Source organism: Anolis carolinensis, chromosome 4, assembly GCF_035594765.1.
Source record: "Anolis carolinensis isolate JA03-04 chromosome 4, rAnoCar3.1.pri, whole genome shotgun sequence".
NCBI lineage: Eukaryota > Metazoa > Chordata > Lepidosauria > Squamata > Dactyloidae > Anolis > Anolis carolinensis.
In genome coordinates this window covers 241742754-241864649 of record NC_085844.1, presented here as the reverse complement: position 1 = coordinate 241864649, position 121896 = coordinate 241742754, and the positions used below count along the sequence as shown (strand labels likewise).

The following is a 121896-nucleotide window of genomic DNA, read 5'->3' as shown; positions in this document are numbered from 1 at the left end:
TTGGACTGATATTCACTCCCTCATTCTCAACACATTATCAGCGTCTCACTTAGAACCCACCTCCCTTTGCTCCAAAACCCGTTTGGTGTGAGGCTTGTGAAATGGTAAGTTGTAAAAAGTTAAAATTGTGACCAGAAGTGATGTCATGTCACTTTTGGTGACTGTTTTGCACACACTCTGGCAGATACAGTTGCTGGAGGTGGAGAATTGGTCCCTGCCCTTGTATAGTTGCCCACACCTGCTTTAGGTAGATCACAGAGACAATGGGGGTAATAAAGACAACTTAAGAGGACATATGAGGATTCTTCAAAAATTTTCTGCACTTTTATATTTTCATTGGAAAATGATGAGAGTGGGAAGAGTCATGCCTGAAATTGTGATGTGGCTAGTCTGTCTAGCAAGCCAGCTGACCATGCAGCTTAGCATAAGGGTTGCCACACTGTGCTGACGATGAAACTTATAAATTGTACTGAAGAGGAATCGGTGTTCTGTCATAATATTTTTTGTGGGTAGAAGTTGTGTAGGAAACACAAAGTCATCTATGCATTGCACTCAGTATGGGGATAAACTTCTGTCTTGTAGAGTCAGCTGTGAGTGAATTAAAATACAGTATTCGGAAATTGCTAAATTAGTGTGACAGATGCAGAGTGCTCCGGGCATCCAGCTACAGTAGGCATGGGCAAACTTTGGCCCTCCAGGTGTTTTGGATTTCAACTCCCACAATTCTTAAGAGCCAGTAAGCTGGCTGGGATTTCTGGGAGTTGAAATTCAAAACATCGGGAACGTCGAAGTTTATTCATGCCTGAGCTACAGCCATGACTATGAGGAATGAAGAGAGAACCCTGGAACTGATTTGCAAAAACAGAATAACAGTCGAAGAGGTGTTTATATGTAAGACACTTGTTTGACCTACAATGTGCTTACCTGTCATTTAGAACACCAGTCTCTCGTCACATTTCATTTCCGGTGATGCAGATACTTTGGCTGTAACCATCATCAATCCAGCACAGTATACGTATCCACATGAAAATATATGCTATGCCAGAACTATGCAACTCCCCACACAGAACATCCACATTGCATCGTAACAATTGGGTGCTGTTGTACGGTATACAAGGAGCAAGGCACTCACAATGAGCAATTGCAATGCACAATATGCAACCATAGTGCATGATGTACAGCCGCAATGCTCACTGGATGTGGTCTCCATTCCTGCCCCTGTCAGCAGATACTGCCTGTTTCTGGATTGTGGATAATTTGTGGGTAGTGTGATGTACATATATATCACTAATAGGATGTCAGCCAGAATGAGTTGGATTTTTTGAGATTTGGTTCCCTTCCTCCCAGAGTAACGGAATCAAATTGAATCAAACATTACAATCTTTCTGGTTTTTGCATATATCTAAAAACAGTTTCTTTACAAGGAGAGCAAGCAAAACATTGCATAGATCCAGATTCTTTTACATGTTTCCCATATCAAAAAATTAGCATAGATGACAGCATGACATTTCACAATCAAAAAGTCCATTTTTACAGTACATCAGAGGGGGGAAAACAGGACAAATGCACACCGTAGCTGCAGGTTTGGTTTGGTTTACATTCTGGGAAAGGGAACTGGAAACCTGAAACGGCAAACTAAAAATAGTTTGGTGGCAAATGTGGCCAAGGGGAAGACGTTCAAGCTTCACATTGTGTTGGAGTCTCCCACGAACGTGACACTTTTTCTCACATTTCTTCCACTGCAGAGTAATATGAACCTATCCCAGTTTTGTGTTGCATAAACAAAACACCTAACCCAAATAGAGGAAAGACAAAGATTGTTGTATGTGCCCAACAATGGAAAGAAAACTTAGGAGGTGCTTTCCTGTATCACTTTTGCATATTGTATGATGGAAACACTGGGTATCTATCTGCTTTGCCATTCAGATTGTTAACCTGACTAGAGGAGGCTGATTATGCTTCAAATTATCTGGAGAAAACTCTCTATATTTAAAGAACAGAAGATTAATAGGTCATTGGGACTTCTACACCACTGGGATTTTCTTTTGAGAACCCACAGACACATAAATCATGGGATGCAGCTCTTCAGTCTGTTCTGTTTTGCAGCAGGTTTTTAGGAGACCAGGCAAAGTTTATCTCATGTCCTGCTATCTAGATTTTCTAACTGGGGACCATTTGCATGCAAAACACATCCCCTACCACAGTTCCCTTCCCATATTCCAGCAAAAATCTTATTTTCACCATCTCCAAAAACCCATCAAATAGCATTTTAAGGGAACAGCCTGATCTACCCATTGTTGTGCCATCCGGGTTTTCAGTGAGAAGCAGGAATATTCAATTATAGCTATAACCATTGCAAACTGAAGAAATATAATCCAATAAAAAAATCCCTACCTGATTCTGCTGATTGGGTCAATTTAGTCAGAGCAAGCAAACAATCCCATTTAAAGTATAAGGAGGGGGGGGGGGGTTACGAAAGAAAACCCTTTCCACACATGTATTCACATACAGTGTTATCTTTTTGGCAATTTTGTGGTATAGGTGTTGGATGAAGTCAGAATCTCTGGTTTCCTCTCCAGCTATTGAGTATATCTTGAATTTGGTTTGTTCTATTTTCAATATTATTATTATTATTTTTTTAAAAGTCATTGTGGTTGTGGTCTTATAATAAACAGTTCCCATCATGTTCCTCTTTAAAGCTTTTCCCACACAGGGCAAGCCATTTTTGTGAGGTTGTGTCTTTTCTCAGGCTTCCTTTGAAAGGTATTACACAAGTATACTTGCATTTCTGTTCTGCTTTTTCACCTGAAATTCCATAGCTGGCTTTTGCTACTGATAATTTGGTGTTATGAACATAGCTACATCCAGGGCTTGTCGTCGTCCCTCCCAAATAAATTGATTATCCTTGTGGAATTACATGATGACAACAGCAATGCTCTCCCATCTACACTGGGCACTAGAGTCTTGGAACTGGACATTTAATTTTTTTCCATGCCTCACACCAATATTAGCTTAGTGCTTTTTCAGAAAATTAAAAGGACAGCTCCCAGACCAGCTGCCTCATCCCAGGGACTTAATTTATTTTTGTAAAAAAAAATTCATAAATAAAGCAGAAGTGAACTTTGTGCACTTCTTGTTTTTAAAATAAGGTCCGCCCTGGGCCTAAAAACATATCATAAATGCCCATAAAGGTCCCTAGAGCAGTGGTGTCCAATTTGGATATTCCAAGTGTTTGGGACACTAACTCCCATAAGCCCTAGCCAGCTTGTCCAATGTTCAGGAATTCTGGGAGCTGAAGTCAAGAACACCTGCAGGACCAAAGGTTGGACCTAACTGCCCTTGAGTGTCTGGAAGTGGGAGGATTTGAAGGAAAAAAATATATAGGGTATTTTGAGGTCTATTGAGTAGTGCAATCTTCAAAAGGTCTTCTGGGGGTAATGCACCCTTCTCCCCTGCTTGTAGCCTAAAAGTATACAAAGATATACCAATACAATGGAAGACATTTTCCAGGAAGCGATGTCTTCTTCTTGCCCCAACAACAGCCATACAATCTGAACCTGGAAAAAGTTCAGATTCTGAAGTCCACTACACACATACTATGGCACCAGCTTTTATCACTTATAACAAAAGGTACAATTTTAACTCATGTATAAGTTTAAAAAATTAGTCAAAATTTGACCCCAAAAACATGGATCAATCTATCCACAGGCCAATATATATATTAAAAAACCCTTCTCTGAGTAGAGTGCCAAAAGGCATTTTTCAATGTATGGGTGCGAAAATGGTAGCTGGTCCCCTAAGACAGCATTGGTGCTTTTTCCTCTGTGTGGAATGACCCTCAATTTATCAACAGGTCACATCAAAATCCACACTGTTGGCCCTAAACTTGCCCTTGACTTATACATTGACTTATATATGGGTATATATGCACCACAGTAAAATGATTCCCATTGAAATAGGATACCATATCTAATTACCCAAGCAGTCGCCAAAAGAGCCTATCAGCATTAGGCAACCATTAGAAGACCAGGAGATGTTCAGAAGAATTTGATTTTCATGGAATGCTTTTTTCTTCTTCTAAGTAAGTGTTATAGTGTGTGGGAAGCTGCTGTCTGAATGAACACTAAGGGAAGAAAACTCAATACAGGAGACAAAAAAGATGAGAATTGTGCTATCAAGAGGCCTGCTGCAGGTCAAAAGTAGTTGATTCACACATGCACGGTCATCACTTTAGTTATAGTTCAGTGAGTTGTAGCTGAATTATGAATGGCTTCCTTTGGAAATTATGGTGCTTGAAGTGCTGTAGAAAACTGATTTGTGGTACTTTACCTGTAATGACTGGTTAACATATGTGAGTCCATCAAGAACCTTACAGCCAAGGAAAGATGAACAGGAAGGGAAAGAAGCAAGACCCGAGAAAGGCCTTGGAAATTTCTGGCTAGGAACAGCAATGGGCCAGACAAATCTCACATACATTATAAGAAGTTGGCATCAGCTTGAATACATGGCCCACAACAGGTGTTTTCATCTTAAGTGCTTTGTACAGGAATGGTCTGAAGCTATGTTTAGCCCTTCTTTAAATAAATTAACACTGTGATGCTACAAACTTTTGTGATATTCTGCGGTCACACAGAAACGCAGTGTCTAAAATATATCCCTCATTGGGCCAAGCAGGAGCAACACAGTCCCCTGCCCTATAGACACCACTGTTTTGGTGGTAGTTCATTCTAAAAAGCCATCAAGATGGTGGCAAAAGTCTTTCTCTGAGATCCTCCCAAGCCCATGTCTCTCCATGGGGAAAGGCCTCAGAGCTCTTGGCAACAACTACATTTCAAGGTGGAAAGGCCAGTGCACTTGTTTTGTGGTGTGCTTTTTCTCCACAGAAAAATACTAAATTATACCAGAACTGCATTGAATTGTTCACCCTGAAAAGTCTATGTGTATGAACAAAAAATAAAATAATATCAATCATTAACAGGAAAAGACTAATACATATTCTTTTGACATAGTATCTTGATTGAAAGTCACTTGTCATATCCAAAGTGCTATACATTGTCTTGAGATTGATGAGGACATTTGTTCTTCTGGAGGTCACAGTTGCCGTTTTCAGATGTGTTGGAACTGCCTGGGATGGATTCCGGTGGAGGAGGTTTGTAGAGCAGGCAGGCGAGCAGAAAGAACAACGATCCCATCACCTGTAATCATAGGAGTTATGACTATAGCAACCACTTTCTGACTGAATTTTGCCAGCACCCTCTCCATCCCATTTTCTTTGTGTGCTGGACTGTAAGCCTTAGGCTAAGGTTTGCCGTGCTGCCTATCTTTGCAATCCTCCCTGGAAGTCCATTTTGGTGAATGGATTAATAGATCAAAACTGAGAGGGACACGTAATCACAGGACTCCCTGCCCCACAAAATACATTGACCCGATATCCTCCACCACTGTTTTCTCTTGGGTACCTGTCCTGTTTTGTCTTACAAGAACAGACTTAAAACACTGTGGTAAGTAAATGAAACTGCTGTACTTCAGCAAAATGTAAAGTACAATACACTCAGTGGAATAATGCAAGAGGTAGCAAGGAAGACTTAGGACAAACCCAGTTCTTAGCCTCTGATAAACTCCCAAATCAAATAGCAGTCTTATCTCAGACAAAGAAACAGCAATAAATCCAGATGCAGACTCGGAGCAGGCACACAGGGAGTGAAGGCATTAGAGTCAGTTTGTTACCAGCAAGAGCTGGCTGCACCTGCTTCTGCTTTATAGCTCTGAGTCCCCTCACAGCTGCTACAGCATTTCTGGCAGCTATTACTCAGCTGTATTTCTGGCAGCTATTCTAGCTGAGCAACATCTCTGCTCTGTTTCATTTTGCCTCTCCTGAAAAGTGGGTACTTGCAAAGTCTCCTCCTCAGATTCCAACTTGCCCTCAGATTCATGAACACTTTCCTGCTCCCCTTCCTCTTCTGAAGAAAAGGAATCCCTAACAGAACCAAATGTTTCCTTGTGTGTGTGTGTGTGTGGGGGGAGGCTTTCAAGTTTCCTGTGAATATATGGTGATTTCTTGAATTTCATAGGGGTATTCTTAAGCAAGATATATTCAGAGGTGGTTTTACCAGTTCCTTTTTTAAAAATGTAGCCTTTAACACCTGATGATCATTGACAGTTCTATCCAAGTACTAACCTTGACCCTGCTTAGTTTTCAAGATCAGCTGGGAATTGTACCTTTGGGCAAAGGAAAAATCAAGGGATGTGTGTGCTGCTTGGTTAGTTTTAACCTCTTCTTTATTCATTTTTTAAAAAATTCTGATATTATTGTGTGTAATCTGGAGGAGCATTTAGTCATGTAAGTCCCAAATACATTCTGATTAATACCCATGCACAGGTTTACCACTTTCGTGAGAAAAAAAATGTTTTGACATCTAAGCACTATTGAGCTTTCCAAGTGACTATCTCTTGAGGCCTTGATCTCTATGGAATAGGACAGAAAAGAACCAGAAAAGCCCTTTATACTAAATAAGATAGAGCAGAAAGATAATTCTGGATTACCTTGTATATAAGGCCAGCAGTAAGGGTGTATCGACTCATGGCAAAATTCTGGTACACAAAGCAAGACCCTTGTTCACCGCATTGGTTCTGCCAGAGAAGACATGATTTGTCAATCATTGACCCAAAGGCAATTGGTCCTGGAATGCCACCTAGACAGAGACAGTAATGAGAATGATTTGCTGACAAATATATAATTACATAATTTTGTTCAACAGTTGCACGGTGCTTAGAAATTCCTACTTTGTAGAACTCAGTAAGATGTTTCCCACTGTAATCATTGGCCTTAGATTTGTTCTGAAAGTTTCCATCACTCGCAGTTAAAGCAGGTTCAGTGATTCAATAGAAATAATGACTTGGGAAGTCTTAGATCAAATTTGCCAGGATCATTTTTTTGATATTTTTCAAAGCACAAGTCCCAGTATCAATGTTTTATATGCAAACACGTAACTCCCTTGAATAACAGAATAATTTATATTCTTTGGGTGAATGCAAGTCTCCAGTCTGTTCATCAACACAGTCATCTCTGTACAGTATTTTAAGATAGCTAGGTCTTCAGATTGCAAAGATGTTGAGTAAAAATACAATTAATGTTTTGTCCTGATCTCTAAGTTCAACCATTTACAGTTATCTCTAAAGTTCAAACTTTTCTGAATGACTGAAGGTACATAGCTCTGACAATCAAACCATTCCAACCTCTGCCTAAAAAGCTCCAGAGAAGCAGCATATTCCACTGCTGAACAGCTCTTTCCCTTAGGAAGTTCTTCCTAATATTTAGGTGCCATTTCTTTCCCTTCAATTTGAATCTATTGTTCCATGTCTTAGTCTCTAAAGCAGAACAAAACAAGCTTCTTCCCTTCTCAGTATGACATCCTTACAAATATTTGAACATGGCTATCATGTCCTCTCTCAGCCTTTTTTTCTCCAGGCTAAACATACCCAGCTGGCTATGCCGTTTCCCATAGGGCTGGTTTCTAAACCTTTTATCATTTTGTTCATCTTCCCTGGATACATTCTAGCATTTCAATATCCTCCTTGAATTGTGGCACCCAGAACTGGATACAGTATTTCATGTGAGGTCTGGTCGAAGAAGTGAGCCATGGCAATTCAAGGGGTGTCAAGTTGTATTAAATCCACAGTGTAGATGCACCCCAACTATCTGATGAACCCTGATGATCCATATGAAAGCCTCTAATGCCATAAGAGCCTCTGGTCTTTGTGCATATTCACAAACCACACACACTTATGCTGAGGAATAACTATGACAGAAACTCTTTTGATTAAACAGTAGATAACCCAATTTTGACTGTTTACTTTACCTAGAGTCCTCACTACAATCCATTGGATTCCCAGAGCAAACGACCGCTGCCTGTCAGGAACACACCTAGGATAAATAAAATAAACATTTAGAAATCACGACTAGCAGGAACCACTTGTGAGAATATCATAATGCAATGATCCTCTATCCTAGGTAAAGGTAAAGGTTTTCCCCTGACGTTAAGTCCAGTCGTGACCGATTTTGGGGATTGGTGCTCATCTCCATTTCTAAGCCGAAGAGCCAGCATTGTCCGTAGACACCTCCAAGGTCATATGGCTGGCATGACTGCATGGAGTGCCGTTACCTCCCTGCTGGAGCGGTACCTATTGATCTACTCACATTTGCATGTTTTCGAACTGCTAGGTTGGCAGGAACCTAGCAGTTCCCTATCCTATAATAGTCTTAAACTGCAGATATCTGATTGGTCGGCTTCCAGGCCATTGAGGTAGTTTTACATGGATTTAAATAAGCTATCTAAAAGGATGCAACACTTGGTATAGGTCCTTTAAGGTTTAAATTAAACTCAGGGTGGTGGCTTTTTTTGATTGAATTTATCCATTTGTAATGCAGCCTTCCTCTTTTTGTACTGTCTTCTATCTTACTGAGCATTATTGGATTTTCCAGTGAAGTATATTATCTTCTCATGATATAGCCAAACTATAATGATCTCAGTTTAGTCATTGTGCCTTTTAAGGAGAGTTCACCCTTTATTTGCACAAGGATCCACTTATTTGTCTTTTTTGGCAGTATTTGTGGTGCCAGAATATTGCAAATGAGTTGATTCTTTTCTTGTCAAATTTCCACATTGTCCAAATTTCAAAATCATACATAGAAATCAGACATTGTAATGAATCTGACTTTGGTACTCAATAATGTGGACTTACAGCCAAAGGTAAATTGGTATGATAAGTGCAGAGTTTTTTTCATGTCAGGACTGACTTGAGAAACTGTAAGTTGCTTCTGGTGTGAGATAATTGGCTGTTTGCAAGGACGTTGCCCAGGGGACGCTCGGATGTTTGATGTTTTACTATTCTGTGGGAGGCTTTTCTCATGTCCCCGCATGGGGAGCTGGAGCTGACAGAGGGAGTTCATCTGCACTCTCCCCAGATTCACATTGGCAACTTTCAGGTCAGCAACCCAACCTTCATGTCAGCAGTCCTGCCGGCACAAGGGTTTAACCCATTGCACCATTGGGGGCTCCAGTGCAGAGTAATATGCTGTAAGCAACAGTGAATATAGTGGTTTGGGAAACAAGCAAAATTGTCTTCTCTGAAATGTTTTGAAGAATGAGTTTGATTCCTCTGACCTACCTTAGTGTAGCTGTAAGAGCAGGAATACTGCTTAGGAATGTGAAGAGAATGACAACAAAGATGAAAATGAGAAGAATGGTCCTCTTTTCACATGAAGATGAACACTTTCCTGCTGTAGCCAAGCCAGGTGAAAGGGGAGCAGGACCCGGAATGCAGCTGCACTCATGGTAAACCTTGGTAAGAATAAAGCCAACAGAACCAGATTAAAAGAAGCATGAATCTAAATAACAATGCGCATCAGAAAAGGTGTCTAGCAAAGACTTCACTTATGGAAGGAAATAATAACTAACACTGTTCCTAAGGAAGTCAAAAATCAGGTTTACACATCCAGCAAAGCAAAATGAAACAAAAGACTGAGATATCAGCCTTTCGCTTAGTATTTTTTCTGACTGTAAGTGAGACACACCATTGCTCTTACAGCTGATAGGCAATTGTTTGGATAAGCTCAGATAACAAATTTAGGAATTGAAAGAATAGTCTTTATTATTCATTTCCCAGTCAAGGTATATATAAAAAAGAATAGAACAATGAGACTTTTGTGCCATTTTCTTTGACTATTTGAAGGTCTCAAAATATTGCAGAGGGCATTTTTATTTGCTGGAAACTCTTTGATTTTTTTCTGTGTAGAAAATGTTTCTTGTGCATAGAAACATATTTGGGGGGTTTTTTTGCACAGAAAATATGCATTTTTGTGCAATAGATACGTTCTTGTGAAGAAAACCTACATGTTTTGCAACATAGAAAAATCTTCTGTAACATTTCAATGTGCAGAAAATGCTGAGCAAAAGCATTATTTTTCTCCCTCAGCAGAAAAGGTCAGTAGTGTTTTGTTCTTACATATGATGAAAAACTCAAGAATTCACATCATAACCTATTTACTCCTTCTTTTCCCCTTGGTTGGAGATTCTCCTTTGTTTGGAAATTTTGATAACCACTGTCCATTTGATGGAAATGACCCCACTCCCCCTAGAACAGGGGTGTCAAATTCATTCTCATCAAAGCCACATCAGTCTTATCAAAGAGCCATTGAATCTATGGACAAGCAATCCATGGATACAGAAGGTCAACTAGACTTTTTATACATAGTGGACAGTGTTCTTTAGCTTTTACCCATTTTGGGTCCCCAGATGTTACTGAATGACACTCCCATCACTTTTGATGATCCACCATGAGGACTGGGGATAATGGGAGTTGCAACCCAACAGAGTTTGGGGAAAGGTTAAAGAGCATTTTAAATTCAGACATTATAATGACAAGCCTTGTATCTAAATTCAAAGCCCACTATCCTGACTAAACAAAACAAACTGCAGCTTCCAGATGTCGCTGTATCACAAATCCCATTGGCCCAAGTCATGATGTCTAATGATGAGGGATACAGGACTTGTAGTCCAGGATTCATAGGATCACAAAATGACATGGCAAGCCAGATTTGGATCACAGGCCTTGCATTTGACACATGTGTCCTAAAATATGTTTTGGGGCAGAAAATGATTTTTGGAGGGTGTAAAGGATAAGGGAGATGGAAACTCTCATCAGAACACACCTTTTTCCCATTCTCATGACTGGTTGAGACTTGCTTGCAGCCAGCATGGCAGGGTGAGTAGTACATAATGTCGTCATTACCACATACAGGGCTGTACATCTCTCGAAGGCAGTCACACTCCGCATTGCAAGGGGAAGACAGGTTGAGGTGCCCCTGTAGTAAGTCACTGAATAAAACACAGAGATGGCAAACAAACATTGGTTGGAATGCAGCAAAGGTATCACCTCCCCATAACTCCACATTACTGCAGCTTCAGAAAAGACAGATGATGCCTACCTTCCGTCATACATTTGGGTTACTCCAGCCATGGGCATGTTAGGACAATCAATAAAAAAGATGAAAATTGCCAGCAGACTTGACAGGGTGCAAAATAAACAAAACTTGATGATTCCTGAACAACGCAGCTTGAATTTGTTCACAATGAACCCTCCAAGGAAGGTGCCTCCTCCTCCTGCTGGAACCACAAGGTAGCCTTCCAAAGAAGAAGAAACAGGAAAGTTCACTTCAGAGGATGGATTCAAGTTCTTTCCATGCCATATACAGAGAATGTGTACATATTAATATTTTTAATGTTTTCTTTAAAAAATGAACTGAAACAAACATCTAATCAACCATTGCAATGATTCCCTCCCACTTCCAGATGTCACAAATATATCAACTTCCCATTTAGAGTCTAGCTCCATATGAAACTTTCATACTCATCTAGTGGTTTTCAGTTCCTCAGTCAAAATACAGACCTAGGTAGGTATGGTAAGGCATGACTAATATTTTAGCAGCTCAAATTCAGACACCGTAGAGATTTCCATCAGTGGGGGCATCTACACTGTACAAATAATACAGTTTAACATCACTTCAACTGTCATGTCTCAATATTATGGAATCATGGGATCCATAGCTTTGAGAGACACCAGCGTTGGCTAAAGATCTTTTAAACCTACAACTCTCAGCATTCCACAGCATTGAGTCAATGAAGTTAAAGTGATGTCAAACTGTTATTTTTACAGATGGTGATTGCATCAATGCTGTTGCTTTGAAAGTCTGGAAACATGCCTTCTTTTTCATTACAACCCCCGGAATCCCTCAGCCATGCTTATGGATAGATTAAGGGAGTTGTCATCTCAAAAGGTAATGCTTCCATATTCTGGAAGTGACGAATGAAGCAACTTAAGACTTGAGTTGGTACTCTACTTTGAAGATCTAAAGTCCCACTGATTGGACTTCCATCTGAGATATTAGTTGGCCTAATATCTTTAGCCCACCACACTGCAAAGATTTCATCTTATGGGATGTTTTCACTTAGACATTTGATAGATCAGGCTTTTTGAATATATGTCTCACTATAAAACACTGAGAATGAATACCACAAGGAAGAACTGATACATTATTTCCCCAGTATTTTCCTTTGAAGAGCTAATGTGGTGTGGTGGTCTGAGCATTGGACTATAATTTTGTAGACCAAAGTTTGAATCCCTGCTCAGCCATGGAAACTCCCTGGGTGACCATGGGGAAGTCACTAAGCATGATAGCATGGTCATAACTAGGAAATTACTTGAAGGTACACAAGAAGAAAAACATTTTTAATGGTGGTATACTTAACCCAGAAGAATAATTTAGGCAACTTTGGGAGTAAATATCTTGTAGGTGGAAAAAAAAATACTGATAAAGAATTGCAGTAATAACCACATCCAACAAATTAAGAACCACAAGCATCACCTCTTACCAAACAAAGTTGCTGCTTCTGAGGCACTTAAACTAAACTGGGATTCAAGAAATTTGGGACCAAAGGTTGACATGCCAGCAATAAGTGTTGCTTCCGTGGCTCCAGCTAAGCAGAGGAAGATGAAGGTTGGATTCTTTAGTAGCAGCAATACTGACCTGTAAAATGTGAAGTGAGAGGAGAAGGAAAAGAAAGAAACAAGTTGAAACAATGCTAATATCCAAAAATGGCTTTGATGACCAAAATTCTCACAGCAGTCTTGCAAATTTAGGCTAAAAGAGAGTAGCTGATCCAAGATCATTCAATGAGGTTCCTATGGATGAGCAAGGATTTGAACTTTGGCACCCCAAACGGTGGTTGTTATAATTCGGACATATCATGAGACAACATAACTCACTGGAAAAAGTGCTCAGTAAAGTGGAAGGCAGTAAGATTAGAGAAAGACCGCATTTCAAATGAATTGATTTGATTTTTCAAAGCCACAGTTCCCGAGGAAGACCTATTGCATCTGTGAACCCATCGGTACATCACAGTGCACTAAACAAGTTTTGCTTGGTATAGGGTTGTAATAAAGGTTTTACTGTGACATTAAGTCTAGTCATATCCAATTTTGGGGGTTGGTGCTCATCTCCATTTCTAAACACCCCCAAGGTCATGTGGCCGACATGACTGCATGGAGCACCGTTACCTTCCCACCAGAGCGGTACCTATTGATCTACTCACATTTGCATGTTTTCAAACTGCTGGGTTGACAGAAGCTGGGGCTAACAGCAGGAGCTCACCCCACTCCCCAGATTAGAACCACAGACCTTTTTGTCAGCAAGTTCAGCAGCTCAGTGGTTTAATCCACTGTGCCATTGGGGGCTCTGGGGGTTGTACTAATTTAAAGCCCAAAACATGTTGGGGTCAATGAGAGTTGCAGCGTAAAATTCAGAGTGCATCTCCAATACCACTCCATGTCTAAATATTTCACATAATTTATGTCATGCACACCTGCTTTTTACTGGTGCTGCATAAGAAGAGTGAACCATGATTAATATAATTCCTGTTTTTTAAGACGGCATCACAGACTGTTAGACCAGTTGGCTTGCCATTAATACCAAGGGAAATATTGGCACAAGATATTAAACAACAGCATCCAGACGACATAAGGCATGAATAAGACCTCAGCAGGATAGGTGCCAACAGATATTTCAGCATTTCTGACATGTGGCAATTGTTTGTATATTTCTATCTAGAAAATGGTTCCAGATGTAACCTTTTCTCCTGGGCACAAACAAGGCCCCTCGGGAGCCAAGATGGTTCTAGTTATCTGTCCCTTTATCGGATATTAAAGCCCATTCAGTTGATAAAGATCCAAGAGGATTTTTCCAGGGATGAATACTTGAATCTCACAAATATATCAGATTCTGAATGTTTTTGCCTCCATCCTTTCTGCAAGGAAGTCACCAACACTGCTCCTGAGGAAGACTTATTGCATCTGTGAACCCATCTGTACATCACAGTGCACTGGACAAGATTTGCTTAGTTGCCAGCTATTGAAATAGGCCCAGGATCACCTCTTATCAGGGTTGCAGGTCCCAAACACTCCTACTAGGTTCAAAGACTAATTTGTGAGCTAGTGTGATAATTGGTCATTGATAATGATGATGCATCTACACCCTAGAATTGATACAGCTTGACACCACTTTATCTGCCATAGTTCAATGCTATGGAAACTTGAGATCTGTAGTTTGGTAAACATCAAACTCTTTGGCAGATAAGGCAAAAGATCTTGGAATCCAAAGCATTGAGTCATGGCAGTTACTATGGCGTTGAACTACATTAATCCCACATGTAGATGTACCCCAAGACAAGGCACTAGATGTTCCTGGATTCCACCTTCCCAGAAACCATTAGGAAATGAAAATGCTTCTGGCAAACAGCTTCAGGTATATTTCCAAACACAAATATCTAGTATTTTATGTCCCTCATGCTCTCTGCTCTGAAAGACCATAAACCTTCAGCATCTCATTGGATCCATTTGAAAGGCCCCTGTCTTTTTGCTCTTGCTTACTGTGGAACCAGCTGGGAATAAGCCATAACTGAGCAGTCACAAAACATATGTTCTGCAAGCAGAAAGACCCAGGTTCTATTTCTGACATTTCTAATTAGACTTCAGCAAATCTTTTTATCTTGTGAGACTTTTTCTGTGCCTGAAACTCTATGATGCCAAAACCAGAGTGGATGCTACTGGGACAAATTTGTTTAAACTGGTAAAAGGCAGCTTTCTGTTTCTGGTCACCTAAGTGGTTTGATAACCAATCACTCCCTTACCAAACACTGTGGCTAGATGTCTTTCTGAGTCAGTCCCTAAGATGCCTCTACCTGGCCCTTGATATTATTCTTGCCTCATCTTTGTTCAAACAATCTTTGGCTAAAACAAACAAACAAACAAAATGCTATCAGAATCTCAATAGTCACTCTCCTCCTGAAAACTTTGAAATGAAGTGTTCTACTAATAATTAGCCCAACTGTCTCCATTTTCAAAAGAAGAAAAAAAGGTAAAACAAGACATTATACAGCTATTTAGTTGTTCTTTATTGCTGTTAATTGTCATCAGGTCAGTTTTAACTTATGGTGACCCTATGAATGAGGCTCCACAACATATTGTCATCACCCGCCTCAATCAGGTCCTATAGATTTGTTACTGTGACTTCCTTGATTGCTTTATATCGTCAGTGAGATTCATATAATGAAGTTAAGTTGCATTAAACTTCATTATACGAGTCTACACTGACCACATAAATCAGTTCCAAAGCACATTTTATAGCAGCATAAATAGGCCCTGAGGCCCCTTTTACACTACCGTATAATCCAGATTATCACATCAGATAATCCACAACTGCTTTGAACTGTATTATATGAATCTACGCTATCATATAATTTATTTCAAAGCAGATAATTTGGATTATATGGCAGTGAATAAGGGGTCTGATTCTATTCCCCTTCAACTGAATCTTCTTCTTTTCCCACTGCCAAACTGAGTTTATCACCTTTTTCGATGAGTTCATTTCCAAAGCACAATGACTTCAGTTCTGTCATCTTGGCTTCTAAGGATATTTCAGGCTTGATTTGTTGTAGAGCCCATTAATTTGTATTTTTTGGCATTCCATGGTATTGATACAACTCTTCTCCAGCACCATATTTCAAATAAATTGATTCATTTCCTATTAGCTTTTTAACTGTCCAGGTTTCATAACTATGCATAGGGCTTAGAAATATTACAGCAGCATATAGTTTTATCTGCTATTTATCAGAATCTCATAGAACATTTATTAAAACACATCTGGTTCGAAAGGAATAGCATAACTAACTGACCAAGCCAAATAGACCCAGGAATCAAATGCTCCTACTAGGTTCTGGCTCAAGACTGAAAGGGTTGCCTGCTAGCACTAAGGTCTTCTGATAAAGAGGCAGTTCACTAAACCTCTTATATAACCTTTTGTCCTCAAGCAACCTGCAGTTCTAGTCTTGGACTTTTTGGCACTAAAAGCTAAAAGTCAAAGTGATGTCCTTTTGTTACGGACTGGAGATAATCACTTTAAAATAAAGAACACACAAAGGCTGGAGACAGGAAATGGATTCCTGGAAAACCTTCATTGCGTCGCTGCCCAGCAGGGCTAACTCTTTCTCCACAAAGTATTCAGGTTGCAAAGAATATTCACAGTGGTCCTGTTCTTAAGGAGAATGACTGTCTTGATCCCCAGAAATACCCCATCAGAATTTGTCAAGTGCCATGGGATAAACTATTCTTCTGTGAGTGTGGAAAAGACCAGCACCTTTTTCCATGGCTATGCTTAATTATGTGTATGGTGGCAGAAAATGTTTGGAATTCAGGAATTATAATGATGCAGCCCTGACTTACAATACTGTAATTATTTCAATTTATTTTATGTCTGTTGCACAATTCACCAAAAGTGGCTCCAAAATCTCACTCCCTCCAACAGAGCCATTTCTGATTCACTGGAAGGCAGGACAATGGGTAATGTTGACATGTACAGCCCTCTCCTGGTTATGGGGCCTGTTGGGACATTCAGGACCATAACAGAGATTTGCAGCTGCCTCTCAACATGTTCCATAACCAAGAAAGAATTGGACACATCATTAACCATTGCCCTGCTTTCTGGTGCTACAGACATGACTCAGTTGGAGCAAGAGAGGGATAACTATGTGGCTTCAAATATAGGATTTTGGAGGCTAGTGTTGGGAAATGTCATAGCTTCTTCTCCATACATTTCCTGATGTAAGATCTTAGTCATTATATTTTATGGAAAAAACAATGCTTTCTGCAAAAAGGTTTTTAAGAGCATTATTTTCAAATTTTGGGCAGCACAATTCAAGCCAGGAGAAAGGAAGATTGAGAGGGGACATGATAGCCTAGCCATGTTTAAGTATTTGAAAAGATGTCCCATTGGACCTTTTCTTTGTCCCTGACTTCTTTCCACCTCAATTTCTGGAATGGTTCTTGTGGATCAGGTAAGCAGCAGAGTGGAAGAGGATCAAGGATGTAATTCTTCACTAACTGTATTCTTGCAGGAAACAGTGCACTTTTAAAGGTCATTTTGAAAACAGGGCCCTTTTTGGAAGACTGGTCACACTTTAGGGCCTATTGAATCCAACATTTGGAAAATAATTTGTGCAGAAAACAAATTCAGCCAATTGATTCAGTGGCTCTGCTGTCCCATGGGACACTAACTTAGCTGCTTTGAAGCCCATATTGGGATAAAAGATGCTTACCATACTTTAAAAATTAGATAACCAATAAATAAATAAATAAATGCATTTAGTTTGCTAAGTTTTAGTACTCAAATTTCTTCAAATTATAATTGGGTTATTCTTGGTCATACCCTCATGGGCACAAATACACTGCATTTGCATGCTATTTCCTTATCAGAAGAAAGTGGCTTATAGTCAAAAGCAAGGTTGAAATGCCTTCAAAATATTACTCCACATAAACCATGTTACCTGGCAACCAATACATGCAGGTAACAATTCAGAATGAGGCTTGAGAACTTTCAGAGTAGTCATGCAAAGGAATAATTTTTCCAAGCTTTGTTTTAGGTTCTTATCAACTTTGGTACCACTTAGCCTCTAACAATCAAATTGGATAAATGGACAACCGTGGCCAATACAGGAATGTGGCAATCTCTGGATCTCAAAATTGTTGATTTTTTGTATTTTCTTTCAAATTGCAACATTTTCTGTTTTTTCTCATACTGATTTTCATAAATTTTCTAGGAATTTTGTACATGTATTTGTGCAATTAAAAAATAAAATTGGCCATATTGGTTTAAAATCAACAAGTGGGCTATATATGAATTCTGACAAACTTAAATTTCCCAGAGAGTGCAAATTTCCAAATTCTTGATCAGGTTGTGTGGCACAGAAGAGGAAAGAAACAGGGAAGATGTGATGGCCATGAACTCTCCAGTTTAGCTCAGCTCCAAGATGGTGAGTTGATAATGCATTCATTTTTGATAGATGGAACAAGGATGTTTCTGAGTTAGAGATGAACATATCAAAAAAACTCTGAGGTCTTTCCAGGTAAAATACTCAAAGAGAAAGATGGGGTGGGGGATACAACATAGATTGCTCTATGTTGAGAAGAAGAGGTTCTCACCTTGGAAGGTCTTTAACTGTCTTTCCAAAATCAGGATCTGAAGCTGTTTTTTGACTGTCCTCTTTCAGCTGATGGGCTTCTGAAACTCTCATGACAATGTAGCGTTGGGATCCTGAAATCACATAGTTTGAAATGAAAGTGAGTTTCATGCCTTGCAACTAAAAGATTTAATTAAAAAATTGATGGTCATATGGAAAGGCAACCAGAAATGTCCTTCACCCATTCATTGATATTGTGTATGTGTGGCAAGGGGAAGGCATAGGTAGCAGTGTCACAACCATATATTCACTCCAAACATCCATGCACCTGACACTTTCAACCTGTGGCATTTCTACTTTCAGCATCAGCTGTGCTTGGGAAGCTTGCAGGACTAAGGACTTCCATGGCTCCCTGTTGATGGGGAAAGGTCAGGAGGCAGGGGGCAAAAGTCACATCTCAAATCACAACCCATTCCTTCTCCATGTGTTACGTTTCATAGAATCATAGAATCATAGAATAATAGAGTTGGAAGAGACCTCATGGGCCATCCAGTCCAACCCCTGCCAAGAAGCAGGAAATTGCATTCAAAGCAGTATTCCAGCAGTAGGGGGAGGACAAAGGCAAAAGACTATGATGAAAACTAGGAATATATTGTAACTTAAAGCTCCTATTGTTAGCAACTTAGTTTTCACTTCCACTGCCCAATCATAGTATTCTGTTTCTATTTTAACTGTCTTGACTCCATCCTATGCGTTATGTTATTGAGATTTCTCAGCCATAGTGATCAAATGCCTTAGTAAACGAAAAGGTATAAGATTCCAGAAGATGATGCCATGGCAAATAAATAATAAATAAAATGCCTATAATTATGTAATGTAGAAAACACATTAGGAAAAGTTAGGAGGGCATTTCAACCATTTTCAGTTCTGAAACCGAACATTCAAGTTTATTTACAGTAGTTATTCATGGTATACTTGGGTTAGAATAAGCAGATGCTCTTCTTCATTTCATCATCATTTGTTCTGTGTGTTGATCCACTAGGTGTCTTGTCACTTTCATCTCCCCTCTCTTACTTATCAGCACATATTAACATCACACAAATAGAAATCTTAATGTCATAAAGCAATCAAATGCAAGAATGGAAGAAGTCTGATGGAAGTCCACAAATGAAACAGAAGGATAGTGCTTCGCTAAGATATCAGTGACTATTCACAAACAGTGGCAGAACATCTGGAAGCCCAGTTTCCAGGCAGGAAGAATTTAATAATAATAATAGTAATAATACAATAGACATTGACAGGGCCGTAGCCAGAACAAAAATTCGGGAGGGGTTTTGAAAATTTTGACCCACACCCCCCCCAGGTTCAGACCTGTCAATATCTGCTTGAGATAGCGCCTGGAGGGACTCTTAATGTTTTACGTCTCATAGACTTAGCATGGGGATTTGGTTAACCAGTTAAAATTCATGAGTAAAACCAGGGTTTTTTTTTAACCTGAAAAATTTGGGGGGGGGGGGGGTTGAACCCCCAATCCCCCCCCCCTTGCTACAGGCCTGGACATTGACAAAATTATGATCTGCCAACTGCAAAAGGCCACCCTGCTGGGATCTGCGCACATCATCCGAAAGTACATCACACAGTCGTAGACACTTGGGAAGTGTTCAACTTGTGATTTTGTGAAACGAAATCCAGCTTATCTATCTTGTTTGCTGTGTCATAATAAAATAATAATAATAATAATAATAATAATAATAATAATAATAATAATAATAATTATTATTATTATTTTATTTATACCCCACCTCTATCTCCCCCAAAGGGGACTCGGGGCAGCTTACAAATAATACCAGATAAAAACAATAACAATATACAATATACAATACATCAATAAACAAAAACATACACAAATTATAAAATTTTGAACATTAACCTATAGAAACAAAAAAACACACTTAATAAAACATGGAATTAAAAACAGCGAGGTTACGATAATAGACTAAGTAAAGTGCACATTATAAAAGTAGTAAATTCAAGATAACAGAATAAAGTGATGCAAATTTGTTGGAGATCAATTTGGGATGGGAGAGGCCCTGAGTTCATATCAAATTAGCCAGGAAAAGTGCAACCAATGCAGAAATGGTCAAGGAACATAATTGTTATGGGGATGGGCAGTCTTTAACCAAGGGCCTGTGTGAAGATAATAACCATTTCTCTAATTTATCATTTGACTGGAAAATTTTGTGATTATTCTTATGCTATATTTATTATTTTCAATCTATTCAGATACCATGTTTGATCCAAAACAGATTTCCTTCATCTTCTGCTTGCTCCCTCTTATATGCGTTATGAGGCTACCTCCCTTTATTTCTGTGTTAGCACCTTCTCCTTCAGAAAAGCTGGGGAGGGAAGAATGCTTGCATGAGTTGGCACCTTCTATTCTTAAATTAATCCCAGTTCTTTATTAAGCATTAAGATGATCTTGTTTTGTGGCTCTTGGCCAGCTCAATAACATTTCTAAGACTTAAAAGAGCATGAAAATTGGCTTGGATTAAACTAGCATGAAGATTTTTTTAAATCACGGGACATAAAAAGAAAACTGATTAATACACACATAAAAATGGGAGGTGTCCAAATGTAATGATTGGGCCAGTGAGTAAATGCAAAAGAGTAGAACAGAATGGCTGTCAAAAAGGCTGATTTCAAATACTCCAACCATTTCAGGTTGGAAAGCACCGCCCAATTAATCCTCCATTATCCCATTTTCAGCTACTTTTTAAAAGTCCAATTTTTTTCTCCTCCTCCCACTTTGATTTCAGCTTATTTCAGTTGCTGAAAATAGAATTTATAATACAGAAGTTGTTTGCTCTTAATTAACAGAAGGAGGTGGAAAGCCTCCCTTCCCAGTAGACTTAGCCAAAAGCAGATTGCTGCAGCCCTTCTCTTAGTTTGCACATTCTTCCTTATTAATAACATTTGCCACTGATATTGCTTGACAACACATATCCTTCTATTTATCTATGAAACTCAATCTCCACTTATTAAGTTATCCTCAGGCAGAAGATAGTTCTCCCCTCTAATGTATTATCTTTTATCTCTGTCATTTTCTTTAGGTAAATCAAAGGAAAAGCCAACCAAAAAAGCCCTTTAAAATGAGACTGATCCATAAATTTAGGGGTAATTGCTTCACCTTTGTGTTGACACCATTTCTGGGTGATCAACAGTTCTGCAAATGGACCAATTACTCTTCTGAATGGGTCTCATTTTTCATTTGCAGTCTGTGCTTCAGTCACTTACTCAAGTTAAAATAGGTCACTGAGGAACCTCTGTTGGCCACAGCACCACTTTCGGCTCCTTGAAATGCCTGATCAAAAAAAGCAGTGGATCTGTGGTGACTTCCATTAGGAAGAATTTCTTCATAGTAAGAATTGTTTGAGAGAGGAATGGAATGACTTGGACTGACTGACTCTCCTGCTTTTGAGTCTTTAGAATAATTGGATAAGCATGTTTCAGGAGTGCTTTAGATGTGTGTTTCCTTGATGGAGTCTTTCCATTTGGAATGTGGCTTTTTCCTACTGACTTCTATCTTAACAAGCATTGTTGTCCTTTCTAGTGAGTTATGTCTTCATAGTTTAGCCATCTTGAGAGTTCCGACTTGATTTATTCTAGGACCCATTTATTTGTCTTTTTAGCCATTCATGGTAACCACAGAACTCTTCTCCACCACCCACCACATCTAAAACAATTATCTTCCTATCAGCTTTCTTCATTGCACAGCTTTCAGAACCATCACAGAAACTGGAAATATGCTGGCACAGATAATCCTATCTAATTATATATCTTTACACTTCAGGATCTTGTCTAGCTCCTTCATAGCCGCTTTTGCAAATCCTAGTCTTTTTTTTATTTCTTGAATGCAATCACCAGTTTGATTCGAGACCCCGGTGGCACATGGGTTAAACTCTTTTGCCAGCAGGACTGCTGACCAAAAGGTCTGTAGGTCAAATCCGGGGAGTGGGGTGAGCTCCCATCTGTCAGCTCCAGCTTCCCATGTGGGGACATGATAGAAGCCTTTCAAAGGATGGTAAGGTATCCCCTGGGCAACCTAGGCCAATTCTCTCACACCAGAAGCAACTTGCAGTTTCTTAGTCGCTTCTGACACATGCACACACACAAAAATCAGTTTGATAATTGACAGAGTAAAGGTATGGAAAGTTTATTTCAATGTCTTCATCACTACCTGAGATCTTCTAAATTAAACATTCTAGAGATTTAAATGGGGTACTTTCAATATACAAAGCATATGCTCTACCACTGAGTAATCTGCCTTTCTGGACATAACCAGAATGAGGTGAAGGAGATGCTTCCCACTTAGCCTCTGTCTAATATCTCAGGGAAGACATGGCTTGCTTTGTAAATCACTTTGGTTGGAACATTTTTAACGTACCTGGCAAGCGGTGTGGATAGCCCAAGATGGGTATTGCAATCAAAAGGGAACCAGCCCCAGCACCCAAGAATCCGATCCACCAAGCTCCAACCCATAGGGTATTGTCTGGGGTCAGATCAATTCTGCAAATAAAACACAGGGAAAGAGTTATTTATGGGTGAAAATCACTTCACAACGAGCCTCTCTTGATCTTGTCACATTTGTATCATTCAAATGCAAAATACACACAACCTGTATCCTATTAGTGAGTATGGTGTTTTGCAGAAATCAAAATCATCCAACCCATGCTGTCTGTCCAGGGAAGTGTGTCAGCCTTGTTTCCCTGAATGGGCATTTCCATGTTGCTGGAAAATGGGGAGAGGAGCAAAAATACAAAATCACTCTGGAGGACCTAGAGATGTCAGGTGTTCTCTCGGGTAAAAAAACCTGGCAAGTTTATTGAAATCCAGAGCAGATGAACCATTACAGTGGTATGGAATCCACCAGATCATGACTTTGGTTAATGTCATCTTGGCCCCTTCTACACTGCCATATAATTCAGATTATCAAATCAGATATTCCACATTATCTGCTTTGAACTGGATATATCAGTCTACACTGCATATAATCCTGTTCAAAGCAAATAATCTTGATTTTATATAGCAGTGTAGAAGTAGCCCTTAGCTTGAGTAGAAAGAAGGGTATCATTTGTTAGTTCCCATAAAGGGAACAAAATGGTATGGAGTAACCCTTGATGCTGTCACATCTTTCATAAATACCATTTTACCCTAGGAGCTTGGCATGAACAGAATTTCTGTTAGAATTGTGCAGCAACTTATGGTAGGGTTAATATTTCACATTTCAGATGGGGAGGGGGGTGAGGTTATGGAGAATCTGAGCGGCTCACCTCAAAGCTCACAAACCCATTCTGGGATTAAAAATTAAATCATGAGCTTAGTTCTTTAAATTAATTTAAGATTAATGCTTTTGTTCAAATTGAAAGTACCAAAACGTTTGAACAAATTTGTTATACGAAAGAATGCTTCCTGAAAACTTATGCAAAGATGTCAACACTGACTGAACCTTTGCCTCTGTGTATATGCTTTCATTTTGCCTGGTGACATATAGTGACTCCATGAATTTCATAGGGTTTTCTTAGGCAAGGAATCCCCAGTGGTGTTTTTGCCAGTTCCTTCCCCTGGAATATACCTACAGCATCTGATATTTGTTGGCAGCTTTTCATCCAAGTAGTAAGCATGGCTGACTCTGATTAATTGGGTTTAGCCTTATTTGTGAGTAAAGTTTGATACAAAAAGTGAACTTGCCTAGATAAATGATGGGCTGCTTGTGGTTCCCTAAAATTAACTCCAGTGGTCTCTGGCAATTGGTTGTGCTGGCTGGGACCAATGTAATTATAACTGTTTGGTATCCAGAATGCTGTGATTCCATTGTCAATATTTGTGTATCCACAATAGCACTGGCTTTATAGCAGTTGGCTCTGTGTACTACTTTGGAGAAGACACTTCTCTGCTGGAAGAGCTTTGAGAGACCTACTTACAAGTGTCTTATCTCCAAGTGCTTGTCTCATCAACTCCAGTTTAAAGCTGAAAAAGGATGAGCAGTGCCCTTGAGTTTGTCCATGTGATAGAGCTGAAGGCATTAATTGTGGTTAGTGATGTCCTTATCAGAAGGCAGAAAATCTTATTGGAGTTTTAATCAAGATTTCAAAAAACATCCCAAATCCAGAATCCTGTGTCTCCAGTAGGTTCAGTACAATGGGCAACTCCTCTTTAAGGTTTAGACTAAAACAGAAAGCAGATGCATTGCCCCACTAGCACATAAATGACTGCCCACTACTAGCAAATACAAGGAGGTTCTGATCACAGACTTCACCACCATGACAAAGGTGTTAAACTGTTTTTTTAAAAAAATTTGGGGACAGAGAGGTGATGATTTGGGAACTATCTCAGAAGCTAGATTCCAGATGTGAGCAAGGGCAAATGCAAAGTAGGCATGGCTGAATTTGAAAAAGTACTGTAAAAAAGTAAAAAATATATCTTGATGACCTTTTCTAGACATTCATGAACAATAACAGATGACTGTAGCAGAATGTAGTTACATTGCTGTTAAAGAGAAATAAAGATTTAAACAAATTTGCTATGATGAGAAAAAAAATAGTAGGTGTTTCACTTACTGTCTCCCAATTTCAGTGTAAATATTTAGAAAGACTCCTCCAACCAGATAACCAGCTGCAGGACCCAATATGGCAGCAGTGTAGAAAATGGCTGAAAATGAAAAGCATCAAAATTGATATTTGGAAAAATGCAAAGTGCAAAAATGCAAAGTTTGTATTCTAAAGTTTTGCTGAATTTGAGAAATCTGCAGAGTACATAAATAAATAATTGCTGTTATGCTCTCAGTTCTTCCATGGTCTCATTAATCTTTTGCACTCCTTCAACAACAGATCTTTATACACCTGCATTTGGAATGCTAAGGCAATGCTATTTTTATTTGATTCTGCAGGGCAAGAGACTCCTTGGTGGCTTTGTAGCAGAGAGAGGCAATTGCTTCAACCTGATGACCTACATTGTCTCTGAGCAACCGACCAATTCAAGTAATTATATTATGTTGCCATGCATTGTAGCTAGGCTAAAACAAAAGATGGTGCTTAATTATGAGGAAAGCAACACCATTCCACCACCACTACCATCATCACCATCATCTTGTGATAGCTGAAGTAGTAGTAGTAGTAATTTCAGCTTGACTCAGAGCAAGCCAAGACAAAGAGAGTGAATATCTGCATCCAGTTTAGCCAGAATCCTTCATAGTCCAATATAAAAATATACTAGTGGGCATCAGAGCCAGCATGGTGTAGTGGTTTGAATATTGGACTATGATTCTCAAAACTAGGGTTCCAATCCTTTCTTGGCCATGAAACTCACTTGACTTGGGCTAACTCACATTCTTTCAGAGGACAAGAAAGTCAAACCCCCTCTGAATAAATCCTGGCAAAAGAAGGCTGCAATAAGTTAGCCTTAGGGTCACCACAAGTTGGAAATTACTTGAAGGAATACAACAACTCAATTATCTTGTGGAACTTTAGGCTGCAAAGGAGAGATGGGATGCAGTTGGGAAGTGGAATCTTTATTTCAACTGTTGATATCCAATTGACCATTTTAAGCTTACAAGGCTCTCATTTGTGGTCAGAGAAGGTTTCCAAACCTTGAATTTCAAGAGATTTAGCCTGCAATGGTCCTTTGATTGACTGATGATTTTATAGAACCATGGATCTCAAGATTTGGTTCTCTAGATGTTTGGAGAATTTATATCCATTCATTGTGCTCACTGAGATTTCTGAGAGTTGAAGTCCAAAGCCTCTTTTAGAGCAAAAACTAGAAGAACTGGCATAGACTATATAGTCCTATTTAGCATCTTCCTTATTTAAAGTGTGAGGCAAATAAGTGTGAGTTCCTGTGATAAACTTTGTAATGTAAGTCCCACTTGGATAGTACCTTACTACAGCTAAGCTGAAGTCAAAGAAGAAAGATTCCAGAAGCAACGGTAACATTTCCTTCCTCTTAATCACATTTCCATTGCTGTTGTTCTCTTGTTTACTGCTTGTTCTACATAAGGAAACCAGTTGTGCCTATGGGCACTTCCATGACAAAATTAGTGATATGACTTTTTATTGTTTTAATATTTTCAAGAGTAATGCTTTATGGAATAACATGTCTTCATTGTTTTTCAGCGCTTAAATTAAGTTAACATACAATGGCTGGACTCCTGTTAATTAGTTCCAAGGTGATTAGAGACATGGAATCAATTGTTGAATGGTGAGTCAACACATAAATAAACTGAACTGATTTATTCTTCTAATCTAGTTGGGAGTCCGCTCAATCTCCGAAAAAGATTTGGTGACCATATTAACAATACCATTATCATGGCAAGAACTGAAGATGTGAAATAGGTTTAAGCCAAGATAAGCTGTTTTGGTTGTTTGCGTTGTACCAATGTGTGGATTTTCCCTTGCATTTTGTAAGTGTTAAGCAATGATATATCTTAAGCATTGCTATACCATGCAATACTTGCAAACTTACCATTGAGTCATCGAGCTTGCATTATCCATTCTGGAACTCTGTAGTAAGGTACTATCCAAGTGGAGCTTAAATTACAAAGTTTATAAATCAACCTCATTTATAAGCATAGGGCAAGTTTTGGGGCAAATATTATAGATTTTGCTTTAACCCGTGGCTAAATCAAGGGTAAAATGTACGGGTATGAAACAAACAACCCCTTTCCTTTCTTTTAACAAATGAATATGTAAATTGAAAATAAAAACATATAAACAAAAAATAATAGACGTGTGTATGTTTTTCATGTGGTCTGTTGACTTATGGCTTCTAGCAACCCCATGAATTTCATAGGGGTAGCCATAAAGGTTTCTTAAAGGTTTGCGTTCTCAGACGTTGTTTTGATGGTTCCCTCTGCATCAGTGGCCATTTTTAATAGGGGCTAAGTGTTATCTCCAGTCAAGCCTCATAAGGCTTGCAGAGAGGCTGTTAAACCTCACAAGGCTTATACAGTAAGCCCCTATTTAAAATGGCTGCTGCCTCACTGTTTCACTTCAAGTGCCAAAAGTGACAAGAACCACACAACATTTCCAGCATTGAATTTCAAGTTATTAATTTTATGGTTTAAACATCTAAAATAAGCTTTGGGTTTTCATATTCCAGTTGGTTCTAATAAAGCAGGCCTGGGGAAAGTGCTGCTCTCCAGATGGTAGATTGCAAGTCCACCATAGTAAGAAATGCTGAAAGTTCCAGTCCAACAAAATTTTGAAGGACCACACAATTCCCATCCCTATAGTGAAAAGATTTGCTATTTGTGGATTACAGATTTTGTTTTATTTCTTAGAGTGTTTCTCTTCTCTCCAGAGAACAAGGAGTCTTTGTTGTATTTTTCACCTTGGCTTTTTAATTCAGATTCCATATAGCTATTAGCATGGTCTTTCACATTTCAACATACAAATGGATGGAAAAGGCCACTGATTTGTTTGAGATGAAATGCAATATAAGTGGATAGGTAAAGGAAAATTTTTCCCCTGACGTTAAGTCCAGTCATGTCTGACTCTGGGGGTTGGTGCTCATCTCCATTTCTAAGCCGAAGAGCCGGTGCATGGAACGCCGTTACCTTCCTACCGGAGCGGTACCTATTGATCTACTCACATTGGCTTGTTTTCAAACTGCTAGGTTGGCAGAAGCTGGAGCTAACAGCGGCCGCTCATGCCACTCACAGGGTTTGAACTTGGGATCTTTCGGTCTGCAAGTTCAACAGCTCAGTGCTTTAACACACTTCGCCACCGGGGCTCCTCCTTTTACTTAATTGCCAATATAAGTGGATAGATGTAAAATATCAAAACAGTTGCTAGAATTTAAACAGAAAAACCAATGCACCTCACAATAAGAACCAAAGATTGGATCAGACATGTTTGCTATATAAATGTGGATTTTTGATGGCAACCACAATGGTTTCTTTGCGTTCTCTTAACTGGAGCCCTTTCAAAGAAAGGGCATCATCAAAGGGAGACCTCTCCACTGCAAAGTAGGATATGCAGCCACTCCCAGAAATGTTTGTTGTGACACTGATTGCTTCACAAGTTTACAGACTGTACTTTTCAGGGTTTACCATGGAGCCTCCGGTGGCCTAGGGGATAAAAGCCTTGTGACTTGAAGGTTGGGTTGCTAACCTGAAAGCTGCCAGGTTCAAATCCCACCCGGGGAGAGCGTGGATGAGCTCCCTCTATCAGCTCCAGCTCCATGTGGGGACATGAGAGAAGCCTCCCACAAGGATGGTAAAACATCAAAACATCCGGGTGTCCCCTGGGCAACGTCCTTGCAGACGGCCAATTCTCTCACTCCAGAAGCAACTCCGGTTGCTCCTGGCATGAAAAAAAAAAAGGGGGGGGGGTTACCATAAAGGCCTGTAGCAGGGCTTCATCTAATCCAGTGTTTCTCAAACCCTGCTCCTCCAGATGTTTTGAACTTCAGCTCCCACAATTCCTAACAGCCGGGTGGGATTTTTAGGAGCTGAAGTCCAAAATACCTGGAGGAGCAGTGTTTGAGAAACACTGATCTAATCCAAGGGAGTGGGTAGAGGTCAAGGCTAGGTTGTTCCTAAACAGACGTGGAACACTGTTCCTAAATACAACACAGGGCTCCTTCTATACAAAGTAAATGGAGGAGAAGTCCTTTGTGCTGGCTGAATGAGGCAGATGTCAGCATTAGAGAGGGAAATCATTAACAACCTTCTGTGATGTACCTAATAGCTACATCTGTGACTAATGCTCCCTTTTGTGTGAAATATAATTAATAGAACAAATAAGAGCAGTGTGTGGCAAGACTGAAAGGTGTGCATTTCCCAGTAGAGGGAGGGAGCACAATTGTTTTACATCTCCCATCGACAGGCAGAGTAGGATTTGTTTGGCATAGAAAACTCCCCTTCAGTAAATCTCCCCCTCTTCCATGGAGCTTTAAATCTCTGCAAGAATGTCACAGCCAGTTTAGAGCACTGCAGGGAGCTCCATACAGTTTGTGTGGGATCACTTCCTGCAGGTAAATCTTGCTGGTAGAGATACTTTCAGACTTCCCGCTGTTTCAAATCCTAACTGCAAGGCAGTTGCAAAGATGGTAATTCTAACACTGTGATCACACTGATGGATTTTAGGCTGCTTTTAAATCAGCAGCTCTTGCAAACCTTGCAAAGATCTGGGCCTAGAAAAAGGTATTGTTTTTAATACCACAACCCACCAGACAACATGATCATTGGCCATAATGCCCAGGGTGTTCTTTAAGCTGTGATTCAAAACGCAGTTGATGCTAATGCATTGAATCCATTGGGTTTTAATCTTCAAGTCATTTTTGACATAAGGCGACCATAAGCAAAATTACCATAGGGTTTCTTCAGTTTGGATAACTTACCAATATATACAGGGGAATAGTTGGACTTGACATTTTCATCCAAATAGGTCACTCCCAGGGTATAAAGCGGTGTTGCTCCGATTCCATGAAGGAACTGTCCAAGCATAAAGACAAAGCGGTAATTTGAGAGGCTGGAGACGCTCTCTGAGCACCCCACGCTCTGATTGGAGGAGCACATGCCCAGGTCCTCTGAGAAGTGTACTTCATATTGGCTGGTGGTGAACTGGGGCAGTGCAAAGACAATGGACCCAATCCCCATGATCAAGACGCCCCACCCAAGCCACCGCGGTTTATGCCCATTGCCTCCAAAGTAACTGACAAACGTCAAGCACACACAGGCAGCAATGTCATAGGAGCTGGCGATCAGCCCGCTTTCGTAGCTCTGCAGGTCAAATCGCCTTTCTATCGAAGTGATGACAGTATTGATGAAACCGTTCACTGTCATTCCTTGGAGGAACGAAGCTACACAAAGGAAGAACAAAACTCCTTTGGGTTTATTGAAGAACTGTAAACAATTTGGAGTGAAGCCACCCCACCCACACACAAGAGCCTCTCCTTCTGAGGAGACATATTTAATGCCTGCATTGAAGTGGTTGTCATTTTCTGATATCACATCACAGAGGGGTTTAACACAAGAATCCGAAGGGCTGTTTGCATTGGAGTAGAAAGTGCCATTGCTCAGAGGGGTGTTGCAAGAGTCCTTGGGGCTGGAAGTATCAAAAGAAGGGTTGTTCTCCATTGGGTTGGATACGTTAGAGAAAATAAGCTTCTGGGTGCAGGTGAAGCCATTTTCTCCCGTCAACTTGTGAGGCATTTCCACCAAAGAGGAGCCAATGAATGTGTGATGCTCTCTCTCTCCTTCTCCACACAAAGGCTGGTTTTTGATTCTTTCAATTGTGGATTGACTTGATCTTCAAGAAGAAAGAATTTGTTGTAAATGCATGGTTAAGTAGGTGGGCAAAGATAAGACCCTGAGCCACTTCATTCTGTAAAGAAAATGACATCAAGTTAGTAGAGCATAGTTTGGCCAAGATCCTACAGTGGGATTCTATACTGTCATTACAGTAGAGTCTCACTTATCCAAGCTAAATGGGCCAGCAGAAGCTTGGATAAGCGAATATCTTGGATAATAAGGAAGGATTAAGGAAAAGCCTATTAAACATCAAATTAGGTTATGATTTTACAAATTAAGCACCAAAACATCATGTTATACAACACATTTGGCAGAAAAAGTAGTTCAATACGCAGTAATGTTATGTTGTAACTACTGTATTTACGAATTTAGCACCAAAATATCACGATCTATTGAAAACATTGACTACAAAAATGGCTTGGATAATCCAGAAGCTTGGACAAGCAAGGCTTGGATAAGTGAGACTCTACTGTATCTGCCTATGGATTTATCCATTGTGCTATGCAATGATGGGTAGCAATGCTGTGAAGCTAATCCAAACATAAACATGCAATAAAATACTCAACAAAACAAACAGGTGATATGTAATAAACAACAAACATATGCACTCTAGGAGTTGTAGTCTTTGGCCTTCTCTGCCAGAGAGTGCTGATATCTCATAAAACTAAAACTTCCAGGATTCCACAGCATTGAGCCATGACATTTAAATTCATGACTAATTGCACCATTTTTAAAAGTCTCACTTATTCTATAGACAAAATAGAGCAAACAGAGTGAGAGTGATACAGGGGAAATGCTAGACTTTTGCTCATAGAGTACAAAATGGCATAAGGCAACAAACAACTCATCTAGTGCTATCACTTAGACTAATTAATGCAAGATGACTACTGTTATTGCTGATTCCAGTACTACCAAAAAAAAATCACACGAATCACTCACAAAAATGCAAACACTGTCTCTGAGACCTGAAGGAGAACATTTGGGAACATTTCCCACTTACCACATGAAATGAGACAATTGCGTCTTTGCATCCCTAAGCACCCCATGATACAACATTTTGTTGCAGCCCCCACTTTGCTGAATTTCTGTCCTTCTTCTTTCTTCTCTAAACACCCTAATTCTATACAGGGATGGGCACGTGCTATTCTTCCCCCTCCCCCCTCTTTCAATCACATAAAAACTGCTTGTAAGTTGTGACTAGGCGTTCCCAATGTCAAAATAATTTTATTCCAGGCCTTCACATCTGTTTATCACTACATAGCACAAACGTCTGGGTAGATAATTAAACTGTGTGCACTCTATAAGAAAAAAAAATGCTTGGAGACAAATACAGATGTATGGTGTTTTTTTAAGTAGCAGATTTTTGACTTTTTGGGCTCATCTCTCTACATTCCTGGATCCAAATCACAACCAAGCCACAATTTTTGATTGATTTCATGTTGGTTTAATACCAACGGTGCATAAAAAATCCAGATCAATTTGCAAAGTTCAGATTTTTACTGATCACACTACATTTTGTTACTTGGCGTAAGACAGATATTAAACAAGGTGTGCCAAGTCATTTTGGGAGCTGATGAGGCAGAAAATTCTCCATTAACCTCACTCCAACAAGAAAATATAAATGTTAAATCCAGGGTAGGTCTCACATAAAAATAAAGGAAAGAAACCTCTGCTTCACAAGCATACATTTGACCACAGAAAATCCCCCCTGCAGATGCCCATTCTCATCCTGAAACCTTCTCCCTTTCTCAAATACCTTGATATCTAATAAATTGCTTTTAATATGCTTCTGGCCTTCAGAGTTTTTGTCCACAATTTAACATTTTCTGTGCAGAGATGCCATTTCCTATGTAGATAAACACATTATCTGTGCAGAAAATCATGTTTTGGTAAAAAAAAACAACCAAAAAAACACCCTCATTTATATGCAGAATAAGTCCCTACTTTTGAAGATTTTTGTCCATCTAGGATTTTTCTCCTCAGGGTTTGCTAATGCTCAGGAAACAGCTTCATAATCTGTGATTCAATATTTATAAATCTTTCTATCCCTAGCAGCTATATGGAAAATATCCTTTACAAATGATCCACTCATTCACTGTATCCTACACTTATGCTTGTAATGTTCAAGGATGAGACACTAAGAAGGTACAAACATCCACAAAATATACTATATGCCTACAACAGAACATATACCTCTTGAATTTACTGTTTTAATATGGAGTGGGCAACTACTTGGGATTTGATAAAATAAATGACAGCTGTTGCAGGGCCATATACCTGATAATAATAATAATAATCATAATAATAACAACTTTATTTTTATACCCCGCCTCTATCTCCCCAAAGGGGACTCAGGGCGGCTTACATGGGGCCAAGCCCAAATAAAAACAATAGCAATATAAAACACAACAATAGACAAAAAACATGCACAATTATAAAAATTTAAAAATTAGCCAATAAAAACAAATGACAAGAACTAATAAAAACATGGATTAAAATGGAGAGGTTGTAAAAGTAGACTGGGTAAGGTGCACCATATAAATATTGTAAATACGAGGTGCCTGATAAAGTGCAGCAAATTCTTGGAAGTACAAATTGGGATGGGAATAGACCCTGGTACCCACATCTTTTTAAAAAAAATAGATTTTTTTTACTCAGAGTGCCCCCCTCATGTGCTCTAGGAAGATGGGGACCAATTTTGTCACATCTCCACCACTGGACTGTTGTACCCAGGATGGGTAACAGAAAGAAGCTGGGTGTTACATCCAATTGGAAGAAACAAACTGGTTATAATATCCCAAAGAGAAAGACCAAGGTGAAAAACTTTAAGTAATTAAAAAAATTAGGGTTCCTTTGAGGCAAAGAAACAATGAATTATACTTTACAACTGTTCTCGTTTGGCAGGGATAGTCCCAACCAATAGTCACCCCACTTTTTCTGCTGCTTTAAAAACGTCCCAATTTCTTTCCCTTCCTTCACTGTTCTCCCTTTGACTTTACTTCATTTGGTGCATACTGGGTTAAATTGATGAAAAATTCTTTGCTCTCAATAAATTCATTGGAGATGGAAAACAGGAGGAATCTTGCCTTTCCCAGTATTCTCAGGCAAAAGCAAACTTCTTAAGTCTCTTCTAGCTTCTTCATTAATAACTGCCATCTTGATATTGCTTGGCCACATGCATCCCAGTTTCCAACTCTGAAGTGTTGAGAGGCATGAAGCTTGCAAGCTGTCCCTCCCCTTCTTTGACACTAGTGGTACTTAGATAAAAGGTAGGTTTTCCCCTGATGTTAAGTCCAGTTGTGACCGACTCTGGGGGTTGGTGCTCATCTCCATTTCTAAGCCGAAGAGCCAGCCTTGTCCGTAGACACCTCTAAGGTCATGTGGCCGGCATGACTGCATGGAGCGCCATTACCTTCCCGCCGGAGCGGTACCTATTGATCTACTCACATTTGCATGTTTTCAAACTGCTAGGTTGGCAGGACCTGGGGCTAACAGTGGGCACTCATTTTGCTCCTGGGATTTGAACCTGGGACCTTTCTGTCTGCAAGTTCAGCAGCTCAGCGCTTTAACACACTGCGCCTTAAAAGCTTCTGCTTCATATTTGTGAGGATGTTTATATTACCCCGGAGCCCCCAGTAGTGCAGCAGATTAAACCACTGGGCTGCTGAACTTGCTGACCAAAAAGTCGGCAGTTCGAATCCTGGGAGGAGGGTGAGTTCCTGCTGTTAGCCCCTGTTTCTGCCAATGTCGTAGTTTGAAAATATGCAAATGTGACTAGATCAATAGGTACTGCTCAGGTGGGAAGGTAATGGCGCTCCATGTTGTCATGCCAGCCATATGACCTTGGAGGTGTCTACGGACAATGCTGGCTCTTTGGATTAGAAATGGAGATGAGCACCAACCCCCAGAGTCGGACATGACTAGACTTAATGTCAGGGGGAAAACCTTTACCTTTACCTTATATTATCTACTGTGATAATAACTCAACTTTCATTTCATTCTGACTCCAACCCCTCAATGTGTACACTGCACATTTATGCCTGAGCTTGAATATTATACTCCAAACCTCTGAGGAAAAAGACTGCAATCTAGAAAAGTGCCTGCTAAAATAAATTTACCGATCTTAAAGGTGGCACTGGCCTCTTTCCTATTAGAATGAAAAGTAAGGCTGTTATTACAAGCTGATTCTCATTTAAGAATCATTTTGTTGAGGAGATCTCTATGTTTCTCCTTTGAAACACTTCAAGCTAATCCCACAGGGAAGGTTCTAAGACAAGGACACTGTCAGTAGAAGTATATTTTTCCCACAAAAGGAGAAGGATGAAACAAAAGTGAAAAGAAAGGAAACAATGTTCAGAAAATGTGCCTTTACGGAATGAATGCATATTGTTTGGAAGAAAAGGCTAGCTCATATCATATGCACAGAACAACAAGCTCTATAATAGTAGCAATTTTCTTTTTTTAAATAGCATATATGCTGCACATTGGAAAGATCATCCCCTTCCTTCATCCCTCTTTGTCACAATTTTCATGAAAAACCATTCTTATTGGGGTGAGAATTGTTTAGTGGCAATGTATAATTTTTTCAATTGTTCTTTTATTGCTCATTTCGCTGTTTAATTTACTGACACATTTCAAGAGATTTGTCACCAAATGTTCTCTTAAAACACAATTCAAAGCAAACATGAAGGCTCTTTCTCAGTTATCTCAAAATAACTTTGAAGGATGTTTAGAGGAGTAATGAAATTTCTCACAGGGGTTTCATTTCTTGCTGTTAACCACCACCAAATTGACTTTGACTTATGATATTCCTATGCAAGAGAGACCTCCAAGTTGCCCCATCCTCAAAAGTCCTCTCAGATTTTTGCAGATTCAAGGATGTGGCTTCTTTCATTGAATCTATCTATCTGCACTGTGGTCTTACATTAGTCTTATTATCTCCTGTCTTACAATGTGTTATTGCCTTTTTATGAGCCAGGTCTTTCCATGGTATGCCCAACATATAACAGCCTCATCTTGGCTTCTAAAAAGAGAGTTCAAGCTTGATTTGCTCTAAGGCTTATTTATTTGGCTTTTTAGCCATCCATATTATCCACAGAATTTTTATCCAGCACTACATTTGGAATGAGTTGATTTTCTTCCTTTCTTCACTGTCCATATTTCACAATCATACACAGGAGTTTTCACTGGGGTTTCAATTATCAGAAGGAAGGGAATCCCAGCTTGAACCTGCTCCTATACCTTTAGCAACTACTTGATCTCAAGAAATTTCCCCGCAGCATGAAACATCACTGAAAACAGTATTATCTAACTGTACCGCTAATTTTTTTTTGACAATACAACAACTCGTGGGCATTAGTGGGATCTCCAAGATAATGGGAATACCAAGTCAGCAGGATTCTGTTTTGAGAAATCAAAGATTTATGATGTTACAGAGGGAGAACATAAGGGCATCTCTTTGTGAAATCAAAGAGATGGGGAGGCATTGGGAGCAAAGCCAGAACTCCCACTAGGGGTACATCTACACTGCAGAATGAATGCAGTTTGATATCACTTTAACTGCCATGGCTACATTATATGGAATCCTGGGATTTGCACTTTGGTGAGCAGGGAAGGCTCAAAACTACAGCTCCCATGATTCCATAGCATTGGCCCATGGCTCTTAAAGTGGTGTCCAATTGCATTCATTCTGCAGTGTAGATGTAAATCCAGTCAGTTTAGGGGTGTAGCTATAGGTAGAGTAGGGGGAAAATGAGGGCTTTGCCCCCAAATAAAAATTATGCCTGCCAATGAAATTTTCTTCCAGTCTCCAAATTACTAGCATTGCAGAGTGGGATACTGGAAATTGCTCACATCTAGACCTTTTCGGCAGGCGGTGCTCATATTCCCTTGGAGACTTTGCTTGCCTTGCCTCAATTTGTTTGGATGACTAAACTGCATCTCTAAAATTTCAAGGGGGAGGGAGGAAGCAGAGTTTTTATTTGGTAGGGCAGTGTTCTCATTTTGTGTCTCCCTTAGAGCTACACCTCTGGGTCAGCTGATTGTGGAAACAGGAATGAGGGCAGTCAAATGGGTCTCAAAGTAGGACAATCAAAAGGTCCCAGAATGACGGCAACCCACAGCCAGTTTTTTTAAAAAGACCTCAAAGTATTTTTAGCAGATGAGTAAGCAATAAAATGCGGCCAGCAGTTGAAGCAGTTGTTAACCTTCCAGGTAGGGCTTGCCTTTCATATAGCCTTGCCTGCAACATACATAGCACACCAGGGGGTTTCCAGCTACAATTGCTGAGATGATTTAGGAATAGTTTTCTTATGTCCTAAGCTGTTGTCCTTAAGTTTTGCATACTAACAAGTCCGCATGAGTTGTGACACCAGTACCCAGCTCCTTATCCCTCTACAAATCTAGATATCCCTATATGAACTTGCCATGCTTTGAGATGTCCAAGGCAGGATTTCCCCAGCCCCACCAATGGAACAAGTATTTTCATGCCAATCTATGAGAGGGCCTTCTCAGTGGCCGCTTCTAAAACTCCCTCTTCAAGAGGCTAGGCTATCTTTCCCTCTGATTTCTATTTGTTTTTCAACCACATAATCATAGAGTTGTACGAGACCACAAGGGGCATCCAGTCCAACCACTGACTTGAAGCAATGCAGAATCAAAGCACCCCTGACAGATGTCCATCCAGGGTCTGTTCAAAAACTTCCAGAGAACAAAACTCCACCATACTCAGTGGCAGCATATTCCACTGTTAAACAACTCTTACCTTCAGGAAGTTCTTCCTAATGTTTAGGTGGAATCTCTTTTCCTGCAATTTGAATCAATTGCTCTATGTCCCAGTCTCTTATTTAATAATAATAATAATAATAACTTTATTTTTATACCCCGCCTCTATCTCCCCAAAGGGGACTCAGGGCGGCTTACATGGGGCCAAGCCCGAATAAAAACAATAGCAATATAAAACACAACAATAGACAAAAAACATGCACAATTATAAAAATTTAAACATTAGCCAATAAAAACAAATGACAAGAACTAATAAAAACATGGATTAAAACGGAGAGGTTGTAAAAGTAGACTGGGTAAGGTGCACCATATAAATATTGTAAACACGAGGTGACTGATAAAGTGCTGCAAATTCTTGGAAGTGCAAATTGGGATGGGAATAGACTCTGTGTCTTATTTATTTAGATAAGTTTATGGACATTAACTAGTTGCTTGAAAAAGGTATTTTAAGAGGAAATATTGGCTGTAATTTTAGCCTTACTGTTATGTTCCAAATGTTTTTCAATTATTTTGAATTATTGCTATTTTAATAGGGTAGTTATTTGACTTTTTAAAACTATTATTATTATTGGTATCAGGTTGTTTTTTTAAAAGTCTTTGTCAGTGTTAAGGGAATGTAATGGTTGTTTATCTTAATACCTTGCTAATATTCATAAACGGAAGTTGAACCAGTCACACCACACCACTGATATAGGTTCTAATACTGACATATAGTGGACCCTTGGTATCCACTGGGGTTTGGTTCCGGGATACACCATGGATACCAAAATCTGTAGATTTTCAAGTCACATTATATACAATGGCATAGTAAAATGGTGTTCCTTATCTAACAAGGAAAAATTAAACTTTTCTTTTTGGATTTTGTTTGAATATTTTCAATCTGTGGATAGTTGAATCCATGGATACAGAATTTGTGGGAGACTGTCACTCAAAGTCTTTTACAAAATCTTCTTTGTAAAAATATATACAGTAGGTTGGCTTATAAACAGTAGTGGTTTCACAACATATCATGGTAAGAGGCTCTGTGACATGCATTCTTCAAATACAGAAGAGAGAAAATGGCAGATCAAAAAATTGAATATGAACACACTGAGATTAACTGCACATTAATTGATGTAGAGAGAGGAAGAGAGAGGATGTGGCTAAGACCAACGAAGAGGAAATAACAAGAACACATGCTATGCCTAGATAGACATGCAAACAAGAAATGAGTGAGGATGAGGAGACTAAGGTTTCTAGCTCTAAAAATACACGGCTTTGGTTCTCACTTTGGTTTCTCTTTGGAGAAAGCCAAGTTATAACTTAAATAAATATCATGTATACTCATATGTATGTCTAGAATTTTTAGTCAGAAAATTGACTCCAAAAAACTGTGTCGCCTTATCCACAGATCAATGAAAGTACCATACCTTATACTCAGAATAGATAGCTAGATGATAGATAGATAGATAGATAGATAGACAGACAGAGGCTTCCTTTCTCTATTTACATGGAGCCATTCCCTTCTCTGAGTAAATAGCAAAAGCAAAAGCCCATTCTCTCCTGGGAGAATCTAAAGGAAAGACTCCTTTTACTCTCTTCACCACAATGCTGCTTCTGATCTTTTTGAATGCCATGGGTTATATCAAAATCCATAATTTTGACCCCCAAAACTGTCCCTGATTTATGCATGAGGTTGACTCACACACAAGTATATATGGTATATAAATAAATGGCATAAGGAAGCCATCTGCCTTCATTCACGCTCTCCCCCGAATTCCACATCCCATTCCCCTCCCCTGACATCGGAGAAGCACAGCACACAATAATAACACCTTCATGTTGAGCCAATGGTCCCTGGCATTAGCAAAGAAAGCCAACTTACATGCAAAATCCAGTATAACTTTGAGGTTTGCCTCCTCACTTGTAGCCCCATGGAAGTAAAACAATTTTCATAGACTAATTGCACTCTGAGACACGGTAAACTCAAATAAGACACTTCTTGGACTATCAGCTGCAAAACAGCAGAAAAAAATACATGGTGGCAGAAATAGATAAAACACTGAAAAAACAATAAGTAGTTTTCAGAGAGCTTGTTCCACATCCCACGAAACTACAAAAAGCAGGAAAGCCACCAAAGGCTTGGCCTCTCATTTGATGGTGGGATCTGTCAAAGTTCGGGGCATCAAAAGTAATGGTTGAAGAAACAATATGCCACAGCCTTTCATCAAATTATCATTTTAATCAGCATAACAAATCACAGGGCCAATTAAGAGCGCTGGGTGGAAACTTAGCTACAATGACTGGGCAAGATGAATGTTATGACTTAGCTGCCAAATGGCATGTAAAATAATCCTATTTCTCAAGGCAGAGCTCAGTGGGAGGTAATCTTCTCCTTCACTCTCACTGGCTTTGTGGGCCTTCAGTAAGGAATTACTATAGCAAATGAGATTCCCTTTTATCTTGTGCTTTTTCATAACCAGAAGCAGCTTAGACCACACAAAGTGAAATTAGCTACTTTTATAATGCTGCATAATATATGGAGAGGTATGAAAAGAAATGGAAATATAACCACATGTGAAAAGATCACAGGCTCTCAATGCAGACCATATATTTTACCCTTTGGTTGCCAAAGAACCATGGGACTGTTGAGGGTGCTATTACCTGAGAACTATCATAGGATCTTTTGGAAAGTGATGATCTGTTTTGGGTTTCAATCTTCACTTTAATGAAGTTATCCAAGAAGCAGAATCTATTTTGAAGATGGGGTCCAATGGATTATACGGCAGTGCAGATCCATCTTGGGAAGATCATGTCACGTTTCATGCATTCTTCAATTTTGCCTGTTGCAATTGGTCTAAGTTGAATCCCCAGTTTTCTGATGGGGATTGTTTGTGGTGAGCTTTGGACTATGACTCTGGAGACCAGGGTTTAATTCCTACTAAGCCATGCAGTATATTGGACAGCTTTTTGTCTTGTTTGTAAAAGTGCATGAGACACAGAATCATCAGAAAGCAAAAGTATCACTCTTAGCCACTCATGTGAACAATTTTGAATTTTGGAGTAATTCAGATTTTGGAATTCCAGCCTTACAAAGAGCCTCAAAGTACTAATTTGCTTGTATTTTAATGATTATTTTGTTGGTATTATTACTCATATTGGGTTTTACTTATAGATCCTACAGTTGTTGTAATCTCTCCCCCCTTGTTTCCCTTATATAACTTCATTTTGGCCTCATGATTTCACCATTTAATGCAGCACTCCTTTCAGCTCTGACTGTTTCTCGAACCAACAGAGGTTTCTTTTAGCCACTTTATGACTTAGTTCATGGCTTATAATTGGATAAGGATGATTCTCTCCTGTTCGTTTCAGAGCTAATTAATAAGACTTCCTTAAAAACTATTTTCTGCACATATCTTTGGAAAGCAATGTTCCCCAGGTCAGCCTGAACACAGGCTACGTATGTGCAGTCTGATCTCGAAAAGAACACCTTGGGGAAATGGTGCTCTGTTTGTAATGCATCTATGAGCATTAATTATGAGCTGCACAAATCTGTTAAAATCCTATTGTAAACTTTGATGAAATATGTGCTTCCTACTGCTGTTAGTGGAGGGAGGGAGAGAGATATCTGTATCTTCTATTCCTAACATCTAAGCACTTGGTATCTGTTCTTCCTTTGAAGAGTTGATGGATTTGACATGCATGGAAACTCACGTATAGCCACCCAACAGCTACCTTTGTTTCCAGGTTTCATGATAGAGTCTGGAGCAGATGAGATTTGCAGCCTTATTTATTCATTTATTATCCTTTCAGCCAAAAGAATTCTTAGAGCAGCTTACAAATTGTTGTTTTGACAGTTCTCTGCCCTTGGGCATACAATCTAAAAAGACACAAAACACAAGATAAAGAGCATGGCAGCAAGGGGAGGGAATTGAATTTGGACTGCTCTTCTCTTCCTTAGCTGGCACCAATGTTTGGGAAGCCTCTCTCCTATGAACAAGGAATGGGCTCAAGTTCTCACCAGCATCAAAATGATTAGCAGTTTTTGGTGCTAGGTGTCAATTCTCGCATCCCCAGAGTGGTGGTCATTTTTCCAGATTTTAGTCTGAACTCTGAAGGAGCGTTTCAGGTACAGAGTTTATTTTGAAAGCAGAGTGCTTGTCTACATAAATTAAAAATGTGGGATTATTATTATTATTATTATTATTATTATTATTAGGATTATTTATACCCTGTGTTTTCTCTCCACAAGAAGACTCAAAGTGGTTTACATTAATAGCATTTCAGTACAATAGAAAATTATAAATATATAAACATTAAAATAAAATTAAATATTATGGGTATTCAAAAATTCAGTTAAAATCAATCCATACATATTCAAACTAAAAGTCACAGCAACCTTTGACTTAATCTTAAAAATATCTCCTTTAAACCTGCCTGAATAAAATGTTTTAGCCTGTCATCACAGTGAGGGAACCATTCCGGCTTCCCTGGGACCAAGAGAAGGGCCTCTCCTGAAGATCTCAGTATCTGAGCAGGCTTATACAAGGAGATGCAGTCAGCCAAACAGCCTGGATCTGAACCATCTAGGGCTTTAAGTTTCCAGGCACAGAAACAGACTGGCAGCCAGTGAAGCTGCTGCAGGAAGAGGTTGCTCACTCCCTGCAGCCAGTCCCAGTTATCGATCTGGTTGCAGCTGTTTGGACCAGCTGAAGTTTCCAAGCACTCTTCAGAGGCAGCCCCATTCTGCATTACAGACAGAATGTAACTAAGGCATGTACCACAGTGGCCAAATCTGGCTTCTCAAAAAATGGGCATACTTGGCACACAAGTTTTAATTGTGCAAAGGCCCTCCTGGCCACCACAGATGCCTGGACCTCCAGGTTCAGTGCTGAGTCCAGGAGGACCCTCAAACTGCAGACATGTGTGCTCAGGGAGAGTGTGACCCCATCCAGCACAAGCTGGATCCCTATTCCCTGATTTGCCTTCTGACTGACCTGGAGCACCTCTGTCTTGTCTGGATTGAGTTTCAATTTTTCCCCTTATCCAGTCCATTTCTGATTACAGGAACTAGCTTAGGGTCAGGACAGTTTCCTTGGCTTTAGGTGGAAAGTAGTAGTAGAGCTGGGTGTTACCTGCATACAAGTGGCACCATACTCCAAAACTCTGGATGACTTCTCTCTGAAGTTTCATGTATATGTTGAACAGCATGGGGGACAAAACAGAACCTCAGGAACCCACAGGAAAAGGGCCAGGGGTTTGAACAGGTCACAGAGAAAACTCCTGCACCACCTTCTGGGTACAATCCTCCAGGAAGGAATAGAACCACTGTAAAACAGTGCCTCCCAGTCCCATCTCAGCTTGATGACCCAGAAGGATACCATGATCAATGGTATCAAAAGTCATAGAGAGAACCAAGAGAACCAACAGGAACACACTCCCCAGCAAAATGACCAAAGCTATCTCTGTTCCATAGCCAGGCCTGAAACCAGATTGAAATCAATCTAGAAAATCCATTTCATCCTGAAATCCCTTTAGTTGGGAGGTCATCACATGCTACAAAACCTTGCTCAAAAGGGGGAGAAGTGGCTTAACTCAGATCCAACACTGGCTGTTCACATGACACATGGAAACTCATGATAAGTATCTCAGATTTACTGCCGTTAACCTGACTCTTCACAGTGGAAGTAAGTTTAAACAGTCGCATTGACAAAAAACAACAGGAAAAACTCAACCGCTATCAGGACCTCAAGATTGAACTTCAAAGACTCTGGCAGAAACCAGTACAGGTGGTCCCGGTGGTGATGGGTACACTGGATGCCATGCCAAAAGATCTCAGCCGGCATTTGGAAACAATAGACATTGACAAAATTACAATCTGCCAACTGCAAAAGGCCACCCTACAGGGATCTGCGCGCATTATCCAAAAATACATCACACAGTCCTAGACACTTGGGACGTGTTCCGACTTGTGATTTTGTGATACGAAATCCAGCATATCTATCTTGTTTGCTGTGTCATAATAAAATAAAATAATAATAATAATACCAACAACAACAACAACAATCAGCCCAGGGGAAAGAGACTGCTCATCCTCGTGTCACCCCTGTTTCTACCTGCTGATCACAGATCTTCCTTTGAGTGTTTGGCCAGTGAGGTCATGTCTTTTGTCAGATTGACCAATTTATGTGAGCAGTAAGAAGAAGGGTGTTAATCTACACCTCCCCCCCCTGAATTGTGCAGTCCCCTATTCTGACATATAGTGACAGGTGATGTGATAGGTGATGGCACAGGATGTGACAGGTGATGGCAAAGCATGCACAGGAGCTCTGTGGCCAGTGGGGAGAAGTGGTGGAGACATGGGGACAAGGTGATAGGTTAGATTAGGGAGGGGTTGGACTATCTGGACACGCTGTGGATTCAGCAGGCACATTCTGGATGCAGGGCAGCTCTTGGAACCAAATACTCCAGAATAACCTGTCCTGTGTACAAATGAACAGAATTTTGTATCTAGAATAGTTCCTCTAAAGCAATGGTTCTCAACCTGGGGTCCCCAGATGTTTTTGGCCTTCAACTCACAGAAATCCTAACAGTTGGTAAACTGGCTGGGACTTCTGGGAGTTGTGGGCCAAAAACATCTGGAACCACTGCTTTACAGTCTACAGTTCTCACGGACAGGGAAGCCACCAGTTGTGACTGACACTCTTAATTGTTTTAGGAGTTATACAGGGATTGTAAGAGCCAGCATGGGGTAGTGGCTTGGAATTAGATCACGACACAAATCCCCATTTAGCCACAGAAACTCCCTTGATGACCTTAGGAGAAGACAAAGGAAAACCTCTCAATGAACAAATATTACCAAGATAATTCCATAATAAAATTGCAATGAATCAGAAACTACTGGAAGGCATACCACAGCTGTGGATTCTATTTTCTTCTAAAGTAAGTAAATCAACGGAGCAAACAACATGCACAAGTTTCTAACTGCAAAGCCTATGTGTCAACAATCAGAACAAAAAGATCCCCTATTCTGATCCCAGCAGTCTCTCATCCTTGATGAAAGGGAAATTTTCACTCCACTCCACCTGCTCAATTTGCATTAGTAACATATACTGGATGTGTTTATGGCCCATGAGGATTATCTATATTATTTCCGTCACAGATGATAAACTCCACATGGAAGGATGTAATCCCATCTTTCATTTATAAAGTGGGAGTTGGGGAGAGAGAAAGACAGAAAGCAAGCAAGCTTCCCAGGAATGTCACAAATTGACAGAAAAATTGAGTAACTGGAATGTTTCTATTCAGATCTCCAGTAGAAAGGAAGAGTCAATTAAAATAACAAAAGCATCTGTTCTGTTCACAGTTTCCATGAGGGATCCTGGACCTGTTTTGAAGGGGTGGACTACAGGCTCATCATTGGCAACTGAGCTATTATTAATTTCCCCTATTTGCAGGAACTTATAAAGGAAGTGCAAATTATTTTCCTATCCATCATTTTAAAATCCACAAATGGGAAGACTCTTAGACGCACAATATATACATAGAACTACCCTCCATGTCTTCAGTGTAGTTTACTCCCAAATAAAGGGACATAAGGTAGATTGTAGGGACCCTTTATTATTCCTACATGGACTCAACAGCAATTGCTGTCTAATATTGTGTAGTAAAAAAAAAAAATCATAAGAGTTAGCAGAGTCCATAAGGGCCATCCATTCTGCCATGCAAGAATATGCAATCAGAGCACTTCTGACAAATGGCCATCCAGCCTCATTTAAAAACATCCAGAGAAGGAGATTCCACTGCGAGATACATGGGTACAAGGTTAGAATCTAGAATCTATATTGTTTCTGTGAAAACAGGTTTCTCTCTCTCTCTTTCTTGCTTCCTTTCTCCTTTTGTTCCCAATACTGCATCTTAGGAGGCAATGCTGAGCATGCTATTTTGGGATATACTTTGGAAGAGAAAAACTCGAGAGAATTTACAGTCTTCTCTCACTGCATTTACGACTGTGATTTGATCTGACTGCTTCATTAGAAACCATGAATTGCTAGGTGGGTGGGTGGGCAGCCTAATGCACTTTTATTGGAAATATGTAGAATGTGTTAGCAATTTTGGCAAGAGATGCTAATGAGAGAAAATAATAAGGCATAAGGATTTGTGTATGTGTGTGGACTTTTTAAATATTAACTTTGGACTTCTTTGGCAAACAGATTTGTTAATTGTTATTACCAGTTCCTCATATACCCATGTTCCAAAGAAATGGGTGGTTGGCCATTCACTAAAATATTTGTTTGTATGTTTAAATTAGGATTGGACAACTGCAGAAGAGGAGAGGGGCTGAATTAGTGCCCCAGGAGGCTTTGAAGGGCCACATCTCCCCACTGCAGCCACTACAGGAAAAAGGTTGTCTCCTATTGCCTTCTAGGTGATCTGGGGTGGTTTTACTTTTGGGCCTTCCTGGACCATTTGAGACCAAAGAAAAGCCTTTTAAAACAAGATGTGAGCAGAAGTGCCAAGGAGCCCAACACTTATGCAACATGGAAATGTCTATCCAGAGCTAGTGGAGAGGAGTAGGAGATTTTTGAATATGGTAGAAGCTCCCTTCACATCCCTAGAGAGCATTTGGTAAGAAAACAATTTTTTCAAAAAAACATTTTGAATGCTGGAGGGACCGTAGGGAGCACAAAATGGCCTTGGGAGCCACCTGCAGCCCATGAGTCACATCTTGCCTACACCTGATTTAAACAGTTTTCCATTCTGTTTTGCATCTACTAGGGAAACAGACAGGAGCACCATGCAGTTAGATAAATTAACTAGCAGTTAATTGCTTGGCTGATTACATTTTTCATGTGTCTGTATATTTAGAAAATATTCCCTTTTACGCCCTTCCCTGTCTATCTGACAGCTTAATTGCTTTCACAGGAAAATTCACATTGGACTTTGAAACTGGATTTCTCTGTATAGTCAGGCAGTTATTGTGGTGGCAGCAGTCCTCCAGGTAACCTAGTCTAAACCATAGTAAAGGTTTCCCCTGACATTAAGTCCAGTGGTGTCCGACTCTGGAGGTTGGTGCTCATCTCCATTTCTAAGTCAAAGAGCCAGTGTTGTCTGTAGACACCTCCAAGGTCATGTGGCCAGCATGACTGCATGGAGCGCAGTTACCTTCCCGCTGGAGCGGTACCTATTGATCTACTCACATTTGCATGTTTTCAAACTGCTAGGTTGCCAGAAGCTGGAGCTAACAGCGGACACTCACTCCGCTCCCCTGATTCGAACCTGCGACCATCGGTCTTCAAGTTCAGCAGCTCAGCGCTTTAACACACTGTGCCACCGGGGGCACACATACATTGTTTGAAAAGCCAATCTTAGCAACTTTGTATCTTGTATCATATTCTATACATTTCAGAAAAATGTTGCCTTATTGCATTAAAACAATTGCATTTGTGTTCTTTTGACCTACAAGCCTGTTCTTTCCAGTTGGTTGATCATTTCTTATTAATCAGACAAAATAGGCTCAGATCCTACATCCAAGAGATAGACTGTAATTTTATACTCATGCAGTTATATGGGATTTGTGAAAGATTTCCTTGTAGTAAATAATAATATTGCACAACTACATGTACAACCAAATGTGCATAGAGGCATTGCTGCTTCTTGAAAGCTTGGTTGCCCAACTTTTGCCCAACTTTGGCTGGTGTGCTAACTGCACCCTGTCTTGAGGAAGGCAGATCTGGCTACAGTGGTTTATGCCTTATTTATTTCCCAATTAGATTATGGTAATGTGCTCTGTGAAGCATCTGTTGAAAAGTGTTTGGAAGCTGCAGCTAGTAAAAATGAAGCAAACTGACTGATGGCAGATGTACATTTTAGAGTCTATATAATACCAGTCTTGCAAGAGCTACACACGATCTTCCTATTTCTTCTGATGTTGCTCTACAATGTCCAAAAAAGATTTAGGGCCAGGATATCTGAAAGAACACCTCCTCCCATATCAACTTATCAACTGACACCTCATGACATTAGGGTGGTGATTATATAACAAGCCTTTATGAGCTGAAAAGCAATAAGGAAATGCTATAAATAAAGAAAATAAACAACACATGTGTGTAGCATATATATACACACATACTGTACACACACACACACACACACACATACATATATACTCTTCATAATGCATCCATGCACAATGGCACTACATGTAGAGCTCTGATTCCATAATCTTACAAACCATTCTGCAGCAAACATCAGAATCCAATCATTTCCATAGGAAACTTATATATGTGTTAGACACAAAGAAAATTTCAGACAGCATCAATAGAAATACTGGCCATAGGTATCAAAATGTGAAATCTGCATTAGATAAAACCACATATGTCAATGATATATATGTTTTGCTCTTAATGTCAATAAGTATCATTTAACATTTATTTCCTACCTGTTTATGCCAGAGATAAGAGTAATAAAAGTGCACTCCAGAGCAATATCTCAGCTACAGGTTGCAAAGCATTTTGAACATTCTCAAGATGAGTGGAGGCTGGTTATCCAAGTTGTTATTAATGCCATTTGTTTTCAAAGTCATTGTCTTGATTTGGCATTAGAATGTAACTACAGAGCTTAAATACTCTTAAATTAATGACACTTTGGATGTTATTTAATGATGTTTTATTTGGGAAGTGCGGAAGTCAATATCACTTAACTGGGGTGATTTCAACTATCCTATTAATAATCCTCTGTCTCTGAGACAAATCTGGCCCTCAAAATGAAACAACCACGATAATACATTTATCTCTAAAGCTCCCTGGTGAGCTCACAGAAAAAAAAACCTTTGTATTTATGTGATGCATAAAGGGTAAATATGAGTTTTAAAAGGTGTGTTGCTTTTCATTATGAGGGTCTGACAGTCAGATATCCAGGCCTGAGTGATGCTCAGTCTGTTACAATGCACAAATCCCCATTTTATGGATTCTATAGTTTATGGTTTATTGAATTCCAAAGGATTGTGGCCAAGCATTACTATGTTACTCTTACTGCATCATGTAAGTGTAGACAAGCTTTTGAGGAAAGGCCTACATGATGGCCATTCTCTTTCTTTAAAAAAAATACAGTGAACCCTCTACATTCACTGGGGTTGGATTCACAGGAACCTGTGAAAGTGGAGAAAACAAATAAAGCCTGAAAGAACACATCTCTAGCAATCTCTAGATCAGGCATGGGCAAACTTCGGCTCTCCAGGTGTTTTGGACTTCAACTCCCATAATTCCTAACAGCCGATAGGCTGTTAGGAATTGTGGGAGTTGAAGTCCAAAACACCTGGAGGGCCAAAGTTTGCCCATACCTACTATAGATCCTCCTGCACCTGAGATTGACTACAGAACCTCACTGGAGGACATACAAGTACCTAATTAATTGTTCTCTAGTGGAAGTGAACCATGGAGTTGTATTGGAGAACCTCACAATTCTGAGAAATAACATATTAATCAAAACTGCAAATAATCAAATCTTAAATCCAGTTTGCTAAAAAACAAAAACAAAAAAACCCCCCAAAACCCCAATCATAACTATGGTTTGAAGCTGACTTTTCTTAGAAAACAAGAATTGAAATGAACCAGGTTCAGATGTCACAATTGACTGTGGGTATGAACTTTCTCAGTTATGTTCAAACACTGTTAGCTGTACACTGTGCCCTTAAGCCTACACACTAGGCTTGGTGAATAAATAGCCCTACACATGCTGTTGGACTGTAATTCCCATCAGCCCTAGACAGCACAGCTAATGGTTATAGGAGTTGAGGGCCATCAACATCTGGAAGGCCAAATATTCCTCATCCCATTAAAAGGAACTGTTAGGTGGGTATTCATTCTATACAGGAAATTGCATAGAATCTTTTGAAATATACTTATTTAGTTACCAAGAACATATACTAACACTTAGAAAAAGTGGTGCAAATGTGGAAGATGTTTCCTCTTGGGGGGACTAGTACACCATAAGAACAAAAAAAAAAAAAGAAATTCACATTCTGTAGGAATAGCCTGGAAACATCTTACAACTATAATAAAGCAAAGCAGCATACAATGCAGGTCTAACCACTCAAATAAAAAGACTGAAACAGCAGCTCAAAGGCTGAACCCAACTATTCCTAAAAGTATAAAAAAGTCATATCTATAATTACTGTCACCAACCTTAATGATTTTTAAAAGTGTACTGGGCAAGCACAGAGTCAAATGACACTCTAGTCATTCTTTTTAGTTTGTTTCCAGTTCATGATCGATAGATTTACTTTGTCATTCTGTAATGGGAACAGCTTCACAATCCATTTCTGGCTGCACTCCATGAGAGAGAAGCAACAGAGTCGAAGTGAAATTTTGTGCCTACATCTGCCAGTGCAAAAATTGGTTCTGCCTTTAAAGAGGCAGCTTCTTTACGAGTCTGATGTTGCCGTCTATAAAGGCTGAAGAAAATCAAGGGTTGCCAACTTTGTTAGTATGTTTTGAGAAAGGTTTTTGGACATTTAAAAATATGGATAAATGAGAGGTATTGTTTGAATTATTCCTTTTGGCTCTCCCCCCAGGACAAAGCAAATTATATGGTAATATTCATGTAAATAAAGTATCAGCATTTGAGAAAACATTTGCACATTTTCCAACCATTATCAATGGGTCCTTGACCAGTGTCCTTTTGTTGACTTGCACTGGTAGAACAATCTATTTTGCTGGCACAAAGCCCTTTTTTGAATAGTGTGTAGTGTGAACTATCCCTTAACATTGTCACAATGCCCATGCAAACTTTCCTTCTACTACTGTGTTAACAACTCCATCCCTGTTTTCTCCAACGTCAGTGTAGTTATGACCACATACCTTCCAACATTTCACAAATGAAAACAGGAAGGTATTCGGCCAAGCAATATCAAGATCATGATCAAGAAGACAAAAGCGATAAATAAGGAAGAATACACAAGCGAGGAGAGGTTGCTGCAGGTTGCTTTTGCAAGAGCCTACTCGGAAGAGCAAGGTTCTACCTTTTCCTCCCTGCTGAGGACAAGCTACTTTTGGACATTGAAAATATTTACAAAGAGGTTGAGGATAAAGGAAGAGAAGTGGGAGAAAAAGAGACAAACGGTGGCATTTTAACAGCATCTGAAAAAGTGGAAATCCAGGATATAAATCAGGATCATCCTTGACAAATTTGGTCAGTTGACTAACGCCTGTTTAAATGCCAGTGTTTTTAATGGAAGATGTAGTAAAAATCCTAAACTATGGACTAAAACCTAATGTTAGACTCAGCTAGAATAGAAGTAGTTATATCAGTGGGAAGTACTGAAATTGGAAAGGCTAATTTTAGTTGGGACTAAGAGGACTCGACCTATCTTCTTAGTTAGTAGATGTAGGGGATGATGCAAAACTTACGGCTAAAAAAAGCTCATTCTTAATTCAAATCTGGAGACAAAAAGGCTTGTCTGAGTCATGAAATGAGGTGACTTCCTAACAAGAATTTCTAGACATAACCTTTTTTATAACGACCCCACTAGGGTTTTTTTTTTTAACATTAGCAGTCCAAAAACTGAACTTTTCCAAGTTTTGATCTTAACTGGTGAGATGCCATCATGAAATCATCAAGTGTTTCATCTCAGTGGATGGTTCCATGATAGAAAGTAGCAGCAACAACAATGTATTTCCTAAAGCTATTTTCCAGTACACATTGCAGAGGGATGTTCAAATAGATTGTGCTACTGTTGCAAGGACTCTGACATGGTTTGTTCTTCTTGTTGTAATAAAGAGTCCAGAATTAATGCATTGTTACATATTTACAGCATTTAAAATGTTGCCCAGTCTGCTGATACATATGATTTCAATGGGACAAAAGTTTAAATGATAGCAGCTACAATTCTGAAAATCTGTTTCACACCAATTTCCATGAAAACTTGTTCAAAAAAGCTTTTTTTAAAAAGCAAAAGTTATATCAAGGAGTCTTAAATTTGCATAATTTTGTTTTGGCTGGGGAGAATGTCACTCTAAGATGAAATATTGGTAGAGAGAATACAGGAGAGGCAGATTTAAGCAGCTATATTGCTTCATTTAAACTGGAAAGTTTTCAATGAAGGATTTTTTAAACATGCAAGTGTGTCAAGCTTAATACTTTCTTTTCTGTGTCTTTTTGTATCTTGGAAAAGATTTGACCTGAAACCTGAGTGAGTCAATTTATCTAGTGACAGAGGACAGGAAAGGGCTCTGCTTTAACCACAATGTCTAGCATTCAAATAACATCGAAAATTGCTACTAGCTGCAAAGGAAAGAGGCTTCCCACAAAAGCAGAAACACATTATCTAGGTGCTGCTCACTGCAAGGCTGCTAGAAGGTTTGGGCCATACATTATGATCAATGAAGTTGATAGCAAAAAGTGTTATGAACTATCTCAAACTCCACAAAGTTAATAAACAAACCAGGACAGGCCACAACTTGCTAAGTGTCTTAGGCAATATTGAGAATCCAGATACTAAGAAGCCCTGGATAACAGAGTCAGCCCTCCACATTTGCTGGGGTTAGGGACACAGGACCTCCACAAAAGTGAAAACATGCAAATAAAACAAAATAATTGCTTTTTAAAAATATGATTAGGCTTCTCTCTAGGAAGCTCTAGGTTCTTTAGCATGACTCTGCTGGAGGATGGAGCAATGAGTCCACATTATTTTGGCCATGTAAGTACATTATAAGGGCTGGAATTATTTATTATTTATTTACCCCATTTGTACCCCATCCCAGAGGGGACTCAAGGTGGCTTACAGATACACAAGGCAGCTTACAGATACACAGGAATTGGGAACAGTGGTTCTCAAATTCTGATTCTCCAAGTGTTGGGAACTTCAACTCACATAAATCCTGACAACTTATCATACTGGCTAGGACCTTTGGGAGTTAAAATCCCAAACATCTAGACCAGGAGTCTCCAAACTAAGGCCAACTGACCAGATGTAGCCCTTCGTCATTTACCCAGCCCCCCCCCCAAAAAAAAAAAACTTTAGACTGAGGGTCGCCCTAAGTCTGAAACAACTTGAAGGCACACAATAACAAAAATCCTAAATAACTTGACTATCTCATCAGCCAAAAGCAGGCCCACGCTTCACACTGAAGTATGGGTAAATTTATTTTGGTTAAAATTGTTCTTCATTTTAAATATTGTATTGTTCTGTCATTATTATTTTTTGCGCCACAGATATGTGCAGTGTACATAGGAATTCATTATTATTTTTTCAAACTATTCCTCCCCCCCCCCCAAGAAAAACAATATAAGGGACCATGAACCCACCCTCTGATTAAAAGGTTTGAGGATCCCTGGTCTAGACAATGAGAGTTTGAGAAACTTTTCCATGCTCTTGAAAGAAGGGGAAATACCAAAGGCAAAAGACAGCCCCAGGGCCTATCAGCATGATTTTTCCCAGGATATCTTTCTGAAACAAAGTGGAATTGATTGGGCCACTAATTTTTTTCCCAGTACTATTGAGAAGGTGGGAAAAGAACCCATACTGCTGCCTTGCCAAATGGAAGAAGCATTTCCCCTTAAGATAAAGGGTAAAAAGGAAAGATCATGTTGCCATTGTCAGGCACAAACATCTGTTGGCATACCAAAGTAGCTCATTTTCCAGCAGGATAGAAATGGTCATTTACCAATTGGGATTTATATTCCTGAGAAACCCCAGCATTTCATGGCAGCTGTCACAAAGGATAGATTTCCTTGGAAATTGCAAATCCTTCAAAAGGAAATCCCGAGCCATTAAACTAAAGCACATTTTGCCATTTGAATCAAAGGATTCCATTGCTTGCTTTTAATGAGAGCTGCTCTCAGCCTTCCCTGGCTGTGTTCACTGGCTGCCCCAAACAGCATATAATCACAGCACAGATAGAGAATTCATCTACACTGTAGAATTAATGAGGTTTGAAAACACTTGAACTGCCATGGCTCAATGCCATGGAATTATGGGAGCTGTAGTTTTACAAGGTTATTAGTCTTTTTAAATAGCGTTGATGTATCACCAAACTACAACTCACCTGGTTCCATAGCATTAAGCCATAGCAGGTTAAATGGTGTCAAACTGCACAGTGTAGATGCACCCTGAGTTGGTCTGGTGATGCAGATTTGTTAAGAAAAGAAGTCCTATTAGTTGCTGAGAGTTTTTGGTTGCCACCTTAAAGACTGACTAGGAAACTCAGTTTCTAATAAGGGGTAGATTCAGAATAGTTGTTCTAAAACTCTGGTTACCCAGATGTTGGTGACTTAATCTCCCATAAATTCTGAGTGGTAACTAGATTGGCTGAACCTTCTGGGAGTTGAAGTTCCGAATATGGGGAAGAAGACAGATTGTCCTCTGAGCAAGCAGGGACAATTATTGAAAATTGTCTCCTCAAGACATACCTCCACTCCATATCCCATGCCATTCTGGAGAGAGACCTCATTCTTACATAGGTAAAGGTAAAGGTTTTCCCCTGACATTAAGTCTAGTCATGTCCAACTCTGGGGGTTGGTGCTCATCTCCATTTCTAAGCCGAAGAGCTGGTGTTGTCCGTATACACCTCCAAGGTCATGTGGCCAGCATGACTGCATGGAGCACTATTACCTTCCTGCTGGAGCAGTACCTGTTAATCTATTCACATTTGCATGTTTTCGAACTGCTAGGTTGACAGAAACTGGGGCTAACAGCAGCAGCTCAGCCTGCTCCCTGGGTTTGAACCACTGACCTTTCAGTCAGCAAGTTCAGCAGCTGAGCGGCTTAACCCACTGCACCACTGGAAGCTCTTGCATATTCATATTAATATCAATATCATCATCCTCATTCTCATCCACCTATTATCCCACTTGGGACTCAAAACAGTTCACAATTCAAAAGAATGCAATTAAAAACATACAAAAATTGCACATCGGAAATCTTTAAAACAATGCAGTTAAAACAATACAGTGCATACCAGTCCATTATTTCAAAACTTTCCAATGGAAGGCCAATCCGGAGGAGGCTCTTCTGGCCTCCCTGGAAGGGGTTGCAGGGCCCAGGGACAGCCACCATGAAGGCCCTCTCTCCTATCCAAATTTATTGAATACATAGACAGATAGATAGATTGATCGACTGGTAAAATATATACTGTCTAAGTCAGATGACTCAGCCTTGTCTGGAGTACAAAAGTATTGTGGAAAGATGGTAAACTAGGGGATAAGGCATAGTAGAAAGGTATATGTTTTCAAGTTAGACTTTTTGCTTCATCAGATGCAGATGTTACTTCCTGCCTGATTTCCTGAAGGGGAAACAATGTATGACAAACTCTGTTCCACTCTGCTTAATCTTTTGAACTGGGTCTCGCCACTCTGTCTATTACACAGATCGCTGTCAATTTTGCAGGAAACCTCTTTACCATTGGACTAAAGTGAGCAGCCAAACCTGGACAGAGCTGGATGGAAGGTAGAGCCAGAAGTAGCCAGTTCCTGAAACTTCAAAAAAAAAATCTTGTTCCAGAATGACAGGAAGATTCATCCTTTGAATCCAAAATAACTTCCAACAATGGAGAAAGGAGGGGGGTGCCGATAGAAGGTTGAGTTACTAAAGTAACCGAGTCTGCCTAAATTCCCAAATTAGCATGGGTTTTAAGAGATAAGCCAACTGAAGATTTTCTGGAAACCATTTAAGAAGTTTCTGAGCAATTTAAAAAATCTAACAATGTCATCATGTTTGGTTATGGTTATTAGCAGTAGAGTTATTTAGTAGGGTCTGTAGAATAATATACTTTTTTTGTTTTATTTTTCCTCATTACTATTATTATGGGAAGGGCCAGATTCCCTATTTTGTTTTAGTTAGTGTTTGATGTTTTAATTTTAGTAATATGTCCTTTTTCTCTTTTTAAACTTTTCTGCTTTTTTTGGATGTCTCTTAGTTAAATTTTGAATTAGACTGTTTGTAACAAAATTTGAAATATTTTCTGTTCCTGGTTTAAATAAGAATAAGTCTTATTCTTATTTAATTGCATGGTCCTTACTTTGAAAATAGTTGTTCTACTCCAGAAACTTTGTTTTTGTGGCTGCCACAAACTATGTTGAATTGGTTGAAACTCGATGAGATATTCATTGAAAAACTATAGCAACATGTGCTGCAAAATGGGCCGCAAAAACAAAAGTTTTTGCAGTTTAATAAACCTTTTCCATGTTTCTATGATAGAACCAACTAAGAAATGACTTTTATAACCCAGGAACAAGAATAGTGTTACATAGTGGAATACATGCATGAGTTAAGAATATGATAGAACAAAATAGAATATCTATCTAATCTATATATCTAGAAAGAAAGGCATTAGGTTCATGTAGATCCAATGACAAATGGCAAGACTCATTGTGGTGGATTGGTGAATCCAACTGGAATTTGTGTCTAAACTTTGAAGGACTTGTCCAAGGTGCTGAATTTATTTGAGGCCTGGGATTCATCATCAGCAATCAACATCTATAGCAGATTCACAACTACCACATGACAGGGATCTCTACTTCATGTGGCTCCCACAGCAGTGACTTGCACAGCGATTTCCAACACCTTCTAAGATCGAAATTGTCTGTTGATTATACCATGAACTGATGTTTATGAATTCAAAATCATAATCAGTTGAACTAGATAATCCTTGGAATCCACCTCTACTTAAAATTCCATGAAAATCATGCTTTCTTTCCCTATGTAGCAAAATGGAATATGAAGTTCGTTATGATCTTATCAATAAATTGTCAGGTCTTTTTTTGTGGGGGAGTAGATGATTACAACAATGTAATGTCTTCTCGTCTGGCTGAATTCTGAATGAACATGTTGTCCTTTTGCCTTGGGCTTCTCAGGTTTGTGCAAATTTCATTCATTTACTTATAAAATCACTTTTATACTGCTTTTCATCCCTAGCATTGGTCAGCATAATGGCTTCTATAAGTGGGCGAGGGAAAGGAGATAACCGGAACACCATCAAAGGACAAAGATGAAAAGTAAAGTCTTTGATCAAGAAAGAGCAGAATTAAAGCCTCATGTTAGCCATACTGAAGTGAAGGCACCTTGAAATTGGATTATTTGAATATTAGAGCTTTAGATATATCTGAAAATCAACCTAGTTCTCACCACTAGGTGAAAAACAGTGATAAAGCCCTTTCTTGATATTTTCACAATAGATTATTGTTTTCTATTTAACTAAAATAAAAATGAATGGAAACTTCCAGGCTGGTGCAAGTTCCCTTCTGTGGCAGAGGTTCTCATATTTTCTACCCTCCAGTACTTCATAGATGAAAACCAAGACATTTGTGGTATATTCAGTATGTTTTTCTTTTTGCATAGCGATGAGTGATTGTGCCGTCCGCCAGACAATAAAAAAAAAACTATAAAGCTGAAACGTGCCATCCTTTATCCGGGCGAACTGCAAATCCCTATAAGCTGTCCTAAAATATTGAACGACTGAGTCTGGAGAACTTCAAAAAAGGATGTTTATTCATACAAGGTTGTAAACCTGGCACAGATCTTAAAGTTGCAGAAAATGAAACAAATTTCCATAGGTTTTAGTTGCAGAATTATCCCTGGTTCCAGAAGGCAAAGGTGATCATAAAACCACTATACCCTAATCACGCTGTCTATATTAGAAGGAGAAACTCTTTCCTTCCCTATCTTTACAGCAAAGATTAGTTCTAGAAGCGATGGAATAACCCTGCTCCTCTAACTAGAATTCCTATTCCAGATCAGTATAATTCAATACTTATCTAATTTGGATAGGCTTAGATTGGCCTGGTTTTGAGGATGATTTGTCCCAGTTAGCCTTGCACAGCTCCAGCACGTTGGAAGACTATAGCCAGAATGAAACTCTAAAATGGAGACTAGACCCTGGTAAAAAGGGCGGTCCTAAGATGTTGTACTCTTTGACCAATCATTGCAAAGAAAACTGCAGCCAGCTCTTGCAGACTTCAAGCCACCTTTCCTGGGCTTTTGCAAAGGAGGGAAAACAAACAAACGACCAATAAGTAAGGCAAACCATCGTCCTGGGGGACGGAATACTCCCCGCTTAAATTCCCAGGATGTGGGAATTTACCACTCAAAAACATACAAACACCTTTGCACATATGACAATACAAACACTAGAACTTTAAACATCTCCAATAAGCAACACGAGGTCACTAATTGGTCTGTCCAAAATGGACACTTTGTCTCTGTTGCAAGTCTTTAATTGAACTTTCCTGACCTTACCATCCGGGCAAGGAAAGGTCTTTAATACAATGCCCATGGGCCATGCATGGCGGGGCAAGCCTTTGTCCTTTAACAACACAACGTTGTTAACCTCAATGTTGTCCTGTGGGCTTTGCCAGATTCTTCTAGCTTGAAGCTGGCTTAAGTACTCAGCTTTCCACCTTTTCCAAAAGTGGTTGGCCAAGGACTGCACCTGTTTCCACAGGGCACGGTGAGTTCCGTCCGGAACTGGCAACATGATGTCCTTCCATCCTGGCACCTTTTGTGTCAAAATAAGTGCAGGAGTCAGTGGTTGTAAGTTCTCAGGGTCACTGGTAAGGGGAACCAGCGGCCGGTTGTTGATAATTGCGGTAACTTCCGCCATAAGTGTCACCAAAACATCATGCGTCAATGACCTATGACTCAAAAGCATGGCATTAAGGATTTTGCGACTAATACCAATCATCCTCTCCCAAACACCACCCATGTGGGAGGCGTGAGGAACATTGAAAGTCCACATAATTTGTTCAGTATTCGTAAAGTTCTGAACCTTTGGGTCTCTCCCAAACCTAGACACACAATTGAGTTCTTTGGTCGCACCTACAAAATTGGTGCCACAGTCCGACCGAATTGACTTAATTGGCCCTCTGAGGGCTATGAACCTTTTTAATGCGTTTAAAAATGATGAAGTGTCCATCCCTTCTATGACTTCTATATGGACAGCTCGTATTACTAAACAAGTAAACAAAACTGCCCACCTCTTGTTATTTACAACACCACCCCTGGTTTTCCTAGTGACAACCTCCCAAGGACCAAACACATCGATTCCCACATGGGAAAAGGGTGGGTCTGTCAAAGTCCTATCCTGAGGTAGTTCTGCCATCAACTGACTTTGACAGTTTCGCCTAAGGCGCCTGCATTTAACACATTTGAAAATACAACTGTTGACCAACCTTTTGGCATTAACTACCCACAGACCTTCATTTCTAAGGGCTGCCTCAGTTAGAGTTCTACCCTGATGATGGATCCTTTCATGGTGATGCCGAACGAGCAGCAATGCAGTGTGACTATTAGGGGGTATGATGATGGGGTTTTTTATGCATGCCTTGAGTTTAGCTTTGGCTAACCTTCCTCCAACTCTCAAAATACCCTCCTTGTCTAGAAATGGGTTTAACTCATTTAGAAGACTTTGATTAGGGATGTTGAGCCCTTGCTCTAGCCTAGCTATTTCCTGCTTGAAAGCAGATCTCTGTACTGACTTGAATATGACGCTCTTAGCCTTTATCATATCCTGGACCTGTAAAGGCTCACTATCTTTGCAAGCTAAACGATGTATAAGCCTAGCAACTGCTCTAAGAAGACTGTGCCACTCCGAAAAACATTCAAAACGGTGTGGTTCCAGGCAAGATCTTTGGCCCATCTTGATTTCTGTGGTCATCTTGCAAACTTTCACCTCTGGAACGGACTCGGGCAATTCTGTATTATCGGTGGGAGAAAAGGCTGATGGAAAATTGACTTCGGTCAAGCATCTGGGGCCTGTCAGCCAACTTGAACTTAACACTCGTTGAGTTGAAGCTCCTCTGGAAGCGATGTCAGCTGGGTTGTTGCTGGTGGCGACGTGGTGCCACTGGCTAGGCGTAGAACTGGATAGAATGTTGTTGATTCTATTAGCCACATACACCTTGAATCTTTTGGTTGTGTTGTTGATGTAACCAAGCACAACTGTACTGTCCGTGTGGAAATGGACATCTTGAAACAAGTCTCCTATCTCTTGCTGGATGATGCGCCAGAGCTGGACAGCAAGAACTGCTGCACACAATTCCAGCCGGGGTATTGAAGTTCCCATAGGAGCTATTTTAGCCTTTGCCATGATGAATCCTGCGTGACAAAAATCTCTGTCCTTTTGTCGCATGTATGCCACAGCTGCTATAGCTCGCTCAGATGCGTCACAGAAGATGTGAAGTTCTGTGGTGGGTTCTATCATTACCTTACAGGGCGCAAATTGTCTGGGAACTGCGATGGTTTCCAGGCCTTCAGCTTGGGCAGTCCAGTTTGACCAAGCCGCTTTCACCGATGGGGTCAGCTCTTGATCCCATCCTATCTTCTTCAGTGACCAGAGTCTTTTTTCTGTCACATGCCTGTTGTTTGGCAAAGTGGGTTTTTCTGCTTTAAAAGGCAGAGGGGCTATCCAATTTACCTCTGGACTCCGGGAAACTTGAGAGTTCATGATCTCTAAAAACCTCTGTTCATCTTTGGAAAGCGCTGTAGTTTCATCCCTTTCGGAGACTTCAAAGATGGAAGAATACTCTGGTGTTATCCCCTGACAATAGACCGAGATATGACTCAAACAGCTATGCATTAGTGTGGGGCGACTGCCTTGAAGCACGTGCGCTTGACGAGTGCCCACCGACGATGGAGGGTGCATCCTATTTATGCACACTGGGCCTGTAACTGTCCAGCCTAGTGGTAGCAGCTGAGCAATGGGCGCCCCTGGAGGTCCCTTAACTTGGTCGTTCACATAGAACAAGTTCGGACAGTCCGCACCAAGCAGAAGGGCAATGTCCACATCTGGACGGAAAGCAGGTAAGGCGTTCTTCAGCTTTCGCAAGTGAGGATGGGCTTCCACGACTTCTCTGGTGACAATCTGCCTTTTGTTCCGGGGAATAGAGGAACACTCAATGAGGTCTGGTAACTCGAACAGTCTCTTCTGGTCACAAGAGGAGACAACAAAGCCGGATGCTATGCGACCCTGCAACTTCTTCTTCCCTACACAGGTGGACATGGTGTAGTCGACCGTCTGGGTTTTTATGTCAAACAGTTGGAAAAACTCTGGAGTCGCCAGGGAGGCGTCGCTTTGTGAATCCAAAGCCACGTAAAGTCTCTTTTTAAGCCAAGGTCTTCTGGCTGGATATACATCTGCTAGGCAGATGGGATGGCAGACTCTGAACTGGTGCACGTCAGAGCATAGTTCAGTACAGGCGACCGATGGAGCATCCTCCTGCATCCGTGACGCGGTCTGCATGTTGGTGGCTTCAGTAGATGACCCTTCTTTGGAAGACGTGTCCCCTTTGGCGCGGGAGACAGCGTCAGAGTTGTGCATCGCGGTGCAATGCTTAAGGCTGTTACACCTTGCGCATTTGACGTCCTCTTTGCAGTTGGATGCAAAGTGAGGAGTTGCTCCACAGCACCTAAAACATATGCCCAGCTTCTGTACAATCTGTTGTCTTTCTTTATAAGGCTTCTTGCCAAATTCCCGGCAGTTGGCCAAACTGTGAGGCTTTTGGTGAATGGGGCAGAGCACCTCCTTCACCTCTGACTTGGATTCGTTGGCCCTGTGCTGAGTTTCAACAGCCTTAACACTAACCGGTCTTTTGGCCTCTCTGGATGGTTTTTTCTCCACTTTAGGTGCCTTCTCTGGCTGGGTCCCTTGGTATAAGGTGGGGAGGCCCGTCTGCGGATCATTCCTTTCTCTGGCCGCCCTGGTGATGAACTGGACCAAATGAGAAAATGGAGGGTATGCCTGGGAGTGGGCCTCCTTGTAGTTGAAGACCTCCTGTCCCCAGCGTTCTTGCAAAGTGAAGGGCAGCTTGGTCAAGATCTGCCTCTGGGACAGGTGCTGATCGAGGCACTTCAAACCGGGCAGTTCTGGATTCTCCTTGGCCGACTCTAATTCCGTAAGGAGATCGCTGAGGTCCCACAAGAGTTTGAAGTCTTTGAGTTTCAAAGCTGGGAACCTTTGGAGCTTGTCCATAAGAGATGCTTCAATCTCTGTGCTGGCCCCATACCTCTGCTGCAACCTGGCCCAGGCCTTTTCCAGGGCTTTGTCGGGATCGGCTACGTGGGCTGCGTAGATCTTCTTAACTTGTGAGGATGAGGCTGGGCCCAACCATGCAGCCAGAAGAGTCAGTTCTTCCTCAGGCAATAACTTTAAGTCTCTGATTGCTCTCTGGAAGGTGGCCTTCCAGAGAAGAAATTCCTCAGGCTTGTCCGAAAACTTTTCGACACCCTTGTCCTTAAGATCTCTTCTGGGGCTTCTGATGATGGAGACAAGCTGGGACTCTGGCGTCGAAGGGAACAATTGAGGAGTTTGCTGTTGTGGAGTGGACTCCCACCGTGCACCTTGCGTCAACCTTTGGCCTCTTGGAGGGATGACATCGACCACTGACGAATCGGTGGCTCCCTGTGCAGCTGTCTGTAAGGGCCAACTAGCACTTGGCCTTGAGGCCCTGATTGACTGACCTAGGGATTTAGCAGGAGGCACAGGTAGCTCGGGCAAGGGTGAGCTCCCCGCTATGACGCTCTGCTCTGCAGGAAACTCAAAAGTGACTTTGGGGCCCTGCTCTGGGTAAGGAGAGAAGTCTTCCTGTTCCTCATCCGAAAACTGGCTGTTTAAGCTATTAAGATGCACAAGCACCTTGGAAGAAGGGTCCTGCTTCGGCAACTGACTTACATTTTCTTCTGTGAGTGGCTCAATTAGGGCCTTGGCCAAAGTCTCAGCCCTTACCTTTTTGGCAGTAGCATCCATCCTTATTCTAAGCATTTCTATTTCACCTTGCCTTTGGGCCTGTTCCATTTGCATTTCGCTTTGTCTACGGGCCTGTTCTATTTGCATTTCGCTTTGTCTACGGGCCTGTTCTATTTGCATTTCGCTTTGTCTACGGGCCTGTTCTATTTGCAGTCGTTGCTCTTCTTCTTTAAAGGGAAGGGTGAGATCAGCTGCCTTAGCATCAGCCTCCGCCCCCGCTACCTTGCTCTTTAGCTCTAGACGTGCAGCCTCCTTAATGTGCAAGGCAGCTAGGGAAGAGATGGCACTCCCAGCAGCAGAAGACTTGCTAGAGAGGCTATGTTTAGATGATGCACACTCCCTTAGCTTAGATACCTGGCTAGAGCGGTTGGACTTAAGACTAAGTGCCACAGCAGGTGATTTTAAAAGATTGGTCTCATGGCTGCATAAGGAAGACTGATTTCCTTTTGGCTCAGACCTTAGATTAACAGATGGAGAACTAAATTCCAAGGCATCTAGAATTGCCCTCACCTTATTTTCTTTCTCATTAGTGTCAGCTAAGATACTCACTATTTCTAACTCTGAATCCTTGGCGTTAATGCGCTCGAGGACCTGGACTATCTTAGACACCAAACCCCTCCAAATACCGAAGGTCTCTTCAAGGTCTGTCTGTAATATGGATGGCACCCTTGTGATACCCAAGCTCTCAATTCTGTCCATTAATGTTACAATTCGCTCCCATGCCGAACCTAACCTCACATGGAGGAGCTCCTTTTCATCTATTAGATGGGCTAGCATCTTGGCTGAAGGGTGCTTTATCCTTTGGGGCCTTTCATTCCTACTTTCAGCCTCAGAAGGAGGTATACCATCTGCATCATCTTGAAATTGCATAGACATTATGTATTCTTAATAGCAAGTAAATTTACAACAAAGGCAAATGCAATATACCTGCAAGTAAATTTACAATAAAAGCAAATTCAATATATAATACAATTCACAGCACTTAACCATAGCAATATATATCACTAAGTAACTATACTTTACAAAGATTGTGACCTTTGGCGCCAAACTTTGGTAGGCAAGCTGCAAAATGCCAACTGACAGCAACTTGCCACTTGATACCTCCCTTGCCCGAGTGACGTAAACTGCCAAAATGGCGACTTCGCCAAATTTTCAAGCACCTTGTGCTCCGCGGCTCGAGGCCTGCCGCCGAAGGAGCACCGAGGCTGGCTTTGGAAAGGAGGAGAGAAGAGACGCCTCCTCCCCGCTGTGAAGGGAGGTCACCACCGCAGGACGATGAGACAGGTCACCACCGCAGGTCAATGAGGCAGGTCACCACCGCAGGATGATGAGACAGGTCACCGCCGCAGGTCAATGAGGCAGGTCACCACCGCAGGATGATGAGGCAGGTCACCACCGCCGGACCATGAGGCAGGTCACCACCGCCGGGCGACTGTCCCGGCCGAGATCCTAGCCACTGTGAAGACTCAGCCAGAACTTTCTTTTGGAGTTGCCAGGCTTATCTGGGTCCCGGCCTGGTGCTTCTGGACTCACCACCTCTGTGTGAGCCCAAAGACTGCTGCTGGAGCTCCGCGGCTCGAGGCCTGCCGCCGAAGGAGCTCGGGGTAGATTGCTGGGTTTTGCACAGCCGTGCAATTGCAGAAACAGCCGCAGCTGAAGAGCAGGATACTGCAGAGGCTGAAGGAATGGCAGCAAGCTTCACTGCAACAGACCAACAAAATCAAAGTCTCTATGGCCGTGCAGGCTAGCTCAAGCGGAAAACCGCTGATCGTCCTCAAAACTGTGCCGTCCGCCAGACAATAAAAAAAAAACTATAAAGCTGAAACGTGCCGTCCTTTATCCGGGCGAACTGCAAATCCCTATAAGCTGTCCTAAAATATTGAACGACTGAGTCTGGAGAACTTCAAAAAAGGATGTTTATTCATACAAGGTTGTAAACCTGGCACAGATCTTAAAGTTGCAGAAAATGAAACAAATTTCCATAGGTTTTAGTTGCAGAATTATCCCTGGTTCCAGAAGGCAAAGGTGATCATAAAACCACTATACCCTAATCACGCTGTCTATATTAGAAGGAGAAACTCTTTCCTTCCCTATCTTTACAGCAAAGATTAGTTCTAGAAGCGATGGAATAACCCTGCTCCTCTAACTAGAATTCCTATTCCAGATCAGTATAATTCAATACTTATCTAATTTGGATAGGCTTAGATTGGCCTGGTTTTGAGGATGATTTGTCCCAGTTAGCCTTGCACAGCTCCAGCACGTTGGAAGACTATAGCCAGAATGAAACTCTAAAATGGAGACTAGACCCTGGTAAAAAGGGCGGTCCTAAGATGTTGTACTCTTTGACCAATCATTGCAAAGAAAACTGCAGCCAGCTCTTGCAGACTTCAAGCCACCTTTCCTGGGCTTTTGCAAAGGAGGGAAAACAAACAAACGACCAATAAGTAAGGCAAACCATCGTCCTGGGGGACGGAACAGTGATCATATGCAAAGAAGAGGAGGGTGTCTTTACGTTAAACTTTTTGTATCAGGGTGAATTTTAGGTGATGCACCTTTTCCGTCTTTCATGGCAAGCTGCACATGGCAAAAAACCCTCATTTGCATGATCACATCTCACCAGTATCCTATTTAGTGTACTGCATTTAGACTCAGTAAATTAATAGTGTACTCTCCTCATATGTAATGAATCACCTTTCCTTGCTTAGATTAGAAGAAATTCCACCGCAGGCCCTTTAGCATCCCAGAAAGGATAAAACAGAAATAAATGAGCAAAGCCTAATGAATAAAGCAGTAAAGGTATCAACACCACCTGCCACAGAGTGTTGAAAATTCAAAAGAAACAGATGCCACAGAATTGGGCAGAATGAATCATCTAGAATTTTTCCTAAAGCAAATTCTAAATTCACTTTGAGAATTCATGGGCAGTTGAAACACAAAAGAGAATTTGGGAGAAAAGCCAAATGGATGTCCATAAGGTTAGTACAGGTTGGGTATCCTATCTCTTAATCTGAAGTATTTTAGATTTTATATTTTTTTATATTTTGAATATTTGTTATTTACATATATAAACATGATCATGAGGTATCTTGCTTATAGAACCCATGTTTGAATGCAATATTCATTTATGTTCCATATGAACCTTGTACACATAGCCTGAAGGAAATTCTATGCCATATTTTAATACTTTGGGGCATCAACTGAAGTACGCTGAACCATCAGAAAGTAAATATCCCACTTTTTTAGCTCATTTGAATGGATTTTGCAAGATTTTGGATTACAGCATTTTGGATACAGGATGTACAATGTTTCTTGGAATCCACACAGAAGACTTAATGTGGCATCACACCATTTTTCAATACTATGGTTCTATGCTATGGAATCATAGGAGTTATAGTTTTACAAGTGTGTAGTCCCCGGTGGTGCAATGGATTAAACCCTTTTGCCAGCAGCACTGCTGACTGACAGGTCGGTGGTTTGAATTCAGAGAGACTGAGTGAGCTCCCTCTGTCAGCTCCAGCTCCCCATGTGGGGACATGAGAGAGGCCTCTCACAGGATGGTAAAAACATCAAACATCCAGGCGTCCTTGCAGATGGCCAATTCTCTCACACCAGAAGCAACTTGCAGTTTCTCAAGTCACTTCTGACATGAAAAAAAGTTTTACAAGGTCTTTAGCCTTCTTTAGCCAAATAGTGCTGGTGCTTTATCAAACTACAACTTGTGTGATAGTTCAGGAAAATTGTGTGGGAACAAATGTTCATGGGGAAGCTTTGTGCATTTCTGCTTACTTCCATTCAGACTCTACAAGATGAAACAGAAGAGAATTATATGATATTTCACTATTTAAAATGTTTGGATTAGATAAACACAACTCCCAGTGACATTTCAGTTAAGGTCAAGCAGATGACAGATGCTCGCTATCGGCTTCCATTGAACATGGCCAGATCATGAGACTGGATGAAAATAGATAGCGATTTCTCCAGAGCCATAGGCATATTTCCATTGGTCATTTGCTTCTACGGCGCTTGAAAAAAATTAATGATTCCTACTCTTAATCAATTGCATGAGTCATTACGCTTACGATATAGGAGGAATCTGCGCAAAGAAGACACATTACCAGTGTTTGGGAGTAAAGGGCTTGATGGACTTTTGTAAATAAAGAGATGGCAAAAGTATGAAGGATGCATGAGGTTGTATTATCGCAATTATTTCTGCCATAACTATTGTTTATGAATTAACTTAGGATGCTTTACATTGTAGAATTAATGCAGTTTGAAACTACTTTATCTTGTATGAATCAATGCTATGGAATCTACCAGATGTCATTAGTTCAACAGGATTGGTTTTTACTCAAGGTTTTGCATATCCACACAAAGTCCTCAAATGTGTTCCTCATGGATATGGAGGTCTTATTCTGTAAAAGAGTCAAGATATGAGGAACATTTGGCTCTTCCATGATCTGTTACCATGGCCTGTGCTAATTGGGGCTGATGGGAATTGAAATCCAAAATAGTTGGAATTTCAAATAGCTCCCCTTCCTGAAATAAACAAATACATGTGCTTATCTATGTATTCCTATTGTTTCATCCAAGTGCTTTTATCACTAAGGACTACGGAGTCCGTGAATAGTATTTCTCATTATAAAGTGTGGTTTTTTTTATGTTTATCTGTGTTTAAGCTATGCAAACAGTTGCATCCATCAGCCTTTTGCCCTTTTGCGTTGCAAGCCCACTCATTACATCTCTGGTTGCCTCACACATTATTATCTGGACTTGCCAGCATCACTTCTGAATTACTCAGTTTTCTCATACCAATAAACTTTCAGTGTGAATGGGACTTCTCCATGAGTCATAATGAGTTCCTCTCCACTGACAATGGGTGATGACAGTTCAAAATACCTGTGAAGTGCAGGAAAAAGTATGACTACATAAAGGGACTGTTTGACTAACCTTATAAGAGGTTTTCTGTTGAATCTTGGGTCAGGAAAACCCAGCCTTGTGGGGAAATTAGTGGATAGATAACCCAATTGAGGTAGTCATGTTTAGGAGGATAGTTCTCTTAAAAGTACTGGAGTGACGTGAGTCCTTTCCAGATCTCACCCTGTCAAGCTTAGATCTAATAAAACATCTTTGCATTTTAACTTTTTGTGACCAGGTTTCTAGAGATATATCACTGAATACAAAAATCAGGCCTCTCCATGCCATCCTATTCCCTATTTCTATGTATAACTGTAAACACTGTAAAGAAAGCAGATAGAAAGAAAATGATTCATTTGAAATATGCTGCAGAAGAGTTGCATGGATACTGTGGATTGCTTAAAAAACAAATAAATGGTTTATGGAGCAAATCAATCTTTGAACCCAGCTTAAATGACAAAATGAACAAACAAATGGAGGTTGTCATATTTGGACATATCATGAGGTCGCACAATAAAAGACAATACTGATTAGTCAGGTAGAAGGAAGATGTGAACATGATGTGTGAGTGTGGGACCAGGGATGCAACTATTCTGTAGAGCTGAATTAATACAGATTGACACCACTTTAACGGCTTGTTCCAATGCTATGAAATCTTCAGAAGTTCTAGTTTGGTGTGGCACCTGCACCCTTTGGCAGAGTTGACTAAAGAGCCTGTAAAACTACAGCTCCCATGATTCCATAGCATCGAGCCATAACTGTCAATGTTGTGTCAAACAGCAATGATTCTACAGTCTATATGCACCCTAGGATTCTGGGGACCAAAGTTCAAACTCCCACTCAGCCCTATAGGTGACACTGTCTCAGCTTCAGAGAAAGGCAAGGGAAAAACTCTTCTGATGTTGCCAAGAAAACAATAGGCTCATCATAGGTTGGAAATGACTTGAAGGCACAAAACAACAACAACAACAACAACAACAACAACAAGGTATAAGGTAGGAAATGAGGAAGACTGCATAGACTCCATCAAGAAAGACATGGCCCTGAGTTTGCAAGACTTAAGCAGTTCTGTTGACAACAGAGTAAAGAGGTCTTGGAAGTCTCTCATTCAAAGTAGGTTTGATGGCAATTTACAACAAACAACAACACAGCAGAAGTGGCATTTATGACTGAACTGTATAGTAATGGAAACTCAACAACTTGAGTGAGTTGGCAATTAATAATCACAACAAGAAGTGAGAATTCCAGCTGGTCATGCAACCAAATAACTGCCAACACCTGCTGAAGTCCCCCCCCCCCCCCAACAAGCATTAAATAAATTACACACATGCATACATGTCCTGCTTTTCTGTATGGGCGATGCCTTCATTTTCCACTCTGGCAATCTGAAAATAGTTTGTATTTTAAATTGATGACATTTTTCTTGTGAGAAGTGACTTGAGAACATACTGCAAGTCACTTCTGGTGTGAGAGAATTGTCCATCTACAGGAGGGGTTCTCAATCTGTGGGCCCCCAGGTATTTTGGCCTACAACTCCCAGAAATCCTAGCCAGTTTACCAGCTGTAAGGATTTTTGGGAGTTGAAGGCCAAAACATCTGGGAATCCACAGGTTGAGAACCACTGGTCTACAGAGACATTGCCCAAGGGATGCTCAGATGTGTTACTATCCTGCTGGGAGGCTTTTCTCATGTCCCTACAAGCTAGAACTGACATACAGGAGCTCAGCCCCTTTTGTGGAATCGAACTACCAAGCTTCAGGTAACCCACCCAACCTACAAGTCAGCAGTTCAGCCGGCACAAGGGTTAACCCATTGTGCCACTGTGGCTCCTATAATCCTACGATGATAACTGATGAGGATAATGTTTTTAGCTTATGGTGTTTTCGTCTTTCTTTAAGATACTTCCGATGCCAAAAGAGGGCAAAGCAGCCTACAAGGCAGATAATACTGAAAACAGCAGCCCCTCTGAAACCATTTTGAGGAAAGCAATGCCAACTGCAATGAATTGGCAGGATCTCCCCTAGCACTGCCTGCCTTTTTGAGTGTGTGCAAAAGAGCCTTGCTTTTCAATGTGCCTGCATTTTTGACTGTGGGAAGAGGCTGGATGGCCATCTGTTGGGGGTGCTTTGAAAGTGATTTTCCTGCTTCTTGGCAGCGGGTTGGACTGGATGGCCCGTGAGGTCTCTTCCAACTCTATGATTCTATGATTTTATGACACATGACTCAGTATTGCCTTACATTTTGGAAAGGTGACGAAGCTTTTTTCCATGTGGTGCCTTAAGCATGTGAAGAGGCAATCTGGCGCAATGTAACCTGCACCACTGAGCATAGTCAGAGTGTCACTCACTCACTCAATAATGCTCCCTTTTTTGAGCATGTGGAGAATGGGACACACCTAGTATTGCCTTGACTGTTTCACAAGGGGACAGTGCCTCTGGATATTGCTTTGAGTAAGAGAACATCTTACCCACTTGGCATTTCTGAATATAGCAAGAGTGGGTCTCACGCTGCACTGAGCATGTGAAGAGTGTGCCAGTTTCGAATTCTGTTGTATGTTCTGGACTTGACTCAGGCCCCATCTAGGCTGCCGTATAATGCAGCCTGACATTGCACTATATTCAGGCATGGGCAAACTTGGGCCCTCCAGATGTTTTGGACTTCACCTCCCACAATTACTACCAGCTGTTAGGAATTGTGGGAGTTGAAGTCCAAAACACCTGGAGGGCCAAAGTTTGCCAGTGACTCCAACTATATGGTTAGTGTAACTGAAGTTTAATGCAGGACTGTTAGCACTCAAGAAAAAAGACAAAGGACCTTCCCACTCTGCCATTTAATGTGGTTTGAAACTTATATATGAGTCTACACTGGGGATATAATGCATTATACGGCAGTGTAGATGGGACCTTAGTCTACAGCTGGGCTGTAGCGCAGGCTGGTTAGTTCGAGGCCATCCCATGTCGGAGTGAGCACCTGACGATTAAAATAAAAAATAGCCCTGCTCATTGTTGACCTAAGCAACCTGAAAGATAGTTGCATCTATCAAGTAGGAAATTTAGGTACCACTATGTGGGGAGGCCAATTTAACTAATTTAAAAAAGGTAAAGGTTTCCCCTGACGTAAAGTCCAGTCGTGACCAGCTCTGGAGGTTGGTGCTCATCTCCATTTCTAAGCCGAAGAGCCGGCATTGTCCATAGACATCTCCAGATCATGTGGCTGGCATAACTGCATGGAGCGCTGTTACCTTCCCGCTGGAGCGGTACCTATTGATCTACTCAGATTTGCATGTTTTCAAACTACTAGGTTGGCAGGAGCTGGGGCTAACAGCGGGCGCTCATTCTGCTCCTGGGATTTGAACCTGGGACCTTTACGACACCATTAAATCGTCCAGCAGGATTTGGAATGAGGAAGTCGGCATCACAGTGGATGATGAAGCAGCTGCTTCCCCTGTGGCCGGAATCGAGCATCCCTTCAGGAAGCTGGAGAAGGTTAAATTGCCTCTGTGTCTTTCTCTGTTTCTATGTTCATTGAATGTTTGCCTTGTATGTGTACATTGTGATCCGCCCTGAGTCCCCTTCGGGGTGAGAAGGGCGGAATATAAATACTGTAAATAAATAAAATAAATAATACAGTACACTGAACATGTAATGCAGTTTCATGGCGCCATGAGGGGAGGAAAAGAGGCGTTTCCCGACAAATGCAGTCAAGCCTGCAGGTGGGTGACCGCAAATAACCCCGGGCGGCTGGAGGAAGGAGGAGAAAGAAGACAGCCGCCGCCTCCCCTCGCAGTTGAATTGGGCCATTCCAAGCCACGCCCCCGCCCTCATAATGGCGCACCTGCTCTCTCAAGCTCCCAGGAGGCACCAAAGACAAAATAAAGGGGGGTGCGTGAGGCGCGCCTACTGTACAGTGCAAGAAAAGCGCTGTCAGTGAATTGGGATCCTCCCAGCAGCCTGGCAGCAAAACAAGCGGGCATCCCCCGTTTCCCTTCGGAGGCTCGCTTCCACCTTCCTGCTCCCGGGGGAGAGCTGCTGCTTCATCTATTTTTGAAGCGGGGGGAAAAAGAAGGCTTTCAAGGTGCGCGCCTATTATTTTTTCATGCCTTCCCTCTTTAATGGAGAGAGCCTCCTTTCTTTCGTAAGAGCACTGCTCGGAAATTCAATCAAGAGGGGACTGGAATCCCCTTGGTGTCTGTCTTTTATTTATTTTTTTACCTATAGCTTTTCCTCCCCTCTCCTTTTTCAAATAGCGTTTGCTTTTTATAGAAGTTCTAGACAAAGATAAGATAGCAATAAATGAATACACTCAATAATCCCTGCTGGAGGGCATCCTTTTGAGCCCATCCTTGGCAAATCCCAGGCCAATTGGACAAGGAAAGAAAGAAAGAAGGAAGGAGAAAGACAGACAGATGTAATTTCCATATTTGAGAAGACATGATTTCTTTGAGGGGCAGATAAGGAAACAGACAGGAAGGAACTAAGGTGGTTGGTAGGTAGGTAGGTAGGTAAAGGTAAAGGTTTCCCCTGACGTTAAGTCCAGTCATGTCTGACTCTGGGGGTTGGTGCTCATCTCCATTTCTAAGCCGAAGAGCCGGCGTTGTCCGTAGACACCTCCAAGGTCATGTGGCCGGCATGACTGCATGGAGCACCGTTACATTCCCACTGGAGCGGTACCTATTGATCTACTCACATTGGCATATTTTCGAACTGCTAGATTGGCAGAAGCTGGAGCTAACGGCGGGTGCTCATTCCACTTGAACCTGGGAGCTTTCGGTCTGCAAGTTCAGCAGCTCAGTGCTTTAACACACTTGGCCACTGGGGCTCTCACCGGTAGGGTAGGAAGGGTCTTAATTATTACTGACTTCTATGGCACAGTGGGTTAAACCACTGAGCTGCTGAACATGCTGACCGAAAGGTTGGCAGTTCGATTCCAGGGAGCAGAGTAAGCTCCCGCTGTCAGCTCCAGCTTGTGCCAACCTAGCAGTTCAAATACATGAAAATGTGAGTAGATCAATAGGTACAACTGTGGCAGGAAGTGCTTCATGTAGTCATGCCGGCCACGTGATCTTGGAGGTGTCTATGGACAACGCTGGCTTTTCGGCTTATATAATGGAGATGAGCACCAACCCCCAGAGTTGGACAAGACTAGGCTTCATGTCAGGAGCAATGAACCTTTTACTTCTATTTGTTTATCTCTTGATTCTAATAATGTATTTTACTAGTCTCATTTGATGCACATTTCTTTTCTCCTTACTTCCTTCCTCTCTTTTTGCCCTCCAAAACAATAATGTATTTTGAAATATGGAAGACTACCTCTTGGACAGAAACCAAATACTATCACCCTTCACAAAAATAAGAAAGAATGTGTTGTTCACCATTTGGAGCCATGGAGGAGAACTAAATAATGTCCTGGACCTCAGCAGTATCTACCCAAACATCCAAGTCACCGTGGAAAAAGAAAATACAATTTCTAGATATTCTAGTCATCTGCAAAGCCAATCAACAATTGGGCCACACAGTTTACAGAAAATCTACACACAGTGATAAATATCTACTCCATCACCCAAGTCAAAAAAGAAGCACAATCAAAGCCCTGGCAAACCGGGCAAAAAGAATCTGTGGACGTTACCTCCTCCAAGGTGAACTGAACCACCTAAACTGGGCTCTACAGACATCAGAAGAACTGCAAGGCCAAGAACAAGCCATGAGAAAAAAGACAAAGATCCACTCAGAGGAAAAGTGTTCTTACCATACATCAAGGGAACTACTGATCGCAGAGGGAAGCTGATAAAGAAACACAGCCTACAAACTATCTACAGACACACTAAAAAAAATCCAGCAACAAATGTTATGTTCAGCAAAGGACAAGAGGGATCCTGTCACCTGTGCAGGAGTCTACCGTATACCATGCAGCTGTCGACAAGACTACATAGGGACCACCAAACGCAGCATTGCCCAGACACGAATCAAAGAAAATGAAAGGCTCTGCAGACTAACTTAGCCAGAGAAGTCAGCCATAGCACACCACTGGATTAACCAACCTGGACACAAAATATTATTTGAGAACACAGAAATGCTGGACCACTCTCACAACCACCATGTCAGACTACACAGAGAAGCCATTGAAATCCACAAGCATGTGGACAATTTCAACAGAAAGGAGGAAACCATGAAAGTGAACAAAATCTGGCTAGCAGCATTTTTAAAAAACTCTAAAATCTGGACAGTAAATAAAGAACAACACTCTGAAAACAGGAAAAATTCCAGACAGGAAACAATCAGGGCCAGCTAACACTCCCAACAAACAATTCCCCCAGGCAGGAAGCAGCCAGGCCTTGAAACTGCAAGGTTTTTCAATGCTGATCAAAGTGATCAAACCTCTGAGGATGCCTGCCATAGATGTGGGTGAAACATCAGGAGAGAATGCTTCTGGAACATGTCCTCACTCAATATTGTTCCCTTTTTTGAGAATGTGGAAGGTGCACATCACCTGTCATTTCCTGTATTGTTTCACAAGGGAAGAGTGAATCTTAATATTATTTTCAGTTTTGAGCAGATGACGAGAGCACCAGGGTGCTTCTCTGTACTGAGAATGTGAAAAGTGCACCTCAGTATTGTCTACATATTTGAGCATGTGAAGTGCGCATTTTGCTCATTCTTGGCAGCATTTCTTAGTTCGACTGCACCTCGCTCAGCAATGCTTGCCATATTTTTAGCAGTGTATGGACCTTAAGTAAATTCTTCCTCGGAATCATAGAATTGTAGAGTTGCCAGAGACCACAAGAATCATCTATTCCAACCTCCTGCCATGCAGGAAAACACAATCAAAACACTTACAACAGATGGCCATCTACTGCTGGACAGCTCTTACTGTCACTCACCATTGCTCACATCTTTGAACATATGAAGAGTGCACCCCTTCAGCATGGCCATTTTTGAGCATAAGTGCATTTCACTCAGCTTTGCTTCCATTTTTGAGCATGTGGAAATGTCAGGAGTACATGGTATGAACACACAAGCTTCTCTTCAATGTTGTCTTTTCAAGAATGCAGTTACAAGCTGAACGTCATTTATCCAGAATCCCCAAATACTCTAAACCTTAAAATTGTCCACATGGATAGCTGCAATAGTGAGACATTGGCTTTTGGATAGTTCAATATACACAACTTTATCTCATGCACAAAAATATTAAAAAATATTGTACACAAAAGTACTTCCAGGCTCCGTGGATGAGGTACATATGAAACAGAAATGAATGTCATGCTTAGACGTCTCCAAGATAGCTCATCATGTATGCATATACAAATACAAGTAATCTAAAATCTGCAAAAATCTGAAATCCAAAACACTTTTGGATCGCAAATACTCTGGATAAGGGAGACTCACTGTGTGCCACCGTCCAGGTAAAACTACGCTAGAGAAGGTTCAAAGAAAGCCCAGTCATATTTTTCAATCCCAGAGGAAGATGTGAAAGAAAGTTCACCATTTTCCCCGAAGTGTGCATGTGTGTGTGTGTGGTGTGTGTGTGTGTGGTGTGTGTGTGTGTGTGTGTGTGTGTGTGTGTGTGTGGTGATTTTTGGGGTGCATCTACACTGTAGAATGAATGCAGTTTTTTCACCATTTTATCTGTCATGGCTCAATGCTATGGAAGTTGTTGTTTCAGAAGGTCTTTTGCTGGTGCCTCACCAAACTACAGCTCCTAGTGCTCCATACCATTGAGCCATGGCAGTTAAAGTGCTGCCAAATTGCAATTATTTCTACATTGTATAATTCTAAGGGAGTAAATTCTTCCATAGAATCAAAGAGTCAGCAGAACCCACAAGGACCATCTAGTCCAACCTTCTGCCATCCAGGAAAACACAATCAAAGCACTCCCAACAGATGGCCATTCACTACCTAACAGCTTTGACTGTCAGGGAGTTCTTCCTAATATACCTCACAACTTTTGGGAATGCCTGCCATAAATGTGGGCAAAACATCAGGAGAGAATACTTTTGGAACATGGCCATACAGCCTGGAAAACACACAATAACCCTGTGGTTCCAGCCATGAAAGCCTTCGACAACACAGTTCTTCCTAATGTTTAGACGAAGTCTTTTTTCCTGCACTTTGATTCCATTGCTCCATTGTGTTCTTTCTCCTGAGCAGCAGAAAACAAGCTTGCCTCTCCTCAATGTGACATCCTTTCAGATACTTAAACATGACTATTGTGTCCCCTCTCGGCCTTCTTTTCTCCAAGCTAAGCCTACCTTGGATATGATGACTTCTGAAGTCTTTCTGTGGGGTTGAATTTAAATGTGAGAAGATAGGGAGACTCCATACTGCCGGGAACGGGGGTCTCAAAGGTGTGGGTAACTGTGTGGAGACCAGAGACCAATTTCCCATGTTGGCACCCTCTGAAGACTGACCCACCCGCATGTCCCCTCCCAACCTTCTCTCCTCCTAGTTAAACATACCCAACTCCCCAAGCCCTTCCTCATGGGGCATGGTTTCCATAGGTAAAGGTAAAGATTTCCCCTGACGTTAAATCCAGTCGTATCCGACTTTGGGGGTTGGTGCTCATCTCCATTTCTAAGCTGAAGAGCCGGCGTTGTCCGTAGACACCTCCAGGTCATGTGGCCGGCATGACTGCATCGAACACCGTTACCTTCCCGCCGGAGCGGTACCTATTGATCTACTCACATTGGCATGTTTTTGAACTGCTAAGTTGGCAGAAGCTGGAGCTAACAGCCGGCGTTCACGCCGCTCCCCGGGTTTGAACCTGGGACCTTTCGGTCTGCAAGTTCAGCAGCTCAGCGCTTTAACACTCTGAGCCACCGGAGGCTCCATGGTTTCCATACCTTTGATCATTTTGATTGCGCTTCCATGGACACCTTCTCCTTCCTAAGTTGTGTTGCCCAGAAGTGGGCAGGGTTATTCCAGGTGAGGTGTGACCCAGGCAGAAGGAAGTGGGCACTATGACTTCCCGTGATCTGGACACTACACTCCTTCTGATGCAGCCTAGAATCGCCTTGGCTTTTTTAGCTGCCTCATCACACTGCTGTCTTCCTCCCCCTCCTCCTCCTCCTCCCCGCATGGCTCCTTGCTGAGTGCTGAATCATCTGCGGCTTCCTTCGCCCAGATGTGCGCGGCTCCTCCGCCAGCTCCACCCCGATGGAGACCCTGCCGCGGTCGCGCGTGGGCCCTGGAGAGAGAGAGCCGAGCCTGGCTTCCCGCCGCGCCTTTTCCTCGCATGACAAAGGGAAAGGTCACCGGGGGCTCCCCACCCACCCTGCTCTTCTCTGCTCCCAGCTTGAGAGGCCTGGCGTGGCGACCCTCCGTGGTCATTCCTCTCGTGTCCATTTCCTCCTGATCCTTCCAATGGATCCAGATATCTATCTCGCCTCCTTCCTGAGCTGCTTGCTTGCCAGTGGGCAACCCCACGCAACGTTTCCCTTAGAAGCAATGCACTTTGACACTACTTGAACTGTCACGACTCCGCGCTATAGAATGAGGGGCGTTGCAGTTTGACACGGTCCTGAGTGTCAAGTGCACAGCCTTACCAAAGGATCCCATAGCATTGAGCCAGGGGTCAAACCGCATTGGTTTGTCAGTGTAGATAGACGCCAAGCTGTGGGTGTTAGCACCATGCCTTTCAAATCCACCCAGATCTTACCGGAAAGGCAGGTCGATTGGTTCACACGCGCGTACAAACACGCATCGCCCATAAATGCCGATAATAATAATAATTAGTCATCTGGAGCATCCTATTGGCAATATCAGCAATTTATCCGTAAATATCATCCCTCCCCATAATATTCCAAAGGTACCTGTCTGTGAAGCCTCGGGAAATCCTCGTCCGCTCCTTGCACCCGTTTTTTCGCCTCTCCAGCTGCTTTCTCCCCTCCCTTCCATTCAATCCCTCGGTGGTCCCGCCCCCCTCCTTGAGCGATGGCTGAGCGAGCGAATCCGTGCGCCCCTGAGTACCAGTGGCCTTATCTCGTCTGGGCCAATGGGAGGCAAGGCTCGCTCCCGCACACCTTGGAGCATCACAAGCCCCGCGGGGGGTGAGGAGAAGGAGAACGTGAGAAAGGCTGCTGGAGGGAAAGGCAGGCGGCCAAGAAGGAGGGGAAGGGGTTAAAAGAAGGAGATGTCATGGCAGGAGGAAGAACCGTTTGGATAGGTCGGTGCATCTGCACTGTAGAATGGATGCAGTTTGGCACTACTTTCATTGGCATGGCTCAGTGCCAGTGGAATGATGGGAGCTGTAGTTTTACAAGGTCTTTATCCTTCTCTGCCAAAGGGTGCTGGTGCCTCAACAAACTAATCAATCCCAGGGTTCTAATTCCCAATTAGTTTATTTAATGGGATTTCCCAAATTTCTTTTTTTTAAAAAAAGTCAAATTGTCCATATCTTTGATCTCCATCTCATTATTTCTCCACTAGCTGTGCTCGGCCACGCATTGCTGTGACGAACTGTGGTGGTATGGGAAAGCAAGTAGAGTTGGTTCTCACTTATCCAACATAAACAGGCCGGCAGAATGTTGGATAAGCGAATATGTTGGATAATGAGAGATTAAGAAAAAGCTTGTTAAACATCAAAATAGGTTATGATTTTACAAATTAAGCACCAAAACATCATGTTATACAACAAATTTGACAGAAAAAGTAGTTCATTACACATGAATGCTATGTAGTAATTACTGTATTTACGAATTTAGCACCAAAATATCACGATATATTTAAAACATTGACTACAAAAATGCGTTGGATAATCCAGAACGTTGGAAAGTGAGTGTTGGATAAGTGAGACTCTACTGTATTGAGGAATTGGTGATACAGTAGAGTCTCACTTATCCAACGTTCTGGATTATCCAACGCATTTTTGTCAATGTTTTCAATGCATTGTGATATTTTGGTGCTAAATTCGTAAATACAGTAATTACTACATAACATTAATGTGTAATGAACCACGTTTTCTGTCAACAGGGAGCACCTCTCAGCAGTATATCCATATCTAGGGCCTTCAGTGGTTACTGGTCAGGATGCCAATATATCATCCCAATGTCAGAGACATACTGTATAGCAGATCAGCAAATCATCAATTACACCCGATTTAACCTACACTTTAAAGTTGCTATCCAGAGTGCTGGAGAAAAGGTTCAGCATCTTTTAAAGTTCTGACTAAAACCCAAAGCAGATTAACTGCTTAATTACACTGATGCCACCAGCTGCCACAGAATAGGTAATCACTAGGCCATTCTGGGAACAGAACATTAGTCTAGTATGTACACACCTCTGTCCTGACCCTGTAAGATACTCTTCTTAATGTTTTTCCTCAGGCAGTTTTTAAAATGTGGCCAGATACATTTACAAGGGTCCAATGACTTTTAGGCACATGATTAACTATATGAAATCTCCACATTCAGAGGTAGCATGCAACTGAAGTGTACTTGCTGGGAAGCAACAAGGAGGGAAGGCGGTGGCCTTTTTATTTTGCTTGGGTTTTCCCAGTACTTATTTGGCTAGCCACAACTAAGAACAAAATATTGGGTGATACATACATTTGGTGTTGATTCAGCCAGGCTTTTCTTATGCTCTATGAATACTTAGCATATGGAATCCACAACCACATTTTGGAGACTTAGAAATCAGAAGACAACTAAAACTTGTAGAGATAGTTATAAAGGAACTAAGCAAGTTTCTCAAGTACAAAGATATATTATTGAACACTGAAGTTAGGGTTATCCAGACTAGAGTATTTCCTATTTCTAGGTATGGATGCAAACATTGGATCATTTTTGAAAAGGCATGACTTTTTAGAGATCAGAACCTTTTGGAAAACCAGAATCTCCATAACCTTTTGGAGAAAAATGGAATTCACAACCATTTGAAACTCATAGCCTTTTGTAAAAGTATGATCTTCCAGAGAAGAGCCAAAAACTCGTTTAAGATCTTCTCTTCAGTGGTATATTAACCACATGTACTTATGCAAGGTAATCTGGCTTTTCACTTGTTTCACTAGGTTGTCTCTGATCTGTTAGGAACAGAGATTATGCCAATGCACAAAATATAGCAGCTCTTCAGAAGTGTTTCTTTCAGTGCCCAAAAACATATACCTGCCCATAAAATATCTTGTTTCTATATCATGCTCTCAGGAGACAAAAATAAAGTAGACTTCATTAAAAGTAACATATCTGGTTTACTCACAACCTTCATGTATTCAGCATACAGGTACATAACTTGTCAATCCAGTTACAGATAGGTTTGAAGTTGTTTCTCTGTGTAGATAACACAGAGCATCTTATAATCTTAAGAGTCCATAGTCTACATGGCATCTCATCGAGTCTGTGCTCTAATGAAATCTAAGCTCTAAAGCATCTCATGGCTAAGGAATTTCTTTGTTCGAAAATGGCATCTCAGCTCAGAGCAGTCCCAGATCTGATCATGTGGTCTGCAGCCCCTCCCACAACCTCAAGAAACTAGAGTAAAGGGAAAGCTGCATACCAAAACATACATATACAATACAGTAAACTAACAGAATCATATATGAACAAATTACTAATGGAGACTTGAAGAAGGCTGATATTTTCAACAACCATGGAGATCATTGATAAGTAGATAAGTAGATGATCAATTAATCTGAAATGTGCTGGAGGGAAGTTCTATGAAAATCACTGCCAAAAAGACAAATCAAGAGCAAATTAAGCCTGAACTCTCACTAGAGGCCAAAATGACTAAACTGTGGCTACTGTATTTGGGCACATCATGAAAAGAAATAACTCATTAGAAAAGATGTTAAAGCTGATGGCAGTAGAAAAAGAGGACCACATTAGACATGGATTGTTTCAGTCAAACAAGTCATTGATTTGTTCAGTTTGTATGGCCAGAGATTTGGAGGTCTGTCACTCATTTGTTATTGGTTATTGCACATTACTAATTCTCTTTGCTTTTTAAAGCATTTTAAGCTCTCTGGATTCTGTAGGTTGGAGACATAACACTTCAAGTGGTATAGCTATGCCTATAGATGCACTCATACCCTGATTGAACTAAGTTTATATAAACTAAAAATAGGCTTTTATATCAAAGTTTTCAATGTTCAATCACTCTTTGAAATAGTCCTGTAAAGTAGGTCAGATAATAGGACAATCCATGTACTGCAGATTGGGGAACAAGACGCTGGGAGAATAATAGCTTTATATCCATGAAAGGGAAAGTTGGGAGACATTTAAATCCCCGATTAATAGAACATCGTTTTGCTGGTCGCCAACACTGCCTCTGTGCAACTGCTAATTAGTAAAACATAAACCAAATAACCGGAGATCTTAATCACCAATCTCCTGCTTAATATCTTATTTGGCCCTGAGAGACTCTGCTGCAGTATCTGTGTGCAGTTCAGATAAAGGAAGTATCTGGGAAGCGAAAAAAGATACAAGAGTCAAGAAAGGATTTAGCTCCAGCGTGCGTGAGTCTTTTCACCCCTGAATGTGTCTTCATTAAACAGTTGTGATTAACATTAATAGTTCTGTGGTTCAGGGATTCTGGGAGATATAGGCTGTATCTACACTGCCATATAATGCAGTTTGGAATTGCATTGTATGGCCAGTGTGGTCCCATATAATGCAGTTTAACTGCATTGAACTGCATTATATGGGTCTACACTGACTACATAGTTCAACCCACCACACCTGAATGATCAAAGTTTGAGAGCTACTGCACTGGAGAATTCAAGCCTCCCTCCCTAAACTACAAATCCCAGGACTCCAGAGACAGGAGCCATGACTGATAACATGGTATCAAACTGCTTTAACTGTGCAGTGTGGATCCCACAGAATCATAGATTTATATAGTTGGAAGAGGACTCATGGACCATCTAGTCCAACTTGTTGCTCAGTGTAGGTTCCCCAGCAGGTAGTTGTCTGGCCTTGATTTTGAAGGTATGTCCAGAGAAGGAAATTTCACCATTTCTAAAAGGTTGGTTCAATTGCTGAACTCCTTTTACTATCTAATTGTCCCTTCTCTCTGTGATAGCCATTGATGTACTATTTAAAGAATGCAGTCATGTCACCTCTCAGTCTTCTCTTCACCAAGCCAAACATTCCCAGCAATGTTCAACCTTTCTTTGGATGTTTGGTCTCCATGCCTTTTAGCATACTTGTGGCCATTTCCTGAACCTGCTCCAACTTAATGTGAGGTGCCCAGAATGAAATGAAGTATTTCAGAGAAGGACTGACCACCAGTGCAGAATATTGCTGGACTTATATTTCCTTCTGCTTACAAACTATTTTTCTAATGCAGATTAAATAGCAGCTTTGTTGCTGCAGCAATATACTTCTGGCTCATGTTCAATTTATTGATGAAGAAATTTTTGCATTGAGTTCCTATGAGGAAAGAAGGGGAACACACTGAGACAATAATAGCAGATGTATGCGTGTAGTGGGAAACTAGTGTTGTGTAGTGATTTGAGTGTGTGCATGTGTGCCTGCAAGTCACTTGTTGACTCATGATGACTTCATGAATTTTATAGGGCTTTCTCGAACTCAGAGGTGGTTTTATAAATTCCTTCCCCTCAAATAAAACCTATAGCACTTGGTATCTCTTAATGGTCTCCCTTCTAAGTTCTAACTAGCTTAGCTTCCAAGAGCAGGTGAGATCTGATATCTTTAAGGTAGTGTGACCAGGGCCATACTACCCTGAACACACCTTATTTCGTCTGATCTTTGAAGCTAAGTAGTGTCAGGTCTGGATAGTACTTGGATGGGAGACTGCCTGGGAATACCAGGTACTGTAGGCTAACAGATAATAATCACCATTACCTTGATGACATTTTTGGTGTAGATGTCAGCTGATATAATGTGATCCTTTATGCACCCAGGTTTACAAGCTGCACTTTTCCATTTTTCAAACTTCGCTAGTGTGGTAATTGTGACATCTTGAATGACAAGCACGTAGTCCCCCTCCTCCCAACTATCTGTTGTAGAACTATAGTGTGAAAAATATGCTTGTTTTCATGTCTGTTTCTGTATCTCTCTTCTTCAAAGCATTTGTGTGCTTATGTGTTTGGAAGTTTCAGTTTGTATTTGTGTACAGGCGTACATCTGCTGGTGTATCTGTTGCATATGGCAATGAAGAGAAAGGCAAAATAGATAATTTCCTGTCATCTCTGGGAACTAAACTGAGCTCTGCCCAAGGGCATCGGCAAAGGGTAACTGCAACTGCTTTAATCTATCCCAGGCTGATGGGGAAAGGAGGAAGAAAACAAAGGCATTATCATGCCAAGGCTGAGAAAAGGACACACTGCAATTGGTGGCCTTGAAGCCTTCATTCTTTGTTTATCAGGAGCAGCAAGTCCCCATTAACACACACATATGTGCACGCTCTCTCTCTCTCTCTCTCTCTCTCTCTCTCTCTCTCTCTCTCTCTCTCTCTCTCTCTCTCTCTCTCTCTCTCTCTCTGGATGGCCATCTGCTCTCCTGCACCCTTATTTCGCTCCTTAGTGATTCCTGCTGATAATGAAAGGGGATGTGCACAAGACTATGTTGGGTAGATTAGCTGCTCTGAATTTTGCATTACTCATGGACATATTAGCAACCATTTAATGATTGGTACGTGCTGGACTCCAGACAAGGCAAGAGCAGGAACCAAGCATCCTTGTATAGAGACAATGCTTATTACAAAAGTCTAGGTTTCCCAGGTCAGGATCATTCCAGTCTGGAGATCTGTGTATCATCCCTGATGATGTCTTGAGATAAAGCCTGGTGATGCAAGCATGACATCACCAGAGGTGTAACCAGCTTCCTAGGTAACCACTACCAAGGGTATTATCTATAAAGGACCTTATTTTGGACTTTATCCTGACTTTGTTTGATGTGCTTTATTCTGCTTAACCTGTGCTGCAATGTTCTTTGGTAACATGTGTAATAATAATAATAATAATAATAATAATAATAATAATAATAATAGCAACATTAATAATAAAAACTTTAATTCTTACTCTCCTCTCCTTGTGGCTCGAGGTGGGTTAAAGCATATTTAAAACATTGTGAAGATTCTATAAATACACATATTAAAATGTATTTCTATAGAATATACATATTAAAACATACTTCTATAAAATATATTATATATATATATATATATACACAGAACAAAGACTAAACACAGGGCATGAGTTTAAAATTCATAATTAAAGCTGCCTAGGTAGGCCTGCCGGAAGAGATAGGTCTTTAAATTGCTTTTAAATTCTGACATCTTATTTAGTTGTCAGAGCTCTTCTGGCAGGTCATTCCACAGTTTTGGGGCAGGCAATGAAAAGGTCCTTTGAGTGACAGTCGCCAGTTGGGTTCTGCCTGTCTGGAGTAGCTGCCCCCAAGAGGACCTCAGTGTGTGGGGCAGATTGTACAGGAGAAAGTGATCCTGTTGGTAGCCAAACCATGTAGCGCTTTAATGGTCAAAACCTTGCTCAGAAACTAATTGGCAGACAGGGAAGTGATTTTAGTACAGCTGTAATATGTTCATTCCTGAATGTTCCTGTAACCAATCTGGCTGCTGTATTTTGAACCAGCTGGAGTTTCTGAACTTGGTACAAAGGTAGACCTATGTAAAGCACATTGCAGAAGTCCAACCTTGAGGTTACCAATGCATGCACTACCATTTTCAGGGCCCCCAAATCTAGGAAGAGGTGAAACTGGTGGATCAGCCATAACTGATAGTAAGCACTCCTGACTGTTGCATCTACCTGGGCTGACATTTGGAGAGACGTACTCACAAGCTGTGAACTCCCAAGCTGTGTAACCCCATCCAGGACTGGTCGACACACCTCCATCCCCAGATTAGAACCCCTACTGGCAAGCACCTATGTTTTGTCTGGATTCAGTGTCAATTTGTTTTTCCTCAGCCAGCCCATTACCTCCTCCAGGCATTTGTTCATAGGCGGCATGCTATCCTTACTTGAGACTGTTTTTGAAGGCATGGAGAAAAATATTTGGGTGTCATCAGCATAATAATAATAATAATAATAATAATAATAATAATAATAATAATAATAAAACTTTATTTATACCCCGCCACCATCTCCCCAACGGGGACTCGGGGCGGCTTACATGGGGCCTTGCCCAGGACAATACAATGTAAACAGCATATAGAAGAACAGCACAACACAATACAATAAGCAATACAGTAAATAATATCCATTACAAAAGAAAACAAGGAGACAATGAAAACAAGGGCAGACCACATGAACATTAAGTTAAAACTCGGGGTGAGAAAGACATAAAAATAAAAACCAAAGCATACTGATAACACCCCACCCATGCCTTCTGATTATCTCTCCCAGAAGTTTCATGTAAATATTAAAAGCACTGGGGATAGAATAGCACCATAGCAGTCTCAGCTCTGTATCCTGCTCTGAAGCTGATTTGAATGGGTCAAGGAAGTGTGTTTCATCCAAGACTACCCTATCTAGCCATTGCAGTTTGAAGGTAGTTTCAAACTACATTATATGGTCAGTGTAGATGTATTTATTTTCTTTATTTTCCAGTATTTTCTGTTATAAGAATTGGCGAGATCAAGGTAATGTCTTTGGTTGGCCACCCTATTCCACCACTGATCTCCTTAGGGTTGCCAAATCTCAGGATCCCTAAGTTCCCAGTTTTCATGTGTTATCCAGTGGTAGGCATTGGCAAGGATTCAAATTCTCCAGTTTTGATTAAGCAGCAATCATATTTGCTCCCAGCTTATGCTTCATGCACACACACAATTGTTCTGGTTCATATATTTTCAAATTGAAACACTTGATTAAAATCTGTTATAGTCATTTAAAAGTCTCTGCCTGACCAGAGATTTTCATTCATGCAGTTTGGTCTCTTATCTGTAACTGACCCAATGAAAAGTGGAGGATTTGAACTTTCTCTGAAGGGCCTCCTTTGAAAATCTCAAAGCAGAGAAAAATCCAGCTGAGAGAATATAGTTCTTTAGACACCCCACATGCAAGTGATATTTCAGTCTGATTCTTACTTAGCCAAAGCAGCCTCAACTAGACATGAGAGGAGAATATCAATAGGCTCCTGTAAAAACCAAATTTGATATAAAAACACCACAAAATGGTGAAGTAATTTGAGTGTTGTTCTATGATTAGGTTGGAATTTCTGCCTTGTCAAGGCAATTCATTAGGTGACAGTGGTTGCATCACATGCTCTCAGCCGCAGAAAACCCTCGTCATAGGCTTGGAAATGACTTAAAGGAAAACAACAACAAACAACAAAAGTTAGAAAAACCATCATGGTTATGGTGGTGGTAGTGGACAAGGAAAAGTATCAATTGATTGAAATTCATTGAAATTTGAGCTTACTCAAGAGTAATACACTGTGTAATGATGAGCAAGAGGATCTTCTCTACTCTGGTACATTTCAATTTGTTTTAATTGTGTAATGTTTGATAGGTTTTCAGACGGTGCATTTATACCACATGTGTCAAACTCAAGGCCCACAGTCCGAATCCAGCCCACCATGTCATTTTATGTAGCCCTCCAGATTCAGGACTACAACTCCTGTATTTCTCATCCCTAGACATTATGACTAGACCTGATGGGAGTTGTGATACAATCACATCTGGAAGGCTGCAGTTTGTCTTGTTTAGTTAGGATGATGGGACTGAATTTAGATACAAGGTTTGTAGATGTGATATCTGACTTTAAAATGTCATTTAACCTTTCCTCAACCTCAGAGTGATAAGTGCTGTTGGGATGCAATTCCCATTATCCACAGTATGCATGGCAGATAATCAAAAGTGATGGGAGTTGGCATTCAATAGCATCTAGGGACTCAAACTGTGGAAAAACTAAAGAGCACCAACTACCATGTAAAAAAATATAGTTTGTCCTCTGTATCCATGGATTCTCCGTTCATAGATTCAACTTCTCTTTGAAGACAGCCATAAGGCTGATGTGGTCCTCGATAAAAATGAGTTTGACACTCCGATCTATACAGTAGAAATAATGCAATTGAGGTGACATAGAAGTCTGTTGTTGTTGTTGTTGTTGTTGTTGTTGTTGTGTGCCTTCATGTTGTATCTGACTTATGGTAATCCTAAATTGAATCTATCATGAGACTTTCTTGGTAGGATTTGTTCAGAAGGAGCTTGCCTTTGCCTTTCTCTGAGGTTAATCAACGTGGATTTCATGGCTGAGAAGGGATTTAAACTAATGTAGCCCAATGCTTAAACTACTACACCATGTTGTCTATTAAATTACTGTTTTATGTTATTAAATTTTTAAAACGGATTTTTCTGTATGCAATCTTGAGATTTTGTGACACCGGGCATACCATAAATATTTTAATGAATTAATAAGTAGTTAATTAACTCTGCTAATCAGCCAGTTAAATTACTAGCACACATGTGGAGTCTAAATTCTGTAGTCAACAAAAACTGCTTTAGAATCTTGCTTATTTAATCCCATGGAGTATAGAGGTGGGAGTGATAGGCAGACCGTTAAAGTATTCTATATATGTTCTGTGGAACTCCACTACATATTGCCTGGATTCAGTCATGGCATTGATAAGCCATGTTAAATCAGTCCAAAAGCCTGCCTACTTCAACATTTTGTTTAGACCAGGTAGGCTGTTAGGAATTGTGAGAGTTGAAGTCCAAAACACCTGGAGGGTCGAAGTTTGCCCTTGCCTGGTTTAGACAACAGCCAATTGGCACCCTATGCAAAGCCCAGCTCTGCCCTAGAATCATAGAATCATAGAATAGTAGAGTTGGAAGAGACCTCATGGGCCATCCAGTCCAACCCCCTGCCAAGAAGCAGGAAGTCGCATTCAAAGCACCCCCGACAGATGGCCATCCAGCCTCTGCTTAAAAGCCTCCAAAGAAGGAGCCTCCACCACAGCCCGGGGGAGAGACTTCCAGTGTCGAACAGCCTTCACAGTGTGGAAGTTCTTCCTGATGTTCCGGTGGAATCTCCTTTCCTGTAGTTTGAAGCCATTGTTCCGTGTCCTAGTCTCCAGGGCAGCAGAAAACAAGCTTGCTCCCTCCTCCCTATGACTTCCCTTCACGTATTTGTACATGGCTATCATGTCTCCTCTCAGCCTTCTCTTCTGCAGGCTAAACATGCCAAGCTCTTTAAGCTGCTCCTCATAGGGTTTGTTCTCCAGACCCTTAATCATTTTAGTCGCCCTCCTCTGGATTCTTTCCAGCTTGTCAACATCTCCCATCAACTGCGGTGCCCAGAATTGGACACAGTATTCCAGGTGTGGTCTGACCAAGGCAGAATAGAGGGGGAGCATGACTTCCCTGGATCTAGACGCTATTCCCCTATTGATGCAGGCCAGAATCCCGTTGGCTTTTTTAGCTGCTGCATCACATTGTTTGCTCATGTTTAACTTGTTGTCCACAAGGACTCCAAGGTCTTTTTCGCACACACTGCTGTCAAGCCAGGCGTCCCCCATTCTGCATCTTTGATTTCCATTTTTTCTGCCGAAGTGAAGTATCTTGCATTTGTCCCTGTTGAACTTCATTTTGTTAGTTTCGGCCCATCTCTCTAGTCTGTCAAGATCGTTTTGAATTCTGCTCCTGTCTTCTGGAGTGTTAGCTATCCCTCCCAAGTTTGTCATCTGCAAACTTGATGAACCTGAGATCCCAAAGTCAACTTTTTGGTATCAGAGCAAGTAAATGTTCAAAGCTTATCCTCTGAGGATTTTAACACCATTTCTGGTGGTGGCTGCTACTGCATCCTGTGGCAATGATGAATTACATGGTTTAAGTAGGCAGTATATTTTTTAAAAAAGCTCTTTCTTGTTGTTGTTTACCTTTATTTCTACTTTATGGCAACCCTAAAATGAACCTATATTGGGTTTTGCTGAGGAAATGTGTTCAAAAGAAGACAAGATTTACTTTCTTCTGAGGTCAAGAGAGAGTATGTGTTGCTCAAGGTCACTCAGTGGGTTTCCATGGCTGAGCACAGATTCAAATTGCGGCCTCCCAGACTCCTAGTCCAATATATACCATATTGGCTCTTAGGGGTCCACCACACCTGCTATAAAATCACTGTCATATTGACAGTTTTATATCACAACCACAGTGCACTATGTCAATATCATTTCCATGGTCATCACAACCCCTTGATTCATTTCTTGATTCATCACCTGAATCTCAGGATCCATATGTGCAACTCTGGGATTTATTGCTGCAATGTGCAAAGGGTATTGAAGCAGGAACAGAAATTAAGCTGATTATATAAACTTGCTTCTTTTTTTTGAGCACAAGTCGGGGTGTGCTGAAGTCAGCATTTTCCTTCTTCATAATGCTTGTGTGTTCTGCTTTATGCATTCCATTTCCTGTGTAACGTTTTCCTAGCTTAACCAAATGCCTGCATAAGCTGCCCAAGGGGCATGAAAAGGCTGGTGCTCATTCTTAACACCTGTTGCAAGTCTGTGCCAGTTTTGGGGGTTGCATGACAACTTCTGAGCACAACAGAATGAAAAAAACTTATATGTTGTTTTTTTCTTATGAAAACCAAGGATCTATAGGGAAGATGAGGGATTTGTTGTTTATTTGTTCAGTTGCTTCCGACTTTTTGTGACCTCATGGACCAGCCCACACCAGAGCTCCCTGTCAGCCGTCACTGCCCCCAGCTCCTTCAAGGTGAAGCCAGTCACTTCAAGGATAGCATCCATCCATCTTGCCCTTGATTGGTCTCTCTTACTTTTTCCTTCCATTTTCCCCAGCATCATTATCTTCTCCAAGCTTTCCTGACTTCTCATTATGTGGCCAAAGTACTTCATTGTTGCCTCTAATATCCTTCCCTACAGTAAACAGTCAGGAATTATTTCCTGGAGTATGGACTGGTTTGATCTTCTTGTGGTCCAAGGCACTCTCAGAATTTTCCTCCAACACCACAACTCAAAAGCATCTATCTTCCTTTGCTCAGCCTTCCTTATGGTCCAGCTCTCACATACAAAGGTAATTACAGAGAAAACCATTGCTTTAACTATGCGGACCTTCGTTGCCAGTTTGATGTCTCTACACCAGTGGTTCCCAAACTTATTTGGCCTACCGCCCCCTTTCCAGAAAAAATATTACTCAGCACCCCCTGGAAATATTTTAAATTTTTTTAATAGCAATTAAACAGAAAGATATATGTATTAATGTTTCTATCTTTTTCATAAAATATAGTAAAGAAAGGTGTAAATTAGAAACATTGAAGTTTGTAATTATAAAACTATTTTTTTGAACTCAGAATAGAAAGGTAATCCAAAAAAAGTTAAAACATTCAAAATCTAACCTGTGGCCATCACCGCCCCCTGGATCACTGCAGCGTCCACCAGGGGGCAGTAGCGCCCACATTGGGAATCACTGCTCTACACTATTTTATTGAGATCGGTCATTGCTCTCATCCCAAGAAGTAAATGTCTTCTGAGTTCATGGCTGCAGTCTGTGTCTGCAGTAATCTTGCGCTTAGAAATACAAAATCTGTCACTGCCTCCAGATTTTTCCCTCTAATTGCCAGTTATCAATCAGTCTGGTTGCCATAATCTTGATGTTTAACTGCAACCCGGCTTTTGCACTTTCTTCTTTCACCTTGGTGAGAAGGCTCCTCAACTCCTCCTCACTTTCAGCCATCAGAGTGGTATCATCTGCATATCTAAGGTTGTTACTGTTTCTTCCAGCAATTTTAACTCCAGCCTTGGATTCATCAATACCTGCACTTTGCATCATGTGTTCTGCGTACAAGTTGAATAGGTAGGGTGAGAGTAGCCATGCCATATTCCTTTCCCAATCTTGAACCAGATCAGGGTATTGCCCTACAAATAAGAATTCTTCCTCCCAAGGGAATTTCCCTTCAACCCTCCAATTCTGAGCATTACAAAGAGTTAGGCAATTAAATTAATTCACACTTAGAACTCTTGTGTCTGCATTCACTTGGTCTCATTGCCTGGCATCTTTTTGGTTGTCAAAATTCTTAATACTCAACTGAATTTTTACATTACTCCAATGTGAGATATTTGGAGATTAAAAGAAATTTTATTGGGTAAAATATTTGTTATTGGGCAAAGTATACATCCTTCACATATCCTGGGAATGCTTTAAGATGCAGTTCAGCAGATAAAACTGAAATCAAAGAATGGAGGTCTCACTGCTCCATCAAGTGGAGAAATGGAGGAAAAATGGAAGGAAAATACATTACATTGAGATCACTTAGGGACACCTTTAAACTGACCAAAATATTACAGATTTTGTTCCTGTTCTTTTTCCTGTTTTTATTCAAGTTGATCATTTCTTTTTCTTTTGTAGTTTCTTTTTTTTTTTACTAGAAAAGTGAGGGGTAGGGGGGAAAGGGAGGAATAAAGAAATTGTTTGGAGATTTTTATTTATTTATCTGTCAGAAGTGAATTGAGAATACATTTATAATGTATAGAAAAACCACAAACATAGTTAAAAACTTGGCATTATGCTAAATTTTCTTTGACAAGAAGCTGGCCACTTGGAGTGCCTCTGGTGTTGCTGTAAGAAGGTCCTCCATAGTGCATGTGGCAGGGCTCAGACTGCATTGTAATAGGTTTGCTCTTCTCCACACTCGCATGTCATGGACTCCACTTTGTGTCCCCATTTCTTCAGGTTGACTCTGCATTTCATGGTACCAGAGCACAATCTACTCAGCGCCTTCCAAGTTGCCCAGTCTTCTGTGTGCCAAGGAGGGAGTTTCTCATCCGGTCTTAACCACAGATTGAAGTTCTGGGTTTTTACCTGCCACTTTTGAACTCTTGCTTGCTGAGGCATTCTTGCGAGTATCTCTGTAGATCTCAAGAAGCTATTTCTTGATTTAAGGCGTTGGCTTAAGTTTGGGGATAATACATTTGTTATTGGTTAATTGCATCTTTACAAATGTCTAATATGGTGCAAGGAGAAAACAAAGAGGATGGGGGTTGCTAGGGTATGGGGAGTTCTTTTTTCAAAGTTATCATTATTACAACTAAATCTTCATCTGGCTCTTTAACACGCATTTAGTAAAATAGTGAAAATTTCAACAATTTTCATTTTAAGTAATTTGATTATATTTTTTTTCATCTTTTCCTATTGTCATTCATTATCTGAAAAACTGAAATACTCCAAATTGACTATTCAGGTGGCAGACATAGTAACACCTTCACTTTCAGATGTTTCCATGCACAGAAACTTTGTTTTGTGTACAAAATTATTTAAAATATGGTATAAAATTACATTCAGGTTATGCACAGAGGGTATATATGAAACATAAATGAATTTTGTGTTTAGGACGAGGTTCCATCTCCAGGATATATCATCATGTACATGAAATGTGGAGTCCCCAGATGCGCAGCGGGTTAAACAACTGAGCTGCTGAACTTGCTGAAGGTTGGCGATTAGATTACGGGGAGCAGGATGAGCTCCCACTGTTAGCCCCAGCTTCTGCCAATCTAGCAGTTTGAAAACATGCAAATGTGAGTAGATCAATAGGTACCACTCCGGTGGGAAGGTAACAGCGCTCCATGCAGTCATGCCAGCCACATGACCTTGGAGCTGTCTATGGACAATGCCCGCTCTTCATCTTAGAAATGAAGATGAGCACCAACCCCCAGAGTCAGACTTGACTAGAATAAATGTCAGAGGAAAACCTTTACGTTTACCTTACATGAAATGCAGGTATTCCAAAATGTGATTTTCCCCCCCTAAAATCCCAAACACTTTTAACCTCAATCATTTCAGATAAAAGGGATACTCAGTCCTGGGATACTGCTGTAAAAAGTCCTTGATTCTATAACAAGCTAGAAAATATTCTAGGATAAACAAAACAGGTCTGGATATCCAAAACAAAATCAGAAAGAACAGGAACAAATTCTGGGACTTTCTGGTCTTTTCAAAACGGTCTGGATGCACCTTTAATTAAATTAGATGTAAGGGGTTCTTCAGCAGAACTGAAGTTCAATAGCTTCCCTGGGTAGAGACTGTTTCTAAGCAAACCTCACCCAGCTTTTTCCCCTATTTTCATTTTCATCCTTAGTAAATCTCTTTTTGAGCATGAGTTGCTGCTGCTGGATGCTTTTACCACAACCTATTATCATAGGGCATTTGTCACTGCTTTCCACAAAGGGGAGAAAAACTTGACCAACACTTGGAACAAATCTTTTGCAGATTACACATCTCATAATCTCCCAGTTGGCCATGGAGAATTCTAGGCATTGCAAAAGATTAGCTAGAACTGCCCATTTGAGATAATCTCAAACTCTGAGATTTCCGAGGCCCCTTCTACACTGCCTTATCTCCCAGGTTCTGATCTCAGATAATCTGTTTTAGACTTCATTATATGAGTCCCCACTGCCAGATAATCTGGGATCAGATCCTGGGATATAGGGGCAGTTTAGAAGGGGCCTGAGTCAAAAGGGTGACTTTTGGTGATGTCATTGAGCAATGTGCTATTTTTTGTGCTGACAATTTGTCATTCAAACACAGACACACACACACACACATACACACACACACACACACACACATCTTATTATCAGTGCTAGCTGCTTCAAAGGCTCAAAGGCTGCAGAGACTTCTACTTCTGCTGCTGCTGTTGTTAGAGACCTTCCCCCCTGGAGGCATTCTTGTTATTGCAGCTGCTATTCACCACCCACTGCAGTCACTGCTTATTCTCACTGCCCAGTGCTTCCCGGACTGCTCAGCTGTCTGCATCTCGGCATTGCTGCTGCCCCGACTGCCCTGGTACCCTCCAGCATTTCCACCTTGCTGCTGTGGGGAGTAATGTGACTACTGGAGCATTGCTATTGTCCACCATTGCAAGAATTTTGTTGTGGCCTTTAAGAACTACAGCTTACCATTGCTGTTAGCAGCACTGGGGTTTTCTACATTGCCTATCCTCCTAAAGGACACAGGAAGCAGCACTGTGGAGTGTACCATCTTGCTCCTTGGGACTTGCCTGGGCTTGGCCGACCTCTCCATCTGCCCCTGCCCTGTTGGAATCAACAGCTAGGGCCAGTGCCGCGTGACGAAGGGTTTTCCTGTACCGAACTCCAGCTATATTAAGGCCGCCTAGCTGGATTGGGGGGCAGCCTGTATTGAGCTGCATCCAATCTGCCATCTGTTTTTTGACACCATCAAGCCTTTTTTTTCTTTTTTTTTTTAATTCTTTTTTTTAATTAGAGAGTTTAATTTTACTGGTTGAGACTGAATCAATGAGGAAGTTCTAGATAGGAATAGCTTGGATCATTTCTTCAGTGCTGCAGCCTGCCATCTATTTTATTTTATTTCTTTTTATTTTATTATTATTATTATTATTATTATTATTATTATTATTATTATTATTAATTTTTTTTCCTCTTTTCCTTTTGAGTGTGTATATGTGTGTGTGTGTGTATTATAGATAGGAGTGAGAAAGTTTTTATCTAATTTCAGGGAGACTCTGATAGGAAGCAGGTTTGAGAACCTGGTACTTAGGTCATAGGAAGTGATCACATAGGATTCGAGAGTTCTTGAGTTTTATTGATTGGTAAATTGATGGTCCCAGAATGTGAATGAAGGTATGTGTATGTTGGAAGAGATACTGTTGAGCTGAAAGAGATAGTAGAAACGAGGGGTAATTTTGAAAGATTAGAGAGGTATATTATAGGAAGGTTTTTGAAAGGTAATAGGAATGAGTTGGCAGGAAACATCGAGGGAAAACGAACTCTTTTACTTATGTGATCTACTGGGAAAATCGTTCAGTACTGTTTTACAACAGTTGGAGACACTGAACAAGAAAATTGACCATCTTTTCAAAGGAATTTCCCTAATGGTGAAGAATCCTTCTCCTATAGACATTATACAAACTGTACCAACCAGCTTTATTAATATTAATGAGGAATTAAATGCTCTGGAAAGCCAGGGAAGAAAAAAGCTAGAGGAGCAGAAGGAAGGCAATAGGTCAGGCTTGGAAGGGGCCAGGGATGGGGTGGAGTCTTTATCTGGGGAAGAGAGTCAGAGTCAGGGGAGGGACGGCGGAAGGAAACTAATAGAGTCTCTCAGAGGACAAACAACACGCTGTCCCCAGAACTGTTTGGACACTCCCTGGACACTTACTGCAATTCCCAACATCTGTTGCGAACTAATAAGGTGGCAGTGGAAGTGCAAGACTCACTATTGAACAGAGGAAGATGGACATCTAAGCGAGCGGTCCGGACATCTCTCTCACAAATTCTATCTTTAAGCTGGTCGAAAGTGAAGATCAAGACTATCGACTGGCTTCGTAGAGACTATCAGTCCTGGAACCGCTCCATTTGTCTTCTCATTGGATTGGAAGACAGAACGCTGATGGAGGAATTGTTTTTGTATAGGCCCAAACTACAACAGTGGGGCATTACTCTCAGGAGGGTACTAGTAGACCCATTGATTCGCCCCCTGGACATCAGGCGGAATCTTGGTAGACAAGATCCCCCAGTTTTAGGCCATGTCTATGTTACTGTGATGACCCATGGGCCTTGTAGTCCTGCTCAGGACATTGTAATTCCTGATGAAGATGAAAACTTGGGTTTTTTACCTTCCCAGTCTGAACTGGATTCCTCTCAGCCAGATCTTTCCCAGGCAGATCTGGGAACCTTGCACCTGCAAGAAAGTTGTCTCCCAGAAGTATGTCAAACAAGCCCAGAGCCTACTTCTCCCGTGTTCTTGCGCCGGGAGTTTTGTAAACAACAGAGAAGTTTGGAATCAGCTTCGCGCAGGAGTGCGAGGATTGCAGCTAAGAATGTGGCCAATTAAGACTGCTTCTCGTGAGAATGTTTGGGGAGTCTCACATCTGGTCTCAGAGTTTAGCTTTCGGTTCTGATTCCCAGAGAACTGCTTCGGCGGGAAAGTTAGACTCTATTTAGGTGTTTTACCCGCGTAGTAACTTCGCGGAGTCAATTCGTCAGCCGACGGAGCGAGTTGTGTCTGGACAGCGCGCTCCGATTCAAGCCTCGCTCCTGCTCAAGCCTTGTCTTGCTATCCAGCCTTCGCCTTGCTTCCCAGCCTATGTTTATCTACGGACTTTGCCTTGTTTCCCAGGATCAATCCTTGCCTTGTTCCACGGATTTTATCAAGTTATTCCACGGACCTTGTTCTTGTTCTTAGTTACCTTGTTCCACGTTCAAGCCTTGTTTCAAGTATCAAGTTATTTCCTAGCCTCGCTCAAGTTTCATGGACTAAAGGACCTTTGTCATCTCCCCTCACTTTGCTTGGCAAAGTGAGTGTTTCGGTTATTGGATTACAACTTTGGACCTTAATATTTCTTATTGGACATTGCTTTTTTGGACTAATTCTGACCTTTCCTGAAAGGTCTAATTCTGGACTATTTCCTACACTTGTTTTTATTTACTTTATATATTCCTACAATAAAGATATTAGATAGATTCTGGCCTCTGTGTATGGTTATTGGTGCCCTGCAGCCTGGGTCGTGACAGTTTGACTCCGCGCCCCTAAGCACCAATTAACCTCGGCCAGAATGTCTACCGGAGTCGTACCTGGGCCGAGCGGCCAGCCGATTACCTACACCATCGACAAGGAAGAGGTGGACCGAATCCGTGATAAGCTCAATGCACAGGATGGAGAAATAAGGGGTTTGAAGGAACGCGGAGTTCGTCTTCCGGCCATGGCGTTGCCAACCAAGTTTACTGGAGAAGCTTCTAAGGTTCATGTCTTCCGTCGCCAATGTCAAGCCTATCTAGAGGCCCGTGCTGCCGAGTTTCCCCAAGAAGACATCAAAGTGGCATGGGTTTACAGTCTTCTAGACGGGCCAGCGGCCAGCTGGGCGACGGCACTGTTCGACCAAGCCTCTCCACACCTAAGATCAGCGCAACACTTCTTGGACCACCTCAAGGAGACTTGGGGAATCGAGGACAATTTGGAGGCAGCCGGTCACAAACTCCGTCGCCTTTTCCAAGGAGACAGACCTATGTCTCAGTATATAGCCGAGTTCCGAGTGCTGGCCCACAACACCGGCTGGAACGATGTAGCCCTCAGGGGACAATTCCGGGAGGGTCTCAACATTGAAATGCTGGAAGAAATCTCCAAGGTGGATCCTCCCCAGACCCTCGAGGCACTCATTGATCAATGTTTACGGGCTGAAGTCATGATTGCCAACAGGAAACAGTGGGTTCGAGGCCAGGGCAGTAGAGCCGGGGCAAAACCCCCCGCTCCCGCCAGCGTTCAGCCACGTCCGGTGTGGAGACCCCCACCGCCAACCCCATACCCCAGAGGAGGCGAGGAGGTGCCGATGCAGTTGGGCAATGTGCGTCCCAGACTAGATGCCGCCGAGAAGGCCCGTCGTCAACGCTTAAACCTCTGCTGGTACTGCGGGAACGGGGGCCACTTCGCCAGAGAGTGCCCAGCCAAAGGGAAGCCTGCCGCCCGTCTTGCGGCGGCGTCCTCCACGGAGACGAAGGCGTCTGAGCCGACTGGCACACAGCCGGCGGGGGAAGCCAACGACCGGGTGTAGAGAGGCTCGCCAACCCGGTCAAAAAATCCATCCAAGAGCCGCCAACCGGGGTCCTGTTCCTTCTCGTGGTCACATTATGGTCAGCAAAAAGGGGACCCGTCATGATCCACGCCATGATAGACTCTGGAGCTACCAACAATTTCATCGATAGAGAGTATGCCGACTCTCTGGGATTACAATATCATGATTTCAAGAATGCCCGTGTGGTGCAAGCCATAGACGGCCGTCCCCTCAAGACGGGCCCCGTAAGTCAGTGGTCGGAACCCACCAGGATGTGGATAAGGGAACATATGGAAGAGATTTCCTTCTTTGTTACCGAGGTCCCCCATTTCCCTGTGATTTTGGGAATTCCATGGCTGACTCTCCACGACCCTAACATCTCCTGGTCCAACAGAGAACTGCAGTTTGCTTCACCGTACTGCCAAAACCATTGCCTCGTAGCCAAGGTATGCCATGCCACAGACACTGAGCCCATCATCACCTTGCCAAAGAAGTACTCCGAGTATTGGGATGTATTCAATGAGAAAGAAGCCGAAAAATTACCCCCACATAGACCTTATGACTGTGCCATTGACTTGGTGGAGGGGGCCCCGATCCCGCGAGGGCATCTCTACTCCCTGACTGAACCAGAGCAAGAAGCTCTCAGGGAATTCCTAGAGACAAACCTTCGCAAGGGATTCATCAGACCCTCTCAATCCCCAGCCGCCTCCCCAGTGATGTTTGTGAAGAAGAAGTCAGGGGAACTATGCTTGGTGGTGGACTACAGAGCATTGAACAATATCACCAAGCGGAACAGCTATCCCCTGCCCTTAATCTCGGATCTACTGGATCGGCTTCGAGGAGCCAAGGTTTACACCAAGCTGGATCTTCGGGGGGCTTACAACTTAGTTCGCATCAGGGAAGGGGACGAGTGGAAGACCGCCTTCCAGACCAAATTCGGATTATTTGAGTCCCGAGTTATGAATTTCGGTTTATGCGGAGCCCCCGCAACGTTCCAGCATTTTGTCAATGACATTTTTCAGGACTATCTAGACAGGTTCTTGATAATCTACCTGGACGATTTTTTGGTGTTTTCCAGATCACAATCAGAACATGAGAACCACGTCAAAATGGTGTTACAACGATTGCGGGATCATGGACTTTATGCCAAGCTGGAAAAATGCGCCTTTGATCTACAAGAGGTAGATTTCCTTGGTTACCGCATCTCGCCTCTAGGGCTTTCCATGGATCCAGCCAAAGTTTCAGCAGTATTGGAATGGCGGGCGCCAACTAACAAGAAAGAGGTGCAGCGTTTCTTGGGGTTCGCGAACTATTACCGCAAGTTCATTCCAGATTTTGCCCGCTGGTCCGACCCCATCACTAGCTGCATCCGTGGAAAGCAGCCTTTCCGCTGGACTGATCAAGCAGAGAAAGGGTTCCAGCAACTAAAGAAACTATTCACCTCCCAGCCAATTCTACAGCACCCAAATCCTGGAACCCCTTTTGTGGTGCAAGCGGACGCCTCTGATGTGGCAATTGGGGCTGTACTCTTACAACCGGTGGGAGATCACCTCCACCCCTGTGCCTTTTATTCTCGTCAACTAACCACACCAGAGAGGAATTACACCATTTGGGAAAAAGAACTACTGGCCATAAAGGCAGCCTTTGAAACTTGGAGACATTGGCTAGAAGGGGCCAAATTTCCCATTGAAGTCCACACTGATCATCGTAATCTAGAACATCTAAGAACTGCCCGCAAACTAAATCAGAGGCAGCAACGTTGGGCTTTATTCTTTGAACGTTTCAACTTCCAGATCCATTATGTGACCCCAGCCCAAACCAAGCAAGCAGACGCCCTGTCACGTAAACCGGAATACGCTGCAGGACGCAAGGAGACCTTTGAATCCCAACTGCTACAACCTGAGAACTTTGCCACGCTCACGGTGGGGAACACCAAATCCATTCCCATTGGTTCAACTTCCCCTACTCCAGGACCCATCTGTGCTCAAGAAATCAGGGCTAGTCAGCAAGCAGATGCCTGGGCGCAGGACCAACTTCGCCAAGGTCTGCATTTTCCCTTTTCGCTTAAAGATGGGCTGCTCTGCTATAGAAATCATGTTTATATCCCACCCGGACCGGGCAGGGAAAAAGCGCTTCGTCTGTGTCATGACTGCAAACCAGCAGGACACTTCGGACTATTTAAAACTATGCATTTGATCCTAAGGGATTTTTGGTGGCCCAAGATCCGCAAGGATGTGGAAAAATATGTCAACACCTGCCCAGTATGCCAGCGCTCCAAGATACGAAGGGAGAAGCCCTCAGGGCTTTTACACCCCCTTCCTACCCCATCTCGCCCATGGGAAATAATTTCCGCGGATTTCATCACTGACCTACCACCTTCCTGTGGATACACCACGATCTTAGTGGTGGTGGACCTTTTCACCAAGTTAGCCCATTTCATTCCCTGCGAAGGCCTCCCCACGGCCAAGGAAACTGCGGATCTATTTCTTCAACATGTTTTCAGACTACATGGATTGCCCAAGAGTTTAGTCACAGACCGTGGATCTCAATTCACCTCTCGTTTTTGGAAGGCACTACAAAAACTATTGGGCATAGACTCTCGCTTATCTTCAGCTCATCATCCCCAAACAGATGGGCAAACGGAGCGCACCAATGCCACTTTGGAGCAGTATCTTCGCTGTTATGTAAACTATCAACAGGACAATTGGGCTTCTCTGTTACCACTGTCTGAGTTTGCCTACAACAATGGAGTTCAAGCTTCTACAAAAGAAACGCCGTTCTTTGCAAACTACGGCTTCCATCCACGTTTCTTCCCCCCTGTCATTGAAACTTCAGAAGTTCCCGCAGCAGAGGATTGGCTGCAGGAACTCACAGCGGTGCAACAACTTTTGCTCCAGCAACTGGACCAAGCCAAGGAGGACTATAAACGCCACGCTGACAAACATCGCCAGTCGGGCCCCGAAATCAAGGTAGGAGATCGGGTTTTCCTGTCCACTCGCTTTCTGCCCTCCCACCGCCCTTGCCGGAAGTTAGATGCCCGTTTCATTGGTCCCTATCCAGTGGTGGCGCAATTAAACCCCGTGACTTTCAAACTCCAACTTCCGCGTTCAATGCGCATTCACCCAGTGTTTCACCGTTCCCTGCTCCTTCCGGCGGATGGTGTGCGACCTGATACAGACCAACCGGCCCCCCCTCCTGTTTTGATGAATGGGGAGGAGGAGTTCGAGGTTGAGGACATTTTGGATTCTCGCTTTCACCGCCGCCGCCTACAATATCTCATTGACTGGGTGGGTTTTGGCCCTGAGGAACGCTCTTGGGAAGACGCCTCCACAGTCCATGCTCCTGATCTAACCCGTCGCTTTCATCAGACCTATCCCACCAAACCACGACCTCGCGCCTCGGTGAGAGGGCCCCAGTTTGGGAGGGGCCTTGAGGAGGGGGATAGTGTGATGACCCATGGGCCTTGTAGTCCTGCTCAGGACATTGTAATTCCTGATGAAGATGAAAACTTGGGTTTTTTACCTTCCCAGTCTGAACTGGATTCCTCTCAGCCAGATCTTTCCCAGGCAGATCTGGGAACCTTGCACCTGCAAGAAAGTTGTCTCCCAGAAGTATGTCAAACAAGCCCAGAGCCTACTTCTCCCGTGTTCTTGCGCCGGGAGTTTTGTAAACAACAGAGAAGTTTGGAATCAGCTTCGCGCAGGAGTGCGAGGATTGCAGCTAAGAATGTGGCCAATTAAGACTGCTTCTCGTGAGAATGTTTGGGGAGTCTCACATCTGGTCTCAGAGTTTAGCTTTCGGTTCTGATTTCCAGAGAACTGCTTCGGCGGCAAAGTTAGACTCTATTTAGGTGTTTTACCCGCGTAGTAACTTCGCGGAGTCAATTCGTCAGCCGACGGAGCGAGTTGTGTCTGGACAGCGCGCTCCGATTCAAGCCTCGCTCCTGCTCAAGCCTTGTCTTGCTATCCAGCCTTCGCCTTGCTTCCCAGCCTATGTTTATCTACGGACTTTGCCTTGTTTCCCAGGATCAATCCTTGCCTTGTTCCACGGATTTTATCAAGTTATTCCACGGACCTTGTTCTTGTTCTTAGTTACCTTGTTCCACGTTCAAGCCTTGTTTCAAGTATCAAGTTATTTCCTAGCCTCGCTCAAGTTTCATGGACTAAAGGACCTTTGTCATCTCCCCTCACTTTGCTTGGCAAAGTGAGTGTTTCGGTTATTGGATTACAACTTTGGACCTTAATATTTCTTATTGGACATTGCTTTTTTGGACTAATTCTGACCTTTCCTGAAAGGTCTAATTCTGGACTATTTCCTACACTTGTTTTTATTTACTTTATATATTCCTACAATAAAGATATTAGATAGATTCTGGCCTCTGTGTATGGTTATTGGTGCCCTGCAGCCTGGGTCGTGACAGTTACCTCTCAGTCCCGTTCTCAGACATCATTAGTGCCTAGCCCCCTTCCCACGCTAGATGATGATCTGTTAGATGACTCCTTTCCTCCTACACCAGCGGAGATAGGCCCCTCCTTTAAACAACCAAGTATTGCTGGTGATCTTCTATCTCAGGACAGCTGACTATCCCCTTCAATGGGCAACCTCAATCAGTCATCTCTCCAGGGGGAAGAGGGTTTCCACGGGCAGGGTCTCATTGAGGTGGTTTGGGGGAGAAGGAAGAACGGTCACTTTCGACCCAGGGAGAAGCGCAACAGAGTTTTTGCGACCCTGGAGAGGAATAGGTGTGGTAGTCTTCAGGACAGACCTCCCAGCCTTAAGGTCCTGCTTTTGAACGCCAGATCCGTCAACGGTAAAACAGCTGTTATCCAGGATTTGATCCTGGATGAGGGGGCGGATCTGGCATGCATCACCGAGACGTGGTTGGACGAGCAGGGTGGTGTGAATCTCACTCAGCTGTGCCCACCAGGTTTCGGGGTGCATCAGCAGGCCAGGGCTGGGGGGCGGGGAGGAGGAGTCACGGTGATTGCTCGGCAGTCCATCGCCCTGATCATATGCGCCGTTCCGCAGTCTCCGAGGTTTGAGTGTGTCTTCCTGAGGGTGGGAGCCCGAGACAGCTTGGGGATTCTGCTGGTGTACTGTCCACCCCGCGACCCAGCAGTCTCTCTGTCCGAGCTAGCAGAAGTGGTCTCCAATTCGGCCCTGGTCTCCCAACAACTCATAGTTTTGGGGGACTTTAATATTCATGCCGAGACCACTTTGACAGGTGCAGCTCAGGATTTCATGGTTGCCATGACGACCATGGGGCTGACTCAAGTTATATCTGGGCCCACACATCAGGCGGGACACACGCTGGACCTCGTCTTCATTGTGGACGGTGGGACAGTCAGAGTGGAAGAGCAAAATATTCTTCCATTGTCATGGTCAGACCATCATCTGATCTGTTTGAGTTTCGCCGTGTCTTCTAACCTCCGCAGGGGTGGTGGACCCATTAAGATGGTCCGCCCCAGGAGGCTGATGGATCCAGATGGACTCCTGAGGTCTCTTGGGGATCTTCCTGTTCTGGAGACTGGCGATCCTGTTGATGTCCTGGCTGATCGTTATAACAGCCAGTTGGCAAGGGCACTTGACACGATTGCTCCCGAACGTCCCCTTTCGCTGCGTAGAGTCATGTCGACTCCTTGGTTCACTGAGGAGCTGGCCGTGATGAAGCGTGCGAGGAGGGGACTAGAGTGCATCTGGAGGAAATCTCAGGATGTGTCTGACCAAGCACGGGCTAAAGCCGCTATTAAGGCTTACTCCGTGGCTCTGCAAGCAGCCAGGAAAGCTTTCACGACTGCCCGCATAGCGTCTGCGGCCAACAGGCCATCGGAGTTGTTCCGAGTTGTTGGGGAGCTCCTGCGGCCTCCTGAGACCCAGGGGCTTCCTGATGACTTGGCAACTCGGTGCAGCGATTTTGCGCACCACTTTGCAGGCAAAGTTGCTCAGATACGCCATGAGTTGGACTCCAGCTGAATTGTAGTTCCAGCGGAGGTAACCGAGGCACCTGTCTGTCCGATTTTGTGGGATTCTTTCCGGCTTGTTCTTCCGGATAACGTGGAGGGGATTCTTGGGTCTGTGAGGGCGACCACTTGTGCTCTGGATCCTTGTCCCTCTTGGCTGGTTAAGCAGGCCAAAGAGGGGTTGTTGGATTGGTTTGTGGCTATAATAAATGCCTCCCTGGATCAGGGGTCATTTCCATCTTGTTTTAAGCAAGCGGTGGTAAAACCGTTACTAAAAAAGACCTCGCTAGACCCATCTGTATGTAACAACTACAGACCAATTTCCAACCTCCCGTTTTTGGGCAAGGTTCTGGAGCGGGTGGTGGCCACGCAGCTCCAGGAGTTCCTCGATGACACTGATTTTCTGGACCGCTCGCAGTCTGGCTTCAGGCCTGGGCACAGCACTGAGATGGCTTTGGTCGCCTTGGTGGATGACCTCCGCAGGGAACTGGACAGGGGGAGTGTGACCCTGCTGGTTCTCCTGGACATCTCTGCGGCTTTCGATACCATCGACCATGGTATCCTTCTGGGGAGGCTCTCCGGGATGGGACTCGGTGGCACTGTTTTGCAGTGGCTCCAGTCCTTCCTGGAGGGCCGTTCCCAGATGGTGAAGCTGGGGGACACCTGCTCGGACCCCTGGCCTTTGACCTGTGGGGTCCCGCAAGGGTCTATTTTATCCCCCATGCTTTTTAACATCTACATGAAACCGCTGGGAGAGGTCATCCGGAGTTTTGGAGGGTGTTGCCATCTCTACGCAGATGACACACAAATCCACTACTCGTTCCCACCTGACTCCAAGGAAGCCCCTCGGGTGCTGAACCAGTGCCTGGCCGCTGTGGCGGACTGGATGAGGAGAAACAAGCTGAGGATCAATCCTGACAAGACAGAGGCCCTCCTGGTCAGTCGCTCGTCGGATCGGGGTATTGGGTGGCAACCTGTGCTGGACGGGGTTGCACTCCCCCTGAAATCACAGGTCCGCAGTTTGGGGGTCCTCCTGGATTCAGCGCTGACGCTTGAAGCGCAGGTGTCGGCGGTGGCCGGGAGGGCTTTTGCACAACTCAAACTTGTGCGCCAACTGCGACCATACCTCGTGAAGTCTGACTTGACCACGGTGGTGCATGCCTTAGTTACCTCTAGACTGGACTACTGTAATGCGCTCTACGTGGGGCTTCCCTTGAAGACGGCCCGGAAGTTACAGCTGGTCCAACGTTCGGCCGCCAGACTAATAACGGGGGCGAGTTACAGGGAGAGATCTACTCCCCTGTTTAAGGAGCTCCACTGGCTGCCGTTCATCTTCCGGTCCCAATTCAAGGTGCAGACCATCATTTATAAAGCCCTAAACGGTTTGGGACCCGCCTACCTTCGTGACCGTATCTCCTACCATAAACCTGCCCGACCTCTCCGATCATCAGGGGAGGCCCTCCTGTCGCCACTACCTATATCTCAGGCTCGCCTTGTAGGAACAAGGGAGAGGGCCTTTTCTGCGGTGGCCCCTCGCTTGTGGAACTCATTGCCCATTGAAATCAGGCAAGCCCCCACCCTTTTAGCCTTCAGGAAAGATTTAAAAACATGGCTCTTCCGGTGTGCTTTCGGAGAGTAAATGTTCTATGCTACTCCCCCCCGATATTTATCCTCTGGACTGGGACATCCTCTGATGTCCCGTCCCTCGAGGTTTTATTCTGATCCCTTTCTCACCCAGAGTTTTAATTTTTAATCTAGTTTTTAAATGTAGTATTCATGCGGCCCGCTCGTGTTATATTGCTGTTTTGATCTTATGTTGTACTGTTTATTTTATGTAATGTATTATTTAATTGTATTATGTTATGGTTTATTGTATTGTCTTGGGCATGGCCCCATGTAAGCCGCCCCGAGTCCCCATTGGGGAGATGGTGGCGGGGTATAAATAAAGTTTTATTATTATTATTATTATCTTTTTGTGTTTGAAAATTAAGAGAGAAATCCTAGCTAAAGGGCCTTTCTTACATCAAGATGAAATGAAGGATAGGGTTATCCCTTTTCACTCAATTAGGGAGACAAGAAACATTTAATCTAGATCTCTTGCTTCTAGCCAGAAGGTGAATACTGAGTATAGTGGATGATGAGTCCTGGTGCCATAATGCCTATGAGTTGACAAATTGCAGTGACAGATCAATTAAGACTGACACACATTGTTTTGAATGTGCATTAGGCACCAGAGTGCATCATGGTAATGGAAGTTACACAGCTATGCAGTTCTAATTCCTACACATGTAATCTTACCTACAAAGATGTAAGTCTCAACCTTATAAGCCCTGCTTTATACTGTCTTACAGAAGTTAAAAAGAAACAACAGTAGTAATATCATTAAAAAAATAGCTACAACTCATACAAAATGTACTTACTGATAACGAGAAAGAATACATCTCCTTTGTGGAGTAAAATTTTAAGAATTCTTCAGAAAAATAAATGTTGAGAAGTCCCTGACCTTTTAACTTGCATACTGATTCAGTCTATTGTCCAGATGCTGCCTTGTAAAAGATACTGGATGAAAGCAGAGGACTGTTCTTCAGGGAGGTCACCTGGCCATCCTAGGCTGGATCTACACTGCCCTATATTCCAGGTTCTGATCTCAGATTATCTGATTTGAACGGATTATATAAGTCTGCACTGCCAGATCACCTGAAATAAGCAAATAAACTGTGATCAGATCATGGGATAAAGGGCAGTGTAGATCCAGCCCTAGTCATTGCCTTTTAAAGAATCCTTTTTAGTCAATCCTACCTCAGCCTTTTCTGCTGTTTGACAGCAAAGCTCTCCAATGCTTCCACCTACTGGACAAAAAGCTAAGTACAGATGTAGGATTGATGTATTTCAGATAATAAACTAATCTAATTGTAGACCTATTTCAGCTTGAAAACTTAAACCAAAGGATAGGCCAGGTAGAGCATCCCCTGAAGGGCAGCTTTCTAAGCTGTCCTGTCTAGCTGTCTAATTGCCCACCAATCATATATAAACTGGTGCTAGGAGAATGTTATGTTCCTATTTGGAAATTAAGACAGACATTTTAAGGTGAAATGAGCAGATTAATCTTTATTACCTACTCAGGGAGATGGTATAAGAAACCTTTAATCTAGTGTACAGTGGACTTGTAGTATTTGCAGGAGGGTGCTTTCAGGCTCCTGCCATGGATACCAAAAACTATGGATGTTCATGCCCCATAAGACTTTTGGCTCTCAGCGTTTGCAGGAGACAGGGATATAAGAACTCTATGACAGTGGAAAAACCATGGGGCAGGGCAATCACCTCCCAAAATACTCAGAATGCTTTGCAAAGAAGGCAGTGGATGCTCTGCCTCAGCCCCACACTGCTCTATCTTACTCTAAGACTTTAGAGTCTGCTATGATCTTTCTGGCAAATTGCCTCCTGAACACAGAAAAGTGAAGTTTGAAATGTAGTTTGCAAGGGGAGATCATGGCTGTTTCACCTCTCCCAAGAGTCACGGGGTGAAACAGAGGAGCTGCATTCTCCCTAGCAAACCACCTCCTGAATTCAGAGTAGCAATGTTTGAGAAGCAGTTTGCAGGGAAGACCATGACTGCTCTGTCTTTCCCCATGACTTTGGCGGGTGTGTGTGTGTGTGTAGTAAAACTACAAATTCTGTAGAAAATTGCTTCCCAGACTCGGAGCAATGAGGTTCTGGAAGGGTTTTCCAAGACAATTGCTGCTGTTTTGCCTCCCCAGAAGATCCATGAAGAGCAGAAGAGTAGGGATGGCCTGACTTCTATTTACCAGAGTCTATGCACAGTGGCCATTTTCCAGAGGTGGTTGTCGATAGATAACATGAGGATAAACACCATGAGGTGGCCCTCATGGTGGCAAAGTTTCTTACAGTGGCAGCAAGGCTGAGAAAGAGCGTAATCTCCAATCAGGGTATTACCTGACATTGTGTAGTTTGTGTTTGTTTAGCAGTTTCCCCTGTTTGACTGTTCTGTAAACTCTTGTATGTTATTCACTTAACAGCTGTGGGTCCATGGACCGTAATAAAGAAACTCAGTTCAACTCAGATTGTGCACTCAGTGGCCTCAGACTTCAGGAAGGAGTGCAGGAAATCTGTGAATAATCAAATCAATGAATGCTGAATCTGTGAATGTGGAGGACCAAGTGTAGTAAAATGGCCCTTACTGCAATAGTGTAGTAAAATGGCCCTTATATAAAATGGTGAACAACTCAACTAGTGCTGGAAAGAGTCTAAGGATGTGTGAAACGGCATCAGCCTATAGTAGAGTATGCCTACATATCAGAATATTTTATTTCCAATATTTATATCCCGCCCTTCTCACCCGAAGGGATTCAGGGCAGCTTACAACATTGGCACAATTAGATGTCTATACAAAATCAATCAACAATACATAAAATCAGTTAAAAACTATTAAATACAGTATAAAATTACAGTATATAAATTTTAAAAATATGTATGCTCAGATCCGTTCGTCCGGTAACCTTGTGCTTATCCATGAGTCAGTCCGTATCATCTTTACCTTTTATTCGTTGAAAGCCTGGGCACATAGCCATGTTTTTAGAGCTCTTCTAAAACCCAAAAGAGTTGGAGCTTGTCTAATATCTCTGGGGAGGGTGTTCCACAACCGGGGAGCCACCACCGAGAAGGTCCTGTCCCTCGTTCCCACCAGCCGTGCTTGCGAGGCAGGCGGGACCGAGAGCAGGGCCTCTCCAGATGATCTTAAGGATCTTGCTGGCTCATAGGAAGAGATACGTTTGGACAAGTAGATTGGGCCAGAACCGTTTAGGGCTTTATAGGTCAAAATCAGCACTTTGAATTGGGCTTGGTAGCATATCGGCAGCCAATGGAGCTGGCTTAGTTGTCAGTGCATGTATTTTTGAGTCATGGTTGGTTGCATCCATAGATGCAGACTTTGTGGATATGGTGGGTGAACTGTACTTGTTTCTAGCCACAAAGTGATGCAGAGCAAGGTGGAAAGTGAGTTCTGGTTCTATAGTTACTGGGGGAGAAGGAAGAACCAGGCTAAATCTAATTGCTAATCCCAGTAAGAGCAGATTTATAGAATCCACAGAATTTAGAGATGTATTGATTTATTACGTTCTCACTGGTTCAGTGAGAGAACTCTAGTTGGAAGTAGCGCCTAGGTTTAAGCCTGTGGATTTACAGCCTTTCCCCATACAACTCCCTAGATTGTCCACAGTGTATCCCCTTCCAATCTCTGAAAGGAGGAGAACTAGCTATGGAGTTTACACAGAAGTCGGGTATCTCAAAATCTCTAAACTTTTAAAGACATTCATTCCTTCACATAATTTATCTGTAGGCATATTCTTCCCCCAAATGCATGTTGTTACTTTTTATTTCAATTGACTATATTGCAAAATTCTGAAAAATATGAGATTTGATGGAGAGCTGTGTTCATGACTCAATAAATTCACAAATATTTAATTTTCAGAGTATCTCTAGGGTCACTTACATTAACTAACCTATGCACAGGATGATACCCTAGATGTTCCTTTAATAGTGATTTGGTTAGCAGCAATTTCAAGTGTCCAGCAAAGCTTAATGCTGTTTTTGTATATGCCAAACTGCTTGTAACCCTCAACCCAGAAAGAGTAAGTAAGTAAGTAAAACTTAATTTCTATCCCACGCTATCTCCCCATGGGGACTCAGGGCGGTTCACAGCATAAAAGGCAAACATTCAATGCCATAAAATACAACAATAGACTAAAGAATTCCAAATAAATAAAGCAGAACATTCAGTCATAGAGAAATCACATGAAGACAATGATAACAGATTAAAGGTAAAGGTTTCCCCTTGACATTAAGTCTAGTCATGTCCAACTATGGGGGGGGGGGGGTGCTCATCTCAATTTCTAAGCCAAAGAGCAGGCATTATCCAGAGACGCCTCCTAGGTCATGTGGCCAGTATGACTGCATGTAGGGTTGTTACTTTCACGCTGGAACAGTACCTATTGATCTACTCACATTGGCATGTTTCCAAACTGCATCACGGCGGCCCCTGATAACAGATTAATGTAATAATGTAATCAGGAATTGTCTGGACTTCCATATGAACTGTCCCAGCATTAATCTGCCCATTCTGAGAATTACAGTTCAAAAACATACAGATCCCCAATAGTTCCCACTCCTAACTTAGATACTAAATCAGATAGACTTATTGATCTGTTTCTATATTCTGATATTTAGGGTTGGTCTCGCTATTTTTTTTTCAGGGATGCTGTCAAACGCAGTCAGCCCTTCAGATTTTGTGGATTTGATTTGTGTACTTAATTCAAATGTCCTCTCTAGAAATCTCTAGGTCCTCTGGTATGTCTGTATTGTCAACTTCCACTAAGTGTTGATTTAGCAATTCATAGAGAGAACACCTTTCTGGGAATCTTTAGGTCTTCCAGTACAGTTCTATACTCAGAAATTCACCATAGGGTCATGTTGAAGAACCTAGAGGTTGCTAGTGATGTGTTCCCTCAGGTAAAGAAATAATAATTGTTTATGTTTTTATGTGTTTCCCCCCACTTTTGTGGGGTTTTGTGTCCCCAGAAAATGCAGAGCAGTGACTATACACAGTTATAGTCTCGTGATTCCACTTTAAGTACTAGAGCTCTCTCTTGTGGAATCCTGGGATTTACAGTTTGACTGGGATAATAGAGTTCTGTGGCTTGTAGTCCTCAATAATAGCTCTTCCTAACTGCAAATCCCAGGGTCCCATAGGATGTTGCGATGGTAGTTAAAATGGAAGTGTAGCCCCATGATTGTGTAGTGTAAAAGTGACACATAGATTATGGAAGTATTGGATGCATTCCATCTTCAATCTGATGACCAGATATGAATCCTCAAATTGTGGGTCAAAGACTAGTAAGAACTTTGGATGATGCATGATTCTTGTGTTGAAATGGTTCTTGGGAGATCCAAGTGCTATTTTCCCTAGATCTGAAACTTATTGGGTGACCAAGGACTAGTCACACTCCAGACTTGACATTCTCTTATGGATTATTCTATTAGTTGGGAGAGAGTTTAGGATATCTTGGCCCAAAAAGTGTCTTTCAAGGCGCGGCTGACAGCAGAGGTGGAATTGTATATGTCTTGAAGACAATTTTCACACCAAAGTCACATTCCAGCCATCGTTGCCTTATCTCTCATGTGTCTGATCCTAATGGCATCTAGGCCATCAGGGACATGTGAGAATATATTTGGAGGGCCTATGACAATACCTTGTAACCCTTTTAGAACAAACTCTGGATATCATAACCAGAGCCAGCAGACATGATGAGCTGTCTCCTGTTTCAGGCTGTATATGGTAGAATAACAGTGTTGTGATCCAATTTCCCCTTACATCGTTAACATAGAACAAAATATAGAACATCTGTTGCAATTTCATATAAACTATCTTCATGGAACAATGTATGATTTGGGCCACCTGAGGTCAGCTTAGGTCCACTCAGACTTGTTTGAAAGGTATTTTCAGTATCCAAAAGCTTGTGTCTATAAAAATACAGAAACTTAAAGAAAGCAAGGGTCAAAACCAAAGTATCACTATAAATAAACAAAGGATATGACAGTTCACATATATGGTGAGCAGGTGACAATGTTAGCTAATGCCCAGAAAACGCAATGCCACCCCTTGCCTGTAGTGGCTTTCCAATTTATACAATTTTACAGAGCATGCGCAGAAGCTAACTGACAATGGAATTTGCTGACTATTACAATCCTTTTGGACATGCGTAGTTGCCTTGTAACTTATATAACTCATTACTCATCACATCAGGTGAAGTGTCCATAGTTTGCTCCACGTATGCACTATCCTCAGGTGACATGTTCATAGTTCATTCCACGTAACTCATCCGGGCAGCCAAATCATGACTGCAGTTTGCATGACCTTATATTGTGAGCAAAGAGCAAATGTCAGGCAGGACATGTCCTGTCAACACTTTCATGGAAAAACAAGATTTTTGAGTAAGGGTCATCTAGGTAAGGGATTATTAGGGTCTTTAAATAAAATATTCAAGAGCTGCTACAAGAGAAGGCCATTAGGAGAAGGCCAGGTTGAATATGGCACTGAGCACCTGTTGCTTTGCTATTTAACTGGTCCTTGATCAGGAAAGATTACCTGAAAAGTTTGTCCAGAACTATAGCATCTATCCTTTCTCACACACACAACCCAACCTTAATGCTCTCTCTTCTCCTCTTCCAACATGGTTATTTACTGGCTGGTGTAAAGTAAAGGAAGGCTACTTAAAAGTGTTCCATAGCTGGATGCACTGCAACAACAGTATCCCACACAAAGGATATTTACTGCTGGGTGCCCAGTTACAGGAATGGGCAGAATACTTATTTATATATTTATTTATTTACAGTATTTATATTCCACCCTTCTCACCCCGAAGGGGACTCAGGGCGGATCACATTATAACACACATAGGGCAAACATTCAATGCCCATAAACACATCAAACAGAGACTGAGAGACACACGCAGAGGCAAGTTAACCTTCTTCTGAGGGGATGTTCGATTCTGGCCACAGGGGGGAGCAGCTGCTTCATCATCCACACTGACGGCACTTCCTCATTCCAGGTCGTAAATTAGTTAATCTTGCCTCCCCACTTATAAGTGGTACCTTATCTCCTACTTGATAGATGCAACTATCTTTCGGGTTGCTAGGTCAGCAACGAGCAGGGGCTATTTTTTATTTTTAATTGACGGGTGCTCACCCCGCCACGGGCTGGCCTCGAACTCATGACCTCATGGTCTGTGATGACTCATGGGCCTTGTAGTCCTGCTCAGGACATTGTAATTCCTGATGAAGATGAAAACTTGGGTTTTTTACCTTCCCAGTCTGAACTGGATTCCTCTCAGCCAGATCTTTCCCAGGCAGATCTGGGAACCTTGCACCTGCAAGAAAGTTGTCTCCCAGAAGTATGTCAAACAAGCCCAGAGCCTACTTCTCCCGTATTCTTGCGCCGGGAGTTTTGTAAACAACAGAGAAGTTTAGATTCAGCTTCGCGCAGGAGTGCGAGGATTGCAGCTAAGAATGTGGCCAATTAAGACTGCTTCTCGTGAGAATCTTTGGGGAGTCTCACATCTGGTCTCAGAGTTAGCTTTCGGTTCTGATTCCCAGAGAACTGCTTCGGCGGGAAGCTAGACTCTATTTAGGTGTTTTACCCGCGTAGTAACTTCGCGGAGTCAATTCGTCAGCCTACGGAGCGAGTTGTGTCTGGACAGCGCGCTCCGGTTCAAGCCTCGCTCCTGCTCAAGCCTTGCCTTGCTATCCAGCCTTCGCCTCGCTTCCCAGCCTTTGTTTATCTACGGACTTTGCCTTGTTTCCCAGGATCAATCCTTGCCTTGTTCCACGGATTTATCAAGTTATTCCACGGACCTTGTTCTTGTTCTTAGTTACCTTGTTCCACGTTCAAGCCTTGTTTCAAGTATCAAGTTATTTCCTAGCCTCGCTCAAGTTTCATGGACTAAAGGACCTTGTCATCTCCCCTCACTTTGCTTGGCAAAGTGAGTGTTTCGGTTATTGGATTACAACTTTGGACCTTAATATTTCTTATTGGACATTGCTTTTTTGGACTAATTCTGACCTTTCCTGAAAGGTCTAATTCTGGACTATTTTCTACACTTGTTTTTATTAACTTTATATATTCCTACAATAAAGATATTAGATAGATTCTGGCCTCTGTGTATGGTTATTGGTGCTCTGCAGCCTGGGTCGTGACAGTTTGACTCCGCCACCCTAAGCACCAATTAACCTCGGCCAGAATGTCTACCGGAACCGTACCTGGGCCGAGCGGCCAGCCGATTACCTACACCATCGACAAGGAAGAGGTGGACCGAATCCGTGATAAGCTCAATGCACAGGATGGAGAAATAAGGGGTTTGAAGGAACGCGGAGTTCGTCTTCCGGCCATGGCGTTGCCAACCAAGTTTACTGGAGAAGCTTCTAAGGTTCATGTCTTCCGTCGCCAATGTCAAGCTTATCTGGAGGCCCGTGCTGCCGAGTTTCCCCAAGAAGACATCAAAGTGGCATGGGTTTACAGTCTTCTAGACGGGCCAGCGGCCAGCTGGGCGACGGCACTGTTCGACCAAGCCTCTCCACACCTAAGATCAGCGCAACACTTCTTGGACCACCTCAAGGAGACTTGGGGAATCGAGGACAATTTGGAGGCAGCCGGTCACAAACTCCGTCGCCTTTTCCAAGGAGACAGACCTATGTCTCAGTATATAGCCGAGTTCCGAGTGCTGGCCCACAACACCGGCTGGAACGATGTAGCCCTCAGGGGACAATTCCGGGAGGGTCTCAACATTGAAATGCTGGAAGAAATCTCCAAGGTGGATCCTCCCCAGACCCTCGAGGCACTCATTGATCAATGTTTACGGGCTGAAGTCATGATTGCCAACAGGAAACAGTGGGTTCGAGGCCAGGGCAGTAGAGCCGGGGCAAAACCCCCCGCTCCCGCCAGCGTTCAGCCACGTCCGGTGTGGAGACCCCCACCGCCAACCCCATACCCCAGAGGAGGCGAGGAGGTGCCGATGCAGTTGGGCAATGTGCGTCCCAGACTAGATGCCGCCGAGAAGGCCCGTCGTCAACGCTTAAACCTCTGCTGGTACTGCGGGAACGGGGGCCACTTCGCCAGAGAGTGCCCAGCCAAAGGGAAGCCTGCCGCCCGTCTTGCGGCGGCGTCCTCCACGGAGACGAAGGCGTCTGAGCCGACTGGCACACAGCCGGCGGGGGAAGCCAACGACCGGGTGTAGAGGGGCTCGCCAACCCGGTCAAAAAATCCATCCAAGAGCCGCCAACCGGGGTCCTGTTCCTTCTCGTGGTCACATTATGGTCAGCAAAAAGGGGACCCGTCATGATCCACGCCATGATAGACTCTGGAGCTACCAACAATTTCATCGATAGAGAGTATGCCGACTCTCTGGGATTACAATATCATGATTTCAAGAATGCCCGTGTGGTGCAAGCCATAGACGGCCGTCCCCTCAAGACGGGCCCCGTAAGTCAGTGGTCGGAACCCACCAGGATGTGGATAAGGGAACATATGGAAGAGATTTCCTTCTTTGTTACCGAGGTTCCCCATTTCCCTGTGATTTTGGGAATTCCATGGCTGACTCTCCACGACCCTAACATCTCCTGGTCCAACAGAGAACTGCAGTTTGCTTCACCGTACTGCCAAAACCATTGCCTCGTAGCCAAGGTATGCCATGCCACAGACACCGAGCCCATCATCACCTTGCCAAAGAAGTACTCCGAGTATTGGGATGTATTCAATGAGAAAGAAGCCGAAAAATTACCCCCACATAGACCTTATGACTGTGCCATTGACTTGGTGGAGGGGGCCCCGATCCCGCGAGGGCATCTCTACTCCCTGACTGAACCAGAGCAAGAAGCTCTCAGGGAATTCCTAGAGACAAACCTTCGCAAGGGATTCATCAGACCCTCTCAATCCCCAGCCGCCTCCCCAGTGATGTTTGTGAAGAAGAAGTCAGGGGAACTACGCCTGGTGGTGGACTACAGAGCATTGAACAATATCACCAAGCGGAACAGCTATCCCCTGCCTTTAATCTCGGATCTACTGGATCGGCTTCGAGGAGCCAAGGTTTACACCAAGCTGGATCTTCGGGGGGCTTACAACTTAGTTCGCATCAGGGAAGGGGACGAGTGGAAGACCGCCTTCCAGACCAAATTCGGATTATTTGAGTCCCGAGTTATGAATTTCGGTTTATGCGGAGCCCCCGCAACGTTCCAGCATTTTGTCAATGACATTTTTCAGGACTATCTAGACAGGTTCTTGATAATCTACCTGGACGATTTTTTGGTGTTTTCCAGATCACAATCAGAACATGAGAACCACGTCAAAATGGTGTTACAACGATTGCGGGATCACGGACTTTATGCCAAGCTGGAAAAATGCGCTTTTGATCTACAAGAGGTAGATTTCCTTGGTTACCGCATCTCGCCTCTAGGGCTTTCCATGGATCCAGCCAAAGTTTCAGCAGTATTGGAATGGCGGGCGCCAACTAACAAGAAAGAGGTGCAGCGTTTCTTGGGGTTCGCGAACTACTACCGCAAGTTCATTCCAGATTTTGCCCGCTGGTCCGACCCCATCACTAGCTGCATCCGTGGAAAGCAGCCTTTCCGCTGGACTGATCAAGCAGAGAAAGGGTTCCAGCAACTAAAGAAACTATTCACCTCCCAGCCAATTCTACAGCACCCAAATCCTGGAACCCCTTTTGTGGTGCAAGCGGACGCCTCTGATGTGGCAATTGGGGCTGTACTCTTACAACCGGTGGGAGATCACCTCCACCCCTGTGCCTTTTATTCTCGTCAACTAACCACACCAGAGAGGAATTACACCATTTGGGAAAAAGAACTACTGGCCATAAAGGCAGCCTTTGAAACTTGGAGACATTGGCTAGAAGGGGCCAAATTTCCCATTGAAGTCCACACTGATCATCGTAATCTAGAACATCTAAGAACTGCCCGCAAACTAAATCAGAGGCAGCAACGTTGGGCTTTATTCTTTGAACGTTTCAACTTCCAGATCCATTATGTGACCCCAGCCCAAACCAAGCAAGCAGACGCCCTGTCACGTAAACCGGAATACGCTGCAGGACGCAAGGAGACCTTTGAATCCCAACTGCTACAACCTGAGAACTTTGCCACGCTCACGGTGGGGAACACCAAATCCATTCCCATTGGTTCAACTTCCCCTACTCCAGGACCCATCTGTGCTCAAGAAATCAGGGCTAGTCAGCAAGCAGATGCCTGGGCGCAGGACCAACTTCGCCAAGGTCTGCATTTTCCCTTTTCACTTAAGGATGGGCTGCTCTGCTATAGAAATCATGTCTATATCCCACCCGGACCGGGCAGGGAAAAGGCGCTTCGTCTGTGTCATGACTGCAAACCAGCAGGACACTTCGGACTATTTAAAACTATGCATTTGATCCTAAGGGATTTTTGGTGGCCCAAGATCCGCAAGGATGTGGAAAAATATGTCAACACCTGCCCAGTATGCCAGCGCTCCAAGATACGAAGGGAGAAGCCCTCAGGGCTTTTACACCCCCTTCCTACCCCATCTCGCCCATGGGAAATAATTTCCGCGGATTTCATCACTGACCTACCACCTTCCTGTGGGTTCACCACGATCTTAGTGGTGGTGGACCTATTCACCAAGTTAGCCCATTTCATTCCCTGCGAAGGCCTCCCCACGGCCAAGGAAACTGCGGATTTATTTCTTCAACATGTCTTCAGACTACATGGATTGCCCAAGAGTTTAGTCACAGACCGTGGATCTCAATTCACCTCTCGTTTTTGGAAGGCACTACAAAAACTATTGGGCATAGACTCTCGCTTATCTTCAGCTCATCATCCCCAAACAGATGGGCAAACGGAGCGCACCAATGCCACTTTGGAGCAGTATCTTCGCTGTTATGTAAACTATCAACAGGACAATTGGGCTTCTCTGTTACCACTGTCTGAGTTTGCCTACAACAATGGAGTTCAAGCTTCTACAAAAGAAACGCCGTTCTTTGCAAACTACGGCTTCCATCCACGTTTCTTTCCCCCTGTCATTGAAACTTCAGAGGTTCCCGCAGCAGAGGATTGGCTGCAGGAACTCACAGCGGTGCAACAACTTTTGCTCCAGCAACTGGACCAAGCCAAGGAGGACTATAAACGCCACGCTGACAAACATCGCCAGCCGGGCCCCGAAATCAAGGTAGGAGATCGGGTTTTCCTGTCCACTCGCTTTCTGCCCTCCCACCGCCCTTGCCGGAAGTTAGATGCCCGTTTCATTGGCCCCTATCCAGTGGTGGCGCAATTAAACCCCGTGACTTTCAAACTCCAACTTCCGCGTTCAATGCGCATTCATCCAGTGTTTCACCGTTCCCTGCTCCTTCCGGCGGATGGTGTGCGTCCTGATACAGACCAACCGGCCCCCCCTCCTGTTTTGATGAATGGGGAGGAGGAGTTCGAGGTTGAGGACATTTTGGATTCTCGCTTTCACCGCCGCCGCCTACAATATCTCATTGACTGGGTGGGTTTTGGCCCTGAGGAACGCTCTTGGGAAGACGCCTCCACAGTCCATGCTCCTGATCTAACCCGTCGCTTTCATCAGACCTATCCCGCCAAGCCGCGACCTCGCGCCTCGGGGAGAGGGCCCCAGTTTGGGAGGGGCCTTGAGGAGGGGGATAGTGTGATGACTCATGGGCCTTGTAGTCCTGCTCAGGACATTGTAATTCCTGATGAAGATGAAAACTTGGGTTTTTTACCTTCCCAGTCTGAACTGGATTCCTCTCAGCCAGATCTTTCCCAGGCAGATCTGGGAACCTTGCACCTGCAAGAAAGTTGTCTCCCAGAAGTATGTCAAACAAGCCCAGAGCCTACTTCTCCCGTATTCTTGCGCCGGGAGTTTTGTAAACAACAGAGAAGTTTAGATTCAGCTTCGCGCAGGAGTGCGAGGATTGCAGCTAAGAATGTGGCCAATTAAGACTGCTTCTCGTGAGAATCTTTGGGGAGTCTCACATCTGGTCTCAGAGTTAGCTTTCGGTTCTGATTCCCAGAGAACTGCTTCGGCGGGAAGCTAGACTCTATTTAGGTGTTTTACCCGCGTAGTAACTTCGCGGAGTCAATTCGTCAGCCTACGGAGCGAGTTGTGTCTGGACAGCGCGCTCCGGTTCAAGCCTCGCTCCTGCTCAAGCCTTGCCTTGCTATCCAGCCTTCGCCTCGCTTCCCAGCCTTTGTTTATCTACGGACTTTGCCTTGTTTCCCAGGATCAATCCTTGCCTTGTTCCACGGATTTATCAAGTTATTCCACGGACCTTGTTCTTGTTCTTAGTTACCTTGTTCCACGTTCAAGCCTTGTTTCAAGTATCAAGTTATTTCCTAGCCTCGCTCAAGTTTCATGGACTAAAGGACCTTGTCATCTCCCCTCACTTTGCTTGGCAAAGTGAGTGTTTCGGTTATTGGATTACAACTTTGGACCTTAATATTTCTTATTGGACATTGCTTTTTTGGACTAATTCTGACCTTTCCTGAAAGGTCTAATTCTGGACTATTTTCTACACTTGTTTTTATTAACTTTATATATTCCTACAATAAAGATATTAGATAGATTCTGGCCTCTGTGTATGGTTATTGGTGCTCTGCAGCCTGGGTCGTGACATGGTCAGAGTGATTTAAGGCAGCTGCTCAACAGCTGCGCCACAGCCCGGCCCCATTGATGCTGCCTTTCCAGCTTTGTACCCACACTGCATTCCCAAATAAAATACTCTAGCAGATCCTAATGCTTTTAACATGTAAACTCACTCACTCACTCCATTAACTTAAGTGAGATTGATCCCATGCCAAAAGATAAATATTTGCAAGAGCATCTCATTAGCCGCTAGATTCTGAAAGGTCTTTTCCTTCTAATCGGTAGCTATGTAAATTTTCATATTTGCAAAGCTGCAGCTGTGCTATATAAAAGAAGACCTGGGATATCTCATTTGAGCAGAAGAGGGCAGCCTTAACCATTGCCAAACCATGCTGCAGCCAGAAAGAGGATGTACCTCAAGGGCATGCCGAGGACGGATGCTGCTATGACAAACTACAGACCCTGGGTCGCAGTAGGTGTGACTGTGTCAGGACTGCCTAATTCAGATACAAAGAAACAGAGGGAGGGGAATGCCATTCTGAAAAGCAACAAGAATGCCTGATGGAGGAGGAGAAAGCCCTCTTCTCCCATCCCAATTGTAATTTCTCCATTGTTACTATTTCTAGGCTCCTTCTTCCAAGCTAGGACTAAGAGAAGTGGTGCTGGCTGAGGAAAAGGTGTCTCTGGGGAAGTAGGTCATAAGCTGCAGAGCAAGGATTGAACTACACGTACTCCCTTGCAACCTTTACTATTAAAACCTGTTCCTTTAAATTCCCTATTTCTTTGTGACAAATGGGAGTTGCTGCTGTTTAATTTGGGTGCAATTGTTGTCTTGTTGGTTTAGAAGTTATGGTCAACTGCACTGGAAACGTTGAACTGAAGAGTCAGACTGAAAAGCCATCCACGCTCACCCGACTACATGAGAAGAGGGACAAATTGTGAAATCTACCAGCTGAACTCATTGTTGCATTCATTCCTTGAAGTCTTCCTTATGGTTCTCCTATCAAAGGATCCTGTGTCAACAGACAATTGTACATGAGAAAAATGCTTACTAACAGTGGCTATGGAGGAGAATTTGGGATGGGGACAATATAAGAACAATAATGAGTTATCATGAGTTTTGACAACCCATCCATTATTTTGAACACAGCTTAGAAATATACTTTTTTGTGGATCTGAAGACAATCCAAGGTACTGCTGATGACATTCAAAACTATAAACAGATTGGAACTGTTAGTGGAAAAACATTTCACAGCTGGGATTTTTAACTGGACACAGTTAGGCCTCAACAGGGAGCTTTGCAGCCACAGTGGAGAAGATCTTCTCCTGTGCCTCCACACAACATATTGCTCCCATTGATAGGATACAGACGAGGGAGACATCAATACTTGGACAAGTATAATCAGGAATTCCTTCAAGTATCAACTCTCCCTTGCCACTGAACCTTCTGAATGTCAGCAACAGCCACATGCATTCAAATTCAAGTATATAGGCAGCCAGTGCAATTCCTTTGCAAATGGTATTATGGTTCTTATAAAGTATTCTAGTATTGGGAGCTGATACTAAGAAAATGGCAGGTCAAATCACATCTGAGAATTCCTTGGAATCATAGAGTTACAGAGTTGGAAGAGACCCCAATGACCATCCAGTTTAACCTCCTGTCATGTGGGAATAAACAATAAAAAGTAGTCTTGACACATGGCACCCAGTCTCTGTTTAAAAACAGAAGGAGATTCTACCATATTTCCTCAATCTTCAATATATTCCTTTCAAATATTGAAACATGACAATCATATCCTAACCTTCTTTTTTCCAAGTTAAACATACCCAGCTCCTTAAATTGCTCCTCATAGAGCTTGGCTTCCAAATCTTTCACTACAGTAGAGTCTCACTTATCCAACATAAACGGGCCAGCAGAACGTTGGATAAGCAAATATGTTGGATAATGAGGAGGGATTAAGGAAAAGCCTATTAAACATCAAATTAGGTTATGATTTTACAAATTAAGCACCAAAACATCATGTTTAACAACAAATTTGACAGAAAAAGTAGTTCAATACACAGTAATGCTATGTAGTAATTACTGTATTTATGAATTTAGTACCAAAACATAACAATGTATTGAAAACATTGACTACAAAAGCATTGACTACTAAAAGGTAGGCTGCATTGGATAATCCAGAATGTTGGATAAGCGAATGTTGTATAAGTGAGACTACTGTATTTAAGTCACCCTTGCCTAAGCAAACCCTATGAAATTCATAGGGGCACTATAAGTCAATTGATCACTTGAAGGCACATAGCAGTACTCCTACTATTAATATTTGCAAGTAGTAACTTAAAAAATTTGTGTTGTAGTTGTTCTTCAAGGAATGCTCTTTGGTGCTAAGTTAATGTAAAAAAAAAAATAAGCCACAATCCTTCAAAGGTTTCTTCTTCTTGACACAATCATCAAAAGAACAGCAAGTCATAGTGTGGCTAGCTGGCTCCAAATGTTGTAAAAGTTATTTGATATTTATGCTGTCAGAGTGCAGTAGGCTAGTGATGTGAGTTTATGGCTATCAAATGGGTGTTATAATGTAAAAAGGAAAAACTTAGTTTTAATGCTTACACAGCTATAAAGCCTTTAATGCAATTCAAATACAAGCTGGGAGTATGAAAGGAAAAACAATGACTGACCATGTTCCAATCAGGAATTTTGTAACAGCACAAGTCTTTTACTCTTTTCTCTCTCGTCTCATTCACCTTCAAAACTCATAATGCAAACCCCACCAGGCCAGCTCCACCATTATGCAGAATAAAGTAAGCACCTCAGGTAGCAAATTGGGGAATGTCATGAAAGGACAGCAATTTTTTTGCTTGCTGTTTAATTTCTTGGTTTTGTATTTTGACTGGCAGGGAATGAGAAAAAGATGCTTGTGGGATTTTCTACCAGATGTGCCAAAATAACTTGGCTGGCTTCATGTTTTCTATATCTTCACTTGGGTATGTTCTGAGGAGATGAGCTGTTTTGATTCTGGCAAAAAAAAATTGCCAGGATGCTATGATTAGGTCTGGCTCCATCATTTCCTCTTCTCACCATCAAAAGAAGAAGTATCACTGCTCGTGAAGAACTTGCAATAAAATACCAATGAGAAGGGTGGAAATTATTAACAAGGCCCATTTAGCATTGAGATAGATTTAGGATAACAGAGCACATGAACAGGCTAGTCAAAATTCTGATGAACCAGAAGAACTAGAGCAATCACCTATCCCATATAACCCCACTTTACAAATCACAAATGATAGCTTTAATTCATCCAATGGCAGTAGGTAGCTCTCATGTCATTGGGTACTGCCTCCACTTTATGTTTTAGTTTAGACTTCAAAGATGTCATTCAAATGGTTGAGTCCTCTCTCTCCAAGGCGGTTCAGCACCTTGGGTTACTCCTGTAAATTTCAGACTAAAACCCAGAGTGTGTTTACTGCCCAACTTACCCATTAGAAGGTAACTACCATTTAATACATTCCAGTTCAATTCAATAGCTAAGAATCTGAGGCCAAAGTGCAAAAATTTAATGGGAGTGAGGGAAGACATATGTATTTGTTGCCCATTCCAAATGGGAAACTGCCACTGATGCACTTTATAGCTCACAATGCAGGATGGTTTCAACCAGCCTTGTTAGGGTGGGTCACTGCTAATGACTTAGGATAAAATCCAGCCAAAGTCTTGTCTTTCTCTTCTTCATTAATAAGAAATGAATATGAAAATTCATTCCAGGAAGATTTCACTCGTGCACACAGTCCTATGGTTTATTTAGAACTCACTGCAAAGACATAAATGTTTGAGCTGTTAACATATTGTTCATAATCCTTCCCAGGAGAACATGGTGCTCTAGATCTTATGATAAGTCATTTAGGTTTATTTATTAGAAGAGGTTTGTTGGTATTAGGCTAGCAGTTACAAGCTGTAAAGCTGCTTGCTAAAAGCAGAGGTTCTTGGGGAATACCTTCCCTTAAAATTAAATTACTGCCAAACTGCATGTTACAGCACGGGCTCAAGAATGTAAGGAGACTCTTCCTGGGTTAGAACAAAAGTCTGTCTAATCCAGCATCATGTTCCTCATAGTAGCCAAAGAAACCCAGAACCAGGGCAATATTGCAACAGTGCCCTCCAATGCCTTGTGATTCTATCAGTGGAGTGATGATTGCGTCTGGCATTTAATGGAGCTGCCCAGGGTGCTGACACTAGTGTGAGGCTAGGGTTTCGAACTTTGGACAGCTCCTTTGAAGTCCAGATTACAATAATCACTGGACTGACATGAAATACACTAGCTGTTGCCAGCAACAAACTTAATTATGTGGTGAAATGATTAATTATGGCATTCTGAGCATAACATTATTTTTGTCAAGTCAGCTTTGACTTATGGTAATTTTGTAAATTAGAGACCTCTATGAGCTTCAATCATCAACAGCCCAGCTCACGTCTATTGAACTCAGGGCAATGGTTTGCTTGATTGAATTAATCCAT

The 121896-nt window shown here is 42.2% G+C and overlaps 1 protein-coding gene and 1 pseudogene across 1 annotated transcript; one reads left to right on the top strand and one right to left on the bottom strand.

Annotated features, from left to right (window-relative positions):
* Positions 1 to 1374: 1374 nt before the first annotated feature.
* Positions 1375 to 76778, bottom strand: slco4a1 (solute carrier organic anion transporter family member 4A1). Its single transcript, XM_008110169.3, has 12 exons — positions 76600 to 76778; positions 29469 to 30454; positions 24686 to 24776; positions 22513 to 22634; positions 18091 to 18202; positions 12432 to 12586; positions 10988 to 11183; positions 10712 to 10877; positions 9169 to 9341; positions 7860 to 7924; positions 6544 to 6692; positions 1375 to 5195 (listed from the first exon to the last, which is right to left on the bottom strand). Exons 2-12 carry the CDS (start codon positions 30280 to 30282, stop codon positions 5046 to 5048), a joined length of 2193 nt encoding a protein of 730 aa, XP_008108376.1. The 5' UTR covers positions 30283 to 30454; positions 76600 to 76778; the 3' UTR covers positions 1375 to 5045.
* A 4666-nt stretch (positions 76779 to 81444) lies between these two features.
* On the top strand, positions 81445 to 81563 carry LOC134299039 (5S ribosomal RNA; annotated as a pseudogene).
* The last annotated feature ends 40333 nt before the right edge of the window (positions 81564 to 121896 follow it).

Bases quoted from the DNA above. Each gene is read 5' to 3' on its own strand.
- slco4a1 (XM_008110169.3), bottom strand. From the start codon at position 30,282: ATGCCTCACAAGTTGACGGGAGAAAATGGCTTCACCTGCACCCAGAAG. The intron at 10,878-10,987 runs GTAGGCATCATC...TGTTTTATTCAG, and splicing joins ACCCAAATGTATGACGGAAG to TGACTTACTACAGGGGCACC. The intron at 7,925-9,168 runs GTAGGTCAGAGG...TATTTATCCTAG, and splicing joins GCTCTTACAGCTACACTAAG to GTGTGTTCCTGACAGGCAGC.